This window comes from Ovis canadensis, chromosome 26 (genome assembly GCF_042477335.2).
Source record: "Ovis canadensis isolate MfBH-ARS-UI-01 breed Bighorn chromosome 26, ARS-UI_OviCan_v2, whole genome shotgun sequence".
NCBI classification, from domain to species: Eukaryota; Metazoa; Chordata; class Mammalia; order Artiodactyla; family Bovidae; genus Ovis; species Ovis canadensis.
Genome location: NC_091270.1, coordinates 17747540 through 17890711, shown reverse-complemented (window position 1 = coordinate 17890711; position 143172 = coordinate 17747540). Strand labels below are relative to the sequence as shown.

The window sequence follows — 143172 nt, the reverse complement described above, 5'->3', positions numbered from 1 at the left end:
AAACTCTTGAATGGACTGAACTCAATCACCTGTAAAGTCAGTTCTGTAAGTTGGTGCTTATCCAGACATCATAGTCATCAGCTTTTCTGCTGGGTGAATATGGATTGTGTGTCTCCTTCTCAACTCCGATAATGTCCTGGTCACATCAGGATGATTTGTGGAGATAAGTTTTAAATACTCTTCTGGGTATTAGAAGTATTGACTTAGAATTTATGATAATATGGGGATCAGCTTATAAAAATATATGAGAACTGACATACCCAGGAATTAAATGAATCCACTGATAAATAAAAAGTTATTGACATCCACTGCTCAAAGGAGTCACTTGGGCCCTTTCTTATCAACACAGAATCCAGACAGGTGCTAATAAAAACATCTTCTTTAGCCAACATACTAAGCTTTGGGGAAAAGGGAAAACAAACCTGTTTTAGACCTAATATTTCATGGTTGATTACTGGAAAGGTTGATACAGTTCTCTTTCCCATTTCTTTAAATGCTGGACTTACGCTTTCAGGCGATGAGTTCAGGACTTTATTTCTTCAGATTGTTCTGCGTGTGGCACAGTTCTCAAGCTAACCTATTTAAGAATACTTCACATAAAATGTCAACACTGGTGTCCAGTTCTGAACACAGCCGTGGACAGGGAGTTTCTTCCTGGCATCAGGGCTGTGTCCTTTGTTTGGCCGAGGCTCCTGTATTTAAGGCCCCCATGGGCCCTCCTGCCCACGTGTCCACTTGGATCTGCTCACCAGGACATGCCTGACCTGACTTGGGGACCCTGCCAGCTTAGCCCATGATGATGGTTTGGTTTCTAAGTAACCCACCTGCACCTCTCTTCCCAAGAGGAACATGTCTGTCTTTTCACAGTCCTTCTGAACCATCCATGTCATCAGGACTCCAGAGTTCTCACAGATCTTCAATTTAAACTATGCAATGCTCTGCCTACCCTAAACTTATTAGAAATGATTGAGAATTCTATTCAATTTTCTAATTTGCTCTGGTCTCAGGCCTCTGGAATTTCATTTACTATCAAAAAAAAAAATTTATAAGATCAAACAACCTTTTCCTAGAGCACCATGTCTATATATGTAAATGACAAATTTCTTCTGCCCTTGCAAATTGATCCTTCAGAAATACTTACCATTCCAATCAATAACAAGCTTGTGCAGTGGAACTAAGTATAACAATTTATATCACTTGTCAAAAATGGGCTGGTATAACCTGGTTCGAATGTAAAAGAATGAAACCATTGTGTACCAGAGTATGGAGAGTCCTCAAAAAACTTAGAATTACCATGTGACCCAGCAGTTTCATTTCTGGATATTTATCCAAAAGGATTCAGAGCAGGCCCTGGAGGAGACACCTGCACCCCAGATTCACGGTGCTCACAACAGCCGGAGGTGGACGCAACACAAGGCCACGGACAGACATACGGTCCTCCGCACCAGAGAATACCGTGAAGCCTTAAGAAAAAGGGAGCGCGTGTGACGTGATGCAACATGTATGAGCCTCGGGGACACTGCTCAGAGAAATAAGCCGGTCCCCAGAGAGCCAACCCTTCAGGCTCCCCCTTCTGAGAGGTTAACCCTGGAGGAGTCCATTTCTTAAAGGATGCCGCATGCCAGGGCTAGGGAGAGATGGAAGAGCAGCTGTGTTTAGTGGGAATAAAGCGTCACTCTTGTGAGATGGAAAAGATGTGGAAATCTGTTTCCCAACAATAGGAACGTACTTGATTAACAGGACTGATTTGTGCACTTAAAAATGGTCACGTTGGTAAATTGAATGTGTGTTTTTCACCATAGTTTTAAACATGTGCTCCTGTAACCTTATCCACAGGAGTGAACAATTAAAATTTAGAGACCTACTTGTAGGTATTTGGAGTCTGGCGGATTTAGAATTAAAAAGTTGGAAGTTTGGGAGAGCTAGCAGTTTATCAGAGCCTCTTTCTTAAATAAGCCACATAAGCTGTCATTCTTTATGGGACTTTTTTTTTTCCCCTTTAAGCATGGCCTTGAGTTTTTGGTGTGGGGGAGAATATGTGAATGTTGAATCAAAAATGCATTACTGACATGTTTTATGAAGATTCCCTACAACTCTATAGCACCACCGGGGGCGGGGGTGGGGGGGGGGAGTTTACTTTTATTCTGCTTGACAGGGAACTAGGCAGCAAGGTTTCCAGTCAAAACAGACATTGTTAGAAAAAGTAATCATCTTGGTGCGACACTGCCTCCTGCTTTCAGAGTTGGGCAAAGATGTCCCTTCAGAAGGTGCAGTACTGGTCCCCCTCCCAAACACAATGAGCTGAGGCACCGGTGAGTTACGGTGACAGATGACGGGATCGCGCGGAGACCATGCAGCCGCCGGGCCTGGTGGGGCAGGTGCAGGCGCGTGATGGCGTGCCTCCGCCTTCGGGCGGCGCTGTGACGGAGCCGGGGAGCCGGCCGCCTGGGGGACCGCGCACGTAGGGGCCGCGCTAACTGCAGCCGGTTGTCCTTGGACCACGGCCGCCAGCCCAGGCCCGCCCGCCCGCGCTGCGAGCTGCCGGGGACTCTGCTGTTGCTTCCCGCCCGCTGACCGGCCCCGACGCGCGGGCCTGCCGGCACCCGGGCCCCGGTGTGAGGGCCTGTGTCAGAGCGCCCCGCTCTCCAGACGCCGTGGCCAGCCCTCCTGGCCCAGGGAAGCCCCCACCTGGAGAGCAGCCGGCATCCTCGCCTCCCTCCGCCCGGAAGGCCGCGGGCACTCAGGCCGGGGGAGGAGCCGGGCGCTCTCCCCGAGGGCCGGGTGCTCCCCGCCAGGCTGCTCTGCTGCTCCCGCCGCGTGCCAGGTGGGAGCCCGCGGCCTCGGTCCCCGAGGAGCGAGACGAGGAGGACACACGCGACCACCTCCTGCCCCGTCCCTGGGCAGGAAGGCGCACGCCCGGGCCCAGAGCACGGGGCCGGCTCCCGGCGGGGGCAGGGCCAGCCGCCGCCGCACCCGGCTCCAAAGGGCATGTCCGGACCCGGGGATCCGAAACCAAGGCGGAAAGACTGCACCTTCCGGACAACGTCCCTGCCTGCGTTGCGTTGTTTAATTAGCCAAGCAACTTAGAGAAGCTTGTTCATAGCAGTGATGATGAAGGGCGACGCTGGATGACAGCTTGGGTCCAGTTAACGCCCCCATCCCACTTCCCCTGCTGACATCCTGGGAGCCCTCTCCTCGCCTCCCGGAAGCACTGAGCTGACGGCCCGCCTTCCTTCGCTCGTCTCACAAACGGGAAGGACTCTGCGTTTAGAGTGTCTGAAGAATGAACGGCACCAGAATAAAGCCTCACCGGTTCCCCCAGGCTCTGAAGGCTGATGACCAGAGTGCCGCTTCCCAGACGGCTCCTCTGGGATGAGCAGGGAGCTCCCTCTTCAGCACCCGTTCATGCCCGATACTCTGAAATCCTTATTTTTGCTTAAATTTCATCAAAGAAAGAGCTCTTCTCCAAAGATCCATTTAAAGGAACAAAGGGGAGAAATACTTTATTCCATTATATGCAGAAAACAAAACTACCCTATGCTTCCCCTTCCTAAACACCCAAGTACTTCAGAATACACTCATCTGGACACCTGGGTGTTCACAGTTGAAGTCCATCAGCTGCTAACCCGACAAAACAAGTTTCTCCCTCTGATCCTCCCTGGCCAGACTTGCAGGGGTAAAAACACACCGCCTGATTCAAGCAGAACACCGTGGACAGATGCCCTTTGAATTCTGCAGAGGAAGTCCTGGCCTGCAGCGGGAGCGCTCCGCTGCGAAACACAGGGCAAGAGCGTCACCTGGTGGCTGGATCAGGTGTTGCGTGCTTGTTGTCAAGGCTCCGTTCCCATCCTCACTCTGTGGGGTGTTTGGTTTCGCCTGTCAGCCGTGTCAGACTCTGCAACCCCATAGACTCCTCCGTCCATGGGATTCTCCAGGCAAGAGTACTGGAGTGGGCTGCCATTCCCTTCTCCAGAAGATCTTCTCTTTCTATTAAATAGCTGGAGGAGGAAATGGCAACCCACTCCAATATTCTTGCCTGGAGAATCGCGTGGACAGAGGAGCCTGGTGGGCTCTGGGCCATGGGGTCGGCTGCAGCGCCCAAGCCGCAGAGGACAGGGCCCCTCGGCCACCTGGGGGGGCATGGTGCAGAGATGGCACCGAGGCCTGGCCTCACCCAGTCCTGTCCCGTCACCACCTCCTACCGCATTCCTGCTTCCTAGGGGACAACAAGCAAGGCCCCGTCTTCTGGGTCAGTTCAGTGGATGGCATCTCGTGTAGGTCTGCCTGGGGTGCGGAGGTGGCGGGGCGGGGGAGATGGACTGACTGTCACTGGTCAATACGTTCGCATAGCACTGGTCCTGTTGTATTTAGGCATCTATGCATTTGTTTTTTGGATATTTATATGCTTGTTTCTCCCATGAACTATGACCCCCTTCTGGCCATATATCAAGACTGTAGCATTTTTTTTAGCCTAAAAATAATGTCAGAGTAACAAGCAGCCACCATCCACTAACTGTGTGCTCTGTGCCCGGAGCTGTGCCATTGTTTTGGTTTTCTGGGCCCCGCGCTGCAGCACAGCTGTGGGCCTCGGTTTGCAGGTTTGGATCAGAAACCCAGGGCCTCACTCACTACTCAAGACCCCAGCTGAGCCAGGGCTGGATGTCCAGCCTGCCCACTGTCCAGTGGAGTCAGGTCCAGTGGCTGTTTGTCTGCCCAGTCTCCTGAATTTGAATAATTCAAAGGGCTCTTACACAGAAGGGCAGTTATGGTATTGTTTGTTTTTCCAGAAGCAGAACAAGACCGAGGGGTGGGAACTGCAGAAAGGCAACTCTCCCGTGGACGTGAGGAGCCAGTCCAAAACAGCGGCACTACTCTCTAATCACCAGACTCTCCCGCGTTCCAGACTCAGCTTCCGAGCTGTGACTCCCCGAGCGCGCACGGGTGCACCTGTGTTCCAAATAAAGCCTCGCCAGCCCGGAGGCCAGGGGGTCGCATGTTCAGTCCCGTGACAGAAACAAACCTGCGAAGCCCCAGAGAAAACAGTGGGGTCAGGGTCCCCCATAGCTAACAGTGAGTGAGCGGTCCCCAAACATAGCAGGGGCCAATAGGGTCCACTGACTGAATAAAACACGGTGACCCCAACATCACAGCAGTGCAGGGGACACTGTCTTATACTCGGGTTCTGTGCGTCTATCGAACATGTGTGTCACCATCTGTTTTTCAACCTTGTGTTACAAGTCTTGGTGTGTGTGCTAAACACACTGTTGCTCTTCTTCTAGTTAAAAAGAAAAAAATGTAGTTAACGCCTGCTTCAGATCTTCTGACATGCTATTGTTTTTTTGTTGTTGTTGTTAAAATTATTTAACTATTTCATGAATATCTGACCTTTTAAACACATAAAGAGAGTAAGGGCCTAAACATGAGGACTTTCCCAGAAAATCACAAGCCATAGAGGTGAGCTGAATGTTCACAGGCAAAACCGCAAGCTTGTTTCATCACTTATTTTATATTTTGCCTGATCGTGTTTCACTTGAGTAACCGCACTTATTAGGGAAGAAAAATACAGCAACTATCCAATCACGCATACAGTTTTGTCGAAGATGGCCATGCCAGGACTCATATTAATGAAAATGTCCCGAGGCTGTAAAGTTCCCCTGGGCTGCATTGTATTGAAGCCGAGGAGAAGGTCGCTCCCAGAGGAAGTTCATGGGCACCCATGATCGGTGCTCATGGGCACCTGCCTCCCGGCAGCCTCTCCTGAGAGAGTGGCCCTCCCTCAGTGTGGCCCTCAGCTTGGCAGTGCGTTGCATTTTCCCAGAGACCTGGATTTAAATGCAAAGATACATCAGTCTGTCTGCCCATCTCCCTGCTCAAAAGAAATTTATGAAATTACCTGAATGATTGAATCCTCTCAGAAAAATAAACAGGCCTCAGTTCTCCCACTCGGGCTGGTGGTGGGGAGAGGGACAGGGTGCTGGAGCTGAGAACCCCCTTAATTGGATTCTCACGTCACTTAACCTGATTTCCAGGCATCAAGATCCTGGAGACCAGCTGTCCTTCACGTTCCCAGATTGACTTTGATCACTTTTACTTTGTTTTATGAAGTTAAATTCTATCAAGATTGATAAATGAGCATTGTAGGAAAGCCAGGAGCCTCAGTGGCTCTGGAGGCTGGCGGGGCGGGGGGCGCTATATCCATAGCCCCCTTCAGTCCCCGGAGTCCCTGTCGTCTCATTTAAGGGAACGTCTGTAGACTCCGCAGTGGCCAGGCAGCTCCTGCTTCTTAAGAACACTTTCACACCCAGACTGCAAGGGAGGGACTGGCCTGATTCCCTCAGGAGTCCCGGAAGTGTGCAGAGCGCCACCCCCACCCCACCCCTGGAAGCCTCGCCACTGCAGGGGAGGCGGACAGGGGCCTGCTGCGTGGACGGCCCCGAGGGCTGGGTGTTCACAGGAGGTCCCACTGGACTGTCCAGGACCCAAGGGACACCGACGGGCACCGGTATGGGGTTGGGGTGAAGCACGTGGGCAGGGGTTAGGGAGCTGGGTCAGCCACACCTGCTCCACGTCCTGCTGACGCAAAGCAGCAGCCCTTCGGTGGCCTGCGCCCGCCGTGGACAGGAGCGCCCGCCGTGGGCAGGAGCGCCCGCCGTGGGCAGGAGCGCCCGCCGTGGGCAGGAGCGCACGCAGCTCAGCTGAGGCCCGTGACACGGAGGAGGGCAGCTGGGCACACTCAGACCCCACCAGCGTCCGCCCTGCCGGGCCTGGGCCTGGCCCCGCCCTCATGGTCAAGCCCCACGGTCAGGGGAGGACCTGTTATTCATCAGCATTTGCCTGAGGAGTTAATACTGCACCCGGTTCATCAGCGTGTCCCCTGCTCGAGAGAACACCCGCTTCCTTCTCGCTCGCTGCAGGGGCCATCACAGCTGTATAACAATCCTCCCCACACGGAGGGCATCCAGGACTCACGGGGGTCCCACCGGCCAGGCTGTGCTGCCCCCAGCGGGGGCCCTGCATGCGTCTGCAATCACCAGGCAGGATGTGTTAACAGGTGCTAATCATTACAAATGATAAAATGCACTTCACTTCACTGAACTGCACTTCTGTTAATCAAAAAAATGAATTTAGAAAAAAATAAGACAGTAAGCCTAGAAGAATCCCAACACACATATCTTGGGCTTCCCTAGTAGCTCAGTCAGTGAGGAACCCACCTGCCGATACAGAAGACTAGGGTTTGATCCCAGGGTCGAGAAGATCCCCTGGAGAAGGAAATGGCCACCCACTCCAGTCTTCTTGTCTGGAAAATCCCATGGACAGAGGAGCCTGGTGGGCTACAGTCAATGGGGTCACAAGGAGTCAGACATGACTTAATAATGTCTGTTCATCAAAAAATCCATTTGGAAAAAATAAGACAGTAAGCCTAGAAAAAAGAATCCCAAAACATATAGCTTTAAAAAGACATATATACAGAATGTAAAACGTACTGGAAACCAGTAATAAACATAACAATCAGTTTAAGAAGTTGTGCTTATTAACCCAAAGTTTACTTTAAAGTCAGTCATTGATCGCAAGAGGTCACACGTGGGTTTAAGGTGCCCACATCCTGCAATGACAAGCGTGAACATCAAGGACCCAATTCTTAAAAGCAGCTGCTATTCCTGAGAAGCATCTCTGCATCCTTGGAAGAAGTAGACAGAGTCCACAATGGAGTCTCAGACCCGCCTGAGACGTAGGCATCGGGAGGTACAGCACTCGCCCCTCTCGGGCTGGGAATCCAGAAGCCTGGCTCATAATCTTATCCAGGGGGCAGCAGCTGGCAGAGCAGCTCATCCCCGAGCCCCACTGCTGGTCCCGGTCTGCGCGCTCCCCTTCGGCCGAGTCGCTGCCGGAGCAATGTCCCCAGTGAGGCGGGGGCTGACCCCCGGAGCACCGAGGCAGCCTCCAGTCTCGCGCCTCGGAACACCCCCACGGTCTGCACTCTTGTGGCTACGTAAACAGGCTGCTGGATCTGGTGGGGAGGGCGCCGTAGCGGGGACAGCTGAACGTCATGGAGTGTGGAGAGACATACAGGCCACAGCAGGAATGTATTAACAGAGAAAGCTCCCGGTGCCTGCAGCTACACGCACCCCTGCGCTCACCGCAGCACTATTCACAACAGCCAAGATGCGGAAGCAACCTCGGTGCCCATCAGCAGAGGCACAGGCAAAGGAGACGGGGTACACGTGTGCAGTGGAGTATTCCTCAGGCGTAAAAAGGGATGAAATAATGCCATTTGCAGCAACATGGATGGACCTAGAGATTATCACCCTGAATGAAATGTCAGACGCAAACACCATACGATATCACTTATATGTGGAGTCTAAAACACGACACAACTGAATTTATTTACAGAACAGAAAGAGACTCACAGACATAGAAAGCACACTTGGATTGCCAAGGTGGGAAGTGGGGGGAAGGATGGTTCGGGAGTTTAGAATTAGCCGGTGCAAACTGTTACACAGAGAATGAATGAACAAGGTCCTACTGGAGAGCACAGGGAAGGATGTTCAGTAGCCATGGTAAACCAGTTTAACAGGTTAAAAGTTTAACCCTGAAGCCAGGCTTCTGATCCTGGCAGTGCCACTGACTGGTTCTTTTTCTAGGGCAAAATAATCTGCTTTTGGCTCAGCTCCCGCATCTATTAAGGAAGATGCTTTCAGCAGCACCTCTTACAGGAAGTCCTTAGCTTGGGAACTAAATAAGCTAATGCAGTAAGTGGCTGACACACGAGTTACTAAAGTAGTGTTAAATATGATTTGGGAGAAGAGCAAGCAGACAGCATCCTCACAGTGAAGCACAGTTGGAGAAAAGCTTTTTTCTTTACCACGATTGTGCGAAGTCCACTTAGACTGGGCCAGGGCCTTCCTGCCGTCTGCACATACATCTGAAAGTTTCAAATAGTTTTGTAGAATGTAGTGAACACAGATGGGCTTGTGATAAACTTTACTACAGATACACTGTAAAACTAGGTAAGATTGGTTTTCATTTAAAAATCTATAGAAATGTGAAAAGTGACTCCGATGACAAGGAGTGAATTCTTGTCCAAGCAAACAGTATTGAATAGGAAACTGTAACACAGATGGCAGATGGTTACACACACACACACACACATACACACACACCTATTTATTAAAGAGCTAACATTTGCCTGGAGAATCCCAGGGACGGGGGAGCCTGGTGGGCTGCCGTCTATGGGGTCACACAGAATTGGACACTACTGAAGTGACTTAGCAACATTTTAAATGTCTGCCCATGTAACCTTAGATGCGATAATCATTAAAATACAAGTCACAGATGACAACTCTATAGGTTCAAGAAATAAAATCTGACACTAATTTATCACTTTCTCACTTAAACTACCTAATTACGAAGGCCGCCTCTGTCATGTCTGAGCCTTGCTATTCCCATAATGTAGTGGAAAGGAGGAGAGCTTTTTTAAAAGAGCTTTGTATCCTCATTCAGAGTCAGTTAAGGAGAGTGAATCCATTCTCAATTTGCCAAAATCTTTTGATATTCAGACCCTGGTGAACCCCTTCAAGCTGCTAAATAATATAATTTAAAAGTGAGACAATGAATCTGTGATGTGGCTTTTACCTAACAGCTGGGATCAGACTGTGTTGTCTCATTCAATCTGTGATGCAGAGATCACGCTCACCCAGCAGGCACACCTCTCAAAACACACGTGTGTGCACACACACACACATAACCATATATAGACACATGCTAATATGTACACACTCACACATGCACACTCATACACACACATGCACACTCATATACACATATGCACAGACACACACTCACTCACATGCACACACACAAGCTCTGACACACCGTCCAGACCGTGGGACGTGTCTCCCACCTGCATGTCCTACCAGCAGGCATAGGGAGCTTCAGCACAGCCACCTGAAGGCTCTGGCAGCTCCGCTACTGAACCCACAGAAAGCTGACACTGCCCACTGTGTGACAGCAAGCCTTCGCTCCCACAGAGAAGGTGGTCACGACCTCTCGTGTCTCTACATAAACGTGCGGAAGCAGCGCACGGTACTCCCCGCACGTGCACATCGCTGCCACAGCCCTGGGTAGGTGGAAGCTATTCCAGAGAGTCCAGCCCGTGTGAGAGTGAGACCGAGATTCTGGCTGTCAGACCTGGGTGTTCACCAGTCACGTGGAGCTGCGTTTTCTGATAGCACAGATTCCTTTTAAAAGTTGGAGTAAAACAAGCTTCCTAGAACATAACACAAAAGTAATCACAGTGATTTAGTTGCCTTTTCATATGTTTATAGACAGAAATGGGAATAAATAATTTTCTAATTTAGAGTATGGTCACACGGACATTTACTCAGTGCATGAGTATAATGAGTTAATTATGCAAAGGGATATCCCAAAGCCTATTTGTTGTGTTTTTTATAAAGTACATTCTAACCTCACTTCGGTGTTCACATCTGCCTCCTGCCAAGTGTGACACCCTGTGGGTGACGAAGGGCCGTGATCAGATCTGACCTCACAGTGCAGCTTTTACCTCGTCTCCAAGGTGCAGGCCAGGACTCTGAAGTGCGCCCCTGTCCACCCTGTTCTGTGCGGGGCCTCGGGGATCAGAGAGCAGCCCCCACCCCTCTCACACTGCCCCCCTCGGGGTACATGGCATCTTACTTACCGAGCATCTATTAGGTATCAGGCAGGTTCCTGGTCAGGGTGGATACAAAGACATAGCTGTCAACAGAAACAGAAACATTCACTCACCACCCCGGACCTTCAGTCTATAGAAGAAAAATACTTTGATCACAGTAGCTACACCAGAAAAAAGTCACGAGTCCTCACTCTTGACTGTGAACCAACGAGGGCACAGCCCCAAGAGATGATGCTTGGGGATTCGCCAGGTCCAGGGCAGATGCAAAAGAAGAAAAGCGTTTGTGCAGAGCAGTTACGGGAGCACAGAGCCCTCTCAGGAACAGAAGCCAGGATGGGGGACTCAAAGCTGACCACGCCCAGGATGGAGCCACAAGCAGCCTGGGCACAGACCGAGCTCCAGGAGGCTGGGTCGGAGGGCAGCTCGGCCGGCACGGGTCAGGGAAGCTGGCTTCTCCTCGGGCACCGGGACAGTGGCACTAGGGAGATGGTGAATCTCGCCCGTCACGTGACAAGCCACGGGTGAGACACTACTCCGGTGTGTCCATCAGGACAGACTTGGATGAGTTCCACGTCTAGAAAAGCGCTGGCCCAGTGGTGCCAGCCCACCAGCACCGCAGCCGGAGGAGCCTCCACCGTGGGTTAGGGACTCCTGGCCCCAGGAGCACCCAGGAGGCCTCCAGTCAGGCCCTGCTTCTCCGCCGTCGGGGTGGTGGGTGGAGAGGTTGCGGTAGCAGGGCCAGGTGAGAGGTGCAGAGATAAGAGGAAAACTGTGGCCGGGCCGGGGCGGGGCCTGCCCGCCTCCCAGGGCTCGCTGGGCCTTGGGGATGGACCAGGGCACAGATGGCCCCCGAGGTGCACCCCTGCTGTCTGCTCCCCTTTGCTGGGCTGAGTCTCCCCTTTCTCTTCCAACCGTCGCACACTTTAGTTCCTGAGCACATCCTAGTGGGCGGTGACTGCTGTGTGGTCGTGCTGGGCTGTGACGGGCTGTGATGTGATCATCCAGGACTGTGGGCCCTGGGACCGTAGGGAGCCACCCTGGTGTCCAGAGCCTCATTGTGCCTCCACCTTTAATTAAAGTCCACGTTCCCCTCAGTTCGCTGTGCGTGTTCCTTTCCTGAGGGGACCACTGGGATCGCCCACCGCCATGCGTTGGGTCTCTTCCAGGTCACTACCTGCAGGGCTGTTTGTGATCCCCCGCCCTCCCACAGCTGCAGCCAAACTTAACACCAACTCAGGCCTGAGCGTCAGCTCCCAAGACCTAAGCTCTAAGCTGATGGGGCTTCGTGTTTTCCCACAATGATGACGTAAGAAAAGGCAGTGATAACTGACGCATATCTAGCCCCTCTTACAATATAGACACGTGTGCATTCAGTTCTCATTAAAATCAAACAGGGGCTCTGTATCAACCTAGAGAGATGGGCTGGGGAGGGAGATGGGAGGGAGGTTCAGAAGGAGGGATATATGTCTTCCTATGGCTGATTCATGTTGAGGTTTGACAGAAAACAACAGAATTCTGTAAAGCAATCATCCTTCCAAAAATAATTATTTAAAAAAATATACAAGAACCTAAAAAAAAAGTCTCATAAAGGGCTGGAAGCAACGACACTGCAGAAACAGGGATTCATGGAGTTCTGGCAATATATCAGGATAGGGCTCTGGGGGTGGGGTGACTCAGGACCAGAAAGCTGAAGTTCCCCACCCCAAGTCACAAGCTAAAGGCCGTCATCACCGTGCGGGTCAGTCTAACGTCTTTTCTACAAAAAGACAGTAAGTACCAGTATGTCACAAATGAGAAGTGTCACCGCATCCTATATGCAGAGGAAATCTCAAGCTACAAGCTCTGAAACCACCTCTGAAAGCATTTTTCAGCTTTGTTTCCAGAAGTCCATAGAGTTCCAAGTGCAGTAGTCAGAGCCCACGTTTTCATTCCTGGAGCCTTTGAGGCGCAGCCCGCGGAGGGGACCGTGTCTGAGCAGTCCACGCACCCCGTCCTGTCGCACAGGAAGGCAGAGGCCTGAGCATCGGCCCCCAAGACGCCCAAGGCGGAGGCTTCAGCGCAGGTCCCAGCCGCTTCTCTCCTCTGCGCACAGGTCACTTGGTTCAGCTCCAGTGTTGCCTGGAGCGCTGGGGAGACGAACCGGGTCCTCCCGGCTCCGGAGAGGAGGCTGGGGTCTCAGACCACGCTTCCTACGCCGCCTCCAGGGCTGAGCCAGGCCACAGCTTTATAACCTCCCTGCAGCAGGGGCTGGACTCGCTGATTAAACAGGGACTCGCAAAGAGTCGGACACGACTGAGCGACTGAACTGAACTGAACTTGACAGCGGAGGAAAGTGAGGGCAAGAAGCCCAGCCAGTTCCCCCGGAACGCCCCCGGAGCTGGTTCACCGCCGAAGCCAGCAGCACCTGCTCTTCGCGGTCCCACCGTCCCTGTGACCAGGGGCAGCCGCCGGGCAGACGGAGGACTAAGGCCCGGATGGGAGGCCGGGAGGGCGGTGGAGACGCAGGACGCCCCGCCCCGCGCAGCGGGCCGCCTGTGTCTGGAGCACCCCCAGCCCCGAGAGGGGAAGCCAGACCCCCAGGCCCGGAGCGTTCAAGGAGAGCACCACCCGCGAAGAGAAGGCGGTCAGTGCGGGACCCTCCCCAGGGCGAGGGCTCCGCGGGGGCTGCCGGGTCCTCTCCAGCCGCAGAAACCTACCGCTTCGGCGCAGTTGCACTGGAGGCGGGAAGTGCATCTGTGTCCTGGCTGTCCTAGGGAACTAGGAGGCATCCTCCTCGGAGCCTCTTCATCAGCCAGGTTTGAGGACTGCAAAAGAAGGGATTAGTGCAGGAAGAAACTTTGTGATGTAGAATAATTTTTAATTAAAAATAAATAAAACCTCTATTGTCTCTTGGACGTCCTCAGTATATTAAAGAAATTCCTCACTTTATCAGCCAAATGATTCAGAGTCATCACCAGTTAATGTGAAGTCTAGAAAACACTTCAGGTTAGACCGATTAAGAAAGGAAAGAATTAAAGAAAATGCATAAAAACAATAAACTCTCAAAGATGTTCAGCTCAAGTATAAACAGGTTTGTTTCATTACATAATTGCTGGAGTAACTCCCTTTTTAATAAACACAGGAAACACACCTTATAAATCACACAGCAAGTTGTTATGTAATTGTTATATAATTGAGTCATTCTTAAGCAGCCAAATAATTAATACAGTGCCTCTCTTTCTGTTGTTCCCTGCATGGAAGGTTTTTTCAGATTCCAGAATGTAAAAGTTAGTAACGTGCTCTTAAAACTCAAGGAATTAAACGCCACATATGACAGGTAAGTTTTGACAGGCGATGCTTCACCATCTGAGGGAAAGGAAACGTCCCACTAAAATGAAACGTTACAGCGGCCTACCTCTGAGGGACACCGTGGAGCCGCCTTCTCCCGTGGGAAGTCAGTTCTTGAATTCTAGGAACTACAGTCTAAGCAGCACAACTGCCACGTGGCTCCCTGCTAAGAACTGCAGTAGAAATAGGGATATAATCTAGGAGGCACCTGTCTTTTGGGAACTAGCTTAAGGTAAAAAGCTGAATTTCTTGGGATGTTCCCTAGCAGTCCAGCGGTTAGCACTCAGCACTTTCACTGCAGTGGCCCTAGGTTCGACCCCTGGCATGGCCAAAATAATAAATAAACTGAATTCTTTTTCTAATTAGAATTCTGCTCAAACTGGAATCAGAACCTCGTAAAGTAGAGGAATTAAGACTATTTGTAGACTCTTCCTCTCAATATCTGTTGATTGTTAATTCAGAAAAGGAGATTGCCTAGCATAAACAAAGATGCAGGAACAGTGATTACACTTGCATTTAAGGGGACAAACTGTTTTCGAGCACTCTCATTTTAAAGTTGTGATTTGCATAAAAGCAATTAATATGTTAATTATAAACAAATCCCATCCATATATTAACTCAAACCTCCTATGCATGTAACCTACTTGAACTTCCTCTGTGTAGGAAAATGTATAAAACCTCCTCTCTGACTCCTCTCTTTGCTGACCAGCCCCTGTTAGTGATACGGCAGAGGGGATGGTACCAGCACTCATCAAATCTGGGCTTAGGACACGCCTGGCTCTCTGTTACCACCTCGCTACAACTCTGTGGGGCCCTGAGTCTGACAGACAGATGCTGAGGTCCTGACTCTGCTTTAAGTGCTGGTTAGAAAATAGCAACCGGAACCCGTGTGGCCCCGCCATCATGGGACTCAAGCACTAGTTGGTCAGAAGGGAGATCAGCATGCTAAGAAATATAAAATGCGTGTGTTTACAGGCGTAGTACGTGACAGGACGTGCATAGGCCTGAAGGCAAAGGGGGAAGAGGGCGGCTGAGGAGGAGCTGGTCGGAGGGCGTCACCGCCTCAGTGGACATGAGTTTGAGCAAACTCCAGGAGATTGCGGGGGACAGAGGAGCCTTGTGTGCTCCAGTCCATGAGGTCGCAAAGAGTCTAACACGACTTAGAGACTGAATAACAAGCCTGCATAAGCAACGGGCAGCTATTACGTCCATTTAGAAAGTAGGATCTGGGACTCAATAACTTGTCCCAGGACAGAGTGAATGTGCCACTGACCCAGAAGTGAACTAATCAGACTCTCAGTTTGTCAAATTCTGCAGCCCAGACTCTGAATCACCACACTTTGCTGCTTTACCATGACTCGGACAGGATAAGTGCTTCCTAGGTGGCTCAGTGGGAGAAAACCCGCCTGCAATGCAGGAGCCACAGGAGACATAGGTTCAATCCCTGGGTCAGGAAGATCCCCTCGAGGAGAGCATGGCAACCCAGTCCAGTATTCTTGCTGGAGAATCCCCATGTACAGAGGGACCTGGTGGGCCGCAAGTCCATGGGGTCACAAAGAGTCAGACACAATGAGCAACTTAGCTTGCATGTGCAAGATATATATATATATATATATATATATATATATATATCTGGGTTCAATTTCTATTGATTGGGATAAACTACTAATCAACTCATTCAAAACCACACTGAGCACCTTCCATGGGTCATACATCAGGAATCCTGTAATGGATAGACATATGAGCTTTGCCTTCTTAGGGCTTAGCCATGAGACTTCAGGGCCAAAAAGAGAGAAAGAGTCTCAGTTATCTTGTGGACATGGGAGGGAAGTGTGAACAAAGCCAGGAGTCAGGGTCCTGCCCAGCCCTGCTCTGACCTCAACCCAGCACCACAGCTGCTCAACCCGCTGATGAGCAGACACAAACAGCTTTGCTAGAGGAAGCAAAAGAGATGTTAGTCAGTTACTGAAGAATGCTCTGGGCACCGAGCATATTATTACACGTGGTGTTAGTTCCTCGTCCCCAAAGTAAGGTCGTAGCGATGGGAGAGGGCTGGGCTGGAGGCACTTCTCTGTGATGTGCAGGTCCCCCACGTTGCTTGAGTCTCAGGCCTTCTGCTGCCCAGGTCCATGGCCACCAAGTTCACGGTCGTAAGAATACCCCGCAACTCCTGCTGCAGCCCCCAAGGGCATAGCATGGTTTTCAGGTCTGCCTGCAAATAAAGATTCTTTTTACAAAGATGGGGGCAAACGTCTCATTCATCCTTTCATCCTCATTGCCTGCTAATAAGTTTTTTAAAAAAGAAAGCACAGTCATTTGCAGACGCACCTTCGTTGCCCCATCCCAGCCCAGTTCCACTGACCATCCCCCTCCCAGGCATCCGCGCTCACCCGCGCTCTGTTTCGTGAGCTGCCTCTGCTCAGCACCGTTTCTAATGCAGGGACATCCTGCTTGTTTTAATCTCCCTCCCAGCTCTTCCCCCGCGCTGTCTGGGTAAATAACTTCAGCTCGGAGAGGATGATACACATGGATCAAAAATAACAAACAAAGCAAATCTCCTACCACCTACAGGGCAGCTGACAGCCCCCAAGATGCCACCTGAGCTACAGGCACAGAAACCACCCACTCAGGACTCGTCCCTCCTGAACGTGCAGGGACACGGAGGGGAAAGGAAAGGAACTCGGTGTCTGGACTTTTAATGATGATGTTTAAAACGCATTGCACCCCTGGGGGAGGGGGTGATGGGCAGAAGGGCGACCTGGAGTGTCCCGGGGGGGACCCAAGGCTGCTTGGGGGACTAGGCAGGGGTGCCACGCTCCAGGAGGAGAGCCTCTGCCCAGCGCTGACAGCAGCGCTGGACCCCGTGTCATCAGCTCTTAAGGGGGCTCAGGAGGCTGCTTCCCTAATTGCCCATCACCAAAATGTGGACAACGACATTCGGATATGAAGGTGACTCTGGGTCTTCTCCTGGAGTGTCCCGAAACCTTGAGTCGGGTGGTGCCTCCCTCCTGTCTCCAGGGCAGCCGACACCCGAGCCTGACTGTGGCCCCCTCCGTCCACAGGGAAGAGGCCTGAACTAGGGCCTTCCGGGCCCCACGGCCTGCTCCCCGCTCACCCACCTCCCACCCCTTGCCCGCAGCCTCCCTGCCTTTGAATCTTTTGCTCAACCTTAAAGAATGTGTCAATCAGAATCCAAAAGGGTAAGAGAAGGTGTCAGGAAGCCAAAGGGGAGATAAAGATGGGAGGGGTGCAAGGGGAGCTGAGTCCTTGGGCTCGCAGACCCTGGGAAAGAGCAAGGCCACGAGGAGCAGAGCCGCTCAGACTGCCCTGTGTGGACACAGGACCTCAGAGGACCGACCGACCGCAGGACAGTCCAGCAGTGTTCGGGCGCACTACTGCTTCCAAGCGTGAGGCTTCGCTGCGGACGTAAATCCTCCTGCAGCTTGAAACAAGATACAGGGGCGTGCAAAGTTACCCAGTGCTCATACAGATGAGACAGCAAAAGGCCAAGAGCAAAAATACAAACTTTTTATTTCATGTTCAAATTTCAAAAGGAAAAATATGCTAAAATATTATGGAATCCTGGGCCTAGGGAGAGACAGGAAAATCCCCACAGCCAGGCAAAACGGGGAGTTAGTCATCTGACACAGAGGAACTGAGATGTGACCGGTTTTATACGATGCATTTGCTGTGGAAGGAGGGAGACTTTCTGGCAGGAAGAATGAAAATAAGCAGATTTCTGTTTATCCCAACACTCAACGCCAGCCCTTGTGGTTGCATCTCTCTGATAGGTTGGAACCCAGCTTGTGTGTGTCCCTGCGATGGCAGTTCCCCCAGCGGGGTGCTCCGCGTGGGGGTCCTCCCAGGATCTTGAGTCTTCCTCCTGCTTGTGATCTGGATGCTCATTCACACAGGTTGGAAGGAGGAAGGGACGAAAGGCAGAAATAGATGGTGTGGTTGGGGGAGGGAGGGCTTCTGAGCACTGGGGATTTCATCTTCTCAAGTCATCTCTGCTCCCTTTAGCGCAGACAGTTCAGAGCCACCCGCGTGGGCACAGGTCTACAGGGAAATGAGAACTCAACTCCCGCATGCCTCTGTGCAGATGCCCAGAAATGGCCTCCTCCTCCGAAATGTCACGTTGCTTGATTCCTAGTGAACCCAGAGTGGAAAGAAAGGCGCTGATGAAGATACTTGTTAGTTCATTACAGGGAGACTCTCAGTTATCAGAGGATTAAAAGTGGGCAGTTTTCCTGGTCTCAGGGAGACCCCAGGAGAAAGCAGAAGGCATTTACGCACAACTAAAGAAGCATTGAAAGCATAGATCAAGTATGAGATGTGTTTCCAACCTATTTGGTAACATTTACTAAGAAAAAGCTCCCGTTCTCCTCACCTCCTAGGAGCCACATGGAGACAGAGAGCCTGGTGGATGAGGATGTTCTGTGCCTGTGGCCTCAGAGTTGGCATGTGTCTGAGAAAACCCTGAACAGCTTTGATGCAGGACCATTAAAGAGCCTGGGAACCTGTAGGGCGTTCTCAGTGCCAGAGACAAGCAGCCCAGTGACCTTGAACTGTTACTTCCTCAGGGGTCAGGCTCCCCCTCAGCAAAGGCGCCCATGAGATTCCCAGTGTCCCTGGATGTGCGCCCACCATCCCCGACCCAGGAGGCTTTCCGTCCTCCTCCCCTCAGCCACACCATCCGGAAGAAGCGCCCGTGGCCATCCTCCCCGTGGACATGTCTCCAGTTCATCAGCGTGGACGTGACAGGCCAGCCGGGCCTCCTGAAGCAGAGACGGTGCCATCACCAGCCAATCCCAAGTCAAGGGGTCAGAGCAGAAAAGGGAAGATAAGGGGGATGGAAGAAAGGGCAGGTGTCAGCCAAACCACAATCCCCAGCAACTTACACGGCCATGAGTTTATGAGCCATATGAAGAAACTAGATAGGAGAGCACGTATGTGGGCATTTAGGGGGAGAGTGTCGGGGCTGCCCAGGCTGACGTGGTGGCTTCTTTTGATCACAAGCTGCCACACGGAGAAAAATCCCCTCACAGCCCCTGACAGACCCCACCCAAGCCCCCCTGTTTGTGCAAACCCACAAGACAGTCCGCACCAGGAGGGACCCTCGCGTGCACCGTGGACTCGGGCGATGACGCCTGCAGGTCTGCCTACTGTCACACAGGCGCTAATGCATCTGGTGTGGATGCTGATGGAGGTAAGGCTGTGCAAAGCGGGGACGGGGTGTGTGGGAATTATTGTGCCTTCCTCTCAGTCTTGCCGTGACCCTACTAAAAACACCAAGCGCCCTTTCAGTGTGAGCACAGCCAAGAAGGCCAGATAAGTAAGGTTGTGCCACAGACCACAGGCAATGCTGACAATCTCAGTGCTGTGGCCTGGCAATCTGTGTCCCCCAAGAACTTATGCTGAATTCTAACACCAAGGGCAATGGGGTTAAGGTGGGAGGGTGGGGCTTTGGGAGGGGATGAGGGCATGAGGGTGGAGACCCCATGAGTGGGATCAGTGCCCTTATGAGAAGAGACCCCAGGAGCTCCCTTGCCCCCTCTGCCACATGAGGCCGCAGTGACGGTGGCCATCAGTGAACGGGAACTGAGAGACCGACGCAGTTCATAAGCCGCCGCGTGTGGTTCTGAGAGAGCAGCCCCAGCTGATGGAGGCACTCAGCCCAGGCACCGTTCATTCAGCAAGTCTCCCAGTGCCCTCCAGGCACCGAGCCCTGTCCTGGCTCCCGGGCATCCATGAGGACTGGGAAAGATGAGCCGAGGCCTGCCCTGTTCTCAGCACCGGCCACAGCCAGAGAGGAGAGGAGCCACCCAGCTGGTTCCCGGGACGGTCCGGGCACCACCTTCTGCAAATATCAGCAACAGGAGGGTCAAGGGACCAGGGAACCAATAACACCACCAAGCCTTGTTGAATCCAACACTGTGGCTTTATTAAAACACACACACAAAGAAAACAAAAACTCAAATTTGGGAGGCATGGAAGTCCACTCTGCCACATAGGCCCTAGAGGCGGGACAGGGGGCCCTATCACCCCAGTTCACCATTCTGAGCTCCCCCTTGAAAGCCAGTGGCTTTCCCCGGACTTTGTGAGTCAATTTGTAACCCATTTTGCTTTCAAAGCAGAGCACATAAAAGTGCAGATCAAGAGCGCCGCCTGATATCTGCTACGAGGACGAGAAAGCTGCTGAAGGAAGCTCTGCCTCGGAAATGTCATCCTCCTTTTGATGCTTATTCTCTCTGTAAGTTTTTTTAATCCTTTGAATAGGCTCTAATGAGAAACGCACAGTTTTTAACTTCTGACTTTTTAAAACTCCATTTGAAAAGACTAACTGAAAAAGATCAAGTCCTTTTAAGCGACGTGTCTGTGTCTGCGGGATTTTGCTCTGTCTTAATTACAACATGCAATTGTGTCAGAACTTAAAAAAAAAAACCCTGCAGATTAATGCTTTCTGTTGCTTAAAGTGTTTATCTATGAAACACACTGAGGATGTCTTCACTCCCATAATTGATCAATGTGCTCATTAATCTCTCATGGAATAAAAGTGTTGGAATAGATTTGCTTAGAAAACTTCTGAAACGCAGCCTGAGCTGCCTGGATGATGTGCAACTCAGCAGAGGGCCAGCACAGTGCTTCCGGGTCTTGAACTGTCTACTCACAGACCACTCCGGGGAAGTCTCATTTCCATAATTGATCAATTTACTGATTTTTACCTCAAATTACCTAAGTGCCTTCTTATTGATTGGTAAAGTTTAGAACACCTGGGCTGCAAGAGTGATTTCAAAATCAACAAAGTGCTTTATGTGCGTGGAAACCTTACCTGGAGTCACTGCAAGGAGAAAGACAGGATGTTTGCAGAGCCTCCTTCTTCACTGCCCTTAATCCAAGAGGATTTAGCCAGAGCCCCGTTCTGTGTGAGTCCTGCCCCTGAAGGGCAAGCTCTGCAGGACTGGGCCCCATCTTATTCCACGGGTCAGAGACATCCCAGATGCACAGAGGTCTCACCTGAAATCCTTAGCTCCATTAGGTGAAGAGGCTGGAATTCACACAGATGGCAAGTTAGATGGAACCTCAGCGTGCAGAGACATGTCAACACCCTTTTATGTCATTCTCAAAATGGCATAATATTGGCTTAAAAAAACACCCTCTCTTTACACATTGCTAAAATTGGAGAAAGTGACCCATTTTAAATATACTCACTAGGAGATCTGTCTCACATTGGAGAGTCCAGTGTGCTCACATCCAGTAGAATTTTAAAGATACTCCATTGCTCTTATCTGATATTTTTATTTCAAATGTCTAAACAGCTTTCTGCCTCTCTAGAATCTGAAGTCTAACTCATGATGACCTAGGAATCAGAGATCCTCACAGATTCAGGACATCAGCCAAGAATAAAATCTGCATCTTAAAAAAAAAAAAAAGTAGGTAACAGCATCACCAAGCCAGTATCCAGGGCCCTGGCCCTCAGCTGGGACCACGAAGCCGGGAGGCTGTGGACTGGCCGCTCCCAAAGCCCGCCCACTCTCAGAGTCTCTGACACAGCGACCCTGGGAGTTTCTCTGAGGAGAGCTGCTCAGACACCCTGTCAAGGAGCCGATCATCACCGGATTGACAGCCTCTTCTGTCCCTCGCGGTGGGGGAGTAAATATCTTCATCACTCAATTTTGTCCCCTTAATGCTGAGCTTAAGCTAAGCAGGAGAGATGTTACTGATGAAACGCTCTGTAGTGTATCAGCTTGCGTGTGTCAGCTCCATCGATAACGTGTGCCCCGGGGGCTAATAAAATGAGAGAAATTTTCACGTTTTTATAGACTATCAAACTCCAAGCTGTCAGCTCTTCCCAATATATATCTATTTTAATTTCAGTTTCTTCTGAAACAGCTTCCCAACCGCTGTATGAAAGTGTCAATAAACAGTGGGGTAGAAGAGGGCATATGGATGAAACAGAGCAGACGATTCAGGAGCATGAATGGCTGTGAGGTCACGGCCACAGAGTAGGAGATTCAGGAGCGTGAACGGCTGTGAGGTCACAGCCGCAGAGCAGATGATTCAGGAGGGTGAACAGCTGTGAGGTCACTGGCCGCAGAGCAGGAAGTGCTCAGGGCCCTGTCTCTCCTGCCGACGACTCGTTGCTGCATGTCACTGCCACAGCTCTAGTCTCTGTAGTAAGTTGTGCATCAGTCTTTAAGATGCTTACAAGCCATCCTGGAAAACAGATTAATTACATGTCCTGGTTGATTACATATCATTACAGGTTAGGAACCACAGGTTTAGCCTGGGCTGCAATGCGGTCTCTCTGTTCCCAGGTCATGATCTTCTCTGCTCTCTCCTTGCTGGAAGCAGGATAGATCTGCTCCCTGTAGGGAGAGTCAGCCCGGAGCCAAGCAAATCCCAGGGACGCCATCTCAGCAGCCAGAAATCGCAAAAGGAAAGTTATCGGTGGCAGTTCTGGGCTCTGAGGGTCCCAGGAGGTGCTAGTGTTTAGGAAACCGCCTGCCAATGCAGGAGAACCCGGAGACCCAGTTTTGATCCCTGGGTTGGAAAGATCCCCTGGAGGAGGAAATGGCAACCCACTCCACTCTTCCTGCCTGGAGAATCGCGTGGACAGAGAAGCCTGGTGGGCTATAGTCCATGGGGTCGCAAAGAGTCAGACACGACTGAGCGACTGAACAACAGCAACAAGGGTGTTAAAGCCGGCAGAACCTCTGTGTATGTGCTTCGGGGACTGTAAACAAGAGGGGAGCGTGAGTCTGACTCTGCACAGTTGAGAAGCTAGGCATGTGGGGGCTGGGATTCCCTGGGTTGCCCCACCCCAACCTGTGCAGGTCAGGCAGGCAGAAAGGAACCCTCCACAGACACGGCCAAGCGCAGCCGCCGGGGTGTTTTATTTGCCCCGACTGTGCCAGGTCTCAAGCGGAAAGTTAAACAACTTCCTCGGGTTTTATTATGCCTCAAAGGCAGACTTGGAAAGAATCATTCCATATCACTAAGCAAATAACCTGTTAGCTCGTACTTCCTTCCTGACTCCAAGGGGCAGTTTGACAGAACCAGCTCAGGCAGCTGACTTCATCACCACCTGAAGGTCCTCCTGCCCCTCCGAGCAGCGTCAAAGTCTTTCTCTGGGGCTGGAATTCATAATGAGCCATCGTTACCTCTCGATTGTTTCAGTTTGAATCTGGGAAGAGACTAATCTGTTCACAGTGATACTGCAGATCTGACATAACGAGAAGAGGGGCTCTGGACGATGCTGCGAGCAGAATGCTCACACTGGGTGTCTCACGGTTTAGTGCAGTCTGGCCAGCCTTCCTCCCCTCAAAATATCCTCAAGGGAGCGGAATAAGATGCTCCTGCGTGTGCAGGCGGGCAGTGCAAGGTGCAGGATTATCCTCCTGCCTCCCCGGGGAAATGTAATGGTGTCGTGGTCCCATTTTGTGAAGGATAAAGGTAGCCTGATTGACAAAGCGATTTCCACATTTCCAAGAAGCCAGAACCCCAGAGCTGGACTGCCACCCCATGCCTCAGAACTGTCGTGCAGAATTGGCCACGGGGCTCACCTCCGAAACAGACATGACTGCTCGGAAATTGAGGTCACACCTGCTGAAATTGCCAGTGGACGTTCATCCTGCAAGAAGTTCCATTAACGCAGTGAGGAGGCAGGGAGCCTGGGACCGGGTGGACACTCAGGCAGGTGCTCAACCCAATGGAGGAGAAGCTCACATCTCTGACCGTCTGCACATCCCACCTCACGGGAGGAAATATGAGCCTCATTGTCAGGAAAAACCTATGTTCTGTTTGTAAATTTTTTTCTGAAAACAGTATTGAATAGTGTTGTATTATTGATGTTGGTATTTTCCTTAGGTTTCCTTAGTTGTGTTTACACTGCTGCTTTACTGGTTTACGACATCTGTGCTAAGCCATTCCCAGCCATGTGGAACAACACATTTCACACCAGTCAGTAACCCCAAGGTCACCACAAACCCCCTTTCCGGCTCCACGAACCATCTTAGGGGGAGTGGCTCCAGTGGGTTTAGCCTCGGAGCCTCCAAACAAGCATTACCTGGAACCAGAAGACCCCGGAGGCCTGTGGAAGCCGGGGAAGGCCCAGAGTCATGACAGGGAGGAAGCGGGGGTAGTATCCCAGCCCACCGTCTGTGCATGGCCATGATTAAGTGGTGCTTTTATTAACTGTGAAGTGAAGACCAGGCTTAATATATTCTGAATCTAAAATAATACAAATACGCGCAGCCTGGCAGGTGATAATAAACCAGCATGAGCTGGAACGGTAACGGTTTTCCAAGCTCTCAGCACAGATCTGAGAGCTGGAGTCAAGTGCAAGGCACTTTCATTTATCCGCTGGCAGGTGCTGAGGACTTCAGGGCCTGGGATGCCACTGGGCCGGGTTGGACTGGGCTCTGTACTGGGTTTTCCAAAGAGCCTCCCTCCCGTGGGGCACTGGGAAACCTCTGAAACCTTGCCATGACCTTGGCTGTCACACACCACTCCTGGGTTTCCCTTTCTCCAGGCCATGCAGTGCCTTTTGGAAACCTTCACTGGTAAGGTCTAAAGCCCCAGAAAGACTCTATATAGAGAAGACAGAACCTCTCTCTCAACTTTAGCTGATGTCTCATTATTTAGCCAGGTAATGGTTTAGTAAGCATCCCACCAGCCTCACTTCTGGGAGCGCCGTGGTCCAGCAGCCCAGCCCTGGTCTGTGGGCATCACCAGCCTCACTTCTGGGAGCACCATGGTCCAGCAGCCCAGCCCGGGTCTGTAGACATCAGAGGGGCTTGAGCTTTAATCCTGCTGTTCTCATGGCACGCACCCCAGACCCCACCACCCGGGGCCCAGTGTCCCCCGGGACCCTTGGGGCTGCCTCTGTGACGTCTGACTTACAGGATAAACCCCTACATGCCTGCTAAGGAAAGCATTTGGACATTACAGACAAACCCCATCCTTGCCCCATGAACGCCAGTGGATTTAGGGGTTAGAAGTGGAGAGCAAAACACACATGAAAGTTAACAGCGCCTGTAACATAAATCCATCAGTATGAAGCTGCCTTCCTACACATGTGGGTGCCAGACATTTGGGGGGGGAAGACAGGGCTGTTTAAAGAAACAGTGTTAAAAGGAAAATATATTTACCACACACTGTATATAGTACTTTGTTACACACACAAGATTTTCTTAAACATTTACAAAGGAACAAAATCCATCTACATGCATATATTTCCAAAAACACTGTGTATCTCTGGTTTAATGTCATCAGGGTTAGTTATGATTCACCACCTAGTCCATCCTTCAGAAATTATTTAGCCTATTTTTCAGAGTACAAACAAGCAAACAAAGCAGAGAAAACATAGATAATTACTAAGTTTAAAACAGAGTGCTATTTAAGGCTTCCCCAGTGGCTCAGAGGTTAAAGCGTCTGCCTGCAATGCGGGAGACCTGGGTTCGATCCCTGGGTTGGGAAGATCCCCTGAAGAAGGAAATGGCAACCCACTCCAGTAGTCTTGCCTGGAGAATCCCATGGATGGAGGAGCCTGGGGGGCTACAGTCCACAGGGTCACAAAGAGTCGGACACGACTGAGTGAGCAACTTAACTGAGAAGCACCTCTATGCACAGTTATTAATAGCTGCCTGCACTGCACAGCGGCTGCTCTCTCAGCTCTTGCCCATATGTTTACCATCCCCTCTTATTTATTCCTTTCTGTCATGAATATGCATCGGCTTCTCCTCCATCACACTCAGCCTGCTTAAGAGTAGCTACTCCTCTGAGATTTATGCTCACTGTCTGCGCCTGGAGCTGCGAGAGTCTTCAGGAAACACCACGCTGCAAGATTCATAGGGGGGCAGGTTACAGCCACACAAATCATATCCGTGATCCGTGGGCCATAATTCCAGCCAGATCTGAGCAGCGTCACGTCTGTTATCTACAGAAACAACCATGAATTACCTCTCAAAACCATTTTTCACGTTTCAACAATACCGCTTCTCTTCATATTTACAGGCTATATTGGCAATGAGATATTAAACTAGTGTGCTGGGCACATAGGTTGATTGGTGGTTTTATTGTGTGCTTTTTTTAATTGAATTATTTTTACATTAAACCTTTTAAGATGAAAGCTATTTTCCCTTCTGTTACCTTTCCCCAAACATCAAAGGACTCGGCACCCACAAAATTGCTTTGGTATTTCTTGAGTCTTGCTCAAGTTTCCCTGTTGTCTTCAGATGCTGCTGAGCTCAGAGATGAGTTTTTGCCAAATTTAATCACTATGCAGGTTCTCACCACCACAGGCATTTCTGTGCATTTCTGTTTAATCTTAGTATTTTCTTCTTATTTTCTTGCTGACCTAACTGTCCATCACTTTGTGTTATTTGTAAGGACACTCTTTTGTAAATTATCTCTAAACAGTTCTGAAATGAGGAATGGGATGGATGGACCAGATGGATGGATGAACTGATAGAAGACAGATAAACAGGGCAGATCAATACAGAGGTGATAGATATCTATATAGTTGATAGATAGGTACATACATAAATAGATGATAGGATAATTCAAGATGTTATTAGTCCCCTAAACCCATGCAGAAGAACAGGAATCAGATTTTTGGCACTGATGACCTGGTTTGACCACAAGAGAAAACTGGAATAAAGATGAGCAAGGATTTATTTTCCTTTTACCACTTTCCAGTATTTTTTCTTTACAATGAGCACTTGTTACTTTAAATAGTTTAAAATGCAGAGCATTAGAAACACGTATACTCTATAAAATAAATGCTACACAAATAGAATATTAGAAATATAAATGAGTCCATAAATATAAAGCAAATATAGGGTCGACATGTAATGAATCTTTAAATTCTACATATAAAATGCATGAAGGCTGGAGCAGTGTACATCCCCATCGATACTGCACAGGGGAGGCCTTTTTCCAACATCCTCTCCAACTTGTTGAAAACCTAATTTGTCACCTATTCTAAGGCGCCTAAAAGACACCTTTATTACATAAACACTGTATATTTGAAAGATAGTAACAAATAGATCTCAAAAACGACAGAATGATCTCTGTTCGTCTCCAAGGCAAACCATTCAATATCACAGTAATCCAAGTCTATGCCCTGACCAGTAACACTGAAGAAGCTGAAGTTGAATGGTTCTATGAAGACCTACAAGACCTTTTAGAACTAACACCCAAAAGAGATGTCCTTTTCATTATAGGGGACTGGAATGCAAAAGTAGGAAGTCAAGAAACACCTGGAGTAACAGGCAAATTTGGCCTTGGAATGCGGAATGAAGCAGGGCAAAGACTAATAGAGTTTTGCCAAGAAAATGCCCTGGTCATAGCAAACACCCTCTTCCAACAACACAAGAGAAGACTCTACACATGGACATCACCAGATGGTCAACACCGAAATCAGATTGATTCTATTCTTTGCAGCCAAAGATGGAAAAGCTCTATACAGTCAACAAAAACAAGACCAGGAGCTGACTGTGGCTCAGATCATGAACTCCTTATTACCAAATTCAGACGTAAATTGAAAAAAATCGGGAAAACTGCTAGACCATTCAAGTATGACCTAAATCAAATCCCTTATGATTATACAGTGGAAGTAAGAAATAGATTTAAGGGCCTAGATCTGATAGATAGAGTGCCTGATGAACTATGGAATGAGGTTCATGACATTGTACAGGAGACAGGCATCAAGACCATCCCCATGGAAAAAAATGCAAAAAAGCAAAATGGCTGTCTGGGGAGGCCTTACAAATAGCTGTGAAAAGAAGAGAAATGAAAAGCAAAGGAGAAAAGGAAAGATATAAGCATCTGAATGCAGAGTTCCAAAGAATAGCAAGAAGAGATAAGAAAGCCTTCTTCAGTGCTCAATGCAAAGAAATAGAGGAAAACAACAGAATGGGAAAGACTAGAAATCTCTTCAAGAAAATTAGAGATACCAAGGGAACATTTCATGCAAAGATGGGCTCAATAAAGCACAGAAATGGTATGGACCTAACAGAAGCAGAAGATATTAAGAAGAGGTGGCAAGAATACACAGAAGAACTGTACAAAAAAGATCTTCATGACCCAGATAATCACAATGATGTGATCACTAATCTAGAGCCAGACATCCTGGAATGTGAAGTCAAGTGGGCCTCAGAAAGCATCACTACAAACAAAGCTAGTGAAGGTGATGGAATTCCAGTGGAGCTATTTCAAATCCTGAAAGATGATGCTGTGAAAGTGCTGCACTCAATATGCCAACAAATTTGGAAAACTCAGCAGTGGCCACAGGACTGGAAAAGGTCAGTTTTCATTCCAATCCCAAAGAAAGGCAATGCCAAAGAATGCTCAAACTACCGCACAATTGCCCTCATCTCACATGATAGTAAAGTCATGCTCAAAATTCTCCAAACCAGGCTTCAGCAACACGTGAACTGTGAACTTCCTGATGTTCAAGCTGGTTTTAGAAAAGGCAGAGGAACCAGAGATCAAATTGCCAAAATCCGCTGGATCATGGAAAAAGCAAGAGAGTTTCAGAAAAACATCTATTTCTGCTTTATTGACTATGCCAAAGCCTTTGACTGTGTGGATCACAATTAACTGTGGAAAATTCTGACAGAGATGGAAATACCAGACCACCTGACCTGCCTCTTGAGAAATCTGTATGCAGGTCAGGAAGCAACAGTTAGAACTGGACATGGAACAACAGACTGGTTCCAAATAGGAAAAGGAGTACATCAAGGCTGTATATTGTCACCCTGCTTATTTAACTTCTATGCAGAGCACATCATGAGAAACGCTGGACTGAAAGAAACACAAGCTGGAATCAAGATTGCTGGGAGAAATATCAATAACCTCAGATATGCAGATGACACCACCCTTATGGCAGAAAGTGAAGAGGAGCTAAAAAGCCTCTTGATGAAAGTGAAAGAGGAAAGTGAAAAAGTTGGCTTAAAGCTCAACATTCAGAAAACGAAGATCATGGCATCCGGTCCCATCACTTCATGGGAAATAGATGGGGAAAGAGTGGAAACAGTGGCTGACTTTATTTTGGGGGGCTCCAAAATCACTGCAGATGATGACTGCAGCCATGAGAAAAGTTATGACCAACCTAGATAGCATATTCAAAAGCAGAGATATTATTTTGCTGACTAAGGTCCGTCTAGTCAAGGCTATGGTTTTTCCAGTAGTCATGTATGGATGTGAGAGTTGGACTGTAAAGAAGGCTGAGTGCCGAAGAATTGATGCTTTTGAACTATGGTGTTGGAGAAGACTCTTGAGAGTCCCTTGGACTGCAAGGAGATCCAACCAGTCCATTCTGAAGGAGATCAGCCCTGGGATTTCTTTGGAAGGAATGATGCTAAAGCTGAAACTCCAGTACTTTGGCCACCTCATTTGAAGAGTTGACTCATTGGAAAAGACTCTGATGCTGGGAGGGATTGGGGGCAGGAGGAGAAGGGGATGACAGAGGATGAGATGGCTGGATGGCATCACCGACTCGATGGACATGAGTCTGAGTGAACTCCAGGAGTTGGTGATAGACAGGGAGGCCTGGCGTGCTGCGATTCATGGGGACGCAAAGAGTGACTGAACTGAACTGAAGAAATAGATTATCTAAGACTGAAGACAGAGCAAAGAGAGACCAACACTGATATTTAACTCACTCTCCACAAGAGTTTAAAGATACGTATTTTCCAGTAAATTTATAGCAGAATATTAACAGCATGATCATTAACTGTTTTTATTAAGTGATTTTATTTTTGTTTGCTTAGTAGGTAAGATTTATGGTAAATTAGAGTCCATGAGACTTTTAATTAAATGTATTAAGTATTTAGAAATAGATTTGTTTATGTATAAGGTGGATACTTTTATTTTTAAATAATAAAAAATAATAAAATCTAGAGAAAATTTTTGATCCACACAAAACAAAACAGTGAAGCTAAAAACTGTACAGACACACAAAATATATATACACATACACACACACACATATGCACATAAACACACAATTCTCACTTAGTTTCTCCTGATTTCTCCTCTTTCCCCTACTTTGACACAAGCTTCATGGATAAAATTTAATTTTAAATATTATTTTAATAATATTAATAGTACTAAATATTATTGTGAAGAAAATGTTTTACACCAGCTAAACAATCTGTCAACACAGTACTTTAAGGAACAGGAATTATACTGGGTTGCAAAAGCCAACACAGGAAAATCAGGCATTTGACTTTTCAAGGATGAATTTCCTCAAGCTGTGAGGCTGTGTCCTGACATGCTGGCAAAGGTGTCTGCAGACAGGGTATTTATAGCCTGTCGAGTTCATAAAAGCCACCCAAGGGCACACTCGTGGGGCAGGGGCGCTGACAGCTGCATTCCATCAGGGGTGAGCAAGACTCCTGGCGTGTGTGGATCGGCCAAGCCACGTCGCATAAGTTCCTGCTAAAATTGTCAGCCAACACCTTCACCCTCTCCATCGCTGGCAGAAAGTTGGCACGAATTGTCCCACAGACAGAAGTCTCTTGATTATCCTTCACAGCCCAGGATGGTAGATGCCCTATAAATAAAGTTTCTCCCCTCCTCATTCTGAAATAGGCAATGACAGCATGGGTGAAAATGGCTAACATTTTCAAAAAGACAAAACTCACACTCCCTCTCAAAACCACGGATGTCTGCACCATCCTTTCCCGTGTCTGACTTGGAAAACTGGATTAAGAAAATGTCAGCTCACTGCTAAGTCTCGATTTCTTGGAAATGAGAATAGCAGAACTCAGGGAGAGGAAGTGAAATCACACATTAGTTAAGTCTGAAGATGACGAAGTTTGAAAATCCCCAAGGGTGACGTCTCTGCGAACCAAAGACGGAGGGAAGAAGCCGTCGATTTCGACATCACACAGGCCCGTGTCCACTCTGTCAACAGGGCAAGCTGTCTTCAGCCTCATAACAACCCTGCAAAGAGTTGCTGCCTCGATTTCACAAACAGAGGGAGGAAGCCAGAGAGAACCAGAGGCGCTTTACTTCAATACCTGCACCTTGACGAGGGGACGGTTGGGGACAGCTTCGGTCATTTTCATTATCGGCACGTATTGTGATGAAAACAAACCAAGGAAGTGATTGCTGCTGGACTGTCAACACCTGGTACTTGAAAGAGTTAACAGCAGATGAGAGCAGAAATCAGAAAACTAGGAAGACGCTCCCTCCACCAGCCATCCAGACAGAGAAAGGATGAAGGCTGACCTCCGTGCTTCAGAAGGCTCTAGAAGCAGTCAGCTCCAACGGGAGAGAAACAGCTGCTCACACCAGTCAGAACAACTAAGGTACCCACCTCTTACAGCCCCACTGCAGGGCCATCTCCAGCCATCCCACCAAAGGTGCGATCCAGGAGATGCTCCAGGACTCTTCCGAGATGGAGCCATGAGCCCTCCAATCTGGGGTGAAGCCAGGAGGACTTGCTGCTGGGGGAGCCTCTGCGCGGGGCACTGCCATGTTTGTGCAGGAGGCGTGGTGCCAACTCGGACAGCAAGTGGCCCGGTTCCGGCTTCATTATGCCTAGGAAAAGCCAAACCCTCACCACGTGGAAGCAACTTGCCCCCTTCAGAAATAAGACCACTTCCCATAGTTGGATGCAGGTTGCATAAAAATTTATTAACTCCCTTCCACTTGTGTTATTCTTCCTAGAGCAATGTTACACTCAAGCCAACATTTCATTTTTTTTAAATTTATTTTATTGAAGGATAGTTGATTGACAATATTGTGTTAATTTCTACTGTACAGCAAAGTGACTCAGTGATACATATATATACAGTTTTTCATATTCTTTTTCATTATGGTTTATCACAAGATATTGAAAACCAATACAATATTGTAAAGTAAAAATATATATATATATTTTATATATATATATATATATATAAAATGGATAAACAAGGCCCTACTGTAAAGCCATCATTTTAAAGTGTACTTTTAATGATGGGAGAAGTGTTGTAGCTGATTTTAAGTTTCTAGTTTTATCTAAGATCACTTCCTTTGCCTCTCAGCTTCTTACTTTTCAAGAGGAAACTGCAAGTGCAAATGAAATTGCTCAGTCATGTCTGACTCTTTGCAACCCCATTGGATGGTAACTTACCAGGCTCCTCCATCCATGGAATTTTCCAGGCAAGAATACTGGAGTGGGTTGCCATTTCCTTCTCCAGGGAATCTTCCCGACCCAGAGGTCGAACCCCGTTGCAGGCAGATGCTTTACCACCTGAGCCATGGAGAAGCCTGGGGAAGAGGAAACGGCACAGGGTCCAAAAACCATGTAAATTCCACCTCTCTAAATGTTTGCAAACTTAAAATGATATTACATTGCTTTATGTTAAAAAGTAAATGAATACATTAAGAGCATTTCCTGAATATTCAGCCCATGCCAGAATTTCTCCTTTTCCACTGACCCTTCCCACCTCTCGGGTGTTCCATCCACCCATACCTGACAAACCTCTCATTACTTCGGGAAAATCCAGCATCTCAGAAAGAAGATCATAAGCATGCGAGAAATGATGTGAAGGTGCCACTGCTAGCAGATGAGGCTGATTGTTCCTCGCGTTGTTTCCCGGTGTTGTTACACACAATCAAGGCGGTTTGCCAGGTGAAGGGGGAGGTGGGTGAAGATGCTAAAAGTCCCTTAAAGTCAGGAACAAAAAACTTCAAGAAGCCAAATTTATGCAGCAGAGCCACACAGTCCATGTCTGAGAGGAGAGGTCAGGGAACAGGGAGCCTTTCGGCACTGGGTGGAGGCTACAGGGCAGGCTGGTCCCACGAGGAAGCCTCAGAAATCCCTCAGGTCAGCAAGGAAGTTCTCCCAGCTGTTGCCATGCCCACGAGAGCCGGTTTACAGTCAGGAACCCATGGCCAGGGGACGTGTCACTGACCCTCATGTAGCTAAGAAGTGGGATCCAGGCCAGAGCTGATCGTGTGTGCGTGCTTGAGTGCTGAATTGCTTCAGTTATGTCCGACTCTTTGCAACCCCATGGACTGGAGCCCCCCAGGCTCCACTGTCCATGGGATTCTCCAGGCAAGAATCCTGGAGTAGGTTGCCATTTCCTCCTCCAGAAGATCTTCCTGACCCAGCCAGGGATCAAACCTGTGTCCCCTGTGGCTCCTACTCTGCAGGCAGGGTCCTTACCACTGAGCCACCGGGGAAGCCCGGAGCTGATCACACCTGCACCCCTTTCCTAGGAAGGGCCACTGTCTGTAGGCTCCACCTCCTTGGCTTCTTTCATTGTCTTGTGTTGTATAAATGACTGTGGTTTTTTAGTCGAGAGGAAACTTTGGCTGCAGGTAAACACAGCCTGAGTTAAGGCCCTGGAGAATCAGGCTCAGGGGACCAGGGACCCACCTGTCCCTCCCAGCCCAGCGAGGACCTGCTGGGCTGTGGCTTGTGTGCCTGGAGACCTGTCCAGGGAGCGCATGTCGGTGTGAGTGTCTGTAGCAGAAACACGTGGGGCAGAGCAGCTGTACAGCGGAGCAGTCTGCTGCTTAAGCCTCCGGAGGAAACGCTGAACAAAACTTAAAGACGCTTTCCAGGGACTTGCGAGTTTGCGTTGAGGGCAGGAATGAAGTGCTCAATAGAGATAATCTGCTTGAATCATCCCTAGACCATCCCCCCCAACACTGGTCTGTGGAAAAATCATCTTCCCGGAAACCAGTCTAAATGACGGATTCTATCAATGAAAGTCAGGCTGGGGATCTTCAGGCAACAAGGAGTCACCTAAAGGTTTTCAGACAGAAGCTTTCTTCTTTTTTGTATCATTGCATTTCTTTAATGGCGAATAGTTGATGTAAAATATTATATAAATTATGTGTGTATACCATAGTGATTCACAGTTTTTAAAGGTTATACTTCATTGTGTGTGTGTGTGTGTAAGTTGCTCTTTGCAGCCTCATGGACTGTAGCCCACCAGGCTCCTCTGTCCATGGGATTCTCCAGGCAAGAACACTGGAGTGGGTTGCCATTTCCTTCTCCAGTGATCTCCAACCCAGGGATTGAACTCGAGTCTCTTGCAATGGCAGGCAGATTCTTTACCACTGAGCCGCCTGGCAAGGCCATACTCCATCTATAGTTATTACAAAACACTGAGTATATTCTGTGTTGTTCAGTGTATCCCTGTAGCTTATTTTATACCTAACAGACTCCGCCCTCTAACCCCCTCCCCCGGCCCTCTCCCCACTGATGGCCGCTAGGCTGCTCTCCACATCTGTGAGTTTCCTAGTTTGTCGTGTATCTTAAATCCCACGTATAAGTGATATCATCCAGTGTGTGTCTTTCTCTGACTCATTTCACACAGCGCAATACACTCCAAGTTCATCCATTTTGTTGCAAATGGCAAAATTTCATTCTTTTTATGGCCGAATAGTAAAACAGAAGCTTTCTGTTTGTCAGCACTTTGCTTTCAGAGGGTGAATTGGGCTGCAGGCGGTAGCCAGGTAAGGGGAGTGGGAGGATACAGACCCAGGGAGGAAGCCAGGGAGCGTCTTGGACGGAGGGATTAAGAGCCTGAACTAAAATAAGGGCACAAAAGGACACGAAAAGGGAGTGTAGTGTGCGTGTTCGGTCACTAAGTCGTGTCCAACTCCGTGATCACATGGACTGTAGCTCACCAGGTTCCTCTGTTCATGGCATTCTCCAGGCTACAGTACTGGAGTGGGTTGCCGTTTCCTTCTCCAAGGGATCTTCCCAGCCCAGGGATCAAACCCACATCTCTCATGTCTCCTGCTTTACCAGGCAGATTCTTCACCACTGAGCTACCTGGGATTACATATGTGAGATGTTCAGGTTGCTCCATGATATCTGCCTTTCCTGTGTCCAGCTCTTTTGTGACCCCATGGACTGTAGCCCACCAGGCTCCTCTGTCTCTGGGATTTCCCAGGCAAAATACTGGAGTGGGTTGTCATTTTCTCTTCCTGGGGATCTTCCCGAACCAGGGATGGAACGTATGTCCCCTGCAATACAGGCAGATTCTTTACCACTGAGCCACCTGGGTGGCCCCTTATTTGCCCCTTACAGAATGATATTATTCTTCCTCTGGAATCCATCACAGCTTCAGGGAAGAGAAGAGCCTTTCAAGGATGGTATTCATCAACAGAGAAGTAACCAAGACGGAGACTAAGTAACAGATGAAATCATTTAGGCAAAGAGCATGATGCTTGATAAATTAAGACAGCATCTCCCTGCAGAAACCACCACTCACCTGCAAGTTGTGTCCCAGACAGAACACTCGTCACAGACAGCAGTACAAGAAATCGTGTTTGTGCCCAGAACATAACCTAAGATTGACTGGATGGCCACAAATGCCGCATCCCACATGAGAATCTATGTGGGTGGGGCCCACATCCCCTGCCGCATCCTTTAAGGCTTGGACCTAATTAAAACACGTCTTCGCATGCCAGCTTTATACAAATACTCCCTGAGGCTACCCATTTGAGAAACATGGCAGACAAGGGTAACGTAGAAACAATTCCTCCTGCAAATAGCAGGCGTGCTCTTACTGCAGTTTCTCAGTGGACGTGAGGCCCCGGCGGCAGGAGCCGAGGAGCTGGGAGAGACGGAGCTGGGCATGGGGGAGACGGAGCTGGGGGAGACGGAGCTGGGCACGGGGGAGACGGAGCTGGGCGCGGGGGAGACGGAGCTGGGCACGGGGGAGACAGAGCTGGGCGCATGGGAGACAGAGCTGGGGGAGACGGAGCTGGGGGAGACGGAGCTGGGAGAGATGGAGCTGGGCACGGGGGAGACGGAGCTGGGCGCATGGGAGACAGAGCTGGGCACGGGGGAGACGGAGCTGGGCGCATGGGAGACGGAGCTGGGAGTGTGGGAGACAGAGCTGGGGGAGACGGAGCTGGGTGCATGGGAGACGGAGCTGGGGGAGACGGAGCTGGGGGAGACTGAACTGGGGGAGACGGAGCTGGGTGCATGGGAGATGGAGCTGGTGGAGACAGAGCTGGGTGCGTGGGAGACGGAGCTGGGGGAGACTGAACTGGGGGAGACAGAGCTGGGTGCGTGGGAGACGGAGCTGGGGGAGACAGAGCTGGGTGCGTGGGAGACGGAGCTGGGGGAGACAGAGCTGGGTGCGTGGGAGACGGAGCTGGGGGAGACTGAGCTGGGCACATGGGAGACGGAGCTGGGGGAGACGGACCTGGGAGTGTGGGAGACAGAGCTGGGGGAGACAGAGCTGGGTGCGTGGGAGACAGAGCTGGGGGAAACGGAACTGGGAGTGTGGAAGACGGAGCTGGGGGAGACGGAGCTGGGCACGTGAGAGATGGAGCTGGGGGAGACTGAGCTGGCGCATGGGAGATGGAGCTGGGGGAGACGTAGCTGGGCTTGTGGGCTGGCCGGGCTCCCAGGCCTCACAGGACAGCCAGCTGTTACACCAAACACAGAAACTTCCTGCCAAGGAGGTGAACTCGTACTGGAAAGAGTACAAAGCTCCCCGCTTTCTTGCTCGATGCACATGTGTGGTGAACAGGAAGCACAGGCAGTAACCACTGAGCAGCAGGGCCCCGGGTCCTGAAGAGGGGCGGCAAGGAGTGCGCGAGACCCGGGGTGCAGGCGGGACGGGTCCCTTCTGTGAGGCGGAGGCGGGCGGCAGTGGCCTAGCCGGGGGACTGGCTGAGCGTCACTTTTTTCCTTCTGCTGATCTTTAGGAGGGAACACATGGGCTGCTGTGCCGGTGCGTGTTTGTACCTTGCACGAAAGAGCTGAGGCATCTAGAAAAGCACCAGACGGCGGCCTTGACTGGAGTCCCGACGGGGCGCGGCCATCTGCGCACTCCAGGCCGCCCAGAGCAGCGAGCATGGTCCTCCTGGAGTGTGCCCACGGGGACCGGCCCTGCTGCAGTGCCCACCTGTGGGGACCGGCCCTCCAGACACCATGCCCCTTCCTCACCCAGCGCCGGGGTTCACCCCTGGTCCCTGGCCCCTCTCACCCTGCTGCCCCCAGGGTCCTGACCCTCCAGGGGTTAATAAGCATCTGCTGACCTTCCAGGTGCTGCGGACGAGGCCAGGGACCCTGCTCCCCTGTTTCTCACCCTTTGGGCTCCTGGCCGCCGTCCATCCCCAGGCGCTGACCTCTTTCTTTAAATGCTCTTGGTGCTTCAGTTAGGACCTGAGGAGACAGCCCGAAGCATGGACCTCCTGGGCGGGACCGCCCCCCAGAGTCCCCAGACCCACCGGAGTCGGGCCCCAACATGTGCTGGCCCCAGTGCCCCAGCGGGCAGCAGTGGAGAGCTCCAACTGGATCCCCATCAGAACCACAGGCACAAACGCCGATATCCTAAACCTCTGATCCAAGGAGGAAACCTTGGAACTACTGAAAGATCTGAGCCTTTCAGAACATCTCACGAAGGAGACAGAAGCTGATGCCACTACGGCGGGGCCTGAGGCTGCCAAGGAGCTGGCCACTCAGGGCATCCCTAGGGCACCTGGATGGCACTCAGATAGAGAAGAGGGGGTGCCCCGTAGAGTGAGGGCACTGGGCACATGTGGATGGAGGCTTCTTGGGGACCCCTGTAGAATGAGGGCACAGGGCACACATGGATGAGGGCTTGTCGGGGTCACCTGTACAGTGAGGGCACGGGGTACATGCGGATGGAGGCTTGCGGGGTCCCTATAGAGTGAGGGCACTGGATACCCTTGGATGGAGGCTTGTCAGGTCCCTGTAGAGTGAGGGTACTGGGCACATGTGAATGGAGGCTTGTCGGGGTCCCCTGTAGAGTGAGGACATGGGGCACACATGGATGGAGGCTTTTGGGGGTACTCTGTACAGTGAGGACACTGGGCACATGAGGATGGAGGCTTCTGGGGGGTCCCTGTACAGTGAGGGCACAGGACACATGCAGATGGAGGCTTGTCGGGGTCCCTGTAGAGTGAGGACACTGGGCACAGGCGGATGGAGGCTTGTCGGGGTCCCTGTAGAAAGAGGGCACTGGACACAGGCGGATGGAGGCTTGTTGGGGACCCTGTACAGTGAGGGCACTGGGTACCCTTGGATGGAGGCTTGTTGGGGTCCCCCTATAAAGTGAGGGTGCTCGACACACGCAGATGGAGGCTTGTCAGGGTCCCTGTAGTTGAGGGCAGTGGGCACACGCGGATGCAGGCTTGTTGGGGTCCCTGTAGAGTGAGGGCACTGGGCACACGCAGATGGAGGCTCGTCCGGGTCCCTGTAGTTGAGGGCAGTGGGCACACGTGGATGCAGGCTTGTTGGGGTCCCTGTAGAGTGAGGGCACTGGGCACACGCAGATGGAGGCTCGTCGGGGTCCCTGTAGAAAGAGGGCACTGGACACAGGCGGATGGAGGCTTGTCGGGGTCCCTGTAGAAAGAGGGCACTGGACACAGGCGGATGGAGGCTTGTTGGGGTCCCTGTAGAGTGAGGGCATGGGGCACACGTGGATGGAGGCTTGTCCTGTCCCTGTAGAGTGAGGGCCCTGGGCACACGCAGATGGAGGCTTGTCGTTGTCCCTGTAGATCGAGGCCACTGGGCATACGCGGATGGAGGCTTGTCCAGGGGTCCTGGGCGGCTGGTTCTCAGACAGCTGGGGCTAACTCCTGTGCCCCCTCAGCTGTGTTCCCCACCCCGTGCTTTTCTAGGGCAATGCATTAAAAGCAGTTAAAGAAGCAACGTCTGGTTACCGGAGAAGCAGTCATCTTGAACGAAACAAAAGCCCGTCAGCGAGTGTGGCTGGCGGGCGAGGCTGAGGCGAGGCTGAGTGATGAACAGGACAGAGGAGAGCGGCTGCGATGTGTGCTTTGCGTCCGGGAGCTGCCCCTGGGCACTGCATCTTCCCGTCATTTTTACACCCCCCTTAAATGTACCTCGTTTGTGTGCCCCCTTTGTTTAAAAATACCATCATAAGCTGTGGTAAAATGCCAGTATAATCCTATGCGTAAATGATGTTTAAATGGATTTTCAACTACTTTAAGCCAAGAAAAAGAGATGGTTATATGTACACTTTTGTTCCATTTCTTTAACTGTACATCCAAGGGGACAACTACAATAAAAAAAAGACGCCCCCTCCCAAAGAACCACGTCATTCACCATAAAACTGAAGACGATAGGGGCTGTTCATGCCGACCAGCAGCTTCCTCTCCCAAACATCCATTGTAAGAAAGTCCTTTAAAAAATCAAGAGGCAGAACAACCACTGAGAAATGCTCAAGGACAGACAAGGGCAGCTGGGTGCGCACGGCTGCCCGAAGACCCCAAAGCTTCTCCGTGTCCTCCAGTCCCACTCCTGCCCCGCAGCCCTGCAGCGCCGGTGGCTTTAATGGGAAAAGTTCCAAAGCTGTAATTTACTGCTTTGAAAAATGAGGGAGCCTGCTGCGTTTGACATGCTCCTTTGAAACACGGAATATTTAAAATCCATACCCCAAACTTAATGCATAGATAGATCATATCTTTTTATGGCTTCACTGGTGTAAGAAGAGCCTCGTAACCTTTCACAAGGTATGTTTCATTCCTTGTAATGTGTATCACGTGAAGATTAAGAGGCTATATTATCGCCTTCAAAATGACCTGCTATTTCCTGGAAACAGTAATTTGCCAGACCTGTCCTTGCCCCTGGGGCAACCATAACGCCCTCAATAATCTTCCAATCATTGAGCAACATGTTTGCATCAGAAAGACGGGCCTGGTCTGGCCATGCCGATGGGCGTGCAGTGGTTCGGTACCCTCTCCCCGAGTGCCATCTAGAGGTGGTGAGCCCCAGCGCAGGCACTGGCTGGCACGGCTTTCTGCACTTTCGTAAACTTGTCCTGGAGAGTGTACCCTCGAGGCTGAGAGTGGACATGTCTAAGAGCTCGCGTATCTCATCCCTTCACTCTGAGCCGGAACTGCGGGAACCTTCCTGGTGGAGAGGGGGTCACAGGGGTGGGGCTGAACCGGATCTGGGACAGGCTTGCTCTGAGGCCAGGGAAGCTCTTGGAAGCTGCAAACCCGGCGCCGCTGAGAAGCTGGCCCTGGAGAACAGGAAAGCCTGCTGGGCTGACCTCCGTGGCCTCCTGCCTCCCGGGAGGACGGAGAGGCGGCCCAGCTCCCCTTCTTGGTGGCGGCCCTAACGCAGCTCTTGCGCCCGCTGGACACCACGTTCGCAGAACCCAGCCCTGTGAGGCACCAGCCCAGGAGCCCAGATATGGGAAACGATGCTCTGAGACGCAGAAGCAAAGCCCTCGCTCCCCAGTTACGGATGCTTTCCCCATCGACAGACACACAAACCTACCTTTATTTACTTAAACAATTGTTTGAATCAGTTTTTTAAAAGATGCTTTCATAAATACCCACCCCCCCCACACACACACACACTAATGAGACGCTTTCAGACGGGTCACAAATGTGTGTCTCCTCATTTGTTTCATGCCATCATTACCGTGAATGCACTTTTATGAAGTCTAATTTCTCAATCTTTATGGCTTTTAATTTTCTATGTCATTAACATTCACATGTGGATTCTCACCACTCTCCTGGGTGAAAAACCTTTCATGGGAAAAAAACCACACGTTTTCCGGACAGCAGCACATTTGTCTCCCTCGGAAGGAGGCAGAAGAGTCACGCTCAAGCCTGGGTGAGTACAGCCATCGTTCACACTGTCTGCCTGCCGCGGACACAAACACCCCGCCAGGGCTCCTCCTGTTTTGAGAATGGATACGCAGGTGGGGTCAGCACAGGAATGGGTTTCACTCCATGTTTATTGACTGGGGAAAGCAGCAGGGGCTTTCAGGAAAGGATTCAGGTGGAATCCTAGGAAACCAAAGGCCTCTCACTGGCCGGGGTGTCCTGCCTGCGGGAAGTTGCAGGAACAGGACCCATGTGGGAGTCTGGACCCCCCCATTCTCTGCCCTGGACACCCGGCTCCTCAGGGCTCCTGCTGTGAAGCTGCCCCAGGTCCTGCAATTAACCAGACCAGATCGGGGACACAAGCAGGCTGATGAGCTGGGAACCGCTTGGTACAGAAGAGACACCAAAAGTTGCCTTTTGAAGTTTTATTGTCTGAAGCGAGAGAAAGCAGAGAGCAAGAGGCACATATGCTGACCGCCCGAGTATCTCAGAGCCCCCAGGCCTGCAGGCATCATGGACCGAACACCCCAGCGAGGCATCAGCTCACCCCTAGCCCACCCTGTCCAGTGCCTGCAGACACAGTTGTACGGGAAACACTCGCTCTTCTGCTCAGAAGGACCAAAACTATAACAACAGAACACCAAGATAAAACCACAACATGCGAGGGGCTGTCAGGCCACGCGGGACGCCACCCGCAGCGATGGCACGGCCCCCTGGCCCCTCAGTGGGCGGGTGAGGGGGCAGCCGCGGGGAGCAGCTTGGGCTTGGCCTGCTGGGGCAGCACCACGTCGGGGATCTCCTCCCCGTGCTTGTACACGCTGACCGTCACGTCGATCTTCTCGCCGCCGTACTTGTTCTTCACGTGCATGCTGTACTTGCCCGAGTCCTCGGAGGTCACGCCTTTGATGGTCATGCTGACATACTTGGCCTGCTCCACCTTCACTGAGAAGTGGTCACTCAGCTCGATGTCCTTGTCGTTCTTGAACCACACTACCTCTGGGTCAGGGTTCCCAAACACTGTGCAGGTCAGGTTCAAGGTCTTGGGGGAAGAGCAGGCAGAGAGGAGGAGATGGAGAAAGAAGAGTCAGGTGGCCTCTGTGCGACTGGACCTGCGGCCCCACCCAGGCATTGATCTGCCCCACTCATCATTTATTTGGTCAACATGCTCTTTGTATATGGAGGCACCACTGGAGACAGCAGGAGCCTCAGACACAGCACGGAAGGTGTCCCATGGTGGGAGGGGTGCCCTGTGTATTCAGAAGAATCAACCATCTGTCCCTTGAGAAGACAAGGTCTGCAGAGACAGCCCAGGTCTGGCAGGACGCAGGGACCCCCCACACCGGCTCCACACCCTGGGCCTGCGTGAGACCCCCCACCCTCCCGGGCACCCCCCGCCCTCACCTTCCCCTCCATGATGGTCACCACGTCAGGCAGGCCGCCGATCACCTTGCCACGATCTACAACAGGAAAGCAACTTGGCTGAGAACACCATCCGCGGGGCTGTTCCTGGGGGTCAGGGCACCCAGGGGCCAGGAGGGGCTCAGGTGTGGGGTGCTGCCTGACAAGGCTCATGGCTGGGGGGCCCCTGGCCGAGGTCTGCATGGAGGGGTGTGATTCCATGTTGGGAGGGGCTGGCAGGGCAGTGGGCAGAAAAGGAGGGTTGTGAAACACTCTAGAAATTCAGACTGAGCAGGGCTTTGAGGATGAAGTTCACCCTGGCCACAGCACCAGGCAAACCGTGTCCTCCTGAATTCTTTTGGGAGATGGAGGGGCCTGGCCTCTGGAGAGAAGATTTTGCAAGGGCAATGTTTTGTGTATATATATATATATACTACATATATATATATAGAGAGAGAGAGAGAATAATTTTCTGCCTCCTGTGATGTTCTGACATCTGAAATTCCACCTGGCAGGCAGATACCCCCCACCCACCAAGGGCCCACCAGGAGTCGCCCACAACCTGTGCCAACCCCCAGCCGGCCCAGCCTCCACCACCTGCCCTGCCCCTGGAGAGGACACTCCTCTGCCTGGATCACCCCGACTGGGTGCCTGACAGCTCAGAACACTCCTGTCGCCCAAGCCCAAAGAAATCACTAGAACAGACCAGTCTCATGTTCACGCCTCCCTGCCTGCCTTTCCCTGCAAACCCCAGGACAGGCCGTGGCCTCCATCCCCCTCTGTCCTGCCCTCTGCCCCTGACCCCGACCCCCGCATGCCTGGCACACCCCTGCCTCCAGGACTGGAAGCCTGTCCTGCATCTCCTCAGGTGGCCACTCCTGAGTGAGCAGTGAATAAAAGGACACAGAACGGGTGGTGGGGGGTGGGCAGGAAGGAGGGCAAGGAGGAAGGGGGCTGGCATCGGGCTGCAGGGCGCGGGGGTGGGCGGCTGGGGGCAAGAGGGGGCGTGGGCAGTCCTGGGGCTTCGTCAGGCAAGGCGGGTCTGCTGTGCTCACTCTGTGCACACCGTGAATGCTCTAAAATACGGACCCTCTACCCCCCAAGAGTGTACTGTGCTTATAATCAAGCATGTACTCACTTTTCTCTGCAAAAGCAGCAGCCCTAAAAATTAAAGAGGGCAGAGGAGAGAGAATAAAAGAGTCATGAGCAAATGCTGTCAACTAAAGCATCACTCATTCGAGAGGTCTGCTAGAGACAGAGCTTCTCCAAGAATAATCCAGGTCACAGGGTCAAACAGAGTTCTGATGCCTCCCACCCCCCTGCCTTCCAGCTGCTGAAACCCACAGAAAGGCCTGCCATCCACACTCGCAGGGTGAAGAGATTTCTTTTTTCACCAGATTGCATTGGAGATTTTTAGGTATTTTTTTAAAATATTGATTTCTGATTTACCTCAGTTATGCATACATCCATCAATAAATATTTACTGAATAACTTAGTGTGGGACAAAGACTGTTCTCAGTTTTAAAGATGCTCTAAATTGAGACACAGATTAGAAATCCCAAGTCATTCTTTAAAAAGTTGCTCTGAGCAATGGAATATTAATCTGCTAAAAAGAAATGAGCTCTCAAGCCATGAAAATACATGGAAGAAGATTAGGTGCTTATGACCGAGTGAAAGAAGCCAGTTTGAGGAGGCTGCAGACCGTAGGATTCCCAGTAGAAGGGACCCTCAACAAGCACAGGGGTAGGGAAATTCTTGTGAGTATACCTGTCATACCTGTCATTATACATGTGTCCCAACCCAGAGACTGTCCAACACCAAGAGTAAGCCCTAACACGACCCACAGACTCAGGGTGATGGTGACCTGTCCACACAGGCTCACCAGCTGTAACTTGTGGATGGTGCAGTGCGGGTGCTGAGTGAGGAGGCCCCGCATTGGGAGCGGGGGCAGGTATTTTCTGTCCCTTCCTCTCAATTTGCTGTGAACCTAAAACTGCCCTAAAAATATGAAGTCTCTAAAAGGAAACTAAACATCCAACATTTTAAAAATTGCTCTGTATGATGTGTGGCTATAATTATGCCTATTTCAGATATTCAGTATTTAAGCTCATTTAAAGTAACCCAGGGTCATTATAACTCTAAAAAATTAATTGTTAGATGCATTTATAGTTTAAAAGGATGCCTTCTTCTGGATGTGGAATGGCTTAAACTGCCAATTTACCCCACTTCCTAGAGCTTCACATCTCTTGGGTCAGTGAGGCATCCACAGAGGTCCCCACACTCAACCAAAATGACACCTGGTCCCCTGGACCCCAGAATAATAGACAAGCATGCAAATCTTACTTGAGCTGCTGGAATTCGGCAAACGCTTCATCAAAAGCTGCAAGGAATATTTCGCACGTTAGTGAGCATTTGAATGTGCTTTTACTCACTCACTCTCTCTGCTCCTGAGTTTGCTTAGTGAACACTGACAAATAGCTGAATGAATAAAGCACTGATTTAGAAGTATTCCTCTCTGAATGAAAATCGTAAAATCGGTGGTTTCCTTTTCAGCATCCAGCTTACCCTGATCACCTAGTACAAAACTACCAGGGGCCAGAGAATTATGATCTTACCCTGACCAGACAGGTCAAGCGAGCGCTGGTGGTTCTTCTTGCCGTCGAGAATCTCAAAGGTGTACTTCCCCTTGTCCTTCTCCGTGGGCTCACAGATCTGCAGCCAGGCCATCTCCTCACTGCCGCCGATCCTCATGTGCTCGCTCGACGCAATCTTAGCATCCCTTTGAAAAGTCACAGGACACATTCGATTTACAATCTTACACTGCATGTGAGACACCTCTGGGGCATGTTGGGCGTCTTTCGGAGGGAGCCTCCTCCAAGCTGTAGAGTCGATGTCATCATAGACGTCTCTGGATATTGTACATTTACGAACCACATGAGCAGCTGAGCTCTGAAAACCTTCCGAAATTAAATCTGATACTTATTTCATAGAGATACACTGCAGTTTACCATCTGCTTGCTGGCCACACATAGACTTTCAAATCCTCTAGGCCATGACTTATTTTTCTACCTAAAAATTAAAAACAGAATCGCCGTATGATCCACTGTATGATCCCAGTGGATATGTAACCAGAAGGATGGGCAGCAGGGACTGGAGCAGAGGTTCACAAGGCACGGCTCAGTAGCCAAAGGTGGAAACAAGTGTCCACGGACAGACGATGGATAAGCAAACGGTGGCCCAGCCACATGATGGAATGGGAGGAAATTCTGACACCCACTACCGCACGGATGGGCCTCAAGGACATCGTGCCGCGTAAAACAACGAACATGGCATTGAAGGAGGGGGCGTCCACCAAACACCAGACCACATGCAGCCTGCCTGCACATGTCTGGAGCCCTGCCACCCAACGGGTCTCCTGCAGGAACCCCCAGCCCCTGGGCCAGCACACCCCCAGCCCAGCATGACCCTGAGACCAGCTCCAGTCTCCAATCCCAAGCCCAGGCTTGACCTCTGCCCCCACCCCGTGGTCATAGCCCTGCTGACTTCTTGGGCCAGGAACACATTCTGTCCTCTAGACACACAGGACGTCCCCCGTCTGCAGCAGACCCACCCCTCCACCACTCCCGGCCTGGCTCCATCCCCAGATGAACCCTTGCCTCCAGAACCTTCCATGGCCAGCAGCCCCATGCTCAGCCCACACCTGCCACAGCAGTTCCAAGAACCTGTCAGCTTAGAAGAAGGCAAACCAATCCTGCTGGAGCACCACAGCTGCGGCAGAGTTCATGCTAACCATCACCCCACTGACCACAACCTTGGCTCAAAGGACTGTCTGTTCCCTACTGCTTGGGGACTTAAATGGGCCAAATTGGATAAAACCGCCTCCTTGGTTTTATTAGTTGATCACAAAACCTGACTGAATCCCTTTATTCCCAAGTAATCTTGAAACAGCTTACATCAAAGGGAGAAAGAGGCAGATGAACGAAAGCCTACACGTGTCTGCCCATTTGGGTGAAAGCAACCAGGAGGCTGGTCCCTGCAGGGGTGGGCTGGCAGCAGGGTCGTCCCAAACCTCCCCTCCCCTGGGAGCCCCAGGCTTCACTGAGACTTCAGGGGCCTCTGAGCAAAGCTCCAAAGTTGAGTTAAAGTCCACATTCTGGGATTAAAACAGTGTTAACTGTTTCCTTCTGTAAAGAGGCTGCTGGAGTCTTCAGTAGCCCTGCTGCTCCCATGCCTTCAGCAGCCAGTACTTCACACTTTGAGGTCTAGCCCTCCCGCATCACAGTCATTTCACCTTCCAGCAAGAGAAAAATATCCCCTACCAGAGGACGTTTCTGCTAACTCTACTTTGTGGGTTTCTAAGGCCTCAGGAGCAGGTTTCTGCCTTCCTCCAAGTGGCCCTTGATGTCTTACTCAGCATTTTCCTCACAGAACAATCAGCCTTGCTGACGCGCAAGTTTCACCAAACCCTCATCACTCTCTATTGATTTCTCATCACCCACTGGCGCAGATTACCCAGGTCCCCAGGACGAGTCTCCCTCGGGCACCCTGACTCTGTTAAGTGGGCCCTGTAGCTTCCAATGGCAGGCTGTATTTCAACAAATGTTTGTTGTTCTCTGTGTTTCCAATTATTGTCTAATAAGAACTTGATCGTCAAACAGTGACATATAGCCGAGGTTCTGTAAGGCCCATGTGAACACGCTGGGGTCCTGTCGGCTGAGGAACAGAAGGTCTGGGTTTGTGGACATCACTGAAAACATGGTCTGGAAAGGTTGCCCGTGTCCTCAGGTTAGAGACAGACTAACCACAGTCCCCACTTACTGCCCAACAGAGGCCAGGCTTGGGGGACGGTAACCCTGAATTTGGTCCTGTTCCTGACAGACTTGAAGCTTTGACTAGTGTGCTGGAGATAAGCCTGGGGAGGAGGGTCGGAAGGGCAGACCTCCACGGGGTTGGGGGCAGGCCCTGCTCCACTGCCGTGAGTGTCGTGAGAGTCTATTGTTTTAATTGTGAGCATGGCCACCTGGACGGGCAACCGCAGCAGATGTGAAAACAGAGAAACCTCTTTGTGCAGGGCTTGAGTTCACTTGCTTTCTTCTCTTAAGCACTATTAAGTGTGTTTTGGTCCTTTCTTTTTATTTGATCTAATGGGAAAGCAACAGACTGGAAATCTGGAGTGTGGTTTCTGAATATTATTTTTCCATTAGCGCTGCCAGATTCTGACAAAACGTCTGTCACTGGCAAAGCCACCCTTGTCTAAACCGAGACAGCAGAGAATTTGATTTCCGGCCCCTTCAGCACTTCTATCTCTTTGTCCCTCTCCCCCCATTTTGGAGATGGCCCCACCCTGAGCCCACGGCTGTCATCACTTTTCAAAACTGCAAAGTCTCAAGAGGACTTGGCCAGAAGCCCCGTGTCCCAGTGACGGGCCCCGGAAACCACCCTGTGGACACGCAGGGCCGCAGCCCACGGCACGTGGACACTCACCTGTGGTACCAGTTCACCCGCATTTCCTCAGTGAAGTATTTCATGAAGCACTGAAGCCTTATTCCTTCTGGGGTGCAGAGAATCTTCAGTGGAGACGCAGAGGCTCCTGCAGAAGATAGAGCAGACTCAGACCTGAGCAGAGCAGTCTGTGCTGGTTGAGAGCAGGCCGGCCCTGGACTAGGAAGCCCGGCCACATCCCCGTAAAAACATCCTCACCCAGGTGTGTTCTAACATCCACACCAAAAGTACCTGAAAATCTCTTTGACAGAGGCATGAAGGGACCCAAATGGCCCCAAGAAAATGTTCCCGAGGGGCTCCTCATGTCCCTGACCACGTCCATGCAGCCACTACTACAGCGTCCACTTACAACTAGACCACAGGCAAGCCTCCAGTGCAGACGGGGCCCCATGCCGACGGGCCTGCCCAGTGGCCAAGACCACACCCAGCTTCTCACACCCCTCCCCTCCCTCTTCCTTCCCCCTGAAGGGAAGAACCCCTGGGCATTCCGTCACCTACACGTTTTGTGGGAATGCATCAACAGTGCCCCAGTGGGAGTCCCTCCACGGGGCTCTGAGCTCAGAGCCGGCTACCTGAACGCCCCACCCCATGGCCTCTGGAGTCCTGTCTCTGCTCCTGCCTGAAGATAAACCAGAAAATGGCTTTTCTAAACCCCTTCCTGCATCGTGCTTTTCCTCACATTTCACCCTGTGGTGGGGGGCACAGTGGGCTAACCGCAGAGGGCAGCAAGCTGCACATCCTGGAACACAAAGATGCGGAAACGCTGCAGTTTTAACAGAAGAGTGTAAAGAGGAGGGTCATTTTTCAGACTACAGATGGGGTCAGTAAATGATAGCGTGTCCAGAAGGGTTTCCAGTCAAGCAGGGAGTGGGGACTGGTACCGTCTGTAAGACGCAGGGGCAGAGGAGAGCGGTTGGGTCTGACTGCAGTGACTGAGCATGCACGTGGGGCAGCCAGGCAGGAGAGCGGCCCTGGGAAATATCTCAGCTCAGATCCAGGTGCCGGTATGTCCCTGTGCTCCTCATTGAGACTGCACGGGGTTACACTCTGCCCCACACCACCAGCCGGGTCTCACTTCAGCCGGAACCTACGGATAAGTAACTGTGCGCACCACGGGGAGAAAGGATAGCGGGATGCAAGTCCCAGGTAATCAGACAAGAGCCTGGCTTCCAGGGCTGACGCTGACCGGGAACAAGCCGAGGAAGTCGTGTGCTTATTCTCCACTTTATCTCAACTGCGTCCTGACTAAGCCTTGACTTTGAAGCTTTAAGGAGCATCTATGTCTTATCAGACAAAATTTAACCAGATGCATATTTAATCTTTGCAGTCGCCACACCGAAAAGTAAGTTCTGCCGTAGGGTTTCTGTTTCACAATTGATTCGTATTTGATTAGACATTTTAGAGTTCTGTAAGTATTAAAAATCAAGGGATACACTATAAGTTTGGCTCCCTTCAGAGAACATACACCTCAGACATTTTTGTGAAATTGGAGGATTACCAACGTGAAAGAACTGGATGGGTCGCATCCTAGAGTACATGTCTCGCGAGAGGAGCGAATGCTGAAGGACCTGAGAAGGAAGCCTGGGCTCCTGAGCTAAGGACAAGAGATGACTCCGGTGCTCCCCAGGACTCTGCTGGTGACAGCAGGTCACGCAAGTCCCCCGGGGCCAGAGTTCTCATCTCAATACTGTGGTCTCTCCCAAGATGCTGTGGAAGTATCCAGGGTCTCTTAGCACACCTCATGGGCAGTGATGAGATGCTGAGACTTCACTGAGGAGCCTGAGGCTCTGGTTCTGCCTTTCTGCCTCAGAATTCAGGTAGAAACTTAGAGAAGTGTCAACCGCATGTTCTCAGGTGTGTGTTCACACACACAGCGTCCTCCACACAGAGAGCTATCACTTTGGCATCGATTCTTATAACAGCTTTGTTTGTATCCACAGTTACAGAATTTTACCTCTGAATGAGAACTTGAAAGTCACCCCTCCAGATTCCTTATCACAAGGGTAAGGAGGTCGAGGGACCCTAACTCTATCACAACAGATTTGCTTTGCAGCCACACATCGCCTTCAGCCCTGGGGACACTAAGAACAGACTCTTGTTCTGTGGGCCGTTAGCCTGACCCCACAGGAAAGCCCCTTCTGTATGCCTCTGTCATCCACAAGCCGCTGTCCTGCCACTGAATCTGGGCCTGTTCACAGATGTGCTGTGGTTCCATCAGCTGTGGAAAATGCCCTTCTCGGGAAATAGAGTCTAGCCCCGAAATGACTTGAAAATTAAAAGGCATTTACTTACCACAGACTCTACTCATCGCCAAAATCATATCCTCGTACACTGAAAGGAAGGAGGAAATGCAGTTACAGGCCTAATTTATCAGCAGCGCTTTCACGTTCAATTAAACTGATATTGGAAAGCTGGATGTTCAGTTGAAAATGAAACATTAAAATGGCAATGTATATCCATGAAAGGCTTATGTGGCGATAAATCCTAATTTCTCCATTTTGTAAACCTGGAGCAAGGACATTTTGCTCAACATTCATCTGACCTTGCATTTAATTGAACCACCTCATCCTGGGTTCAATCATTTTAACACATTCATCACGGGACAGGATTTGGCCCCTGCTGGTGGATGAAGATGGCGTTTCAGAGAAGCCCAGAGTAACATCCTTCTCAACTCACTCAAGCACCTCTGAAGACAGCAGGAGATGAAGCCTGCCCTCTACTGTGTTGCCACCAAAGACACAATATGCCCAAGAGCGCTGGAGGCCTCGCCCGCATCTCACACCCACCCTGCTGGCCAGGTGGACTTCCCTGGGAGCAGGGAGAGGCGCTCATATACCTTTGCCAGCTATCTCAAGGGTAGACACATCCTGACCCCTGTCGTCTTTCAAGGTCGCCTTGTATTCACCATGATCCTTCTTCGACAACTGCAAATGAAACACATCCCATATGTATGTAGAACTGATGCCACGATATAAGACCTAATGCAAACTGATACATTTCCTTTGCAAACCATGGAAATTCAGCATGCAGACTGGGAGATAAGGCAGAATTCACAAGAGATCTGAAAGACTCTTCTTCCTTGTTTCTCTCTGTTTTCTTTAGCCCACTCCAGTATACCTGCCTGGAGAATCCCATGGACAGAGGAACCAGAAGGTCGCAAAGAATCACACATGATTGAAATGACAGAGCACCCGCACATGTGCACACACACACACACAAACACACACACACACACACACACACACACACCTTTGGTATGAGCAGCTCACAGACACCCTTCTCCAGGTCAGGCATCTTCTCCGTTTCATACAGAACATCATCCTTTAGCCACTTGAAAACCGTTTCCTTCTTGGTGTTTGCAACCTACAAGACAGGGGTCTTATGTTGAGTATGTGAATTGCTGGAGCTCATGAGAAAAAAGTCTTTTCTGATTCCAAACCACAGACCTAAAAAAAGTAAATAAACTTTTATTATAGACAGTGTCAGACAGAAGCTCACAGGAAAGCTATCTGTTCTATCAATGGTAAATACATTTCTAAATTCCAGCTTCTGAAATAATTAAGCCCTGACAAGAAGAGTGAATGACTCCTCTTTCTTCTAATCCAAGAAATTAGATCGTTTAAGTTTCTTTTGGCTCATAGAAGATTTCAATAATAAAAACAAGTTGTAAGCAGTGCATGTTAAATTTATACATAATATAAAACAACGCAAGTGTGATCTGACCATCTCCCTGATCGTCACTGCTCCTGGGTGGAACCGATCTCTCACCTTACACACCAGCCGCACCTCACACTCTTCTGTAACATCCCAGTGCAGATACTCAGCAAAATGTGGGCCTGAGGGGCAGAAGGGGAAAAAAGTTTTTTAAAAGGAGAAAAACGTATACACAGACACATACATATAAATGCATTCAGAGCAGAAGAAAGTAGTTGTTCAGTCTGAAACCAAGATAACTTAATAAAACTAATCTTCAGGGCTTTGACCTCAGCATGTGCAACCCTGGTACAAAAATCTCCATTTCCAACAAGACGATGCTGCCCAGTCTCTCCTGCTTACTGACATCTGACAGCTACTGCCCTTTAGAAAGAAGAATAATGACATACTATATTTCTTCTCAAGGCACATGTCTGACTGAACATCCACCAGCATAGCCTATAAAAACCTTGAAATAAGAGAACTAATCCAAGTATGATGAAGAAAAAGCAGTTTGACCTAGCAATCATATCAACATGTGATATTTTATTTACATAGCATCTGAAATCAAAGGTGAATTTATGTATCTGTAGAAAATACCATTTTGCTTAATATAAACGTAAAAGTCATATGCTAATAACACATTCAACACAAAAATACAAAGCAATCACTCCAAGCATCTTTTCTGACCAGAATGCAGTAAGATTAGATCTCAATTACAGGAGAAAAACTATTAAAAATTCCAACATATGAAGGCTGAACAACACGCTGCTGAATAACCAACAAATCACAGAAGAAATCAAAAAAGAAATCAAAATATGCATAGAAATGAATGAAAATGAAAACACAACAACCCAAAACCTGTGGGACACTGTAAAAGCAGTGCTAAGGGGAAAGTTCACAGCAATACAGGCATACCTCAAGAAATAAGAAAAAAGTCAAATAAATAACCTAACTTTATACCTAAAGTACCTAGAAAAGGAAGAAGTGAAGAACCGCAGGGTTAGTAGAAGGAAAGAAATCTTAAAAATTAGGGCAGAAATAAATGCAAAAGAAACGAAAGAGACCATAGCAAAAATCAACAAAGCTAAAAGCTGGTTCTTTGAAAGGATAAATAAAATTGACAAACCACTAGCCAGACTCATCAAGAAACAAAGGGAGAAAAATCAAATCAATAAAATTAGAAATGAAAATGGAGAGATCGCAACAGACAACACAGAAATACAAAGGATCATAAGAGACTACTATCAGCAATTATATGCCAATAAAATCGACAACGTGGAGGAAATGGACAAATTCTTAGAAAAGTACAACTTCCCAAAACTGAACCAGGAAGAAACAGAAAATCTTAACAGACCCATCACAAGCATGGAAATTGAAACTGTAATCAGAAATCTTCCAGCCACCAAAAGCCCAGGCCCAGACGGCTTCACAGCTGAATTCTACCAAAAATTTAGAGAAGAGCTAACACCTATCCTACTCAAACTCTTCCAGAAAATTGCAGAGGAAGATAAACTTCCAAACTCATTCTATGAGGCCACCATCACCCTAATACCAAAACCTGACAAAGATGCTATAAAAAAAAGAAAACTAAAGGCCAATATCACTGATGAACATAGATGTAAAAATCCTCAACAAAATTCTAGCAATCTGAATCCAACAACACATTAAAAAGATCATACACCATGACCAAGTGGACTTTATCCCAGGGATGCAAGGATTCTTGAATATCCACAAATCAATCAATGTAATTCACCACATTAACAAATTGAAAAATAAAAACCATATGATTATCTCAATAGATGCAGAGAAAGCCTTTGACAAAATTCAACATCCATTTATAATAATAATAAAAAAAACTCTCCAGAAAGCAGGAATAGAAGGAACAAACCTCAACATAATAAAAGCTATATATGACAAACCCACAGCAAACATTATCCTCAATGGTGAAAAGTTGAAAGCATTTCCCCTAAAGTCAGGAACAAGACAAGGGTGCCCACTTTCACCACTACTATTCAACATAGTTCTGGAACTTTTGACCACAGCAATCAGAGAAGAAAAAGAAATAAAAGGAATCCAAACTGGAAAAGAAGAAGTAAAACTCTCACTGTTTGCAGATGACATGATCCTCTACATAGAAAACCCTAAAGACTCCACCAGAAAAGTACTACAGCTAATCAATGAATATAGTAAAGTTGCAGGATATAAAATCAACACACAGAAATCCCTTGCATTCCTATACACTAATAATGAGAAAATAGAAAGAGAAATTAAGGAAACAATTCCATTCACCATTGCAATGAAAAGAATAGAATACTTAGGAATATATCTACCTAAAGAAACTAAAGACCTATATATAGAAAACTATAAAACACTGGTGAAAGAAATCCAAGAGGACACTAATAGATGGAGAATTATACCATGTTCATGGATCAGAAGAATCAATATAGTGAAAATGAGTATACTACCCAAAGGAATCTACAGATTTAATGCAATCCTTATCAAGCTACCAGAAGTATTTTTCACAGAGCTAGAACAAATAATTTCACAATTTGTATGGTAATACAAAAAACCTCAAATAGCCAAAGCAATCTTGAGAAAGAAGAATGGAACTGGAGGAATTAACCTGCCTGACTTCAGGCTCTACTACAAAGCCACAGTCATCAAGACAGTATGGTACTGGCACAAAGACAGAAATATAGATCAATGGAACAAAATAGAAAGCCCAGAGATAAATCCATACACCTACGGACACCTTATCTTCAACAAAGAAGGCAAGAATATACAATGGATTGAAGACAATCTCTTTAATAAGTGGTGCTGGAAAAACTGGTCAACCACTTGTAAAAGAATGAAACTAGAACACTTTCTAACACCATACACAAAAATAAACTCAAAATGGGTTAAAGATCTAAACATAAGACCAGAAAATATAAAACTCCTAGAGGAGAACATAGGCAAAACACTCTCCGACATAAATCACAGCAGGATCCTCTATGACCCACCTCCCAGAATATTGGAAATAAAAGCAAAAATAAACAAATGGGACCTAATTAAACTTAAAAGCTTCTGTACAACAAAGGAAACTATAAGCAAGATGAAAAGACAGCCTTCAGAATGGGAGAAAATAATAGCAAATGAAGCAACTGACAAACAACTAATCTCAAAAACATACAAGCAACTCCTGCAGCTCAATTCCAGAAAAATAAACGACCCAATCAAAAAATGGGCCAAAGAACTGAATAGACATTTCTCCAAAGAAGACATACAGATGGCTAACAAACACAGGAAAAGATGTTCAACATCACTCATTATCAGAGAAATGCAAACCAAAACCAAAATGAGGTACCATTTCACGCCTGTCAGAATGGCTGCGATCCAAAAGTCTACAAGCAATAAATGCTGGAGAGGGTGTGGAGAAAAGGGAACCCTCCTACACTGTTGCTGGGAATGCAAACTAGTACAGCCACTATGGAGAACAGTGTGGAGATGCCTTAAAAAACTGGAAACAGAACTGCCTTATGACCCAGCAATCCCACTGCTGGGCATACACACCGAGGAAACCAGAATTGAAAGAGACACATGTACCCCAATGTTCATCACAGCACTGTTTATAATAGCCAGGACATGGAAGCAACCTAGATGTCCATCAGCAGATGAATGGATAAGAAAGCTGTGGTACGTATACACAATGGAGCATTACTCAGCCATTAAAAGGAATACATTTGAATCAGTTCTAATGAGGTGGATGAAACTGGAGCCTATTATACAGAGTGAAGTAAGCCTGAAAAAGCACCAATACAGTATACTAACGCATATATATGGAATTTAGAAAAATGGTAACAATAACCCTGCATGCCAGACAACAAAAGAGACACAGATGTATAGAACAGTCTTTTGGACTCTGTGGGAGAGGGCAAGGGTGAGATGATTTGAGAGAATGGCATTGAAACATGTATAATATCATATTTGAAATGAATAACCAGTCCAGGTTCGATGCATGATACTGGATGCTTGGGGCTGGTGCACTGATTCGACCCAGAGGGATGGTACGGGGAGGGAGGAGGGAGGGGGGTTCAGGATGGGGAACACGTGTATACCTGTGGTGGATTCATGTTGATGTGTGGCAAAACCAATACAATATTGTGAAGTAATTAACCTCCAATTAAAATAAATACATTTATTTTAAAAAAATACAAAGCAGATTTAGAAAGTATTTTTTAATTTCTTCCATATAAATACATTCTACAACGTTAAAGAATCATATGGTAGAAATGGGTAAAATAAATATTTTTGTCTATTAAAAATAAAAATAACATAAAAACAAAAATGATATTTTATATTTTAAAATCTGTATTCTAACTTTTTAAAAAAAACAATAGAAATTCCTTGTAAATCAACTCCAATAAAATTTTTTTAAAAATAAAAAAATGTCTTTCAAATAAACCCCTGCCTATTTTCCTTTATATCTAGTTATTGATAATGTGCATTTTAAAAACAATGTATTTAAAACATATGATTTGTAACTAAACAATGACCTCTAAAAGTTCAAGTTCACACAATTTTAAATAAAATAATAAGCTCCTGAGAATTGGAGTTGGGTCTGTGGCCCTCTCTCCATCTCTCCTAATAAAGCCCCCACCTCACTGCCTCCCTCCATTCTTTCCTCTTTTTGTTACAGTCACTGGACTTGTATGGACCTGCAATGGGGGCACCCTTTCCTTGTCACTGCAGGAAAACACGAACACTAAACAACAGATTCCAGGGTTTTTCAAGGAGAAGCAAGAAAAAAGCACAGATGAAATAAAGGAACAGAAAGGGTCCAAACTTCTACAGAATAGAAGAGATCTGACTTCATTTTAAAATTGCAGTTAGCCATCTGGCCTGACAGGATCTGCTCCAAACAAATACTCAAATCTTACACCTTCGTCCATGCCAGTGGTGGGGGAGCCAGCTGACCACCTACCTTGTTTCCTGAGGAACTCCTTTCTTTGAAATTCAGCCTCTTCCAGGACAGCCTTGAATGCTAAATCCAATATTTAAGGGAAAAAAAAAACCAGAAATGACATAAACATGCTTCTCTCAAATCAGAAGAATTTGTTTTGAATTTTCTTTTGTGAACATACAAGGACCTTCCACATAGCGTACCGTCTCCAATAAGAACCAGAGAAGACTGGCTTTTGGCTTTTCCATCTTGAATCTGCACAGTGTAGGTGCCTTCGTTATCGACAGTGAAACGATCCATCACCATCTCGATGATGCCAGTGGACTTGTCACACTTGATTCTGTGTGTCTGGGAGCACACAGGGGAGGTGAGAATCCCACCTTCCCGAAAGGGAAAATGCCTTCCTGAAGCTTTCTCTCTGGGATCTGACAGTCACTCAAGTATTGTATCTTAAGGGAGTATGCTGCCCAAAAAACCAGAAAGTGAAATTCCACCCACTGAACCTCTTGGTGAAGCAAAGATCAAATAAGGGACATTTGGTAATGACGCCCTGGGTCTACGTGGGGAGCAACCTACACTCAAATCCAGCAAAAACTCTGCACACTCCCTGGGAACGTGTACCCGCCATGAGATAACTCAGCACGTGGGGAGCAGAGCGGGATGCACTGGGACTCGTGTGACCACAGAACCAGAGACGGCAACACAAGCGCCTCCACACCGCGAGGGCTTCAGTCTTGGGGGCTCGGGGCCCATCCCGAATGGTCGCCTCTGCCCCATCACCATGCTGGCACCAGGGCTGAGGGTCTCCAGGCTCTGCAACCCCATCTGGGCAGCCTTGGGGGGACCCTTCCTGGCACAGCCCACCCAGGGCTCAGTCTCCTGCAGACTCCACCCTCATTGCCTGTGATGAGCTGCAGGTGCTCCGATCCCATGTGGTTGCTAATGGGCCACGTGTTATTCCACCCTGGGTCAGAGGTCGCCATCGAGCACGTCAGAGGCAGGAGGGGCACAAGCACATCGACAACCGTCTCCAGCACAGCCACCAGGCAGGGAACGGGGGCCAAGGAGCCAGGATGGGCTCCCCGGGGCATCCCTCAGCCTGGACCTCACCCTGCTCCACGCCCAGAGTGAACAAAGGCACAGCCACCTCTACCGGTAATGCTTCCTGCAGGCCTTCCTGCCCCCTCCAGAGGCAGGCAGCTGGGACTTAAGCAAAGGCTTCCCTGCCTGGACCTGACCTGTCCCAGGCGAGCACAGCCTGGAGCGAGGTGAGCAGGGTCACTGCTCAGGACCAGGGGAGGCCACTCCGTTTGTTAGACACACCCTCCTCCCACGACCCTCACCTTGATGATACTACCAGGACACACTTCTGTCTGTAGGTGACTAGAAACTGCGTAAGATCAGCCACATCCTGACAGATTCTGCGCATCTATTTTCAGGGTGCTCAGCTTCCTCTGTCAGCTGACATTCATATTGTGGGTTCCAAATGCCAGCATCCCAAGAGTGCCGAGATAAATGTTAGTGAGAGAGTGCCTTTGTTCAGCTGCCCTAAGCTCAGCCCCCTCAGCATCAAGGGTTGGCTCCAAATTCCCTCCTTGGTGTTGGAGGAGGCCCCTCTGCCTTCTCCCTCCTTCCGTTTTATCCAAGTGCATTTCCAAGATGCCCCGTCCATGGCCACTCTGCTCAGTCAGCCCATCCCACCTGGTCTCCAGCCCACACCTTGCCACTCTCCCGCGGGCAGGCTGCAGGGCATGCCTGTTCCCCAAACTATTCCTCCTGAGGAGAACCCAGGAGCCCACTCTCTGGGAATCTCCTTTATATTCTCCAGGCTCTAACAGCTCCTTCTCAGCATCAGCACTCACTGTAAGTGGTGCTCGTGGTAAAGAACCCACCTGCCAATGCAGGAAACGTGAATGTCCAATCCCTGCATCAGGAAGATCCACTGGAGAAGGGAATGGTGACCCACTCCGTGCTCTTGCCTAGAAAATCCCATGGACGGAGGAGCCTGGTAGGCTACAGTCCGTGGGATTGCAGAGAGTCGGACACGATTGAGCGACTTCACTTTCTTTCTCTCTTAAATGACTTAGCTCACACCTAACTGTTTAAACACGCTCTGTACTTTTTCTGTATCATCCTCTGACTCAGGTTGTGTTTCTTCCACTCTGGGATAACCTCCAGGAGGGCAAGGTTCTATGTCATTTTTCTAGGCTACAGAGGTAACTCAAATGCAATTTGCAGAATATAAGCTGCCAACCACGGAGAAAAGAGAATGAGTGTGTGAGGTCCTGGGAGTTAACGTGACGCCTCAGGTTCTCTTTGACCAAAGATGACTTTCGGGCTTTAACTGAATCAAGCCAGCCCATGCCCATGGGCCTTAACTTCCAGTAAACATAAAAAAAATCACCTTGACAGTTGGAAATTCCAATACCATTTCTAACAGGTGAAGCTTACACTGTGCTCTTGTAGAGGGTGGCTTAGGTATTTTTCTCGATGGGAAACTGGTGTGTATCAAGTAAGAGACACATGAATGAGACACATGAGCTCAGATTACTTTTGAGGGAGGTCATTTTGGGAGATGGTGCTGATCACATGGGACCTGTCTCCTTCCCAGAGACTCGGGTGGTTCTCGGGGGCTGGACAAGGAAGAGGCAGCAGGCTGAGGGCCAAACAGAGTACCTTGTGGGGCCCGTGAGTGCCTTTGTAGTTCTGAGTATTTGCTTTTGCAAACCAGGAGCAAATTTCAAGGAGCTGCTCTGATTCTGTCAGACTTTCGCTCCCTTCAAGCATCTGTGAGGAGCAGCCTGCAGGAACCTGCTCTAATTAGGCCTGAGAGGTGAAAAGGAACCTCTCTCACCAACCAGATCCTCAGCAACCCAGAGCCTTCTACGTTCTCTTAGCTTCTGCACCACAGGGTCTGGGCAGGTTTGAGAAAAAATTAGCCTTCTGGCAACTGCCATTATGCAGTGAGATGAAGTTCAATGATTTTATGGGGGCCATAAATACAGGTTTCTATGTGACTTTCACAAAACAGCATCAATCTCCACACGGAAGAGTCACCTGTGGATTGCTAATTAAGGCAGTGAAATAGTACAGCCCTATTGCAAAAGATGAGCTGTGTAGCGAAGATGTCGTTCTTAAAGCCAGCTACCCACAGCAGGTAGGAAATGTTAATCAAAATATACTCTACAGATAAAGCACAATTACACTAAATTCCATTGTACACCTACATGATCTCTGCTCATAAAAAATGTCTCCAGTCACCTCGATCACGGCACTCTTCTATGCAGTGTCCATACTGTGGGCTCTTCTGCAGCCAAGAGGGCTGCGTGCTTTCTGCTTACTAGCCAACCCCCAGCTTGTACAGTCCTTCAAGGACGTCATTATTCTCAAGGGGAAGATGGACTGGGAAAGAAACTCACAGGATCTTTGTCTACACACAACCTCTCCCTGAGGGACATCCATCTAACCAAGTTTACTAAAAGGTGTCAGACCAGGGATAAGGAGCCCGGCTCAGAAGGAGAGTGGGCGACCCTGCCCCCCAGCCAGTCCCGTTCATACTCGTGCAGCAAGTGGCTGAGGCACCTGCCTGAGGCTCAGCGGGACTGCTAAATAGACACAAAGCAGTGGGCATCAAGCACCAGGAGGACAGAGGAGGCAAGGACGCTGGGACCCAGGAGGCCCCCAGGGCACCACTGAACAGTAAGGAAGGGCTCCAGTCAAGCGGTCAGCTTTAACCACGTTCCTGGTTGTGCTGTAGTAATTAGACAGAATGATTTATATGGAAACACAATATTCCACAAGCAAACCAGGAACCTTCTAACATCCGTAAGCTTCATTCTATACAAATAAAAGCAGCAGGAGGACAAGGTATCGCATCACAGCGTCCTATGCGTTTTCTTGGCCCAGATTCGCCCGGAGGCAGCCTAAAGCTCAAGCTCAAGACACCAATTTCCCTGGCGTCACATTCCACAGGAGCTCTGGGGGCTGGGGCAGGGTAAGGGAGGCCTTGCTTCCATCAGGGCAAAAATATCCGCCTTCAAAACCCCTATGAAGAGGAAATAAATGGACCTGTGGAGCATATCGCTCACCCCGTGTAACCAGACCCTTTCTGTGACACCCAGCTAATGTCTCTAAAACGTAGATTGTTGCTTTTTAACTGTAATAGGCTTGAATTTAAAGACTTCCCCATCTCTCATGTAACCCAGACCAAAGCTCTGAACAGTGCCAGCCTTAGCCTTCTCTCACCCACCTTGTCAGCCTTCTACAGCCCAAAAGGGATGAAAACAAACCCAGAATGCTGACTTTCAGGAACTGACTTTCACTCACACCCGGAAGCCTCCAAAGCCACACTCACACACACTCACCTCGCTGTCGGCAACTTCTCTGTCGTTGATGATAAAGCGGTAGCTGGAGTCTGGGGATAAGTGCTCAGCCTGGAGCCAGAAGCGGACCTGGCCCTTGTCGAAAATCTCATAAGCTAATTCTGACTTCAGAGGAATCGCTAGCAGAAGAAAAGAAATCACAGGTCAATAGTGCATGAATCCTGGTGAGAAAGAAGAGTTGCGTGTTGTAGGAAAATGTCAATCCTCACTATTACATTTTTTGAAAATGTAAAAAAACCCTGAGCATTGACTTGATTACGAAAACCAAAACTAAGAAACACAACTCTAGTTAGCCCGGCACTGCAATCAAAGCCTCACACCCGTGGGTCCTCAGCAGGCATGGTCTGGTTCCCTGAGGGCCCAGGGACCACAGACATATTCCATCTGAATTCAGCGTAATCCACAGCTGAAGATCCCACCTGGTGCAATTCTCACTTGGATCAAGCAGACACACTCAACCCAAAGTCCAAAACATGGTATGCAATGAAAATCACTGCCGGTTACAGTATGAGCCACTACTTGTTCTGAGCCACATGGTGACAAGCATGCGAGTTGCCACACGAAGCAAGGCCCCCCAGGGCCGCACAGGGTCACAGACACGGCCCTGCTCCGATCCAGGCCCACTTACTGGGGTTCTTGATCTCATTGCTCAGGGCCTTCAGACGTTCCAGCTCTGAAATTAAGACAAACAGCATCAGTGGTTTTGACCTGTATATTCAGTTTTAAGCCAGAGCAAAGCTAGACAAAAGAGAGATTCGACGTCACCAAGATTTCATTTGAGGCTGTGAAAGAAATGAGAACTGAAGTGAGAAGGAGACGGGGTAACGTGAGCTGTGAACACTCCCTCCGGGGAATCAGTGCACATGTGCTCAGCTGCTTCAGTCGTGTCTGACTCTCTGCCACCCCATGGACTGCAGCCCACCGGGCTCCTCTGTCCACGGGATTCTCCCGGCGAAAATACTGGAGTGGGTTGCCATGCCCTCCTCCAGGGATCCTCCCGAATCAGGGACTGAACCCCCATCTCTTACATCTCCTGCGTTGGCAGGCAGGCTCTTTACCAGTAGCACCACCTGGGAAGCCCTGCAGGAAGTCAGTGGTGCCTCACATGGAGACAACCCACTCCCTAAAGGGGTGCTTTAGGACTGGTTAGGGTGGCGGTCCTGAGTGCAGGGCTGGAAGGGCAGCTGTGTGCCAGATAGAGGCCAACGGGCGCAGGGTAACACAGAGGGCTGCACTTCCACATCCTCTTATTCCGTACGAACTCTTTCATGAAATCGGTCTGGCTCGCCGAGAACATGCTGGTCCGTGATTTTCCTTCTGCTTTCAGACTGTCCTGCTTCAACATCTCTCTCACCTACCCAGAATTTCACTGTGGTGTATTTTCATGAGTTTAAAAAAAATTATAATAAACTAAACAATAATAATTAAAAAAAAACTGGGATGTATGGCAAAACCAATACAATATTGTAAAGTAAAAAAAAAAAAAAAAAACCCCTAAGGAAATAAATAAATAAACAGAATACATTGCTCCTAAGAGTCTCAAGAATAAGTTAAGAAAAACCGAAGGTTCTAAATAATTTATTTCACCTTCCTACTTAAAATTAGAATTTAGAAATGAGATCATGGTTACAAAGGTCTGTATGCAAATCCACTCCAGCCTTTGGGCTTCCCCAAAGGCTCAGCACTTGTCATTTTCATGCATTGGAGGAGGAAATGGCAACCCACTGCAGTGTTCTTGCCTGGAGAATCCCAGGGACGGGGGAGGCTGGTGGGCTGCCGTCTATGGGGTCGCACAGAGTCGGACACGACTGAAGTGACTTAGCAGCAGCAGCAATGGCTCAGGGGTAAACAATCTGCCTGCAGTACAGGAGATTCAGGTTGGATCCATCCCTAAGTGGGGAAGATCCCCTGGAGGAGGAAATGGCAACCCCCTCCAGTATTCTTGCCTGGAGAATCCCATGGACAGAGCCTGGTGGGCTGCAGCCCAGGGTGTCACAAAGAGTCAGACACAACTGAGCACAGCGCAGCATTTGACCTGAACAAGGAAGCAGACTTCTTGTAACCAGAAGTAGCTCAACCTGGACAGCTGATTTGAAGGTGTCCCAGCAGGTCTCACAGCAGGAGCTCCCATACATCAGATGACCTAAAGCTTCAGCATTAAGGTTTTGCCTGACTGTACTTGATGTCCGTACACAATATAAAAGGTACTAGAAACATTCGTCCTTTGTAATGATTTAAAATTTAGGTGAAACGTCTTCAAACTCTCAAATGGAGCAGAGGAGTACACCACTTATCAGAATAAGGATCTTTTGCAAATAAAAGGCTGTTTGAAGACCACGCCATAGGGGTCAGAAAGGGCAGCTTAAAAGGCCTGTGAGCAGATTCCAGCCTGTTCCTGCTTGCTGGGGACCCCAGGAAGCAGAGACGGTGCACCCCTCTGCCGTTCTCCTGCTGGTCCCGTCAGATCACAGGGCTCCCCTCAACTTACCCAATGTCTGCATGGGACCCCCAGACGCCTGCCATCATCAGACCCTGTCCCCTCCCCACCACCATCCTAGCACCCCCTCCCGTCCTAGCCTCCCCCACCGACCACTGTATCCCTCTTCTGAGACCACCCCCTTGGCTGTGGCAAGCAAACTGCCCAGTGATAAGAAAAGGATTAGATGAGCAAGCTATGGCATTTTTGACTGAGGACTCTCAGGCACTCAGAAGCCTTTAAAGACCCAACACGAAGATCTGAGGCTTCCATCCAGAGTTATGCAGTCCCCTCTAGATCAGAGACACAAGAAACATCAACCCAGGCAGGGGGAAGCTTCCTCCCAAGGCTGGCTCAGTGCCTGGGGACTCAGACCTCAGAGAAGGGCAGCTCTTCATCGGGTCGTGATGAGCTGACTTCCTTCACTCCTTTCTGCTGTCTATTTGTAAGACAGCGAGGGATCTTAACTATGACGATTAAATGTTATCTCAGGCACACAAATACATACATCCATATGTGTGTGTTTTCTTCTATTAGCTGATTATCCAATTAGTCGGTGCTGGGAGGAAAGGAAGCTTCTTTGCATGCCTCTCATTAGTTTTATGGACTTATTTATAGAATGCTAGTTGCTACTTGCCAAACTAATGAAATGTAAATAAAACTCATCTCTAAAATACAAGTGGGAGGCAATAAACGCAATATAGAGAGCAATAAATAAAATACTCCCGGACCAGTGATTTACTTAGTGGCTAGAGTAGAAACTCAAGAGTTTGTGTAATTTCCAAAATAATTTTTGGATTTAAAAAGATTCCCACCCATAGCCTCATGCAAAGACACACCCCTTTTCTGAGCAAGTAAGTCTTTTCTCTGTGAGCATCAATCTTTCAAAGTGTTATGAAGACCCCAAAGGCAAGCCAGTGTCCCACAGGCATTACCTTCCTCATCCAAGACAAAGCTGGAGGACACGCCGTCCGTGTCGCTGACTGACACAGAGTACGTGCCCAGGTCCTCTTTGTCCAGGTTCTTGAAGTACAGCTTGGAGCTGGAAGGGGAGAGAGTCCGGGGCATGAGTGCTGGAAGGTGCTCCTAGCAGGCCACGCCGGCCGGCCCGGGGAGGAACTTACTGGTCCCCTGCAGTCTCGACCTTGAACCTGTCGTCGTCCGCGATGTCCTCGTAGGACTTGCACCACGTGAAGTGGGAGGCGTCCGTCACCTCCGGGCAGTCGAAGCTCAGGTAGATGTTGCCCTCCTCGTCCACGCCCGCGCTGACCTCCTTGGTGCCTGCGGAGGAGCCGGGAGCACTTAGGGACGTGGCGTCCACCCCAGGCTCTCTCTGGAGAAGGGGTGACCCGGCAGAGAGCATGTGGCACATCGAATCAGCGGTTTTCACTGACCATCCGCCCAGGATATCGGCCAGTGCGCCCTCGGCAGTGACGGAAGGCAGAGGAGGGCAGGCTTGCTCTCCCATCATCACCTTCTGCAGCCGGCACTCCTGAAGAAACCCTTAGGGCTGAGATCCAGACACTCGGTCCTTCCCCCTGGGGTCTGGTCACTTCCACCCCTGGGCCCGGGCAGCACAGTCACAGTGGTCTCCCCACACCCCGATCTCCTGTCCCCACTTTTCCTCTGGGTCAGGGAGGGTGTGCTGGACATGGCTGGACACCTGGCCCCACACAGGCAGCTCGCAGCTGTCCCTTAGCGGTCAGAGCCGGAGGAGACAGGCTGGCTGAGCTGGGAGCTCGCAGACACCCTCCTCACCAAGACGATGGAGCCGGAGGCGGAACACCCACCCTCGCTGGTCTCAGGGAGGGGAGACCCCCGGGGATGCCGTGGCTTCCAGTCCCCGGTTCCACCCCTTCTGGGAGGCAGGGGCCCCCTCCCGGCATGTCTCCTGTTCTGGGAGCTCACCTCCCACCCTCAGAACCACTTCCCCACCAAGGGCCCCTCTACGAGGCTCTCAGTACTTGTAACCAAGACAATTACCAGAGGCTTTATAATTTCTGATCAAAACTCAGCCGTAACCTAAGACACCGTGGTCACGGCGTGCCTGCTGTTCTGCCGCTGCCAGTGAAGACCCCCACCCCCTCGGGATGACCTCACGTGCCCCTCTCCGCCTGGGGTGTCGGAGCGTGTGGTGTGTCTCTGAAGACATCCTTTACCATGTGCGTCAACCACCTCCTTTCACGACAGTCCCGCCATCCTCCCGCCCACCCTCCACACTGTCCCCCGACCCAGGCCACCCCACCCAGACGTCTTGCCTGTTGCCAGCTGAGCGGGCGAGTCTCACCTGGCCTGGCCTCCACCAGCACTGGCTCCGAGGTGTCCGAGGGCCTCCCCACCCCACTGGCGTTCACTGCCCGCACGCGGAACACGTAGGTCTTTCCTTGGTGAAGGTCACACACCTTGAGAGATGCAAGAAAGGTCACATGCGAACCGATAAACGAAAATGACTTCATCCTTCGTCACATTTTTATTACGAACATGCTTTCTTTTTATAAATATCATGTTCTTCCAGGTCAACCAGCCATGCAGAAGTTAGGGGGTCAGCAGGGGAGACGAGATCCAGGGCCGGGGTCTCGGGTCTGAGCCACTGACCCAGCCCTCATCAATAACCAGACCTGTCACCGCTGAGCAGGCGCCACCGACCGGACCCGTCACTGCTGAGCTGTCACCACTGACTCATCACCACTGACCTGACCTGTCACTGCTAACCCATCACCACTGGCCTGACCCCAGTGACTACTGCAGGGGCTAGAGATAGAAGCATTTGGAGAATAAACTCTTCAGATGTGTTCACACTGTGTACGTGTGTGTGTGTTTATCAGATAGACGTCCGTCATCAATCACATGAATCGAGTAAATAAAACACAGAGTCGGTGTGAAAAGACGTAATTCTAGTCATCACTGTGGAAGGTGCATCCAGGCAGCCAGGACTGTGAGGTCTCAGCACCGTCAGGGGTGGTCGTGCGGCGGCAGGGAGAGGAAGCTGGCCCTGTGCAGACGGTCCCCACACGTAGTTGCTGTGAAGGTCTGGAGAGGGCAGGCAGTCCCGAACCCCCGGCAAGCAGGAGGGGTACCCGGTCACATGTGCCAGCCCCTGGGGGCCTCGAGCTAGACCCTGACGAAGCCGTTCCCCAGAAGACAAGGCCTGAGGGGCCTGAGTCACCTTCAAGTAGCGATGCGGCGTGGTGACCTCATTGACAGTGAGCCATTCTCCGGAGTCCTCTTCTTTGTAGTCCACGAAGTAGCCAGAGACTGGGCTGCTGCCCGAATAAACCGGGGGTTTCCAGAGCAGCACCAGGGACGTGTCCCGGACCTCACAGAACGTCAGGTCGTAGGCAGGGCCTGAAAACGCACGGACGCCCAAGTCCCCACGCTCGCCCAGGGCCCGAAGGCCCATCTCGCAGAGAGAAAGGCGCGCAGGATGGTACCCGCCCATGTCTGCCTGGACACCCGAGCATCACAGGACTCACCCGGGGACCCGGCACCTGCTCCACCACCAGGGGACCCCCCCCACTGCCACAGCACTGCTGGGATGGGGCTGACCGCCCCCCCCACTCAGGTCCAGAGGAGCCCTGAGCAGTGAAAGCGGGAGGGGCCACAGCCCCACCCTGACTAATCACTCGAAACCCCCACAGCCTCAGGGAACTTCCACAGCTTTCTCTTCCACTGACTTTTCTAAGGGGCAAAAATTTATATCACTAAAACAATTCCCCTCCCTCCCTGCCCAAAAAAGAAGGGAAAAAACAATATAATTTGGCCCCAAAATTGAAAATTTTGAGCCTCAGAATTTCTGATATTTTAGGCTTCGACTTTGGGTTTATTGTTTTATGTTGTTTGGTTTTGTTCAAAACATGAGCATATTACCCATTGCATTAGGGACGCTGATGGACTAGACACCCTGACGGGCCCTGATGGGCTGGATCAGTTTCTCAGGATACACCCAGTCCTTGCGAATTTGTGAAAACACATCTGTGCATGTAGAGCCCTGAGTAAATGCAGATCTTTGACAACAAGGCCCTTCAGAACCAGAGACCCCGGGCTCCTGGGTGCTCTCGGAGGGGGTCCGAAACAAACGCACAGCCAGGGGCATCCGGCTGCCCCAGGCCGGTCCCGGCTCCTGCCTCCTCACAGGAGCTGGGCTCCCCCAACCCCTTGAGCAGGTCCACCCTGGACCAGCCTCTGGCAGAAGCGTCTCTGACTCAGGGGAGCTGGGCTCATTCTGCAGTGGAGATGGATGGCCCCCCACCTCACATGCCCCCTTGTCACTGCCTGGCTTATGTGTCCACTGCCCGGACACAGGGCAGGTCACCTGATGCCCAGCCCTGGCCCATGGGGGCGGTGGTGTCAGAACCTGTGAGGGGGACTGAGCATCTGCTGGCTGGGGAGGCTGCACCACAAAAGGCTCCTCCTCTGGGCAGCCCTGTGTGTCCAGGAGACCAGCCCCCCGCCAACTTACCTGGTTCCGGCATCGTCCAGGCCTCACACTTAAACAGCTCGCTGGGGTCTGATGGCTGCCCGATCCCTGCCATGTTGGCAGCAGCAATTTTGAATTCATAGAGCGAGCCTTCAGTCAAGCCCTCCACCTATTCAGAGGATGCCTACATTAACACTGAGCCCACAGACACAGAAGACAAACTTACTGTCACCAAAGGGGAAAGGGAAGAGTAAGTCAGGAGACTGGGATCAACGTCTGGCATACACACGCCTGCGCGTAAAACAGGTGAGCGGCGACCACAGGGACTCTACTCAGCGTCTTGTAATAACCTCTGAGGGAAAGGGGCAGACACACGCCTATGTGTGTGTGTGACTGGATCACTGCGCTGTACACAGCAGTGTAAATCCGCTCTACTCAACTTCTAATTATTCAGCGAAACGAAGCTGCACTACCACCCACCGTCCATCAGGGGAAGCGAGCATTTCCGGGCGATCAAGGGGCTGGTCAGGGAGTGCAGCCCGCCTGCCACGGGGCCATCCCCACTCTCCCTCTCACATGGTTGCCCTGTGCATTCCATACGCCCTCCCTCAGGGACGTACCCAGCAGGGAAGTCAGGACTCAGAGACGGGAGCCACGAGGGGCCAGGCGCAGAGCAGGGTCGGGGGGGGGGGGGGGGAGGTGCGGCACATGGCCGTGTCGCCCTGGTACCCTGGTGGGCAAGCAGCGCCTCGCTTATTTCTCTCTGAGAAACCCTGAGCGGCGGCTCACGAGGAGGGGCTCTGGGCACAAGAGCAGTGGCCGAGGGTTCACCTGGGACTTGACTCTCGGTCTTTCTCGCCCTAAGTCCTCATGGCCCCGATTCCCTGCACCCGGACGCAATGTACACCGGAGCAAGTGACTCGCTGAGGGGCCTGGACACACGCGGGCCTGGGAAAGGGGCACACACAGGCCCAGCAGCGATGTTCTCCACTGCCTCTGCCCTTCCTGCCCCGAGGACGGAGCCTCCTGCCTCCAGCACCGCTACCAGCCCACCAGCCCCGGGAAGCAGCCCACTGCCTCGCCCTCCTCCTTGCTTCTCAGAAGAAGATGCCTCCTAAGGGCCTCAGGTCTCACACTGAATTGTTTTCATTCATCTTTGCTTCTGTGTCAAATTCTCTAACGTCACTGAACTCTGAGACACTAGATGGGGGACTCCGCGCCCGGGGAGAATTCGCCTGGCAAGAGGGACTGAGCCCGCGAGCACCCACCTTCAGAATCCTCTCTTTGAGCGGCGAGGAGTTGACCTCGTGCCAGTTTTTGTGGTGAGCCTCCCGCTTGTCGATGTAGTAGCCGAGGATGGGGGAGCCGCCGCTGAACTTGGGCACCTTCCAGCCCAGGATCATGGAGTGGCCATCACAGTTCAGGAGGGTGATCCCATAAGGGTGGGAAGGGACGGCTGCAGGAAACACGGCGGGAAAGTCGCCCTCATCCCACCGCCTCAGCCCAAGCCCCCACGGCCACCTCTCCGCCCCCCCCCGGCCCTGCACCCTCCTCCCCGCCTGCCTCCCTGCCCCGGCTCTGCTGCTTCCTTTAAAGAGAATGGTTTTATAAAGGGCTTCCCAAGGGAAACATGTGGTAAAGAACCCACCGTCCACACGGGAGGCTTAAGAAATATGGGTAAGAGCCTCTCATACGTGTTCATGCAATCTCTAAACAAGCCTTCCAATACATACACAGATCTTCCAATATTTCAATAACACAAGGGCCAAGAATTATTTCAGTCTGGCCTGGACGTGTGAAGTAACAGACTCTCCCCACTCCTCTAAGGAAAAGCTTGAGAGAGCAGCTTTCTCATTGTGCCCGTGATGGACAGCCAAGCCTCCCGTGGCCGGTGATGACCAGTACCCTTAGACCAGCAAGCCTTAACTTCCTACGCGGTCACAGAAACTTCAGACTAGTTCACATGAGCACGAGTTCATTTCCCGTTGACTGCCGTGTTTGGAAATGGACCATCTTTTCCCATCAGGTTGGCAAGGATGTTGATGCCTCTGCTTGACTCTGAAGACCCCACGGCACACCCCCCCACTGATACCCAAACACAGCTGCCCGGGAATGAGCTGCCCCTATTATGGGACTAAAACATAGTTTAGTTTCCTTTTAGTAGGAATGGCTTGTAGTTTAGTTTCCTTTTCCTTTAGTAGGAATGACTTGAAGAGAGAAGTGGTAATGTTTGAAAGTCCCTCCTGAGAAAAACTGACAGATTAAGACAAGGACCATAAAATAAAAGGAGCGTTAATGTTTCACGATATTGCCCACCTAAGTATTATCAGATTTGACTCCTTGGAAATTCCAGTAACATTATTTACTGTTAGACAAGAGATCATAATTTCTGAAGATGCTTTTAGATTTAGATGGAGACAGAAATAAAGAGCAAAATAGGTCTCTCTGAAGTAAAAATAATATCAATACTCTGATTCAAAATGTGTATAAGAGATGATCTTGTTTCAAAATGTTCATAGGTACTTTTAAGCCTTGTGTTCCACTTTGTATGAAATAATTATAAACAATTATAAAACGCAGAGCTGCACAGATCAAGTTTCCTAGTGCACAATGCTACAAGCTAACACTCAAATTGTTCAGTGTGATCAATATACTAATTTCTAAAGATCACCATTTATGAACACAGCCACAAAGTTACAGAAACATTTGAAATTTTCTGGAATAACTAAGTTTCTTGAACTAAGAATACCTGAAAAGGCCACTTATGTTCTATTTTAGCATCTTATTTTGAAAGGAAACAGTCACACCCCACAGCATGCATTTTAATGTGGGCACGTGTGCCTGGAAACCAGTGTGATCTCTAACACCATTTCCTATTTTTAATGCAAGTCATCATTTTCCCCTGTCACCCTGGCATTTGCAAGCCAAGTAGGCAACTGATGAGAGGGCTCCATGCAACCGCATGTTCTCTGCACAACAATTCACTGCACGCTTCCCCTCATGTAATGCTCCAAACGGCATCATCACAGTTGACTCCTGCAGAAATGAAGACGCAGTGGAGAGCCAGGAGCTGGCGCAGAGCCGCCTGAGAAGCACTTACTGAGGGCAGCCTGGACTTTGATGACGTCCGACTCCTGGGAGTTCTCGCTAGTGCCGACAGCATTCACGGCCTTAACTCGGAAGATGTACTGCTCACCGGTGGTGAGGCCATGCACCACGAACCTGGAAAACATGAATCAGGGGTGTGATGGCCAGAGCCAGCCCTTCATCCTCCTGCAACAGACGCAGAAATTGCCTTGAACACACCAGAAACAGCCACTGGGACTGGAAGGACGTTTACTCTTTGGAGTGTCTCATGAGCGCCTAACATCCATCCATCTCATCTGCAGTTGTAGCTTATTACTTCCCGTCACCATTGGTGGGTCCCAGATTGAGGGCTGGAGGAAGCTGCACTCTGACGGGGGCCCAGAGTGGATGCCCACAGCGTGGCTGCCTGCAGGGTCCCCCCGGCCCGAGCCAAGGGCCCAGGTCCCAGGCTGGGCCTCTCCTGCTCACTCGGGGGCAGGGGCAGGGGGAGCCAGGTGGCCTCACCTGTTGTAGCCAATGGGCTTGTGGTTGCAGGGCTCCCAGACGTTGGAGCCGGCCACGGAGCAGTCCACATAATAGCCCAGCAAGTCCTCCTCGTGCTTCGGCCGATCCCACTGCACGACCACCGAGGTCCTGGTGTTCCGGGACGCGAGGACACGGCCAGGTGCCGAGGGCACCACTGCAGAGACAGGCGCACAGGCCCAGCGGCATCAGGGCCAGGGGCCACACCAGAGGCCCGCAGCCCCCTCATCTACAGGGCTGGGGGCTTTGGTGAGGTTTGGACAACGAGGACAGAGTAGAGAAGGGGGCCCAGGAGGCACCGGTCAGTCCTCGCGCTCTGTCCCGAAATGCCAGCCTGGCTCCCCAAGAAAGAATCCCCATCACAGAGTCTCCCGCCCCCGCCAGCCCTGGTCCAGACCCTCTAGCGTGCTCTTCCAGTGACACACGTGCTTTCTTAACTGTGGTGCAAAGCTAGCCATTTAAGAAACAGGACACATTTCCAGCAGATTGGAGAGACTCAGCAGGGGCCTCAAATCAAACAATGCTGCAACCCTGGACCTCTCCCCTGGTGCAAGTCAGAATCCCTCTAATCCATACTAGACATCTTCAGAGACAGAACCTCAAGCAACTCAGACCAGAACCCTAGTGCATGTAGGGTTGTATTGTTTTAAAATATTTCTAACCCATTTATTGGCTTCATAAAAAGAAGATGGGACTTGGGAGAAATGTTGACCAAAACAAGGCAGAGAGATCATCAACTCTAGTATAACGAAACTTTAAGGCAACTTGAATTTTAACCCACAGGTGACATTACTATCTTTGTCAACATTCGCTGTCCTGCATGAGGTTGCCACGGGCCCATCTCGCACATGGGTCACGTGCAGGGACTGCTCACCAATGGTGTCCTGGGCCTGGATGGGGGCAGTGATTTCCGACGGCTCACTCAGGCCGTGCTTGTTTGCTGACAACACTCGGAACACGTACGGCTTCCCCTCGGCAAGGTCGAAGACAGCGTATCTGGGGGATCTCACGGCCGTCTGGGCATTCACCCGCTGCCAGCTGCCGCTCCCCACCATGGACTGAGAAGACAAGGGCCCGATGGGAGCCACGGTCCCTGAACCCGCATCCCAGGGGGAGCTCGGCTCTGGCTCCCAGATTACAGGGCAGGAGACCACAGCCAACAGCTCCTCTGAGTCCATCAACACCCCTGTTCTGAATATTAGGAAAAGGAAGCCAATTTGGAGAAAGGGCTGAGAAATTACCCAAAGCTGGATATGTTAACAATGAAAATTTTTATGTGAAAGCCAATAAATGATGGAAAAGTTCAGGGAATCAATACATAGGTTGTAGTTCTAGTAAAAGTGAAATGAACTGTAAACAGAGCTAACTGAGGAGTAGATGCAGAAAATTCCATCATAACTTCTCACACTCAGTTTAAAATTTTCACTGTTTCCCAGCTACTATAGTAGTCACAGAGTGACACCTCCCTAAATAACGCAGTAGCGTAGATACATTATGATTCAAAATGACACATATGTATTAAATGTAGCCACTTCAGTCATTGTATAAAGACCTTCACTGGGGTGAGAGAAAGTGTATCATTTTTTTAAACGTAATACAGCATGCCAACCATATCTACAATATGTGTGCATGTAGGTGCTAAGTCGCTCCAGTCACATCTTTCTGCCACCCCGTGGACTGGAGCCCGCCAGGCTCCTCTGTCCATGGGATTCTCCAGGCAAGAATATTGCAGTGGGTTGCCATGCCATCCTCCAGGGGATCTTCCTGACCCAGGGACTGAACCTGAGTCTCTTGTGTCTCCTGCACTGGCAGGCAAATTCTTTACCACTGGCGCCACCTGAGAAGCCCATATCTACGGGCTCAATATACCAAGATACAAATACCTGCAGAGGAAAGGACTAAACATGTGCCATGTTAATAATGACTATTTCACATGGTCAAATTGTTGGTGATTTTCATTTTGTCCTATATAACATCTATGCATTTTGCGAATTTTTTATAGTGTATTTAATTTTTATCACTGATAATTACTTTAAAAACCAGGACTGCATGCCTAATGTAATTTTCCCTCCTCTGGAGATGTGCCTTCCTTTCCAAAAAGAACATGATATGATACATAAACTATATTTCGGTTTAATATATCTAAAAATTTTTTAAGATTTTTAAATATGTTTGCTGAAACTTGACCTTTCCAGCTCTGGGTAAGTAGATAAGGAAATATCCCTGAAGAGGGGGAGAGAAAACACCTTTCCTCCTCTGCCAGCCCTTCATCTGGGATTTTCATGAGGCAAGAACTATAAGTTAGACTCAGAACAAAGAGGTTAACACGACTCTGCAACACAAGAAAGTCTTGCAGATAAGCGGGGACAGCTGAGGGTCGTTATATCTGCTGGAGCCTGAAAACTGTTCATATTCACTCTGCTTCGCTTCACCTTGTGGTATTTTACATCATTACGGGGTGAGACATTTGCTCACGTATTATAGACTCTACGTGTATGTTATGTGTACTGGATTGTATGTTATATTGTAATATAAAGTCAGTATCATGAAACCACAGTTATAGGATTCACGTGGCTACACGGGGTTTTTCAACAGCCCACGACCCAGTCACAGGTCAGCGATTTGCATGAGTGGGTCACAAGCTGCATTCTAGTGCGATCGTGGAGCGAAGCAGGCGGGAGGGCACGTGGCGTGTAGTAAGGCGTGTGTTTGGAATTTAGGTGGGGGTGTGCATTTACTGTGTGCACACTCTTCCTTTGTGTGCATCCAGACCTAAAAGCAACGACTCTGTGTAATCGTTCACCATCTGAAGTGTGAATTGCTCAGCTTATAAGCAAACTGAGAGCAGAGGCCACTGTCCCTCTATGTCCCAAATCCTCAGAACCTGGGGCCTAGAATGTTCCAGCAGGAAGCACACTGCAGGCTCCCCCAGCAGAAGGCCCTCATGTGCAGCGTGGACCCGGGGGGCCGACTGGCCCGCACAAAGACCGCAGGGCCTGAGCCCGCCCCGTTCCCGAGGCCACGTCCACCACAGCACTGCGCAGGCCCTGCTGGCTCAGCCGCTGCCTGCAGCTTCTCGATGGGAAACCGTGTGGAGTCTCTGAGATGACCGACCCAAGAGCCGCCCATCCTGAGAACCCACAGCTCAGTGCCCGGGCAGACCCGACAGACTCGCTGCTCCTGGAAACCCGGCCGGCGCATACCTTCTCAATGAAGTACATCAGCGGCTCCTTGCCCCGGGGCTCGGGGGGGTCCCAGCTGAGGACCACGTATGTCCTGCTGGTTTCCGAGGCATGCACGTTGGTGGGAGGTCCTGGGATCTGGACTTCGCCTGGAGGTGGAGTCCACACCATGAGCACTGGCCGAAGCCCATCCCCACTCCCCTGGCCCATCCCGGAGCAGGACCCGCACTCCCTCAGCCCATCCTGGAGCAGGCGCCCCGCTCCCCCAGCCCATACTGGAGCAGGTGCCCCGTTCCCCCTGCCCATCCCAGAGCAGGACCCCCGCTCCCCCAGCCCATCCTGGAGCAGGCCCCCCGCTCCCCCAGCCCATCCCAGAGCAGGACCCCCGCTCCCCCAGCCCATCCCAGAGTAGGCGCCCCGCTCCCCCAGCCCATCCTGGAGCAGGACCCCCACTCCCCCAGCCCATCAGGGAGCAGGACCCCTGCTCCCCCAGCCCATCCTGGAGCAGGCGCCCCGCTCCCCCAGCCCATACTGGAGCAGGTGCCCCGTTCCCCCTGCCCATCCCAGAGCAGGACCCCCGCTCCCCCAGCCCATCAGGGAGCAGGACCCCTGCTCCCCCGGCCCATCCTGGAGCAGGTCCCCCGCTCCCCCAGCCCATCCTGGAGCAGGCCCCTCAGCTGCTTCACAGGCCCTGAAGGACTCAAGTGTCAGTGTCAGCTTTTGCTCCATTTCTATTTTGGGAAAGTCAGTAAATGGCAAGAACTGTTTCTCCAGAGCCAAAGTGTAATGATCGGGTGAAGATCATCCAAGTACTTTTGTTCCCAGTATAAGCCAGTGTGTAAGAACAGAATCTAATCCAAAGCTCATCCAGAATTTCAACTGGACGTGGGAGGGGAGGGTTCACCCAGCAGAAACAGGGCGTGCGTGTGTGCTCAGACGCTCAGTCAAGTCCAGCTCTTTGGAACCCATGGACTGTAGCCCACCAGGCTCCTCTGTCCGTGGGATTCTCCAGGCAAGAATACGGGAGTGGGTTGCCATGCCCTCCTCCAGGGGATCTTCCCGACCCAGGAATTGAACCTGTGTCTGTCTCCTGCATTGGCAGGCAGGTTCTTTACCACCAGCACCACCTGAGAAGCCCAAGAAATAGGGCATTTAACCAGACATGCAGCTCTAACTGGGAGGGGAGTCTATGCAGAAAAGGTATGAGGAACCATGCTCTGCAGCAGGGAGTGGGGGCCTCTCTGCTGGTTTCCTTGCATGACGCCCTCAAAGCACTGAGACTATACATCAACTAGCAAAGCATGTGGTTTCCCCCCACCTTCCCGGGTAGGTCTGGTCCACACCACAGGCACTGCCTTCCAGGCAGTCTGTATACTTGACATTCCCGTGTGATATCCATTAGCAAGCAGCCATAATAGAACGTTGCATCAGAGCAGCCCACTACCTCTGTTCTGCCACGTCTCTCTCTAATAAAACGTTAGGTGTCAGTGGTGTTATGTTTGGACAAGAGAACTTCTCGTAAGGAGTGGAGGCTCTCCAGACCCACAGTCCCAGTCACTGCGATACAAAATATTACGAGCTTCTGATTAGATTAGCACATGATTAAAAAGGTTCAGACATCCCCGGGGACATCTCAGAGCCCTGCTCAGTATCCAGTTGCTCCCTCCAGACTCAGCTGCCGGCAAGGAGCTTCCCGGCTGCATAGAAACAGCATACAAGAAACAGCGCACACAAGCCTGGGTTTGTTTCATCAAGAGCCCTGAGACCAAGCTCATCACATTTTACAGGACGCCAAGGCACAACCTGGTCTTACCCGGCAGCATCTGGCAAGTGGGCTGGGTTTCAGACAAGGAGCCAGAGTTTGTCCAGAAGATGCCAAGTATGCAGGCAGAGTGGGGCCCCCAGGCCCACCTGCCGCATCCTCACCCAGAGAGACCCCGAACCCGGCAACACAGCCTCGCTTCCAAACTGAGTCCTGGCTTGTCTCAGAAGCACTGTACAACACAGGGACAAACCGCAGGACGGATGGAAGCCACGCAGATGACGCCGCAGCGAGCGCACGGGAGACAGTGCAGACTGGCCTCTCCCGCACGGTCAGACCCGAGGGCCCAGAGGAAAGTGCAGTGAGAAGCACCTGATCTGAGCCCAGGCAAGAAGGAAGAACCCTCCCTGTCAGCAGGGAATCCCCGATCGGGGCAGCACACTTTGTCATCCAGACCCCTGGCACCAGCCTGAGCCCCTGAGACCGGCAGAGGAGGAGGGGTCTCTACATGGCCCCAGGAGCCAAGGGGGCACCATGGACAGAAGCTGAGGTCTGTTACTGACCCTCCAACCACAGAGAGGCACCTCAGAGAGAGAGAAGCGGATGGAGGCGAAACAGAAGAGGGGGTGTGCTCGCAGTGGTGATGGCGGCAGCCATCAGCCCGCAGCCGCGCCTGAGCATCACAGCCTGCTCTTGGGCTGTTCTGAGGAGTCACGTGAGCACCGGTGAACGCAGACACGCAACGTGCAAAGGCAGCCCAGGAAGGGACGCGGGAAAACCCAGCGCCTCCCTGGGATCACATAGCCCACCAGCGGCCCAGCCCGGGTCTCCTGACTCCAACTCTGGCTTTCTGTTCTGTAGACCCAGCGAAGCCCCAGCCTCCACAGCTGTCAGTGAAACATAAAGTTTACTGGGAAGTTTTAGAACACCCAAGAAGACAGGATTCAGGAAAGAACGACTGTAAATGAGTCTGCGGCATTCAGAGCAAAGGATGAGCTCAGCTTGCAGGCTACAGATGACCTGGCCCAGGACAGTACAGTGAATGCCTGGACGTATAATCAGCAGGACGAAAACAATCTCATTATTTCTGCAAGAGCCTCTTCTCATCTTTCTAAGAATGAAGTATCTGTTCTTCCAGGGAAACACTCAAGAAAGGTTGCAAAAGCTAGATGATATTAAGAGAAGAGCATAGATATTAATTTAAATGTTTGCAGGAAGACAGTAACCAACATTAAAATGATTCGATAAAAATTAGCTAAACAATAAACATAAAAAATACACTGAACTAACAGAAGAGCACTTTGTCAGCCAACAAAAAAAACTTTATTTTCATTAAAACAAATGGCATTTGCCAGCACTTTTCTAGTTAAAGCAATGCCAAGAAAGTTCAGCTTAGATGAAGAAAAGAGATATGGGTAGAAAAGGAAGAAGTTCCTCATAGCCCATTTTGAACCCAGAAATGGTTTCCTTGAAAACATCATGGCATTTCTTTCTCTCGCTAAAGACTTTTATAGATTGGAAGAGGTATTCATTGTTTAAAATGAGAAAGGCAAGCAAATGAACTCTCCGATCCCTGTGTAAGTGTCTTTGTTTCACACCTGGTTTGTTCCAGACCATGGACACTGCCTGTGCCCACATGCAAAGCCTCACATAACAACTGAGGCCCGTGAGGCTGAACTCCAGGCTGTATCAACGTACCAACTCCAATGATTCTCTGAGTGTCTGAGCCTCAGCCCTTCATAACCAGCTGGTATGAAACCCTGCCTTCTTATGAGGAAACAGGAGACAAAACACAAAAGGTATTTTCTGCAGTTTTAGAAGACCTAGAAAGAAGGCCTACTGTGTCTGTAAGACACACTCCCATGGAATCAGCTGGAAAAGCAAGTCTTTGGAAATGGGTTATCTCTTCATTTGGTGGTTAGCGAATCACTGGCTGTTTCAACCCCAGAACATGCATATCTATGTTTCAAGAGGTAGCTGTTCTGCCCAGAGGGGCACAGTCCTGCTTTTGAAAGTGTGTCAGGAAATATTACTTCCCACACACACCCCCGCTTTTCACAGTGACCTTTACACAGCGCAGACTTCATCCTGGATATTCAGCGTCTGTGTAGCAACTTGCATGGGGATTCCCTGGTGCCTCAGCTGGTAAAGAAACCGCCTGCAATGCAGGAGACCTGGGCTGGATCCTTGGATCGGGGAGATCCCCTGGAGAAGGGAAAGGCTACCACTCCAGTATTCTAGCCTGGAGAATCCCATGCACTGTATGGTCCATGGAATCACAGAGTTGGACACAACTGAGCGACTTTCACTTTCACTTTATATAACAACTTCAGTTCAGTTCAGTTCAGTCGCTCAATCATGTCTGACTCTGCGACCCCATGAATCGCAGCACGCCAGGCCTCCCTGTCAATCACCAACTCCCGGAGTTCACTCAGACTCACATCCATCGAGTCAGTGATGCCATCCAGCCAACTTACACCCCTTCATTTTAGGTTATTTTTACCTTATTTGAACTCTCATGTGTCCACTCAGGGTAACTAAGATCAGTCCTCCCCTCACTGATACCTTTAGAAGAAAAAGAGCTTCTTTTTCCCCTCTCAGGTCAAAAACGCATATTTTGTACAGGCTGGTATCCTAAGAAACATCTGTTCTAATATTGTCAGGGTCATTTTCATTCATTCAAAGACCTATGTTTTCATCAGTTGGTTGGTGGTGCTGCTTTACTGTTAAGTCGGGCCCGACTCTGCGACCCCATTGGCAGGCAGATTCTTTACCAGTGAGCCACCACAGAAACCCCTCTCTGTTGTACAGGGGGTCATTTTGTCAGCCTCTCCTAAGTTATTTTCTTTTGTTATTTATTTATTGGGCTTCCTTCTCAGTTTCTCCATTTTTCTGGAAGAAGAGGTTTTAATGGAGATGTTAATGTTACCATGGGATTAACCAAAATTCGTCAAGGAGTTCCTCTGAGAGACACATGTTCGTTCTGAGACACTAAAGGAAAATTTTTACGGGGTAGAAGATACAGTGTTTGGGGGGCAGATTGAGGAGCAAATAGGAAAATCAACCTCTGACTTTCTGACTCTGCAGCTCTCCAGGGAAAGAACCTGGGCTGTTTTTAAAAAGAGCTCAGAAGTACACCTCCCTGGACGGAAGCTCCAAATTAAGCTAGTGTTTTCATGGTTAAATTTTCATTCATTGTCCTCTGTGGACGGTAATCATAATGCCAATCAAAATCTTTGGATCCCAGGTTAATGATGCAGGATTCTCCTCCTCAGCGAATCGATCTTCCTACAACAGGGAGGAATATCTAGGAGAATTGTTCAGAAAAGCCAGTGCTCAAAAGGAGACGCAGACTTTCAAATCACAGGGACGCTGTGTGATGGGAAAACTGGTCCCTCTTAGTTACAATGCTAGAAATAAAATTTGTGCTTTAAAAGAAAAAAAAAAATACTGTTCAGGCATGTAGTCCTGGGTAAAGGACTGCCTCTTTGGCCAGGACTCAGGGCTCAGGCCACCCCGTGGCCCCTGCAGATGCTGGAATGACCTGCATGAAGCCAGGACTCCGCTGACCTCCTCTCTCAGCCCTACCCTCTGCCTGCTCATCTTCCTGATTCAGTGACCTTAAGCTGGGCCCAAAGGCTTTATTTTTACATGTGAAGAGCATACCCTCCACTCTCTAATCTCAGCCCTAAACCCCTCAGCCAAAAACAGCCAAAAGGAAGTGGTGCTGAGCGCCTCACCTTCAAGGTCCTCCTGGTAGATCACGATGTCTTTCTCTCCCTCCAAGTGGACGGCTGCAGAGAGAAAGGTCGGTGCTGAATCTGAATCCAGAAAGCCTCTGCATTACGATGACAGCGTCTGCACTAGGCTGAGGTGGTCTGAGTTGGTGTTTTGGAAGTGGGCTTAAGGAGAGCCAGTGTTTCTCAGCTCTTTGTACCAGATTCAAGACCCCATGCAGCTCAGGACAATGCAGTGACCACTTCAAACGTCATTAAGGAGCATCGTTAAGGACACAGTCTTGCTGAGGAATCTGAGCCACATGAAATTAAAATTCAGAGAGAGGGGGGCTTGGCTTCAGCACCTTCCAACTCTCATTATCCACTGAACTGACAGAGCAGCGGACAAAGAAAAGTCTAATTCTGAACCAGTTTAACTGATTTCAGTGAAGAGCCTTAGGACAATGAAGAACCTTCCTTTCGAGGTGTAAACGTCAGTCTGGTGTCCACACTCCTAACGCGACCTCGAGGGTTTCCCGGAGCCCATGGGCCACAGTTGAGCCATGCTCAGCCCTGAGGATTCTCTTAAGGCTCAGAGCCAAGTTGGGGGAAAGAGAAAGAATAAGCCACACAAACCTGCCAGAGCTTGAACTCCAAAGGACCTACCTTGTAACCTTCTGAGGTCAACAGGGTCGAGGGCAGCCACGGCCTCGGAGACTCTGGAAGGCCGGCTGATCCCTGCGCTGTTGACAGCCCGCACACGGAATATGTAAGACCTCCCCTCAAAGAGTCCAGTCACAGGGTATTTACAGATCTTCACGGGGGCATCATTGCACTGAACCCAGCTGTCAGTTCCCACCTCGCATCTTCAGATCACAAAAGAGAACAGAGAGTAACAACTGCATCAGTCTAATACGTGTATGCAAGGAGATCAAACCAGTCAATCCTAAAGGAAATCAACCCTGAATATTCATGGGAAGGACAGCTGCTGAAGCTGAAGCTCCAGTACTTTGGCCACCTGATGTGAAGAGCCGACTCACTGGAAAAGACCTTGATGCTGGGAAACATTGAGGACAGGAGGAAAAGGGAACGACAGAGGATGAGACGGTTGGATGGCATCACTGACTCAATGGACATTAGTTTGAGCAAACTTAGGGAGATAGCGCAGAGAAGGCGATGGCACCCCACTCCAGTCCTCTTGCCTGGAAAACCCCATGGATGGAGGAGCCTGGTAGGCTGCAGTCCATGAGGTCATGAAGAGTCGGACACAACTGAGCGACTTCCCTTTCACTTTTCACTTTCACGCATTGGAGAAGGAAATGGCAACCCACTCCAGTGTTCTTGCCTGGAGAATCCCAGGGATGGGGGAGCCTGATAGGCTGTCGTCTATAGGGTAGCACAGAATCGGACACGACTGAAGCAACTTAGCAGCAGCAGCAGGGAGATAGTGAGGGACAGGGAAGGCTGGTGTGCTGGATGGGGGCGCAGAGAGTCAGACATGACTTGGCAACTGAATAGCAACAACAGCATACATTATACACACCTATACAATTACAACAGGAGAGCATCTCCCGATTTGTTTTGGTTTCTGTTATTAATTCAACCTAAACCTTGAACAATGTAAGTCTGACCCTAGCATATCAAATTTTCGCCCTGATGGTGCATGTTTTACGTAAACACATAGCTTTGTTGGATGCTGCTGCTGCTGCTAAGTCACTTCAGTCGTGTCCGATTCTGTGCTACCCCATAGACGGCAGCCCACCAGGCTCCCCCGTCCCTGGGATTCTCCAGGCAAGAACACTGGAGTGGGTTGCCATTTCCTTCTCCAGTGTGTGAAAGTGAAAAGTGAAAGAGAAGTTGCTCAGTCGTGTCCAACTCTTCGCAACCCCATGGACTGCAGCCTACCAGGCTCCTCCATCCATGGGATTTTCCAGGCAAGAGTACTGGAGTGGGGTGCCATTGCCTTCTCCAATGCAGGAAAGTGAAAAGTGAAAGTGAAGTCACTCAGCAGAGTCCGACTCTTCGAAACCCCATGGCTAGACTAACTAGTGAAAATCTCTTTTGCTATAGAGTGTGTATTATATGGATAAAAGACCTGAAATACCTGTATCCATTTTGCTTTCATGTAGAAAACAAGTCAAAGGATGGAACCAATACATAAGGACCAAGACATGCATGTTGGATGAGGAAGAGAATTTAACCAATATTAAGCAAAAAAAAAAAAAAAGAGCTGCTTGCTCTTTTCTGAAATAACCCCCTTATGCTAATGCATTTTACACACACCAAACCTTAATTCCTACCCAGAACCATCCTCTTATAACCAAATAGCTTATACCCTTCTCTCTTACTTCTGAATTCATGATCTTTGACTGTAATTTCATCCACTGATGCGAATGGATGATAAATTGCATTTCCAGTAAATTCGCAGCTTCCCTTGGTCTCCCTCCCAGGATCAGAGCTCCGTTCCAGGTAAAGGAACAAGAAAGTTAAAACTCCTTTTGGATCAGAGATGACCTACCATCACGTTATTACTCAGACAAATCCCAATATTTTGTGCATTAGAACATCGATATGTTCTACTTGGAAACGAGAAGAAAATACTATTTAACCAAGAAGATGGGCCTTTGGGTGTGAACGAGCTGGCGTCCTCATCTACACATCACTATGCGGGGCTCTAGCCCCAGAGGGAGGGACAGAGCTGAGCAAGGACCTCTGGCTGGACCCGCGGCATCCCCAGCTGGACCTGAGCAGAGCCTGAGGAGGCTGCAAGCAGCCTGGGGCGGGCTGGGATTAGTGGTGGTCAGGCACACGGAGCCCCGTCAGCACACAGAGGAATCAAGGGCTCACCAGGCCCTGCCAAGGAGGCGATGCTTTCCAACCACCCAGCCAGGAGCCGTAAGCAACCGCATCGTGAAGCACCTACACCCACAGAGGGCATCACACGCTTCAGATGAGAAAGATGCCTGTGCCCGCTGTCCAGGAGGAGACTCACCTCAGGCACGTTCCAGCCCCAGAGGAGCAGGACACTCACCGGTCAATGAAGTAGCCAATAACAGGGCTCTCCTTGGTCGTGTTGGGGGGCTTCCAGGTCACAATGACATAGTCCCGGTTCGCGTCATGGCAATGCACGTCCATGGGCGCACCTGGGGCCCCGGTGACCAGGGGGTCAGCATCTGGAGGGGGGAAGAGGACAAGGAGCAGGGATCAGCATCTGGGGGGTAGGGGAGGGGACAGGGACCAGGGGTCAGCATCTATGGGGGGAGGGGAAAGGACAGGGAGCAGGGGTCAGTGTCTGGAGGAGGGGAGGGGACAGGGACCAGGGGTCAGCATCTGGAGGGGAGGGGAGGGGACAGGGACCAGGGGGTCAGCATCTATGGGGGGAGGGGAGGGGACAGGGAGCAGGGGTCAGTGTCTGGGGGGGGAGGGGAGGGGACAGAGAGCAGGGGTCAGCATCTGGAGGGAGAGGGGAGAGGACAGGGAGCAGGGGTCAGTGTCTGGGCGGGGAGGGGACAGTGACCAGGGGTCAGCGTCTGCGGGGGAGGGGAGGGGACAGGGACCAGGAGTCAGTGTCTGGGAGGGAGGGGAGGGGACAGGGAACAGGGGTCAGAGTCTGGGAGGGAGGGGACAAGGACCAGGGGTCAGTGTCTGGGGGGAGGGGACAGGGACCAGGGGTCAGCGTCTTGTGGGGGAGGGGACAAGGACCAGGGGTCAGTGTCTGGGGGGAGGGGACAGGGACCAGGAGTCAACGTCTGCGGGGGCAGGGGAGGGGACAGTGGCCAGAAGGTTGGCTTCTGGGGGGACGGGGAGAGGAAGGTGGCCGGGGCCTGGGGGCAGCCGAGGCTCTGACAGCCCCTAAACCAGAGTCCCCTCGCTCACTCCGCTCCCTAGCTTAACGCTGACACCCAGATGACTGACTGTGACCCCTGGTAACCAGAGAGGTGCCCGTATGTGTGATTTTTAAACTCAAAATGTTCTGTGCTCCATCACACATTCAGTCTATGATTTACCATAACTGACTCCAAAGTTGAAGTTCCCCTTCTCCTGATGGCCTGTTGTCACACAATGTCAGGTCGTCAAAAACTGACCGATGAAATATTACTATTATCAGGAGGCATTCTGAACACTGGGGACACAGGACCTTAGACAGAGTCTAAGTGAGTTTCAGAGTCCTCACAAGATCTGAAGATTTACATTTTTTCCTGCGAGTTGTGACCACATCTGAGTCTGTACTCCTGTGTCCCTTCCTCGGCCGGTTATGACCACAGTGCAATTGCGTTTGTTTCCAAATGTTAATTACAGCAGCTGGGAAGGCCAACAGAGCTGTTTAGCAGTATTAAAACCCTGAGCATTTAATCTCCTGGTGCGGCGTGCATATTTACTCGGGACCTGTGGCCACTGGACCTCCTAACAGTGTCAGGGGCATACAGTTTCTTGTCCTGTCTCCTCAGCACATTGAAATCTAAGGATTTCTTGACACTCAGCCAAATATTCTCTCTCACATTCAAACTCCTCCGAGAGTCATCAGAACAGTCAGCCCCCCAGCCCTGCCCCCGCGGGATGCACACTCTTCTTTCTGCTGGCACTGCTGCACAAGCTAGAAATCGCAGGCCCACTGTACATATCGCACTTTGATGAGCTGAAACATCTTGCTGGGAGGTCTGCCCAGAGAATGCAAGGGACATTGTAATGGCACCCTCATAAAAATGGCAAAGCTCTGGAAGTGTCTGAAACCCAAGCCTCACTGTCTTGAGGGGGTGGGGAGGGTGGGTGTCTGCACTTGTTTTGCATTTTTTTTAAGCTAAAATATTCTCTGATGGTACAGCCCTTCCTTCATGTGTGGATCTAACTGATCTGGTTTGGAAACATAATGTAGGGAGAGGGTTACTCCAGGCGCACAGAACCTGGAGCCCAAGTGAGCATAAAGGTGCAGGAGTCAGGAGCTCAGGATGTGGGGTGCGGGGAGTGGCGGGCTGAGCCTCCAGGGCCACGGAGCGGGGGGACCCAGTTAGGAGAGTGGCCGCTGGCCACCCAGAATAGAGTGTGCGGGTGTCCTGGGCGAGGGTGGTCAGTTGTGCCTTGGACAGGTGGGGCTCTGTGCCTGAGGTCCCTGTGCACCCAGAGGCCATGCAGGGTGAGGGCTCGGTGGGGGGAGCAAGGCCCCCAACACAGCACAGGGGACCCTCCCCAGCTTAGACACCCAGGGCCCCCTCCCTGGAGAAGGGCCCAAGCCTCTGCCTGCCACACAAAATGGAAGACTATTCCTTACAAAACTGTTACGAAGTTTAGATTACATATGGTATATGAACATATGTGTGTATATATATACACAGTACATATATGTGTGTATACATATAATGCACATTATACATACAATTGTATCCATTTTGTAGACCCCTTTATCCATTCCACATGTAATGTGTGTAAAATATGTGTGCATGACCTATGCTTCCCGCACACATGAATGCATGCCCGTAAGCCTCTAGGACAGGCGCGTGCATATGGCATGGAATGCACACATTGCGCTTGTGTCTAAAGGTAAACGCTCTTTTATACACAGCCTCACCCACTGCGTGCGGTGTCCTGAGCTCTGTCCCGCCTTCCACACCTGGGTGGGTGAGGCTCTCCTGCAAGCTGCTGTGAGGATGAAACGGGACAACACAGTGTGTCCTGTGTGAACGCTCCAGGATGCGGCTGCCCTGTGCTGAGGTTGGTTCCTCCTGCGAACATCCTCAGCTGTCACGAGCCTCAGGGGTGGCAGAGGGAAGTGGGGAAGTGCCTGGAACTGGCCTCCCTCACCCAGACCCCGGCCCGGCATGGCCCCTGAACCGCAGGTGCTCACCCCAGGACTCATCCCCCGGATTCCAGCGGCTCATCGGCGCCCAGGCAGCGAGCCCTGCCTCCACCCCAGTGCCATGCATACCGAGCATCACGCTGCTCCCCGCCCCCGGGAGCCCGCGCACCTCGGACAAACAGGAAGGCGCTGTGGTCGGTGACTCCCCCCCTGGACACGATCCTCAGGGTGTAGAGCCCCTCGTCATCCTTGTTGAGGTGGCTGAAGGAGAGCGAGGCCTGGCCTTCTCCGAAGAACATCTTGGTCCACTTGGACTCTTTCAGCAGCACGTCTGCAAGACGGGCAAGGAGACGGGCCTCAGGGACACGCAGGGCCCAGGCACGTCCGGAGGACAGTGTGCATACCAGGACGTGTGGAGGACAGCGCGCGACAGCGTGCACGGCAGGGCAAGGGGAGGACAGAGCTCACGGCAGGGCGAGGGGAGGACAGTGTGCAGCAGAGGACAGGGCACACGGCAGGGCGAGGGGAGGACAGTGCACATGGCAGGGTGTGCGGAGGACAGCGTTCATGGCAGGGTGAGGGACCAGCACGCACGGCAGGGCGTGCGGAGGACAGGGCACAAGGCAGGGCGAGGGGAGGACAGGGTGCAAGGCAGGGCAAGGGGAGGACAGAGCTCATAGCAGGGCGAGGCGAGGACAGTGTGCAGCAGAGGACAGGGCGCACGGCAGGGCGAGGGGAGGACAGTGTGCAGCAGGGGACAGGGCGCAGGGCAGGGCGAGGGGAGGATAGGGTGCAGGGCAGGGAGAGGGGAGGACAGCGTTCATGGCAGGGTGAGAGGGGACAGTGCGCATGGCAGGGCGAGGGGAGGACAATGTTCACACAGGGCGAGTGGAGGACAGGACGCACGGCAGGGCAAGGGGAGGACAGCGCGCACACTAGGGCGTGCGGAGGACAGCGTTCATGGCAGGGTGAGAGGGGACAGCACGCAAAGCAGGGCGAGGGGAGGACAGTGTGCAGCAGAGGACAGGGCGCACGGCAGGGCGAGGGGAGGATAGGGCGCAGGGCAGGGCGAGGGGAGGACAGCGTTCATGGCAGGGTGAGAGGGGACAGTGCGCACGGCAGGACGAGGGGAGGACAATGTTCACGCAGGGCGAGCGGAAGACAGCGCGCATGTCAGGATGAGCGGCGCGCGGGCCCGGCCCAGGGTGGAGTAGAGCGCGGCTGGCGGCGTGTGGAAGGTAGGACGGTCCCTGAGCCTTGGAAGCGTACCGCGAGGCCCCCACGGTGCTCCTTAGACAGAAATAATAACGTGCCAACAAACCAGAGCCTAAAGGGTACAGAACTAAAAAGGCAAATTTCAGGAGAAGAAACGTAACTGACTGGAAAACCATCGCCACTGGGCATCAAGGAGACCCAGCATAAAATAATGAGGAGCTGCCTATCATTCTTCACCTGCTGGCTCCTTAACGGTCCACAGCCAGAAAGTGCAGAGCGGGCCTGCCTGCTCCGCCCTAATCGGCCAAGACTGTGACACCACGGGGTCTGGGGATCCCGGAACTTACAACCCAGGCACGGGAACACTTTCTAGCATCCAGGCCAACGTCCTCTGGAAATATCAGGAGACCCTTCCTCACGTCCCTGTTACTTCTCTCCAGAAAGGGTAAATTAGAACCTTAGGATTTACCTGAGACCTGAAATCCTAACTCAGAACTACAAAGCGTAGATTAATCTCCTCTGCCACCACAAAGCGTGTCTCTCCCCGCCCCTCGCCCTCCTGGGCCGTGAAGATAAGACACACTGTCCTTTTCCAACCAAGATCACCGCTGTCAACACCCTCAAACCTAAAGCACCCTCGCAGTGGCCTCAAGGTCAGCGGCAGCTCCTCTGCCCACGCGCCCCCAGGGCCGCCTCGTCTGTCAGCAGCTTTTTTCCATCAAGCTCTCCGTCATCACCACGAGCCTGGTTTCCTGGCTACATTTGACAGCACCAGGCATTTGGCAAATTGTCACAGGCTTTACTGGGATACTCCTTATATTTCACAGACACCTCAATTTACCATCTTGTGTATTTTCCCAGCTAGGTTATAAACTACCTTATGGACAGGAATGGCATAGGATCCTTTGTGGTATTTCGCATTGTGTCAGGTCCTGGACCAATAAAAGCAGGAGGTTCTGTGACAGAATCCACAGGAAACGAGCAGCCGCCAGAGGTGAAGAAGGTTCCCCCTGCAGTCTGCTCATACACACACACGCACACAGGAGCTCACTCACACACATAAGAGCTCACACATAGTCACACACTGCTCATACACACACACACACACACAGGAGCTCTCACACACACACATACACACACAGGAGCTCACTCACACACATAAGAGCTCACACATAGTCACACACTCTGCTCATACACACGCACACAGGAGCTCTCACACACACATACACACACGGGAGCTCACTCACACACATAAGAGCTCACACATAGTCACACACTGCTCACACACACACACATGCACACAGGAGCTCTCCCACACACACATACACACACGGGAGCTCACTCACACACATACACACACAGGAGCTCACTCACACACATACACACACAGGAGCTCACTCACACAGACATACACACACGGGAGCTCACTCACACGCATAGGAACTCTCACAGTTACACACTCTGCTCACACACACACGCACACAGGAGCTCACTCACACACATAAGAGCTCACACATAGTCACACACTGCTCACACACACACACATGCACACAGGAGCTCTCCCACACACACATACACACACGGGAGCTCACTCACACACATACACACACAGGAGCTCACTCACACACATACACACACAGGAGCTCACTCACACAGACATACACACACGGGAGCTCACTCACACGCATAGGAACTCTCACAGTTACACACTCTGCTCACACACACACGCACACAGGAGCTCACTCACACACATAAGAGCTCACACATAGTCACACACTGCTCATACACACACACACGCACACAGGAGCTCTCACACACACACACACGCACACAGGAGCTCACTCACACACATAAGAGCTCACACATAGTCACACACTGCTCATACACAGGCACACAGGAGCTCTCACACATACACACACAGAAGCTCACTCACACAGACATACACACACGGGAGCTCACACACACATAAGAGCTCACATATAGTCACACACATACACACGCATGAGCTTGCACATACACACACACACAGGAGCTCAGACGTAGTCACACACAGACACACACACACGAGCTTGCACATACATGATGCAGACTTGCATGCGCACACACACACAGCTGCACAGGGCCGCCCGTGCTGGCGGCAGCATGGGGCAGGGTCCTGGGGCCGTGGAGACCGGGGCCAGGCTGCCTGGGTCCCATTCCCCGTCCTGCCAGCTCCCAGAGGCCGGGAGGGGAGGTCAGCGTTCCCTTGCCTTAACTACCCACGCATAAGGGGTTGACCAGAGTCCCTCCAAAAGTCCTGATGAAATGAACTGGGTCATCAGCCTCAGAAGAGTCAGACACACAGTCAGCTCTAGTGACTGCTCACAACTGCTGTAGCCGAGGAAAACATACGGAAACAGACCCCTCGCTCTCTCCCCTAATCACAGGAGACCCTCTCTGTGGACCGAGAACAGCCCTGATGCCTCATCTCTTCCGGGCCCATGAACCTCATTTTGGGGAAGGTCAAGGTCACGGCAGGCCCAGGCTCGCCTGCTCTGCCCCCGTCACCAAGGCGGAGACATCGCCACATCAGCACCAGGTTCGGAGCTCATGTCCACCCGCGAGGCCCAGGAGGAGCCCACGGCCACTCACCATCTCGGTACCACTCGGCCCTGGGCTGCACGCGCTTCAGGTCTGGCGTCACCAGCAGTGTGCACTTGAGAGTCAGGGTCTCGCCCTCCCGCCGGAAGGTGACTCCGAATTTCTCAATGAACTGAACGTCAAAGTGCGTGTACGGGATCACGGACGACAGGGGCACTGCACAGAGCAGCGGGCACAGTCACGGCCAGGCCAGCAGGCAGAGCGGGTCCCCCACCACCCCTGTGCCCTCTGCCTCTAACAGACAGCAGTGGACAGAACGCCTGTGTCCCCCAGGTCTCGTGTGGGAGAGCTCCTGTGTGACGATACTGGGGGTCTGTGGGTGATGAGGTCATGAGGGTGGGACCTGGACGGGATCCGTGCCCTTGTAAGAAGAGGATGAGACCAGAGCCCTCTGTCTCCTCTCAGGGAGGATGCAGCATGCCTCACCCACTCGGTGGGCACCTCGACCTGGGACCTCCAGCCTCCGGCATTGGGGGAAGGAAGAGTCTGGTGTGAAGCCCATGCGTAACGTTCATTACGATGTCTGCATGGACTCAGCCACCTCTGAAGAACCAGAAAACCAGCGTGGAGTCACATCTGGACATTTGTGCCAAAGGAGGAGGGAGAATCAGAGTGTGCAGGGCGTGAGTGCTCTGAGCACCATGTAAGAATAAGGGGTCTAAATCCTGCACCAGCCCCAAGACGTGTGCAGCCCATCAAGTTGTAGCATCCTGAGCCCCGGGTCCCTGCAGCAACTGTCAGCCCACGGACCCCAACCGGGAGAAAGGGCCATTTGGAACATGGTTTTAGAAAACATCTGATGCTTAGAAAATATTTGGACACATTTTTCTGCACAAACAGGAAAATAATCAACTTACATCCAATCGGGAGCCCCACCGAATGGAACGGCTCCTCGTCACCCCGGAACCCTGCAAGACAGCCGGGCAGTCACGGCGGGCGAGAAAGGGGAGAGAAGGCGGGAGCAGCCCCCACGCACCCCACGGGCACACTCACTTCTCACCACCACTGCCGCGTTGGTGGACACCTGTCCGTGCACGTTCGTGGCCACCGCCGAGTAGGTCGCGGTGTCGTCAAAGTCGGCCCTGGGGGAAGAGCCAGATGCGGTCCTGACAGTGCCCTGGGACCGCCCTGCTCGGCCCCGGACGCAAGCACAGCCTTCCTCGAGAGCGGCTCGGGTGACCTGGATCCCTCGTCCGTGAGCAATTTGTTTAAGAACAATGCCAGCTTGTCCTCGGAATGAGGTATTCATTACACACACTATGCCTTGGCTTTGCAGGGAAAAATACGTACTGGCCCTTCCTAAAACCCCGAGTTTCAGCCTCGAGGAGGAGCCTGTGTTCCCTCTGGTTCTGTTTCCCTACCTGCTGCATCTGTGGTTTTGTCTTGTTATGGGGCAGCTCCAAGGGCCTCAGCCTCGGGGAGAATCACCCCCACTCCCTCCCCACCAGGGGGCCCCTGTGTAGACCCCAAAGCACCCACTGGCGGGTGTAACCAGGGTGCCTGAACTGAACCTGCCCGAGGCCTTGGGGTCTGAAGAATCACGGGGACATGTGCTCAGCGAAGGACAGTGACCCGGGCACCACAGACCCCAGTTTATCGGGGAGGGGCTCCTCACCCCACGTCCATCTCACACAAGTTGAAGCTGATTTTCTGGATTTGCACTGTCTTCCCACCAGCTCCCCCAGAAACGTCAGAGCCGAGAGGGGGCGTCAGAGCCGAGAGGGGGCGCCAGAGCCGAGAGGGGGCGCCAGAGCCGAGAGGGGGCGCCAGAGCCGAGAGGGGGCGTCAGAGTCGAGAGGAGGCGAGCACTTAAACTAAATGCAGACTCTGCTGGTTGGGATTCCCAGGTGGCGCCAGTGGTAAAGAACCCACCTGCCAACGCAGGAGACACCAGAGATACAGGTTTGATCTCTGGGTCGGGAAGATGCCCTAGAGGAGGGCATGGCAGCCCACTCCAGCATTCTTGCCTAAAGAATCCCATGGGCAGAGGAACCTGGTAGCTACAGTCCACGCGGTCACAAGGAGTTGGACATGACTGAAGCAGCTTAGCATATACACACTCTGCTGGTCATTTTTCATCAGCTATCTTGCATGAAAGTCTCAAGTGCCAGGCAAGAGAGTCCTGTTACCCTATGACTATGAAGAGAAAGCAGAGTCTCTAAGAAGCCAGGTAAACACACACGAAATCCTGAAATCTGCAGTTTCCTGCCTTCTGCCGCCTCTCCAAGCGTGCTCATCGCACGCACGGTGACAGAAGCACGGAGGACATTTACTCCAGTGTCACGTTTACACGCTTCAAGCACGCAGTGACCCACAGACAAACCGGTCCTTCAGAAGTCCTCTAACTTTATTGCATGCTCTGTTCCACCTGGGGCTGAAAACAGTTTCTTTGACCAAAAAGTACGCAGTGTCTCCAACAGTGAGTAAGTGTTAGTCGCCCAGTCGAGCCCGACTCTTTGCGACCCCCATGGACTGCAGCCCACCAGGCTCCTCTGTCCATGAGATTTACCAAGCAAGGATACTGGCATGGGTTGCCATTTCCTTCTCCAGGGGATCTTCCCGACCCAGGGATTGAACCTGGGTCTCCTGCACTGCAGGCAGATTCTTTACCGACAAAAGGAAAGCGTATTTCAGAACACTCAGAGGAACCCTGGCCCACCCCCACAAGGTTCCAGTCCAGCCCCAGGTGCCAAGCCCACCTGGACAACAGCATCTCCTGCCGGAGTCTGAGCTCTTCCTCGGTTGATTCACAGAATTAGGACGCGGGGCAGAGCTCCGCATTGCATTAGTGGCAATGCAGGTCAAATAACCCGCCAGCACTTGGCGCTTAGCAGGAGGGACCGGGCCGGGGAGAGGGCGCCTGGGACCCAGGGTCCTGGTGCGCAGAAGGCCTGTGCACCCACTCGCACGCACCTATCCAGTACAGAGGCTCCACGGACCGTGTGATGTGGACAGAAGCCCACGCCCCCTGCAAGTGCCCAGACCTGCCGACTCAGTGCAGAGGGCCCCGGGCAGGCACGCCCGCCGAGGGAGCACACGGGGCAGGGCGGAACTCTGGTTACTTTCATCTCTTTCTTCTTAGACTTGTCTCTGTAAACGTTTCACCTCCATGAAACACAGTGGAATGTATACAGATGATAAATAAGCACACGGGCGTGCGGGGGTGCCCATATGTATTTGTTGGCTCCGGTGCAGGGCTGGGCCACAGGAAGCCTCATACATGGCAGCACCGCGCGAAGGGGCAGACAGCAGGGCCAGGGCGTGCAGGACGGAGTGTTCAGAGGGGACCACGCCCCAACGGAAATTTCGTTCACAGGTCACCTGGAGACCCGCACCGCCGACCACAGCCAAGGGCCTCCAGTCTTTCTCCTTCCTGAGGCCGTACCAGGGGAAGCCCAGAGTCTTAATTTGAGACTGTCAGAAGCCACACACAAGTGATGAAGGGGTAGAGAAGCTTCCTTTCTATCTGGACAACATCCCAGGGCACACAGAGAGGGGGGTTCCTTCCATCTCAGTTGTTTCAAATGTCTGTGGGGCACTTTCGCATCCCAAAGCCTCGATCTGAAGTGTTCCCAAAGCCACCCCAGGCGAGAAACCTTATCTATTTTATTTTTTTTGAGGGGGGTCACTCCAAGTGGCACGTGGAACTTGTGCAGCCAGAGACCAAAGCCGTGCCCCCTGCAGTGGAAGGCCAGAGTCTTAACCACCGGCTCACCAGGAAGTCCAACGTGGTCCATTTGGTTTTACTTGAATATTTACTTATTCGCTTGGCTGCGCCAGGTCTCGGCTGCGGCACGTGGGATCTTTGGTTGTGGCGTTCAAACTCCTAACTGCGGCACCTGGGATCTATTTTCCTGACCAGGGATCGAGCCCAGGCTCGCAGCACTGGGAGTGTGGGGTCTCAGCCACGGGACCACCAGGGAAGCCCCTTGCCTATCTTAAAAGAGGGGCAGACGAGCGTTTAAGCAGGACATGAATTTCTTCTGGGTCATCGGGGCCCATGTCCTCAAACTCCAAGCGGTGTTGACATGGGATTTAAATTTTCACTCAAAGTAGAATTTGAATATCAAAGTCTAAAAATAAAGCGCGAGAAGAGGCCAGCCCTGGAGTCGCCCTACAAGGAGTGGGGCGCGTTGGGGTCAGATTGAAACACAATACGTGATGTTCTGAGCGCCTTAACCAAGACGGCAGCAGCATGAAAATTCTTTGAAGAAACAGAACTCACCCTGTGAGTCCCAAGAGAAAGTCTTATGAGCATGTAAAACCGTGTCAATTACAGCTTCAATTCGAACAGTACCGAAGGGGACGAAGCTTCCTTTTCGGCACTTCAGGAATCTGGCAGCAGCAGCCAAAAAGTATTCATAGGAGCAAATGCCACTGAGTAAGAGAAGGCGGGGCTGGCTCCCGGCGGGCCGCGCGGAGCAGGCACATTCTCCCACACCTACAGGGCGCGGATCAGATGATGGCAGCTCAGCAGTTTGGAATGAACAGCTGAGCGCAGCTGTCGTGCGTGGGACCTCCCAGCCCTTCTTCTGGAGAATATGCTCATTTCAGCTGCTAAGAATGTCCCCACATGGGTAAGAATACTGCGAAAAACGTTAGTCTCGGGAATGTCCTTGTCCCCAGTTCCTTGGCTACTTGCAAGCTGACGCCAACACCAAGTCTATCTGAGGATCCCCGGGTATACTGGGGCCTCACTGATTTAGCTCCCCTGGTTCAAAGCTTCTCTTATTCCTGAATCACTATGAAAAGTTGCCGCATGAGGCTGAGTGGGACCTTTTCATACTTAAGAAGAGCTTCCCCAGGGGCTCAGATGATAAAGAATCCACCTGCAATGCAGGAGACCCAGGTGTCATCCCTGGGTCGGGAAGATCCCCTGGAGGAGGGAAAGGCCACCCACTCCAGCATTCTTGCTGGAGAATCCCATGGACAGAGGAGCCTGGTGGGCTACAGTCCAGGGGGTCGCACAGAGTCGGACACAACTGATTAACTAACATACACATACTTGAGAAAGGGAATTTGTTTCTCTTTTCAAAATAATGATTAAAATACAGCTTTGAAATGAAGCAGTTGCTCCCTCAAGCTCACCCTGAGCAGTCCCAGGGCACCCCAGGTGAGAAAAGTCACCTCAAATTAAAGCACTCTTCTAAACAGTGGCTGGCCCCTCTCCCTGTTCATAAACCGTATGGCTCACTGCCTGTGGACACTTTCGGAAATTCTAGGACTCGAAGGAGCATGGATGCCCAGCTTCCACCATCCCTCAGCTGCCCACACCCCAGCGGACACGGGACTGCCTGGCCACTCCATCACAAACCCTCCTGCTCCACTCTCGAAACCTTTCCTCACCCCCCCCTCCCCGTCCACCTGCCCACATGCTGCCATCTTCCCTATGTTCTGGCCAAACTGCCCACCCACCCTCCTGCCACTCGCAGCAGTGACTCTCGGGGACCCGTCAGACCTGCCCTCCCCCCTGTGCCCAACAGCAGCCACGGTCCCAGCAGGATGGCTTCAGGTGGGGGCAGTCGTCTCTGCCCTCCTGCTCTGCAATGCCCGCCAACTGCCGCAGCCCCAGGGCAGTGCCCCTCCTGGGAGCCCCCGTCCTCTTCCATCACCTGCAGGCCTGGCCCTTAGACGGCTTCTCCCCAAAGATGTGCCCCTTCAGCTAACACCCGCCCCAGGGCCGGGCTGCATGTGCGGATCTGGGTGCCCAGGTCACCCTGACCTGATTCTCCTTTCCTGACGTGCACAGCTCACCTCCGTGTGCTAGACCTCCAAGTCAAGAAGCCAGCTTCTGGTTGCTTTATCCCAAGCTCCCAGTGTGGGGCACACAGTAGGTTCTCAGTCAACAGTGCCAGTGGGGCCTCCAGCTGTTCTAAGCAGCCTCAGCTTTACTTCAGAGAAACAAAGTCATGACTCAACACAGACTCTAACCTTAACTGCAGCCTGTTAGCCTCTGTCCTCATTAACCTGCATAATGTTATGATCTTTTTGTAAAGCTATGTATTCAGAAAAGCAGAAAGAAAATGAACAGCAGAATTTCACTTTTTGTTAAAAAAAAAAATTGAAGTATGCATGGAGGGTGAGTGTCGCATAAGAGAAACAGCAGTGCTGTAAACTCACCAGAATACTGACACCAGACGCTGGGAACAGGGATGAACTTCACTATCTTTTACGCATCTGTATTTATTGCGTATGTGCCCATGCTTAGTCGCTTCAGTCGTGTCTGACTTTGCGACCCCACGGACCATAGCCCGTCGGGCTCCTCTGCCCACGGATTCGCCAGCAAGACCTCTGGGGCGGGCCGCCCTGTGCTCTCCAGGAGATCTTCCCAACTCAGGGACCGAACCTGAGCCTGTTAGGTCTCCTGCACTGGCAGGTGGATTTTTTACCACCAGCACCGCCTGGGAAGCCCACCTGTATTTATTACATGTTTCCAATTTATTGTGAGGAGAAAAAAAAAGTCACGTTTCCTTGAAGAGTGGAGCTTAGGGATTGTGGCCCAAACCTGGGAGAAGATTCAGCCCGGCTGGTGGGCGGGCATGAGGGCATCTCAGCTTTCCCCGTGGCCGCACACCTGGACTGGCTGCCACCGTCCTTCGATAAACCATCTAAACCACCTAATCCCTTTGTGTCCAAAGCAGAAGCCTGGGCAGAGCTCGGGTCCACACCCCTCAGCTGCCACCAGGGAGACGGAGGGACACTTATGTCTCCCGCCAATAGTTAACTCAGAAGCTCCAGGAGCGCCGTGCGGAACGTGGAGTGAGCTGGCCTCTGCTCCCGTGTTTGGGGCCTGGCCACCCGGGCAGGCGTCTGGGCGCTTACCTGTTGATCTCCAGTGTGTGCACGCCGTACTTGCTGTCAATTCTGTACTTGCCCGGCTCCCCGGCCTGGCAGATCAAGCTGCCGTCTTTATACCTGAACAAGGGAAGCGCCTGAGTGTGAAGGCAGGTGGAGGTTTGGCCCGTGTCCCGACCTTGCTCGTTTTCCATCCCTGCCCCCGCCTGGCCCCACACTCACACACACGCGTGTGCACACACATACAGGCATCATCTCCCTGCTTCTGCCTGAGTCACTGCTCACAGCTCAGGTGGATGGGCAAGGGGAGCAGCTTCAAGAAAGGTCCAGCACCCCCCCTCAACTGTTTAAGAGGGGGCGGCTCTCACTAGACTCGGACGACCTGGGCAACCTTCAACCTGCAACAGAGCATGGGCCAAGGTCCCCTGGAACTCGCTAGAAACTCAGGATACGTCATTCCAAGAAAAAATGTAGCCTAGGTTGGTCAGGCCCTGGTACAGCCTCTGGAAGCCACAGGGTCACCGGGACTCAGCCACTCTGGTCTCACTGGGAGGAGGCTGGACAAGTGGTCCCCCAGGACCGCAGGATCGCGGCTCCCCAAGACCAAGGGCAGGCAGCTCCCAGTCTGCCTAGCCCGCCTATCAAGAAGCCAGAGGAGCCAGGTGACACTTGTCTCCTCTGCTGCCAAGAGACCCAACCCGGGACACGAGCAAAACGTCTTCCGTGGCCAGACAGGCCCCAGGGACCCGGCATGAGCAAGCGGGAAGGGAATGGACAGATATGTCAGCTTAGCAATGTACAGCAAAACCAAGTGTCGATGGGCTTAGAGACTTCATCTGCCAGTATCTCAAGGCTCCAGAAACTCTGCCCTGTGGTTCCAGGGCCTTGGAGTTTAGCGTCTCCACTCACAGGAGTAAAAGCAGAACCGTGGGTGTCAACGCGGGTCATTTCAGGGAACCTGGTTTTATTTTACTTTATTGTATTTTCCCAGCTGCATTGTGCTGCTTGCAGGATCTTAGTTCCTCAGCTCGGACTGGAACCCCAGGCTGCCACGGCAAGAGCTCAGAGTCCTGACCAGGGGATCTCCAGGGAATTCCCGGGTTTTACATAACAGTCCTCTAGACAATCAGTTGGCTCAACTGCAGTGAAATGAAACCGCTTGCCCAGGCCCCCGGGCGCGTTCACGGCTGCCTTTCCCGGTGGGTCTTGTGTGTTGTTCCCTGGAGCGGGTGCCGGCTTCCCTGCACGCGGACCTTCTCCATCCACCCAGGTAAGCAGAAGGCTGCAGAGCCTTCAGAGGCGAGCAGCCGGGCCCCCCGAAGGGCGCCCACTCACCACTGCACCACGGGGGTGGGGAACCCCTGCACCGTGAAGCACAGCTTGACTGACATCCGCTCCCAGACGGTGTGCGAGCGCAGCCGCACCAGGATCTCGGGTGCCCGGCTTATTCGATCCTCGAACCAGTGCCGCTCCCAGGCCAGCCTGTCGTCCACCTGTCCGGGGCGCGGCATGGTCAGGGCGCTGGGGGGCGCCCCGGGCTCCCGAGCACCCCACCGCCCCCGGACGCCCCCAGTGCGCGCGCCTACCGCGTGGTGCAGGCCGTGTCTGCCCGCGTGCTGCAGGGCCAGCCTGTCCAGCTGGTCCCGGGCGTGGGTGCGGGCCACGTGCACGTCCTCCTCCAGCTGGGCCAGCTCGCTCAGGTAGCGCTCCCGCTTGGCCTCCCCGTAGGCAGCCACCATCGACTGGTACCTGCTCGAGCAGCAGAGAAGGGGGAGCGCTTACCACGGGCGGGGCCAGACCCCGCCTCTCGGAGGAGAGCTTGTTCCGAGAGCTCCCCTCCGCTTGTTCCCCTCCGCACGCTCGTTCCGCGAGCCTGGGGTTACACAAAACCCACTCGTCTCCACCTGAGGCTGCCATGTCTGAGGGAATTTCAGACCCAGGTAAAGCCTTCTGAACTAGCAAATTCAGAGTGAAATAGTCTGTATTCCAGAGCACACAGTCGGCAGCTTCTTGGTCTGTAGGGGCGGAGAAGTGAGGGGCCCACTACTTCTGCAGAGGGCTGCCTCCCATGAGCCCACAGATGACCCCCGACATCCCTGCCCAGCGGGTGTCCAGGCTGCAGGCCATCTCCTCACACCCTGATCCTGGCTGCCCGGCTCCCCTTCACTCCCGGAGACTCGCCCACTCAAGTGGCTCCGCCGGTCTGCGCTGGAGACTGCGGGGGCCTGCTAAGCGGGCCACCAGAAATGGAGCCTTCTTGTCTGCAGGGATCCCACGAAGTGACAGTCACAGCAGTGGATCTCTGCATGTGCCGCAGACTGTCCTGACAAGACTGAAGGATCGGAAGTCCCACCTTGACCTGTGTACAAACTACGAGTATGGGGCTTGTTGATGGCACCACCAGCCACTAGTGATTTATAATTGAACTGGAATTGCCCCTCGCCCCAAACACCCTCACTCAGGACACTGACAAAGTGTCCCTGCTGGTCCTTGTCCAGGAGGCCAGGACCCCACCCTCCTGTGCCGAGTAATATCAGCATCCAGCTTCTGCCCTAACGACACACCCCTTGGACAGCTGTGCGAGACTGGGAGGCCCACTTTGCCGAGGATAGACAGACAGGCATCAAAGGGACACTGCTAATCGGCTGTATCTTTCGGGAGGACACACCCAGACCCTTCAGAGCACACTGGTGCCCAGTGGGCTTTTATCTCACATGAAGATCTCACAGCTTAACTCACACTGATGGAGCCACAGTTTCGTCTTTCACCAAAGACTGATTTGTCCTGTAGATTAAACTCCTGTCTGCCACAGGACATAAGGAATAAATATGTGCTTTCAGAAATGCTTGAGGCCAGCAAGAGTAGTAAATCATCACCAGGACTGGAATTCATCCAACTCCTCAAACCCCCTACGCCCGCTCCCCTCTGTGGCCAGGACAGAGTGGGAATAGCTACAAAATCTCCATGAACCTGGCTCCGCTCACCAAAACCTCCAGCTGTACTCAGGCTCACTTTGAAGGGAGGAAAGACCTTGTAGGATCTTTCATGCGGGAGATGTGCACACGAGATGTGCACACGGGTTGTGAGAGTAAAACCCTGTGAAGGTCCTAAAAGCAGCACCCAAAGCCTGGGTGCCGGGCTCCGTGGGGTGCCCTGTCCACACTGCACCCGCTCAGACGGACTGACTTTAACCCTGAGCTCCAGGGACACAGTAAGATTATAATCAGACACCAAGAATCAAAATACAAAATCAAAATCAAAATCTTGAGTCAAATTTGCTACTGCAAGAGAGCAGCTTCAAATGTTTTAGGAAAACTTCCAACAGCCAGAACTGTCACAAAAGTCATTTTTTGCTAAAACCACATGGGTCACAGTAACCGACTCCCTAACTCTTCAGATCAATACCAGTTTACTTTCCTCATCCATTTCACCTCAGGAAACTGAGGAATGGGAGCTTATGGGAGAAGATCACGCCAAGTTATTAATATAACTGGTGGTTCAAATAAAGTGATAAGGCTCTGGTCTCGTCACTTGCTGTGCCAAAACTTTTAGTAGAGTAGAGCTCTTTCTGCAATAATCCAACACATAAAAACCCAATTTCTTAATGTACACATTTTGAATTAATTCTTTGACAAAATAAGTCTTCACTTGACAATAAAATTAATTTACAGGACAACATTCCCATAAGGCATTTAAAGATAATTCAAATTTTCAAAAATAAAGGCTAATCTTTTCAGCTCTACAGTATTTTCATTAAACAGACTCCTTAGTCATAGTGCAACTTTCAGACTGAAACACGTTGACCTAAATCTCATTTTTCCTTTTGGTTTTGAGTGTTTTAGAGATATAGGGAGAAATTTCTAGAAATAAGCAGGTGAGGAGGAAAAATAGAGCAGATACAAAGCATTAAAGAAGATTCGAGTAAGCTGACCACCGGCTTCTTGTGATCTGGGATAATTTTAAGCCCAGCATTCTCAGTCGCCTGCCCCATTCCGGCAGCTTCTCCCCGTGAGCTGAGCCAGTAGGAATGTGAAGGATGAGGGTCCACAGACCCCTCCCTGCAGCTCCGTGTCCACACGGACAGCCGGCTGGCATCCTGGCCCCTCTCTGAAAGGTCCCCTGCTTGAGCGCAGGCTCACAGCTAGCTAGTAGCCCTAGAGGTTGCTGATGGAAATTTGAAAACTCCAATTCACACCTTTAGATCTCTATGTTTCCAAGTGTGGCAGTCACGTTCCCTGGGTGGGGAAGTGTGTTTAGCAGGGAGGGGACAGAGGCCTGAGGCCAGCCCAGCTCTGTCACAGGGAAGTGGATGTGGGTCCCCTGGGCCTCAGCGCTCCCCTCTGCCCGAGGGTGCAGAAAAGCCACCTCGGTCGCTTCCTTGCAGGGACCAGTGGAGACGATGGGGGTACAGAGCAAGACAGGCCGAAAACAGCCGCTCGTGGCTTTTGCTGCAGCAGGAGCCCCCCCAGCTCTGCCCCCGCTCTCCGACCGCATAGCCCCCAGTCCCGGGCCAGGGCGCCGAGCGTGGCGGTGGCGACTGGGGGTTACCTGCGCTTCCTCTCCTGGGCCTCCTCTTCCAGCGCACTGCTCATCCTCTTGGCGCACAGCGGGCAGGTGGTCCTCCCCAGGGTGGTCTCCCCCAAGGTTGTCCTCCCCAGTGTGGTCTCCCCCAGGGTGGTCTCTCCCAACGCCGCCCGGCTGGACTCCCTCTGCGAGGACGACTTCCGAGTGACCGATCTCTGCAAAGACGACTGGGCAGAAGCGCGCCTTGGTGCACGGGAGAAGCACAAACGTTTAGTTACCAACAGCACCCCTCTTTCCATACCCCCAGCCTCTCCTCGGAATGTATGGGCATCCACGCCTGTGCGTACACACCTACCTGCTCGCGCGCACACACACACAACCCGGTGTGTGACCTCGGCCCCACTGCCTGTGCCCACCCCCAGAGGTGCCCCTCTCCCCAGATTCAGCTCCCTGCCACCCCCGCCCGCCCTCTGGGGCCAGCAGGTGCCCGCCAGGCCCTTCTGGCCTGAGGCCACAGTGATGTCTATCTTAAGAGATTTGAAGCTCCCCAAGGCTGAGGGGAGGGGCAGCGAATGTTTGGCTCTGTTTATCCCTGGGATGGCAGCCGACCACAAGGGCCACGGGCAGCTCTAAATATAGGGGCCGCAGAGCTGAGGCCAGAGCCAGTGGCAGCGTCCGTCTCCTAAATTATCGCCGCAGGAGCTCACTGATGAAGCTGCAGCCTGACACTAGCCCATCAGACAGAGAGCAATCTACCTTCAGCTACCTTTGTCATTGACGTAGCTGTATTTTCTCTGAGATCAGCTTCCATCCAATCATCACTTCGCCCCTACACACCTCGGTCCCACAGGCATTCCCTTCCACGGATTTCCTTCTCATGGTCCTTGCTTCTGGGTGAGCTTTTAGATTCTAGTTCTGGAAGGTGTGTGAAGGAAGATCCCTGCCTCATGAGCTAAACCCGGGGCTCAGAACCAATCTAAGAGGACCTGCTGGGACCTGCCAGGATGTCATGCAGTAGCCCCAAAACTTTCTGTGCAGCTGGGTCAGCCACGTTCCCTCTCTGCCCTGGGCATGAGCATCGGGGATCACAGCCGTCCCTGAACCCCCAAACCAGTTCATCTCTGGGCTTTAGGGAGCCTCCAAGATCAGACACAGCTCATACTCGAGATCGGCCGCCTCATCAGTGACTTTCTTTCTTTTTTTTTTTTTCACTGATTTATTTATTTATTTATTTTAGTTTTTTATTTTTTAAATTTTAAAATCTTTAATTCTTACATGCATTCCCAAACATGAACCCCCCTCCCACCTCCCTCCCCATAACATCTTTCTGGGTCATCCCCATGCACCAGCCCCAAGCATGCTGCATCCTGCGTCAAACATAGACTGGCGATTCAATTCACATGATAGTATACATGTTAGAATGTCATTCTCCCAAATCATCCCACCCTCTCCCTCTCCCTCTGAGTCCAAAAGTCCGTTATACACATCTGTGTCTCTTTCCCTGTCTTGCATACAGGGTCGTCATTGCCATCTTCCTAAATTCCATATATATGTGTTAGTATACTGTATTGGTGTTTTTCTTTCTGGCTTACTTCACTCTGTATAAGTGACTTTCGACTTACTTCTTTTTTGCCGCGTATTCATCCAGAAGGTACCTTGTTTGGATGTTGCGGTACGACTGGTCAAAGTGCTTGTGTCTCTTTTGGTAGAAGGGCACAGCAACGAGAGACATCTGGGCGACTCCTGCAGGAAAGAGCAACAGGCAGAGCTGAGGCCCTGCATTTCCACTGACCAGGCTGCCGCAATTCCTACACGAAAGTCAGCTCCAGCTAACTAAACCCTTCCTAAAAGGAAAGAAGGGAACAAAAGGAAGATTCTATAAGAGGAATTAGTGTTGGACACCTATTAGGCCCCCTGGCACCTGACTGCCTCTCTTGTTTGAGTCCATAAAAAATGAGAAGACTGAGCTACACTTTCCACTTAATTAATAAACTCACCCAGTGTCTACAGATGACCTAGTTTGTTCAGGCAACACGGAAAGCAATGCGAGTGATAAGGATAAAAATAACTGAAGCACAGGTCAAAGAAGTACACAGACACTTAGAACCCGTGCGAGGAGGAGACAAAGCAGAGAGAGGCACGAAACCCTCGGGGAAGTGGGGTGGTCGCGGGAGTGGGGCACGTGGCCCTGGAGCGCAGCAGCCAGCAGCCGCCAAGAAGGCGCCATTTGAGAAGAGCCTCTCTGGGTGGGGAGGTGCCGGTGGCCGGAGGGCAGGTGAGGGCACCCCTGGAGCAAGGCGAGGCAGGACACAGGGTCGTAGGGTCCCAACAAGAGAGCTTTCATTCTGCAAAGACCACAGCCACGTGCGGCACATTCAGCATCTGTGCAGGGGCTGAAGCCACTCCTGACTGAAGGGGCCTTGAGAAAGGATTGTGTCTCCAGGACCCACCCAGGCCCACCTCTCCAGTGGCCCGGCCCACTCACCGGCGACCTGTCAGCTCACTTCATGTGGGGAGCAGGCCTGGGGGCAGAGCCCAGCTCAAAGCCCGCAGGGTGCAGGAAAGTGAGCGTGTTTCGGCTAAATACTCCCCAAGCAAGAAGTCTGCTAGAGCAGCGGTCCCCAACCTTTTTGACACCAGGGACCAGTTTTGAAGAGGACAGTTTTCCCACAGACTGGAGGGGGCAGGGTGGGGATGATTCAAGTGCATTAGATTTACCGTGCACTTTATACCTATGATCAGCTCTTCAGATTACCAAGCGTTAGATCCCAGACACAGGGGCCCCCCTGCAGCGGGAATGTGGGGGTCTGAAGCGGGGCATGTTAGCGGCGTGTGCTGCACATGCCGGCCAGGCTGGTAGCCCACCAGCTTCCCAGCTGCCTGCCTCTCTGAGGGGCGCAGACAGCATCCCCGAGGCCCTGTGGTTGCTGACCTCCAGACAGAGGGGCTCAAAGACCCCCTGAACCCCAGTCCACTCTCATCTTCTGTGTTCAAACTGGAGTGATCTGGCTTAGAGCACAGCCCACAGGACAGGGTGAAAGCCGAGGGGCAAGCGCGGGGTCCTGCCTGCGGCGGGCCCCCCACTCCACACCGCCACCCACAGTCCTGAGCGGAGGCGAGGAAACATTCCAAACACGGGTCTGTTACTCGTCTGGGACTTAAGCAGGTCCCTTCAGACTGTGATCTCCCAGAATCGCGGAACTGCAGAGCTTGGAAAGGTCCTTGAGGGTCAGCCAAGCTCCTGCCCTTGGGGGAGGATGGGCAGGCGCCCCCGTGGCCAGAGAGGGGGCTGATTTCCCAAAAGCAAACAGAAACGCCCTGTGTGCACACAGAAGACCCGGTCCAGATGCCACCAGACTGCTCTTCCTGGACCTTTTATACTTTTCTACACTAATTCATCTCCAAATTCCCTCCTAAAGGCCAGCTAGTCAACCAACCACCACGGATCCCTGGGGTCGGGCGGGTGGCACGTGGCGTACGTCTGACTGTAAACACACAACGGAAACTTCCGCCTAAGGGAGCCGATGCAGACGCAGCCGCTCCATCCCACCCAGCTCTGAAAGGGATGTCATGACGCTGAGGTCAAGTGCGCAGGTTCCGACACCTGCAGCCCTGGGAGGGACTCGACCCTCCAGCGCTCGGCGTGGCCTTGGCGCTCTTGTTCTCTCTCTAACCCGGACCTCCGCCTGAATGTGCATGCTTCGCAAGGAGGAGCGCACACCGACACCAGCGGCCATCTGTGCCTGGCACACTAGTGTCTGTTGTCATCGAGCTTAATTCTGTAGGCAGGACGGGGTATCTGAAAGCACGCGCTTATCATTTTAATATCTGCAGTCCCTCAACGGCATCCCTGGGATTTTCCAATTTTCCAGAGAGAGACTCAGAGCGAATCTTCAGGGAAAGTTTCCCCTCTAATAAGGCATACATTCCATCTCTGGAAATGGGTTGCTGAGTCCATGTGTTGGGGGCCAGGGGTCACCACTTGGAGCCAGCTTTATCTCCGAGACGCCTTCTCCCATCGACCGTGCACTCGTGGGGAAGAGTCATGCAGCAGAGAAGGCCAGGACGCCCTGTAGCTGCTGCTGCACCGGCGTCCTGTCCCATCGTGATATGTACATGTCTCTGCTGAGCTACCCGTCAAATCTGTCGCCTTTCTTGGCAGAGGGAAGAGTCCAAAAATGGGCAAGGTGACAGGGGAAAATAAGCTGCCAGGATGTGTTCAGAGTGTGGTAGCTAGCGCCCCAAAGAGGCAGCCGCCCCGTGGCGGGACCCCGGTCCTGTTCAGAGCCAGCGCCCTGCGGGCTCTACGTGCAGTGGGCGCCCGGCTTGTGCTGGGCTGACGGGTGGCTGGCGAGCCCACTCTCTCCTGCTGTGGGCGAGCCCTCTGCGGTGATGGAGACACAGGGCTGCAGTGGAATGCTTGCCCTTCCCCTGCTCTGACTGTGGACTTGCCAGAGATTCGTCTCCCAGGACGTTGGGGGCCCAGCGATACCCAGCCCCCAGCCCACGTGCTTCTCTGTTCACTGAATAGACATCCTGCCCAGAGATCCAGGAGGCTCCCCTGCATCCACCCTGCCTACAGCGGGCGCACCTGCCCATGCCAGCCAAGCCTGGACCCTGGCCTGTTGCGTCTGGAGGATACAGAGGCCTTGGGGATGGCTGCTCCCGGCTGGCAGTGAACTCCTACCTTTGTGCCTGCAACCCGTGCTGGTGGGACTGCCACACAGCCAGAGCCCATGCCAGGCCCTGTGCAGGCACCGCTCGGTGGGCCTCGGGCTCTAGAACCTGCCTGACAGTGCCCGTCCCTGCCCGCCCAGGGCCTGTAGACAGGGGGAGGATGCCCATGGAAACGAGCCTGCAGGCCCAGTGCCTGCTCCAGAGTTGTGGCCCCGGGGTCTCAGGGGACCATGGGGACACAGCCAGCTGCCCTCTGGGTATCCCCCAATAGGAAGGGGTGATGTGCTGTCTGCACAGACCTCCCTCCACTTTCTCCTCTTTAGGAAAACAATCCCCGCACTGACCCCTCAGCCGCCCCCAGCACAGCCTAGGGGAGTGAGTCCCGGGAGAGGAGGCACTGGGGCCAGATTCCAGCTCTAACCCCGCCGCCCACCCGGGTCAGCATCCTTCATGGAGAACAGATGGGCTGGAGTAGGGGGCAAGGGACATTGGGCACACCAGCGGCCCCAGCTCTATGACCGCCAGAGACAACACCCCACTCTGACCGCTGACCATCCTCCCTACCGAAGGCACACAGTCAACCAGTCAACCGTGGTCAAAGCACACGGGGTTCGCTGTTTTCAACTGTGAATGAATTTACACAATTCGAGCTCCGTGCTCTCCTTCTGTCCCGGTTTGAGTTGCGACCTTTCCTGAAAGGAAGCCATCTCAGGTGATGAAAATAAGCCGCCTGCTCCCGGGCTCCCGGCAGCAGAGCCGAGCGTCCGTCTGACCTGGAGCCACCGCTCTCCACCCACGGGTGTTCCTAACACGTTTGGGGATCGTGACCCTGAAATGAAACACGAGCGTCCTCGGGCGTAGGGACGTGCCTCCGTGACAGGCTCCACCCTGGTCCCGTCCTGTGAGGACGGACCGGAGTCATCACCCGTGTCCCTAGAAGGACTTTAATCCGTGTAAAAGAAGTGTAGTAAAAGAAAGTGTGGTTTGTGCAGCTAAAGTGGTCAGAGTCCACGTCCACGAGCACAGCAGGTGAGAGCGCCTCCAGAGAAGCAGAGCACACAGCCGCCCCCACCCCGCGGAGCCCCGCCCCCACCCCGCGGAGCCCCGCCCCCACCCCGCTGAGCCGGCCCCCGCCCCGGCTGCTTTCCCTGAGGCTTTCCAAGCTACTCAGCCCAGAAGTCAGTGTAACAACAGAGCACAGAGTAGCCCTTCAAATCCTGACCCCCGACGCAGCCTGACGCCTCACGTCTGGCAGCCAGATTTTCAAGTGTTCCCCAAATAGCCTCTGAGCCCCGGGACTGAATGTCTTAGCGGCTCCCTCCTTGCTGCTTCAGTCCCCGGGAGCTGGTCCACACCGCCCCGGCGATTAAGCAGGATCAAATTAGACGGAGAAACAGGATAAGGCGCTGCTTCCTGGACAGGAGCACTGCCCTCTCCAGCAGCCCAGCGGCCTGCCTCAGTTTTCACAAACGGAGAGACTAGAAACAAAGGAGATTATCCGGGGATTTCATCCCGCAAACTTTACCCACTGGTTTCCTTGTCTCCATAAGAACACGTGGGCCAAATTCCCTAGTTCAGCGTGAGCTTCACACAGATGCCCTGCGCATACGATCCAACCTCAGTCTAGGACAGAACTCAATGAGCTTTGCCCCGAGTGCTCTTGGAAGCCTGTGTTACTGCTGTATTCATCAGGGCAGGACCTTAGATCAGGAGATGGAGGGAGATCAGCATTTCTGGGTTTCCTTGGTGGCACCGTGCGGCATGCAGGATCCTCCCCGGCCAGGACCAGGGCTTGAGCCTGTGTCCTCCCATGGGATTCCAACCACTGAGCTCACACCTTCCTGCCTCACTGCTCCCCCACCCCCACACCCCAGACCTCCTGGGTGCAGGCTTCCAACCCCACTGCCTTCCTCTGGGGCAGCGTTTCAAGAGCATGACCATCACTCCGGCTCCCTCAGGGGAACCGAGGGGGAATCGTGCAGGCTCATAAGGCACGGAAGAGCACGGGGAGCAGCCCTCTGCTGTGATGGGAGCTCTTGGAAACAGTAACTAGAAGCACGGAGCTGTCCCCTCCCGAGACGCTGCAGTCCGGGTCAGAGCGCAGTGGCCCTGGGCACTCTTTTTGTCTTAAGAAAATATTCAGTTTTATTTCACACCACTTCAAACCTGCCCTCTCCTGCCAGAGACTCTCATTTCTGAGGCTCCAGAAAGTTGCAGACATCCATCAACCGACTGGGGAACCTGGAGATGCTGCAAAATCCAGGCTAAGGTGCGAGGGCTGGGACGGGCTCAGAAGTGCCTAACAGCATAGAAAGTTTCAAATCCTGGCACAGAAACTCAAAGTTTGACTCCAACTCTTGGCTGACGTTTGTCTGTGCCGAGTGGACTGCTCTGGTTCACCTTTCTTCCCCCAACACCCACTGGGAGTTTGAGTGCGGTCAGCTCCTACCCACGCCTCAGTCCTCCCTGCCCAGCCTCCCGCGAGCAGAGGAGAGAAGAGGGGACTCACCACAGGAGGGGCTGGCCGAGGGGAAAGGGCTCACAGGGCCGCAGGATCTGCCGGGGCAGCTAAGCACGGCTGCCTCCTGACACCCGGCCACGGTCCATTTATGGCCGAGGAGATGCTATTTATAGACCCCGGGACGCCTGGCCCCACGGGGCTACCTGTGTCGTAAATCGTTAGCCTGATCTCAGGAGGGAAAAAGTCCAGTTCAAGTTGGAAAAATGGAAACTCTGAGAGCATCCGCTCACACTCAACAGGTGTGCCTTTCACACTCAGGAAACTGAGGCAACTGACCCAGAAAAGGAGCGTGGGCCCCACCCCCTGCCCTCCTGCCTTCCCCCACCAGCTTCCCTCTGCACAGGCGTCCACAGACCTATTTCCAGCACTTTTGAGCTAAAGTCTTCCGGTTCATGAATGGACGCCCCTAGACAGCTCTCTCACAGAGAGTGGACTGCAGTGAACACTGAACCATTGGGGCTCCAAACCCCGAGAGGGCTCTGAGCTGTGGGTGCAAGGAGGTGGCCTGGGCGGGGCGGGGGGCGGACAGGGGAGGTTCTGGCTGGGTTTTTAAGTTTATTTCAGAGACGACTCCAGCTGGGAGTTTCACCCCAGGTTTCATCCTGGGGTTGATTTACCCAGAACTTCCACCTAAAAGAAGATCCATGCCTAGTCGGCAAGTTACGTCTTATTTATAGTTATTACCACAGGCGTGCGTGGCATCTCACCCGCCCAGATGACTGCAGGGTGCCCGTCGTTTCTTGAGGCCCGAGTCCAAATATAAATAACACACGACTGGCACACTCGAGCCCCGGCCTCCACTTGGCCCCCAGCGCCGAGAGGAGGGGCAGTGGGGGACCCTGGTCTCCGAGGCCCCACCCAGCCGCAGCACCAGCCCCCAGGCTGCTGGGCCAGGGGGCCACGTCCCCATCTGTTGAGTGGTAAGGATTTCTCGAAGTTACAGCACAGGGCCAGCACTGATGCTCCCTTCAGAGAAAGCTGTTTGAATGTTTGAAAAAAGTAACATAATATTCTAAGGGTTTTTGTTAATTTCTGTATATTCTGTCTCAGAAAGCAGCAAAAGAAATGTTTCAACACAGTTTAGAGAACAGGTGTCCAGCTGGCCAGACGTTGGTGATTGTCTTACGTTGCAGAGGACGAAGGCCCATCAAAAGGAGACTCCAGGCTTTGGTGAGAGCGGGAGGCCCAGGGCCGGGCGCAGTGGCACCGGGCACGCGTTTCAGCCTTCACCTCTGCAGGGGGTCCCCACCAACAGATGCTGCCAGCAGGGGCCCTGGAGAGCCGGCCCCAAGCCCATAACCCAGCTCTTCCCCCAGGTGGGTCACCCCTCTGCTGCTGAAGGCCTTGCTTCTCACTGAGGAAAGTGATCCTGACATTCTCACCGCAGCTCACCAGAGCTGACCCCTGCTGGGCCCATCCTGAGCCTGGAGACTGGGTGCGCGCCCTGTGGATGTCGCCTGATGGGCCACACGACGAGGGACAGGTATCTGTGCCCATCACAACCCCTGTGCACCCCATTCCCTTCACGTTGCTGGCCAGCCTGCGTGGGGGCTGCAGGCTTTCCCCTCGGGCTCTGCCTCCTGGACTCTGCCCCCTGGACCTTGTCCTCGGCACACAACCATCCCAGGAGGCCCTGCTCCACTGATGCAGGCGTGTCCTAGAAGAGCTCCACAAATACCTTACCCAGGGGCCGGCTGCTGGCCCAGTGCAGGCGGCCCACTGCTCCCCCTCACTGGGTCTGCTCCCTCAGGCTAGCAAAGCTGAGGGCTTCCCCATTCCATTTCCTACTTTGCTCAGCACACTGAACTTATAAAGGCACAAGCCATAAATCTGCTTCCTCTGACAGCAAAACTGCTGGTTTCTGAAGAAATCATGGCCAAAAACCTCCCCAATTTGATGAAAAACTTTAATCAATGATCCAAAAGGAATGACTCCGTCAACATTGCTTCTAGCAATGCATACGTATACCTAATTACCACCAGGAGTGAAAACACTAGCTTAATATTCAAAAAACTAAGATCATGGTATCTGGTTGCATCACTTCATGGCAAATTGATGGGGAAACAATGGCAACAGTGACAGACATTATTTTCTTGGGCCCCAAAATCACTGCAGACAGTGACTGCAGCCAGGAAATTAAAAGATGCCTGCTCCTTGGAAGAAAGGTTATGAAAAGCCTAAAGTGAAAGTGAAGTTGCTCAGTTGTGTCTGATTCTTTGAGCTCCCAGGGACTGTAGCCTACCAGGCTCCTCTGTCCATGGGATTTTCCAGGCAAGAGTACTGGAACAGGTTGCCATTTCTTTCTCCAGAGGATCTTCCCCACCCAGGGATCAAACCTGGGTCTCCCACATAGTAGGCAGACGCTTTACCATCTGAGCCACCTAGACAGCATATTAAAAAGCAGAGACATCATTTTGCCAACAAAGGTCCATCTAGTCAAAGCTATGGTTTTTCCAGTAGTCATGTAAGGATATGAGAATTGGACCATAAAGAAGGCTGAGTGCAGAAGAATTGATGTTTTTGAAATGTGGTGCTGGAGAAGACTCTTTAAAGTCCCTTGGACAGCAAAGACTCTTAAAATTCCCTTGGACTGACTGGATCAAACCAGTCAATCCTAAAGGAAATCAATCTTGAATATTCATTGGAAGGACTGATGCTAAAACTGAAGCTCCAATACTTTGTCCACCTGATGCAAAGAGCCGACTCTTTGGAAAAGAACCTGATGGTGGGAAAGGTTGAGGGCAGGAGGAGAAGCAGGTGACAGAGGCTGGACAGCATCACTGACTCAATGGACATGAGTTTGAGCAAGCTCCGGGAGATGGTGAAGGACAAGGAAGCCTGATGTGCTGCGGTCCATGGGGTCGAAAAGAGTCAGACATGACAGAACAGGGGAAAAACAGCAACAAAAGCACTGATGGGATTGAGGCCACATTACTTCAGAATCGAAACCTCATTGAATATTGGAGATACAACAACAGAACATGAGCAAGATAAAATGCAGAGAGGGAAAAGACGGGGAAAGATAAGCGCCTCCGAGAGCTGCAGGATGACTCGAGGCAGGTAACACACGTGGTCCCACAGGAGTCGTTAGGTTCCCCAAGGGAGGGGGCTGGGCGGAAGGAAGTACCTGAGGAAATAACCGGCACGATGTTTCTAAGTTTGCTAAGGCTCTGAGCCCACGCATGTAAGAAACTCAGCAGACATGAAGGTCCAGAAACACGAATGAAGCTCCAGCCAGCCACGTGGTGATCCAGGTGCCCAAGGCCAGCAGTCACGATCACAAGGACGGCTTCAGGCAGGACCCGCTCTGCACAGAGAGGTGAAGCTGAGAAGGGCTTTTCATGGAGACAGTGTGTAGGGGGGTCTCAGCCAAAAGCAAACAACTTTCAGAAATGCAGGTGGCTCCCCCACGCACACACACAACTAGGGCGCTGAGTGGGGCGCCCCTGCCTCAGACCCAGGGTGTCAGTGGAGCCCGGGGGCCCTGATCTCACCAGTAACCAGGCAGCACGAGCCAACCCCCACCCACCAGGCTGGGGCCCGAGGGGCCTGATCTAAACACAGCCCACACAGACTCCGCCACCTCCTTCTCCACCGAGCCAGCTAAGTCTGCACAGGGGAACCCCCCCCAGCCCTGCTCCCCCACCTCCCTCCCGGACCCAGCCCCTCCTGGGTGCTCAGAGGGTGCAGGCACTGCCCCAGCCTACTGCTGCCCCTCCTGACCCCCCCGGCCTGCCCCCTCGGCCCCGGCATCCCTGCGGTGGCCCCCAGCCCTCACTCGCTCTGCTGGCCTAGCCCTCCCCCACTCCCGGCCGCACGTGGCCACATTCCCCATTTATCCACTTTCCACCGCCCTTGGGCCTCTCTGTCCACCTTCCACTGCCGTCATGCCACTCACCAGAATAGCCCTCAGTCCCCCAACCCCATGTCACCACCTCCAGGGGCTGTGACCCGCCACTTCCATCACCGTCTGACCCCAGGGACCACCATAAAGAGACATGGCAGATGCCCTGGGATGCGGCCACAGCCCGTCCCTCCCCATCCCTGCCCCCCTTACCCCATGGACACCCTGCCTGGGAGCAGGTGCCTGGGGGGCGGGTACCCGACGTGGATGCCCGTCCTCCTCTGCACAGTGGATGCAGTCATAACCTCCGTGGGGTGAAGACTGAGCCCAGGCCCCCTCTGCTCCCGCGGGTCTCTGTGTCCAGCGGTCCCCGCTCCACGAGCAGCACAAGGCAGGGACCCTGGGCGCCTCCGGCAGGCCCACCTGGCCCTGCACAGTCCTCCTAGACAGCCGCCTCCACACCTCTGTCCCCATCCAGGGCAGAGCTGGGCCCTTCTGCCAGAACCACCACTGTCTGCACCCACACGTGCCCTGGCTTCCCCAGGCCCCGTCCCAGGCAGCAGCCTCGGGGTGGAACCTGAGCCATCACCCCAACCTCTGAGAGCCCGTCATGCCTTAAAGCGTCCCAGCTGGAAGGCCCCAGGCTGCCCCCTCCTTCCGCTTAGCTAACCCCATCCAGACTCCACCTCAAGCTCCAGTTTTTGGGCGCCTCTCCCTGACCCCGCCTAAGTCGGGTTCCTCTGTCACATCCCCCTGAGAGCCCTCACCGTGGTTTGTAAACATACATGTGTGGTAACCAGGGCAATGGTCTGGCCCATCCATCTACCCTCCAGCCTCTGAGCACCAGGTACCCAGCTGGCCGTGAAAACAGCTCCAGGCCCACAGGGAAAATACGCTCAACAGAGAGCTGCTTCCTGATGAACGCACCAAACTAGCCAACAGGCCTCCTTCAACATTAGCAAGACACGGAGGTGTGACCCGACCCGCGCTTTCCCTGACATCAAAGAGCGGGTGCCTGGAGCATTCCTCAGTGCGTCTGTAATGGAGCCCGGAGTTTTTCCATATTTTGTAAATCAGAACTAATCCTAGGAAACCTGGCGCCAGCTCCCAGCCGCGTCTCTTCAGGGTCGCATGTACATTCTGTTCAGTGTGACCTCCACCGCGCCCTCCCCGAGATGGGGGTGTCGGAGGCCCTGCGGCCTCGGGTGGCCCGCGGCCCAGCTCCCCCAGGGAGCTGACGTTTCCTGACTCAGGAGGTTCTTCCCAACCAGTTAGAGAATAAAAGTTGTCTCGGCAGGTAGGAAACCCAGAGAGGCCCCACAGACCCACGAAGGAGGGGAAGGGCTGCCCTGAAGTGGGTTATGGTTGTCAAGGCAACCACAGATTTCTACATCTTGGTAAAGCTCAAAATTATAATTCAATCCCGAATGTAGTATTCGTGGTTGTGTTTTTAAGCTGAGAACTGCCATCTGACCAGCAGAACTGCACCCTGTGGGCCCTTCTCCTAACCCACTGTCCCCAGCACCCAAGGACCACCCCCGGGACGGGAGCTGGTTGGCACCTGCGCCCTCCCTCTGACCGAATTGGGCCTCCACATCGTCCCAGCTCAATAAAGACGTGTTTACTAACTGGGAGAGCATGGCCTTCGTCCTGTAGTTTCTATTTACAGGCTTCTGTTTACAGATATGGCCCTCAATTAATGGGAAGTTTATCTCCACCCTGTCACTAAATAATCATGGCAGGGCCAGAGGAGGAGAGAGCTGCCCGGGGCACCCTGAGCCTGTTGTCAAGGGCACTGGCCGCTGGCCTGGTTTTCCTGTCTGTTAATCTGCGGCTGAAGCTGCGTGCCCTGGGCACAGGCTCCGCCGCCCGGGACTTGGCTTCCCGGTGGGAGAGCAAGACTCGGATTAGATGGTCCTTGTTTAAGCCCTGATTCACCGTGACTTCAGTCCTGAACGACAGCGCCCGGGGAAGAGAGCGCGGCCCCGTGAACAGGGTCCCCTGCAGCCAGGCCCGGAACAGGATCCAGGAAACAGGAACAGAGCCCAGGACGCGCCTGCCAAGAGGATTCCACTCGGTAAGCGCCTCATGGCCTGGAGCTCACCAAGCTCACCGCGAGCGCGTGTTTCTAAAATAGCGGTTGTCACAAAACAGAGCAGGTGGGAAGAGCGCTCAGCAGGCAGGGCTGCGTGTCCTGTGTGCGGCGGGAGCCGGCTGTGGGCCCCGGCTCCAGGGTGGATGCGGGGGGCAGAGACGGGCCAGGGTCGGCCTCAGAGGACCCCCAGAGCCGGACAGCACCGGCTGTCGCCCCCCCGGCCCTTCACTTCCCCCTGCAAACGCGGAAACAGGCCCAGACAGGCCGAAGGCTGATTGTGGGACCTCTGGGCCTCTGTGAGTCCGTGGGCCACTTCCTGTTCTAAACTCCCCTTGTGTCCATCTGCCCATCTGTCTATCCCACTGGCTGTCTCTCTGGAGCACACTGACCACAGCACCCTAATTACAACCAGCATACGCTCATCCCACAAATGGGGGCCCAGACCTGCCCCATGAAAATGAAACCCCTGAAAGGCACACCCTCGTTTTCCCCTCCAGCCAAATGCAAAGCCGAGCTCCTGGAGTTCTGCGCCTCTCCCGCGAGCTCCTGCACTTTCCATGCCTGTGAAGAGCCGTCACAGGATCCCTCGTTCGACTTGAACTTCCCGTGGTGCTCTTCCTGCGAAGGCCCCTTTCATCATCACAGACTGTTGTACGGAGAAGACGCCGAGAAACAGGGTGCAGACAATCCCCCGCTGCTGAAATGCCCCAAGTTCATGCAACGGCTATTTACATAAAATTCTAACTTTGGCCAGTTAGGAATGAAACTGCAGACCACAGTGCCTAGGATCTAAGAGTACTCAAATACTCATAAATCAAAAGACGACCGTCCGAAGTCTAATTTGGCAATGATTTTAGAAGTTTGAGCAAATTATTTTCAAAAGTGAACATAAATAAAGCTACTGCTGCTCTACACTGGGAGAGACATAAACCATGCCTCATTCTCTCTTTTCTTAAACAGCGATTCCTGGGGCTGGCAAGAACAGGCGCTTGATAAATAGTCCTTGATTTTGTTGTCTGGAAGAAAATTAAATGAACCGAGTTAAGAGATGTGGTCACGGCAGGAGTGGAACCTGCTTTAATCCTGTGAAAAGTAAAGATACAAGTATCAACTCTTGACTTGTTAGAGGTACAGATGAAATAATGTTAAAGTATAAAAAAGTAACAACATGTAGACATCATTACTATCTGTCAACATATAGACATCATTCATTACTCCATTCTAGTTTATAAATTCAACATTATGTTTGACTATTGATTATCTGCAGATTATCAAGTACTCCTTGAGCCCAAGATTTCTTGAACATTTTAATCAAACTTTTTGGACCCCCATGTGCCCTTAAAAATCCCAAACAGCTCTTACTTACATGGGTTATGTCTACCTATATTTACCACATGAGAAATTTATTTCACTTTAAGGTAACAAAATCTAACCCATTTTATGCTAACACAAATAACATATTTACATAAAATAAATATATTTTTTTAAAAAATAGAGTGGCACTTCTTTATATTTTTAAGACTCTCTCTGACGTTTGGTTTAGGGAAAGTCACTGTTCAGTTTGTTGCAGCCTGGTTCTTGGCTGGAACACGTGGAGAAGATCCAGGCTCTTGTAGACACACGCACAGGAGAGGGCACCCTTCACAGCCTTTTCAGAAGCGAATAGTTTTTTCTTTTACTGCAGTCAGATGCTCTCTGGTAATTTCTTAAAGCTTCTTTACGACAGGGAACCTGAAACCACAGCCACCACCTTCCACACCTGTTACATCCTGTGATCTCCCTTGCAGCTTGGACGCACCATCTACACCCCACAGTTTGTGACATCCTGTGTTGGCCATTCGGAAAATAAGAGTTCCCTGAATTTACACAGATCTTCCAAATTCCATCAAACAGGAGCAAAAGCTCACACTGTTGATACACCCAACAACCTCATCAGTGTTATGAGAATGATTCTTGACGCCCAGGCTCTGTAAGCGGCATCAGAAATCTCCAGGTGACTCTGGACCACGCTCAGAAGTGCTAAAGCCGCAAACCATCCATTGAAATCTTGACCAAGTGCATATTCAATTTATATCCACTAGAGGGCGCACCAAACCGGCAGAACCATCCAAAAATGACCAGTTCCTTCAAGAAATTTGAAAGCGTTTTCTAAGAGGAAAAACACTAAATGCAAACTTAAATAATTGTATTACCAATAATCTTTTTCAGTGTTGAAACAAATTATAGTAATCCTAACATGCTTCCAGCTAGTCACAGTAATTTTATCTGCTGCTGCTGTTAAGTCGCTTCAGTAGTGTCCAACTCTGTCCAACCCCGCAGACGGCAGCCCACCAGGCTCCCCTTCCCTGGGATTCTCCAGGCAAGAACACTGGAGTGGGTTGCCATTTCCTCCTCCAACGCATGAAAGTGAAAAGTGAAAGTGAAGTTGCTCAGTCGTGTCTGACTCTCTGCAACCCCATGGACTGCAGCCCACCAGGCTCCTCCGTCCATGGCATTTTCCAGGCAAGAGTACTGGAGTGGGGTGCCATAGAGCATATCAGTGTGAAAAAATCTCCAAGTTGAGTACCGTCAGGTTAGTTATTTATAGCAACTCTTACACTGAAAATATGTTTTTAAAAAATCTGAAGATGTGTGTGCATGTGTGTGTACACACCCTGGGACAGTTAATTTTATTTGTCAACTCAACTAAGCCACGGCACCTAGATGTTTGGTCAAACACCCACGCAGCTGTTCCTGTGAAGGTCCTTTCTGGAAAGGATGAAGATTTAAATCCATGGGCTCCGAGGGAAGCAGATTAGCCACAGTGTGGGTGGGCCTTGCCCGATCAGCTGATGGCCTCCACAGGGAAAGACTGAGGTCCCAGAGAGAGAATTCTGTCAGCGTACCCTCTTCAGACCCAAACTGCAACCCTCGCCTGGGCTCTGCCGCTGCCCACCTGCAGATTTGGAGCTTGGCGGCCTGCAGTGGTGTCAGCTGGGTCCCTACCCTAGCTTGGCTCTTACGGTGATTTTCTGTGTTATATCCTGTTGGTTCTGCTGACCGGCCCTGGAAGCCACCGGGGCCTTCCGAAGCCCACACCCGCCCCCAGACCTTGAACCATGCCCTCCCCTGGGCAGGTGCTATGTGTGCTTGTGTTCAAATGCCAGAGCCCCGGCCTGCAGAGGCCACACTAGGCCAGGACCAGGGGGCCCACGGGCACATGCTGGTGCTGGCTGCACTCTGAGGGCCGAGCAGGGAGAGGGCTGGAGCCGGGCTGGAGCCAGGCTGGGGCCGGCTTGGGCTGCTGTCTTGGACACGGTGATGGAGGAGGGAAGGGCCAGGTCAGAAGAAATTAGACATCCTTTCTCAATGTTACATGAACTTGTGGTTGCAAATGTTAGCATTTCCAAGAGTCTTCCACTTAAGGTTCCTGATTTCTTATATTCTGGATGCTAGATATAACTTTTCTGGCCTCTTTAATAACTCTGGGCTGTTATTTGGGATTTTCCTAAAGGTGCCTACTACAGCAGGAATCCTCATTGGTTCACCCCTTAGGGTGGCTGTCACACACCACAGTGCACATGCATGAAGGGGCCAATCATGTGTCATGTTACGGTCAGAAATGTGTGTCTCTGGAGGATCTCATCTGTCCTGGGATGTGTCACCTTTGAAAGTAGAGATGCATGTCAGTCCTTTAATTAGCAACCATCTATTGTGTGAATTCACTTTAAATAATACTGGATGCACATAAAAGGGCTTCACAAGTATCTTATGTGCCCTGATCTATGTTATAGTAGCTGTATAATGTAGAACCTGCTGATCTTTTTCCCAATAGTATTTAGTTCACGCTGGGCTAAAGTGTAATGTCTGCAGCTTTCCACCAGATGGCGGCAGCGCTGCCCGTCACGGTGTGGGCTCAGGCCCGGATCCGAGGCAGACCCGCAGACCCTGAAATCGGCCAGTCGCAGATCTGAGGGGAGGCCTGGGCGTTGACCCCTGCTAGGTCCACTGCGAGAGTCCAGGTCCAGAAATTCAGGGGGTGCAGTGGACTCGGGGAGCCGTAAACCACTGCCCAAATCGGAAGAAACCGAACAAAACTGTCACCCACTTGAGAGTTAACCAAGTGAGGCTCCAAAGATCAGGTTTGTAGAGACCCACGCGGGGATGGGTATAAACCTTTCTAAACGGAACAGCAGCAGCAGCGGGCCAGCCGCCCAGCGGGTTCTCTGCCTCCAGCGCTGCACCGCTTGTGGTAGCTGTGCGCGCCTCTGTGACGGGCGGCCTCGAGTGTCGCCTCCAGGGGCCTGTGGCCACTCTGATGGCAGATTGAGCCGTGTTTCCGGGCGTGTCTGGGAGGCATCATCCCACCCTCTGTGTGGACGGAGCAGGGTGGGTGCGCCTCTCTGCCTTTCTGCCCGTGCCCAGCCTCTGTCCTGGGCTCCCAGGTACCTGACCTCGCATTCAGACTGGGGTCTGCCCGGCAGCGCCCATGCAGGCTCCAGGCTGCACCATCAGCTGCACTGGCCGCCAGCTCCCAGAGGGCTCATCTTCCAGCCTCACGTGAGCAGACAGCTTATGATGATCTTTCTAGAAATCTATATAGATACGTATATGTTAAGCAGTTTCAGTCGGGTCCAGCTCTGTGCGACCCAATGGACTGTAGCCCGCCAGGCTCCTCTGTCCCTGGCAAGGGCACTGGAGCAGGTCGCCGTTCCCTCCTCCTCCAAGGGATCGAGCCCGTGTCACCCCTCCTCCTCCAAGGGATCGAGCCTGTGCCCCCTGCAGCCCCTGCACCGCAGGCAGTTTCTTCACCGCTGAGCCACCAGGGAAGCCCCAAGTACATATGTTTACCCGGACACAAACTTGCATCTATGTGTCTGTATCGATATCAGCATTATCTGTCCGTCCGTTCATCTGTCCAGTATCTACCTACCTATCTCCATACCTCCTACTGCTCCTGTTTCTCTGACTCAGCCTCCTTGTCCTCAAACTAGAAATGATGGATAATGCAAAGATCGCTGGGGGTGTGACGCCAAACAGGAGGGGAGGGGAGAGGAGAGCGTGTGAAATCAAACGCCCCTGCCCGTCGTCTCGGGGGACACGTGTGAGCACGTGTGTGGGTGCAGGGGGAGAGAGGAGCTCTGACTTTAGTTATCCGGCTCTATTTCAACTCACGTGTGCAGTTGCCCCCGAGCACATGGACTTCCTGACAAGTGAGGTTTGAGAACACTGATCCCAAAGACAGCTGATTCCTGCCGGCCTTGCTGTTCGTAGAAGGTGCCCGACTGTATGGGGTGGGACCAGGGGCTCACTGTCAGAATTGAGAAACAAAACGAAGCAGCGGCTCCAGGTAGGCGGGGGTGTCCCGGCAGCCCCTCCCACCCCCAGCATCCTGCAGCGGCTCTGAACCCCCCTCCGTGGACCGCAGGCCCCCTGCGGGTTGCAGCCCTGAGACTGAGTCCCCTTGTGTCCTTTGAGGATGGACGCCTGCCCTCCATCCTGGAACCCAGGGAAGCCCGTGGCCTCCATCCTGCCTCTGTCGTGTCTCTGCCCCCGACCCCAGGCCATCCCCGGCGCGTCCACACGTCCGGCAGTTCCCCTCTCTCCTGGGGACTGTGAGTAACACGCAGCCAACTTCCTGCCATCATGCAGTCACCTTTACAAACAGACTCAGAACAGGACAGAGGGGAAAAGAAGGTCGGCCCCCTCTTGACATTAATGAATTTAACGCTGGCTCTGGTGGGCAGTGCTTTGGAGTGACAGCAGGTGGGGAGAATGTGGAAAGGTCGAAACTGTGCTGAGAGGAGAAGGTGCCCACGGAGGCCAGAGGGAAGTGAGGAACCAGGGTGGATGCCAGGGCCCCAGTGAAGGAGATGGGGGTGTGGGGGGCCCTGGGCAAAGAGCAGGAGGAAAAGGAAGGGGTGACCAAGTCAGTTCAGTTCAGTTCAGTCACTCAGTCGTGTCTGACCCTTTGCGACCCCATGAACTGCAGCATGCCAGGCCTCCCTGTCCATCACCAACTCCCAGAGTCTACCTAAACTCGTGTCCATTGAGTGGGTGATGCCATCCAGCCATCTGATCCTCTGTCGTCCCCTTCTCCTCCCGCCTTCAATCTTTCCCAGCATCAAGGTCTTTTCAAATAAGTCAACTCTTTCTATCACGTGGCCAAAGTATTGGAGTTTCAGCCTCAGCATCAGTCCTTTCAATGAATATTCAGGACTGATCTTCTTTAGGATGGACTGATTGGATCTCTTTGCTGTCCAAGGGACTCTCAAGAGCCTTCTTGACACCACAGTTCAAAAGCATCAATTCTTCAGCGCTCAGTTTTCTTTATAGTCCAACTCTCACATCCACACATGACTATTGGAAAAACCATAGCCTTGAGTAGACAGACCTTTGTTGACAAAGTAATGTCTGCTTTTTAATATGCTGTGCAAATTGATAGTAACTTTTCTTCCAAGGAGCAAGCGTCTTTTAATTTCATGGCTGCAGTCACCATGCAGTGATTTTGGAGCCCCCCAAAAATAAAGTCTCTCACTGTTTCCACTGTTGCCCCATCTATTTGCCATGAGGTGATTGCAGGGAGAAATATCAATAACCTCAGATACGCAGATGACACCACTTTTATGGCAGAAAGCAAAGAGGAACTAAAGAGCCTCTTGATCAAAGTGAAAGAGGAGAGTGAAAAAGTTGGCTTGAAACTCAACATTCAGAAAACAAAGATCATGGCATCCGGTCCCATCACTTCATGGCAAATAGATGGGGAAACAATGGCCCAAGTCAGGTTACTGAGTCAGCATTCCAGAACTGGGCTGTGACGGGCTGGTGGTGGCTGAAAAGACAGAGGGGGGGGGGCTGCCCCCCACCACCCCCCAGCTGCCCTCGTTCCGTCTGCTGCCCCAGTCACAGCTGCCACTTATGATTTCCTATGATCCATCCCTTCCTAATTACATGTCTCTATTATCCATCCTTCCCTAGATCCTGAACTCTATTCAGGTTTAATGGATCTGAATTGTGCCAAGTAAATGATTAGTAACTGGACAGGGTGGGTGGGGGCCGGGGGGCCCGTCCATTCCTCAGGGCCAAGGTCAGAGAGTGGCCTCCCTGACCCAGACACAGACCCCCGGGCCACGACCTTCTGAAAAGAACACAGAGACTTTAACTGCCGAGGACACCACAGGGACGCCAACCCACCGGCCCGGGGACAGGAGGAGATTCAGAGCAAGCGGCGGAGAGAAAGAGCCTTTGTCTGCCCGAGGGCCAGTTCCCACAGCCGCTGTGTCACAAAGGGCCGCGGACACTGCTCTGCTGTTTACAGAGGGGCGGGGCGGGCTCAGCGGGCCCCAGGGTGGCACAGAGCCTGCGGGGGAAAGCACACAGAAGCGCCGAGAAAGCTGGTGGGGCGTCCGGCCAGCATCCTGGAGGTGGACAGAGCTCCCCTGGCCGCCCCGAGGCCCGGGCGGGCTGCAGGTGCCCAGCCCGCCTGTCCCCCGGCCTCCTTCCAGGACGGTGCACCCCGGGGGCCCCAGGCCAGCCCCAGATTCTCAGCCACGCATCCCCCGACCGCCGCCCTGCCCACTCCACAGGCGCCTGCACCATGCAGCCTGCAGGGCGTTTTGCCCACAGCCGTGTGTGAGTCACCGCAGAGCCACAGCTCACCTGAAGGGCAGATGCGCTGGGCTGTAAGGGGCAGCAGCTGTGGGGCAGACGGGGCTGGAGCAGGGGCAGGCCCGGACTCCAGTCCCCCGACCCCCTGGAGGGAAAGCACCCTTGGGACGCAGCAGCCTCAGTAATCGGGTTACTCGTAGGGGCTCCGCAGGAGCCTGTAGTCTAAACCTAAGCGGAAGCCGGGCAGTCTGTCTAAAGCATCACACACCCCTGCGACCACGGGCATGAGCAGGATGTATCTTTCTGATGCATCAGACTCTTCCTTCCATCGAGTGTGCAGTCCCAGCTATACACTGCTGCTCAGTTTCAGCGAGTTCTCAAATTAAGCCCTGGAAGCGGAAGAAAATGTCTCCAGAGTGCGTCAGAAACCCACAGAGATAGCAGTGGCTTGGACTCGGCTCTCACCTCGGGCGGGTATCTCTGTGCAGCCCCGGACACCCACCTCCCTGTCCGAACTCAGCACCAGGACCCAGGTCTAACCCAAGCAGGGCCTCCCGCCCACCAGGAGGTCCTGCGGGCACCAGCCCCGTGGCAGCGCCTCCTGGGAAGCTCCGGGCTGCAGCGAGGGGTGCGCTGTCCACTCCCTCTGTGCCCGGCCGGGCCTTGACCTTCCAGAGCTTTCACTAAGAAGGGCTGATGCGTGTGGGCCTGTCCTCTGTTTCTCCAAGACACCTGGGTGCTCCCACCGTTCGGGGCATCCTTCTCAGGGGCCTGTGAGCCACGCCTTCCGGAGGAAGCTTGAGGAAGGTGCGCTGGGCAGGAGGCGGAGCCCTTCCTCAGCAGCTGGCAGCTTCAGACGCAGCCCTATCGCAGTCCAGGGACCGGCCCTGGCGCTGTCTGCTGCCCCTTCCCACCCCCTCGAAGGCGCCGTGACCTGGCTGAGCCCGACGCTGGCTCCTCTCGCCGTGGGCGGCGCTGAGCAGAATCCGCTTTAACGGACGTCCAGCTGTGTTTGTCTTCGACTGGCTCCAAAGGCCAGGAAACTTGCACTCGTGCCCGAGCCTTGATGTGGAGAAGGGACAGCGGCCCCCGCGACGTCCTGATGACACTTGGGGGTGGTGAGCGGCTCAGCAGCTTTGTGGGCATCAGAGGCCGCAGATGCAGGAGTCTTGGGCCAGGACAGCGTGGACACAGGCCTGGGACTGTGGACCTGGAGGACTGACAAGTATGAGGAGATGGCAGAGAAAAACGCTGTGTGGCCACGTGTGTCTGTGAGTTTAGGGTTTGGTGGATCCTCCTACAGAACACCCAGGGGCTGTTCACTCAGACAACAGCCTCTAGGGGCTCACACGAACACGGATCTCCAGAGAGGAACCAGCCAGTCAGTGCCGTGTCCCTGCTGGGGCCCCATTGTTTTCACCGCCATCCAGGCAGTGGCCTTGAACCCTGCAACCTCAGGCCTGAAGGTGGGGATTCCGGGACGGGAGGCACGGTCCTGCAGACAATACCACGCCCACCTGCGGTGCCCACAGCTCACGAGTGGACTCAGCTGAGTGGCTGCCGTCCCCGGCGCTGACCGTGAATCTGGAAGCCAAGGGTCCTGACAACCAGGCCCACCCATGTCTTCACAGAGCTTGGTTTCCACCACAGCAGACAGACAGGGAACTGCTCTGACTGGCGTTAACAACAGAAACAGGCTCTAAATGGCTAAGACCGGAGATGCAAGTGGACAAAAAGAAAGGCGCAACGTGAGGGGTGCTGACGATGACGACTCGATCTGAGCAGTAATAGGGGTCTGATAGAACAGCGTGGCAACAATAAACGTGATACACGGCACAGTAATAATAAGGACAAGACAGATGGGAAATAACCACAAAGACATCGCTGAGCTAGGCATTCACAGCAGCCGTCAAGAAAAGCAGAGCGTACCGAGGGAACAGTGGCTGGGGTGGAGGGGCGAAAGTTGGAAGGAGGTGTTGGAGGGCCGTCCCGGGACAGGAGAGAGAGAGAGAGGTGAACGGGCTGGGGGAGGAGAGGGGACAGCGCAGACGCCGTAGGGTGGGCCCCACCAGGCCCAGGGGAGGCCCAGCAAGGCAGGCCTGGTGCCTGAGAAGCGTGGCGGGGGGGCGGGGCTGGCTCGTGGGGCGAGGGGCAGCCTGTGCAGTGCGGGGCCGGGCTGCGGTTGGGGCTCTTTGGGGTGTGTTGGAGATTCCGAGCAGTCAGGTCAGAGCCAAGAGAGACAGCGACCTCATTCACTCGGCCCGTGTCTGGTGCACCCATCCGACTCCAGCCCGAAACCAGGCGGAGCGCCACGGACAACCTCTGAAAGTCTCCTCCTCCCAGCACACCTGGGAGAAGGCTGCGGCTGGATGGTCCTCTCCACGCCTCTTCTGCACAGAGGGCATCTTCAGGGGCACGCCTGGGGTCTGTCTGCTCCTTGCCCCCTTTGCCCAGGGGAGGGCCGCTAAGCGCTGGATCGGGGGCAGGCCCTGCCTGTCACGCCCTGAGCTCCCTCTGTGGGTCCTGCCCCTGCCAGGGCCAGCTCCCGTCTGTACCCAATGCCCACATCAGGTCTCAGCCTGCAGAGGGGACGGTGGTAGCACAGAGAAGCTGATGAAGGAAATGCCAGGCTCCTTGCAGAGCCCTAGAGATGAGGCGCGGGGCTGGCCGGATGTCATGATGCTGATGGGCTTTGGGCCGCAGGGGTGTCCCTAGCTGCCGGGCACGGGGTGTGTGCAGGGGGCAGAGGACAGGACAGAGGGCAGACGGAGGCCACGGCCTGTCCTGGGGTTTGCAGGAAATGGCAGGCAGGGTGGGGTGAACATGAGACTGGCCTGTTCTCGTGATTTTGCTGGGCTTTGGGGTGTTCCGAGCTGCCGGGCACCGGGCCAGGGTGACTCGGGCAGAGTGTCCCCTTCGGGGGCAGGGCCTGCCCGGGGGGTTGGCACAGGTCCCAGGCGGTTCCTGGGCCCTTGGCAGGTTGGGGGGGGGGGGCGGGTATGTGACCGCCAGGCGGGATTTCAGCTCTCAGAACATCACAGGAGAAACTTTAAATGGATACAGCCCACCCATTCCCGAGGGTCTGCAGGCCTGCATCCCAGGTAGTGATTCACAAGGCGGGTACCAGCCACTCTTGGCCAAGTAACCCAAGCCCCACTTCCCCTCCCCTCCTGTGCTGGTGAAAGTGTGCTCTGACCCCTGAGCCTCTTTCTCATTTTGGGGTGACTCCGCTGGGCAGAGAGGGGAGCAGGGGGACACCCTGGGGACTCTGTTCTCTGGATTTGAGTGGCATCAGATGCTTCTCAGGGAAGGAGGAGGATCCCAGGGAGCAGGGACTGTGCCCTGAGCTTCGCCCGATGCTCCTGGGCCGCAGACCCTTGGCAGGGCTGAACCGCAGACCACAGCTGTGCCCACCTGGCTTCTTGCTTTCTTGGGAGGTTTTGACCCAGGAGGGCCTCCCTCCAGGGCGCGGGCTTCCTCTCCCCGCACCAAGGCCCCTGCCCGTCTCTAACCCACACCCCAGCCCCACAGCCCCCAACCCAGGCTGCCCCCAGCCCCACGGCCACTGGCCCCCAGCACTCCCAGCCTCAGTCACCCCCAACCGGCCTCCCCAGCCCGCCTCACTCACCCACCCCCCCACGCGCCTGGTGCCCCAGGGACCCCCGACAGCCCCCGAGACTGCTCAGAGCAGCCAGTGCCTACTGTTCACCCCCACCTCCCCCTCCCACAGGAACCCCAGTAAAGCGCTCCCCTTGCACTGTGTCCCTGTCCAGATGTGTGCTGACCCGTCGGGGCCATGAGTGTGATGACCCCCCGGCCCGGCCCTGGGTCCGCCCATGGCCCATGGGCAACGTCCCAGCATAGACGCTGCCCCCTGGGAGCAGTGAGCTGGAAGGGGCATGGTGGGGAGGGTAGGCAGAGGTGCCCACAGGTGCCTGAGGAGTATGGAGGGACCCCATGCCTGGATCTGGTCACTGGAAGCCCCTCCACACTCCTCATTCACAGAGGGGTCGCCTCCCGCCCCCCACCCCTCGAAGGTCAGGCCGGAATCTTCCAGCCCCGAAGCTCATTCCCAGGAGAGGCCCGCCACCAGGGCTCTGCTCCGGCGAGAAGACACAAGGACAGCCTCGCAGACTGCAGGACAGCTAGCATCGCCCAGTGATTTATTTCATCTCGGCATAAACAGGCAGGTGGACAGGGTTTACGGGGTTGGCACTCAATACTCGGACACGAGCGCTGATCAGTATAGCATCAGCTGGGCAAAGCTGTGTCTTCAATATGGCTGTTTGTCTTCAACACCCAGCAACATCACGGCACTGCTTAGCGGTTTCAAAAGCCTCAGAGGAGCTTGCGTCTCACAGGAGGCCAAATCTGGTCTTCTGTTTCATTTCACACCAGTTCACCAAGCAGGTAGGAGGCTCTCACCCATGCCAGTTCCCACACTAGGAGCCGGAGCCTCGCGGTGCCTTCCAGGATGCGGGGAAGCAAAGAGAACGTGGCTCTGATGCACACTCAGATGCAGCCCGAACACGACACGTTCCCATCCTTAGTTCCTGTTATCTTCCCGTGAATAATGATGTCGCAGAGGAAAGGGGGAAAGGAGAACACTGATTTTTTTTAAAGACACCAAAAATGAAACATTTTGTAAGCTAGGAAATCGTCCACAATAAGACAGATCGCAAAAGAGCACTTCTGTTTACATTCCGACCCAGGAAGGTGTTAAAACAGATGATGTCCTGAAACCATCTTAAAAGGAAAAGGCAAAGACTTAAAAACACATTTCGTTTTAAAACATTTCAGAGGAAGTTACCCAAGAGACCAACAAATTAAACAGTGGCTAAAAGAATCACTAAATTGACACCGGAAAGTAACAAGGGTGGACCAGGTGATTTAAGTATCTGTAGCAAAAGTGATACAGGGAGTTGTCACTAAGCAGCCAAAGAATTTCTGCAGCATTCCTTCTCTGAAAGGAAAGTAAACTGGTGCAGAAATAAAGTCATCGTGGTCCCAGGCCAGCCCCATAAAGCAGCCGGAGTCCACGCTGGCGCTGGCACCAGAGCTCTCCCTGACCGGCAGGAAAAACAGAAAGGAAATGAAGATGACTTCACCCCAATCCTTCGGGTTCCAAACGAACCCTGATTCACAACACAGAAGTCATCATTACTGTCAACTAACCAAAAGATTAAGCTTCCGCGAATTACGCGTCCCCTGAAAATGCCCCGCTGCTCTTTCGAATGTCTGGGAATGTCAGTGTTTGGGGCTTTCTTAATTTCATGAGGATTACGGATGTTGTATATGCACTGCCCTCATTTGATTCAAGCGACAGGAGAGCAGGGATCCTTTTGCACCAGCTGGTTCTCTACAGAGAGCTGGACACAGGCTCAGCAACGGGACAAGCCCTGGAGCGTCGGCCCTGGAGGCCTGCCCCTCGCCCAGCCCTCCTGTGCAGAAGGGTCCTGGCGGTGGGCTCTTCCATTCACACACTTGGCGCACCGCCTGACTGGCCCCACACCCCAGGTACTGGCCCCTAAACAAAATAAACTGGTCCTCGCAGCACACAGGTCCTCTGGCACCTGTTCTCAGTGATGCTGCCGTGAGAAACATGGTCTACAAGGTTCAAAGCCCACCACCGTCCTTAGATATCCTCCGGGATCTCGTCCTGACAACTCCCCGGGGCTTGGGGCCAGCTCCCACAGGAAGCAGTGCTGCGTCTCAGCCAGGCGTCCCTTCATTCAATTCAAGGATGAAATAATATCCAAACACTCCAGCAGGGTGTGTCATCGTCTGGCTGTCCACTGTCTGACAGCTAGTATGTCTCCCATCTCCAATGGGGAGAGTTGACTTTAGAAGCCCACTTTAGGATTTGTGTTTTTCAATGGTAAGCATCCTAGGAATGATTTCTCAAGTAAAATCACAGTGATCATATCTCATGAGTTTGATATTGAAGGAATGAAAATATTACCTCGGTTCCATTTCAAATAAAAATTGAGCATAAATAATGAAAGTCTGGAGAAAAATGTACTGTCATGTGAGACGCTCGTGTCTTTACGAGAACAGTGTGTTTCTTTTGGACCTCACTTCTCCTGCCATGTCTCCAGTCTGCTCCTACAAAGTCAGGCAGTCTGGAGCCTGGTTTTTCCTAAGATGCTGACCCGAGTTGCCAAGACATCCTGTCGTGTCAGGAGCGGTCACGGGCAGGCGCACAAGTTCCGAGAACACACAGGCTGAGACGGCAGAGGCCTGGCCTCGGGACAGGCATGAGTCATGCTGAATTTCTAAGCATGCTTAACTGACCACTCTAACAACCACTGCCTCTTTAGGAAGCATAACCTATTCCCCGCACACCCACAGGTCGCACAGGGAGGCTCCCTCCCATCACTGATTCATGAGGAAATCACGATAAGCTACACATGACTCCATCGACCTCTGTGCCAGTAACCTTCAATGGGCACTTTTCCTGTCATTAAAAAAAGTGGATTGGATTCAGAATCCAAGTCAGTTGGCCTCTCTTTACGAACATATATTTTATCCTTAAATGTTTAATAAATAGTACACCCTGCCTTTTAATCCTTGTGCCCTATTACAGTAGTGAAATTTCATGTTAGTTTTATTAATGGTATTTTGGAGTTCACAATTACACAAAAGTAGTTCATTTGCTAAACTACATTATGTTGTTGTTGTTTAGGTACTAATTCACGTCCCACTCTTTCGCAACCCCATAGACTGCAGCCCAGCAGGCTCCTCTGTCCATGGCATTTCCCAGGCAAGAACACTAGAGTGGGTCGCCATTTCCTTCTCCAGGGGATCTTCCTCACTCGAGTCTCCCGTATTGACAGGCAGATCCTTCACCGCAGAGCCACCGGAAAGGCCCCAAACCACCTTATAAACACATGCTCCCCTCATGTCAATATGCTCTCTGTCACTCTGCCACACTTTCTTAGAATAATGGTTGTGAAAATAAATTTCCCTCAGTTACAGAACAAATATTTCAGTTCAGTTCAGTCATTCAGTCGTGTCCGACTCTGCGACCCCATGAATCGCAGCACGCCAGGCCTCCCTGTCCATCATCAACTCCCAGAGTTCACTCAGACTCACGTCCATCGAGTCAGTGATGCCATCCAGCCGTCTCATCCTCGGTCGTCCCCTTCTCCTCCTGCCCCCAATCCCTCCCAGCATCAGTCTTTTCCAATGAGTCAACTCTTCCCATGAGGTGGCCAAAGTACTGGAGTTTCAGCTTAAAACATCACAATTAGTGGGTTCAAACTATACCTGTATGTTTTTCTTTAGAACTCTCAAAAGGAAAAGGATTTTGGTCCTCTTCCAGGGGGAATACCACTCTCTTCAAGCCCACTATAAAACATCACAGCGGCTGGGCACACCTGGCCCTGCTTTCAAAGCAGGTGAGCACCACGGCCGCTGTCAGCCTCGCCTACGGACGCTACGCTCTCTGGCAAACACTCACAAAAGATCTAAAACCCGAGCAACAGTCAATCATTGCTACACCTTTGAACATAATGATGAACATCCTTGAAACTGAAAGTATTAAACCCACCTCAGTTAGGTGATGAGAGGGACCTGCTCTCAGGTGTGTGGACCTTTGACCCCGTCCGGGGGCCCTGGGATGACAGGAAATATCTCCCGTGCTCACTGGACAGGAGACATTATTGGGAATCAAAGATTTCATCTGTAATATTTCTTACATTCGGAGTTGACACATAGGGCAGGAACTTTTAAACTAAATTAGAAAAGCTTTAAGAGCTTGATTTATCAGTTATAATTTTAAACTCCAAGCTAAAAAAAAGTATGACCTTCTTTCAAGGGTTTCCAGGAATATGGTTCACACTGGCCTCATTTAGGACTCCAGTCTGGGAGCCCCCCGCGTTTCCCAGGGCCTTCTCAGCGCGCAGTAACAAGGGGGCTGGCACCCCGCAGCACTCAAGCCTGCCTCCCGGCCGGAAGCACCGTCTCTGATTCTGTTTCCTTCTTTCTCAGATATGCTGTATCTTATTTGCAAAGTTATTTGCTCATATCCTGCATCTTAAGCCATCGACCCCCCATTAAGCAAAGCAAAACAAAGCAGAAGGGATGCAGAGTAGAAAGGGGGCCTGAAGGCGGCGTTGCACGCGGTTTGCCAGGCCCGGTAGTGACAAGCACTACCCTCCTAAGTTATCCCCGTGGGCACAGCCCACCCCCGACCCTGTCCCCCGGCCTCCGCTCCCCTTGCGCCCTTTCGGGTTCCCAGTTGGGACCTCGGCCCACGGCGCATTCCCTGTCTCGGGCTGTGGAGGGACACGCCGGGTGACCACCTGGCCCATCCTATACAGCGCCCTCCTCCCCTCGGTCCGGCCTCTCCTCCGGCAAGTTGAGCACGAAGGGGAAGAGCAGGCCCCGGGCGTCCGCCGGGGTTTGCAGCGACTGGAGCTCAAAGCTGCCTTCGGGGCCCGCGTCGCCGGCGCCGGGCTCGCCCTCACCCGGCGGCACGAAGCGCCAGGTGCCCGCGCGGCTCACGCAGTAGATGGTGCCCTCCAGCGCGGCGCAGCGGAAGGGCTGCAAGCCCGAGGGCGCGCCCGGGGGCCGCAGGTGCGAGGCGCAGCGGCTCCACTGCTTAGCCAGGCAGTGGTAGCGGAGCACACTGACGCCCCCGGCCGGCGCGGCCGCCGGCGCGTCGCCGCGGGCCCCACACAGGTCGAAGCGGTAGATGAAGCCGTCCAGGGCCACCATGTCGGCAGAGCGCTCGCGGCTGCTGCTGCACGGGCACTCCTGCCACTCGTCGCGCCGCGGGTCGTACTTGAGCAGGCGGTAGAAAAGTGAGCCCCCGGACACGTAGATCTCGCCGTTGCACGTGGTGGCCTCGTGGGCCACGGCGAAGGCGCCCCGGGGCAGCGGGGCCACGGCGGCCCAGCGGTCGGCGCGCGGGTCGTAGCGCTCCACGCTGAGCAGGCACTCGCCGCCCACGGCGTACAGGTGGCCGTCCAGCGCCAGCAGCTGCAGCTGCGAGCGCGCCTGGCGCAGCGGCCGCACGGTGCTCCAGCGATCAGTGGCCGGGTTGTAGCAGAAGACCCGGTCGGAGGGCCTGGCGCGGCCGTCGGGGCCCGCGGGCCCCACGCCTCCGGCCACGAAGAGGTAGTTGTACAGCACGCAGAGGCCGCAGCCCCGCGCCGGCGCGCCCTCCGGCAGCCGTGTCAGCTCGCGCCACTCGCCGGCCGCCTCGTGGAAGCAGTAGACGGCGGCCTCGCCGCGGCCCTCCGCATCCCCGGACGGGCTCTGCGGCCGGCTGCCCGCGCGGTCCCCGGCCGGCCCGAGAGCGGCAGCCAGCAGGCGGGTGCGGCCGGCGCGTAGGCGGCGGCGCAGCAGCAGGTCGCGCTCGGCCCCCGACAGGCGCCCGAAGACGGCGGGCTCGCGCAGCACCTCCAGGTAATGGTCGCTCATGAAGCGGTAGGCGGCCTCGCGCAGCTCGGCCAGCCGCTGCCGCTTGGCCGCGCTCAGCACCTCGAAGCAGTTGGCCAGGCTCAGCTGCGGCGCCACGGCGTCGGTGGCGCGCTGCGCGGCGCAGGGTAGCTGCAGGCGGCGCGCGCCGGCCACCACGTCGGCCACGTTGTCGGGGCGCACTCCCGCCATGCGCCCGCTGTACGCGTAGGCCAGCAGCAGCCGCAGCGCCGCCCAGCCCACGCCCTGCACCCGCAGCACGTCCCGGGACGCGCGCGCGCGGAAGTAGTCGCTGCGCGCCGCCAGCACCGCCTTGTGCGCCCGCAGCCGGCGGCCCGAGACCTCAATGAGCAGGTCGGGCTCGCCGTGCTCCGGGCCGACGCCGGGCGGCACGGGCGCGGGGTCCGCGGGCTCCTCCGGGGACGCGGGCTCCTCGGTCGGCGGGCGCTCCCCGGGGAACGCGGGCTCCTCGGGCGACGCGGAGTCTTCTGGGGACACTGGCTCCTCCGGGGACGCGGCGCCCGCGCTGCCGACGCCCCACTGCCTCTCCACCACCCGCCGGCCGCTGCAACACGAGGGCGGTGAGGCCGCTGCGTCCTCCGCCGCGGAGGAGGCGCGAGACTGCGGCGGGGAGTCGTCCCCGGAGCTGAAGCACAGGGACGCGCTGAGGCTGCAGGGTGTCTGCGCCGGGGACGCCGCGCCCTCCCCCTCGGCCGCGTCCGGCGGCTGCAGGCTGCCCTCTCCCGGAGCCTCGGGAGCGCCGCCCCGGCCCCCGGCCTGGCCGCACGCCCCGTCGCCCGGGTAGAGGACGCAGGGGACCACTGGGCTCTCCATGCGCGCTCGCTCGGGCAGCTGTCCTCGCTCAGCAGCCCCGCATCACTCCGCCCGGACTCGGGCCGCCCCAGGTCGATGGCTCCTCCGGGCTCCGGGTGCGCGATCAGACCTCACTTTTGTCTAGAGCGGCTTTCGCTCTCGCGCCGCTCGGCTCGCGCCCGCCCGCCCGCTCTCCCGAAAAAGGGGTGTGTCTGCGGGAGCGCGCTCCCGCTCCCGGCTGAACTTGTGACCCCAGCGCGGTCCCCGCGGGCGGGCGGCCGTCTGCCCGGCTCTGTGTGGCCGGAGCTCCGCGCGGGCGGACGGAACGGCCGGGCAGCCGCTGCCGCCGCTCTGAGCGCCGGTCCCGCTCTGCGGGCCGAGCTGTCGGGTACTAAGCACCTGGCCCGCCCTCTCTCCCGGAGTCACCGTCCATCCGTCCGCATCCCATCGCGTCCGCGCTCGGCGCCGGGCCGCGGTCCACGCTTTCCAACCCTGGCTTTCAGTCCTGCATTACAGGGAGCCGCCCGGGGAGCTTTCTCCTCGTGTGTGACCCCCGTTCACCATCAGGGCTGAGTGCGGGCCTGGCTCGGCGGCGTTCACCTGGGGGCGGGCGGGGGTGCGTAATTCACTCTCCAGGTGGGCGTTAGGACAAGTCAGTGCACACACTAGACCCCTCTTCCTCACTCATCCACCGGGGGCCTTCCTCTGCGACTTCCTTTGTCGGAACATTAGGTGTTTCCATGTCATGTCACCAGCTCTTCGTGTTCCTGTTTACGGGGAAAGAGAGGATGTTTGAGTTTGCGTTTTCCATAGGTGATTTCACGATAACATCTGTCCCCAGCACCCCCACAGGCTGTAGGCTTCAGATTTGGTGGGAAGGGGATTTTGGCTTTTCGGTGCTGGAGAGAGACTTCAGTGAATACTATTTAGGAATTAAAAGACTGTTCCTCCCCTGATTTTTGAGGCTTGTAAAGAAGGACCCAGTTTAGCCAAGAGCCTTAAATATTAATTCATTGGGTTGAACCATAAAACTGCTGGTTTGGGGATCAGTGACAGTCAATACCAACCATTTCCGAACTCCAACCTAATGAGATGTTGTGTGTAAAATTAAGAACTCTCGGTGAGAAAGCATGGTTAGCCTATGACACCTCCTCAGTTCTGCCGTGGGACAGTTCTCCTGAAACCTGATCCAGTCAGCTATCTCAAAATCGGTTAGAGCCAGTATTTGAAGAAAGGTGCTGAGCGAGGGCTCTGGTGTGGGCTTGGCCTCTGAGGCTCCAACCTGAAACCTGTTTGAATTGCTCCTTCTCTGCACCGCACCTCTGAAAACTTCCAAGAAAGGACGCTCCAAAGAGCACTGCTGCTGCTGCTGCTGCTGCTGCGTCCCTTCAGTCGTGTCCGACTCTGTGCGGCCCCATAGACGGCAGCCCACCAGGCTCCCCCGTCCCTGGGATTCTCCAGGCAAGAACACTGGAGTGGGTTGCCATTTCCTTCTCCAATGCATGAAAGTGAAAAGTGAAGTCACTGAGTCGTGTCCAACTCTCAGCGACCCCATAGACTGCAGCCTACCCGGCTCCTCTGTCCATGGGAGTTTCCAGGCAGGAGTACTGGAGTGGGGTGCCATTCCCTTCTCCATCCAAAGAGCACATGTGCCCTCAAAGAGAAGCCCAGACAAAACGAAACAGAAAACAAAACCCACATAACTGCTTGGAAGGCAGAGGTGACACCTGCAGATGAATCAGAAGAATAAACTCTCTTTCCTAAGTTGGCCAAATCTTCACTGAGGCTTAGCAGCCTGGAAGGGGGTCTTGGCATAAGGGGTGGGGCAGCTGTGCTCTGGTTTTCCTACAAAGAGGCTGCGGACAAGAGAAACCCACAAGATACACACAGCCAGGCCCGCCGTCCTTCCAGGCTGTGTTCGCCTCTTAGACCAGATACAGTGATACCTAACCGCCTACCCTCAGCTGCTTCTGATTCTCTGCTAACCGTACTTAATACTGTTACCTGATCCCTGTAAATGCACAGGGCTGAGTGTATGTATGTGTACGTTTATCTGGCTCTTTCCTGCTGCCATGTTAGGAAAAGGGCTTTCCCATAAGTCTCAGAAATACAAGTGTCTCAGAGTTGGAAATTCTAGACATTTGGTTCCCTCTCGCTTCCTCTCTCTTCCCCTCCCTCCCTATTTCCCAGAAACCGTTAACAGTACCCTGTGGGGCATGTTCCCATGTGCAGGGCGCTGTCTAGGACGTGTGGAAAGGCAGCGTGGGGACGGTGAGGACGAGCTGAAACTCCGACCACGGGCGTGAGGGTCACAGGGGTGCTGTGTGTTTACTCAGCTGTGCCCCAGCCCGCGGAGCTGCTGGGGAGGCGCTGTGTCCACTGAGATGGAAATGAACTCCGGCCCTGGTGACCGGAATGTGATGACAAACTGGAAACGGGCACAGATTTTATAAGCAAAAGTTCTGGCTCTTTCCCAAAATGCCAGAGGTGTTTTCTTAGTCAGCCAAGTCATTCAGGGAAAGTTAGATAAAAAGTAACACGTACTTACATATCTTACCCAAATATATGTATACACCTCCATGCCTGAAGTAGAACCAGAGAACTGGCTCTCTGACTTGCTTCTTTCTTGTCACACTTTCTTTGTATGGTATGGCCAATCTTGGACCTCAGAAAACTAACTAGTTTTCCGCCAGGAAAAGAGTTTCAGAACTTCCTAGTTCCTTCTCTGGCCTGACTCTCATCAGAATGTGCACAGGCCCAACCCCTGAGGGTTCTCCTCTTGGAAGGCATCACAGACTCAAAGCCAAGGCAGGGCATGGGACTCCCTTGAAAAGCCTGAGTTTGGAACGCTCGTGTTTTAAAAGCTCTCCAGAATCCATTTAAAGCCTGAAAGAATCAGGCAAAGCAGAAATTTTGTCATAGCTGCACTAAGCAAGAGCTGAGTGATGGAACAGACACAATCTAGGCGGTCAGTGGCCTCAGCAGGCACGTCCACCCCAGCTCCCCGTGTGCAGCCCACTGTCTGAAGAAAGGTTCTGCAGGCCGACAGGTCCTGCCCCCCGCCAACACACACACGGTGCAGGACAAACAGTCAGCATCCCCAGGAGAAAGCAGAGGACCACTTCCTTTTCCAAATGATGTTCAAGAAACTCAACTTTCAGAGCGAAAACCCTCTCCCCCAGAATGACCCGTTACTGTGGTCTGGGCTTAAAATGGATGGGAAGGAATCAGCCCATTCTGTGTATAACAGTCCTTGGAGGCGTTAGCGGGTTTGCCAAGATGCTCAGGTCAGGTTTCTTTGGTTGGAAGTCCGGGATTTCCAAAGGGACTTTTCCCCATGTTGTACTTGGCTCTAGAATCAGAGTCCCCCTCGGAGGCTCTGGGAGGATTCTGAGCCTGGCGCCGGCTCTGACAACAAGCAACCACCAGACTCCCCGCCAACCGTGGCCCGGGAAGGGCCTCTCCCCCAGCACCTTTCTGGGGGCTGTTAGATGAACCGCCTCCCCACCTAGCGTCGTGACTGACAGGAAGGGATGTGTGAGCAGAGGTGCGGGTGTGCGGTAGTAACAGAATCCTTCCTGACTATTGGTGAGAAAATATTTTAATAGGAACGTGTCTGCTTTAAATATAACTTAGTAGCACTCTCTGTGAAGGATATACACCTCTTCCCCACAGTGTAAATACCCAAGCAGAAGCTTTTGGTCTCTTCCTATGAAGTTCTTCTCTCAATATGAATTTTTAAAAAAAGATTGTGTATGATTTCCAAATGTGGACATTATTTATGCACTTAATGTGGACATCAGATCATTTAAAATTAAGTATGTTTCATTATCATGATATAGGTTGCTAAAGAGAATCTCCCTTTCAAATAAAGTCAATTTTTAAAAAATATTAATGAACAGACTTATGAAGTTTATCTAAACACCTGCAGTGCCTGTTGTTGTAGCCAATTCCTTCTGGGGGTCCTCTGAGCCAGGCCCGCCATGTGTCTGATCCGAGTGTCCTGCCACCTGCTTGTCACAGTAGGGTCCCAGGACCACTCCCTGAGCCCTGCCCGCAGCTGACCCCCACACACCAGGGCGACCCCACTCACACAGTGAGCAGCCAGTGAATCCTGGGATGACGTAACCTGAATCTACTCTGCCAGGCTATGGCACTGTAATTTTTAATTTACTTTTTGCTTTTCATGAAGGACATTTCTAAGACTCGGCAGACTGTAAGGCAACCTCAGTGCAGGAGTGATCGTGACACAGCTCACGCCTGTCTCATCTGTCTTCCAGGCACTGCTATCATGTGTGTTACATACGTGACCCTTGCAAGAACCCTTCTGTGGGGCTGTAGATTTTAGCCCAGTTTTGCCAGAGGAAATGAGATGTGAAGCAGTCTCACCAAGTTCATACGATTCACTAGCCCTGCACATGGCAGGTGGCTAAGCCAGACAGGGCCCACAGCCTGGCTCCAGCATCCATGCCACCCAGCGCCCGCCCAATGCTCTGGGTCCTTCTGTCTGCTACTAGTGTGTGTGTGTGTGTGTGTGTGTGTGTGTGTGTAATTTTATTATGTATCTTGGCTGTGCTGGGTCTCCATTGCAGGGGGCCAGCGTTCTCTGGTGCAGTGCATGGGGGCTGCTCTCTAGCTGTGGCAATGGCTGCTCCTGTTGTGGGGCATAAGCCCCAGGGCCTGCAGTCTTCAGTAGTAGCGGTTCCCCTGGCTCTTGAGCACAGGCTCAGCAGTTGTGGTGCACAGTTGCTCCTAGGCATGTGGGATCTTCCCAGACTAGGAATCAAACCTGAGTCTCCCGTGTTGGTGGGCGGATTCTTTACCACTGAGCCACCAGGGAGGTCCTTCCTGTCTGTTCCAGTTTTGAAGGTGAAGCCCAGGACTTTGCCGCATCCGCACGCTGGACTGAGGGACGCCTACGAGACGCTGGTGGGTCTGGTCCGCTGCCCAGTGCGTCTGGGGGGCAGGATGCTGGTGGCGGGGGCTGTCCCAGCCCTGAGAGGGAAGCAGATGGAGACGCAGGCAGGTCTAGCGGGAACGGGCCCGCTGGGGCTGTGTGTGGGCGTGATTTAGGGGAATGACAGCAGGCTAACTCTCTGACACAGCTGCACTGGAGGAAGTAAGATTAGAGAATTTTCTGAAGAAAAGCCTTTACGTAATAGCTGTTCTCAAAGTCCAAACTCCTTAGGCTGGAAAACAAGGCATTGCGCTGTCTGCTCCCAGGTCTGCCCTGAGCTCGGCCCTCGTCCTCGGCCAGAAAGGCCTCTCCACCTGCGGGGCGAGCACAGAATTGCCACCGCGCCCTGGTGAGCCTCACGAGGCTGTGTGTGTGCACACCCCACACAGGTGTGCCTGTGCGTGCAGACCCTGCGCCCTGGTGAGCCCCACGAGGCTGTGTGTGTGCACATCCCACACAGGTGTGCCTGTACGTGCAGACCCCGCGCCCTGGTGAGCCCCGCGAGGCTGTGTGCACATCCCACACAGGTGTGCCTGTGCGTGCAGACCCCGCGCCCTGGTGAGCCCCGCGAGGCTGTGTGTGTGCACACCCCACGCAGGTGTGCCTGTGCATGTAGACCCCACACCCTGGTGAGCCCCGCGAGGCTGTGTGTGCACACCCCACGCAGGTGTGCCTGTGCATGTAGACCCCGCGCCCTGGTGAGCCCCGCGAGGCTGTGTGTGTGCACACCCCACGCAGGTGTGCCTGTGCATGTAGACCCCGCGCCCTGGTGAGCCCCGCGAGGCTGTGTGCACACCCCACACAGGTGTGCCTGTGCGTGCAGACCCCGCGCCCTGGTGAGCCCCACGAGGCTGTGTGCACACCCCACACAGGTGTGCCTGTGTGTGCAGACCCCGCGCCCTGGTGAGCCCCGCGAGGCTGTGTGCACACCCCACACAGGTGTGCCTATGCATGCAGACCCCGCGCCCTGGTGAGCCCCGCGAGGCTGTGTGCACACCCCACACAGGTGTGCCTGTGCGTGCAGACCCCGCGCCCCGCCCTCCCAGAGTGCCGTCAAGAGAACGGCCGAGGTCCTCCCGCTGCAGCGGCACTGCCTCAGTTTATGCGGGAGAAAAGCCCCGCGGGTCAGAGAGCCAAAATCAGGGGAGCGTCTCTGTGCCCTTGGCTGTCGCCAGTGACGAGCCATCTGGGTAAGATGATGCCCAGGGTGAAGGGAAGAGGTGTACGTTAATCCAACAGGACAACTAGGTCAGGAAGATCTGAAGCAGAGCTTCGCCATTCCGCCTCCCTCCTCAGATCGCCGGTCTTTGTTTTTGATCTGAGAGACACACACGGTGTCAGAGCGTCGTGACTCACGAGACAGCCCTTGGTAGGAGATGGACTCTCACTCCCGTAGTCAGCACCCTAGGGCGGGGGCACTCGGGGGCATTGCTGCCGCGGGCTCAAGGGAGCCTGTGCCTTCAGTCACCACCAAACGTGACATCAGACAGGACCCAACTTGGTGCCGTCACAACACGGCCCTGCGCTCCGTGGAGTCACACACCCCGAGGGACTGAAAGGAGAGCATAGAGATACAGGTGTGCGTTCGTCACCTGGAAGACTCCCAAGTGAGCCGAGTACAAACGATACCCTCGCTTTCCAGACGCACCTTCAGGGAACACGCCTACAACGCGCGGCAAGAGAAGCGCGTGCCTCTGTTTGAGGCTCAGGTTCGGGAGGTGTTGACCTCGGCAGCCACCGACGGTGAACACCGCGGTCCCACAAGGAACCGTGCATGGAAAGAGGCGCATGGACCACAGTCCCACCAGGAAACCTGTAGCCATGAGACCCAGATTTGAGCAACGGTTGAGTAACCTGAGCTCTTCTAAGATAAAGCTGTCTTGTGCATCCTCTGAAATTAGAGGTGAGCTCTCCACCAGGGATGGAAAGCTGGAGTCAGAAGTGAGAGACTTGCCTGGGCTGAACAAATTCACACTTCCCCCCGGTTCTTCAATCTGTTAAAGTCCCATCAGCAGTGATAAATAATTAATAGTATTCTGTCACTTACTTGGTTCACATACTGAGTGGATATAGCTGAATACCCACAATGTTTCAGGAAGTGCCCTGGGTCCTAGACGGGAGCAGGAACCAAAAAGACTTGACCGCAGCCCCCACGGAGCTCCCAGTCTAGGGAGAAAACAAACCTAAGCCATCCTTGTACGAATTCTAGTGAATTGCAAACCACGTAAACAAGGGTCTGGGAGGCGTGATGGACCTGGTTTCTACTGGCATGGGGAAGATTCCTGAGAGCAGGAGGGAGCCAGACACAGGGCCAGGGGAAGCGAGAACAGACTCCTTGGGTTGGAAACAAGCTTGACCAGTTCAGAAACTGGAGAGCCTGGCGCGGCCAGGAGCCCCAGGGTGAGCAGGGCCAGGCCCCACCCTCGCATCCGAATGTCAACAGGAATCCTCTGATGGCTTCAAAGAAGGGAAGGGAGGTGACAGGGCAGCCATGCAATCTGTCTCCTGTTTCAGAAAGAGAGCTTTGTGTCCTTTTGTACAAAAAGATTGATTAAACTTCTTTTAGACTGATTTTCCATCACTGCCAAAAGGACCACACACATGAAAATGGATGAGCTAAATCTACATGTATGGGTGTGAATGAATTCCAAACACATAATTTTGAATTGTTGAAGGTCTGCCCTTTGCAGAAAGATGCCGTATAATATGATTTTCTGCTCCTGCTTATGCTCAGTTATATCTGACTCTGTGCAAGCCCATGGACCGTGCCCGCCAGGCTCCCCCATCCCTGGGCTTCTCCAGGCAAGAACACTGGAGTGGGTTGCCATTTCCTCTCCCAGGGGATCTTCCGACCCAGGCACTGAACCTGCCTCGTGTGTCTCCTGCACTGGCAGGTGGATTCCTTACCACTGAGCCACCTGGGGACGCACCATAATACTATTTACATACATTTAAACATGAAAAAAATCTCCGTATCACTCATAGAAGTGTGAACGGACAGGCTGGGGGGGGGGGTTGGGGAGGGGCTGTCCCCCTGCTGTGTAACACCTGGTTTCCTAAGGATTTGAAGGGTAAGCGGCAAGATGATAACATGTATTAAAGCTCACTGGGATAACATCGGTATTTTAATCACATTGTTAATGGTGTTTGATTATTTTATAACTTACAACTTAAAAATGTTATCCCATATGTGTAATCAGTATTCGTCAATTAAATAATCTATCTGGCCTGCGACTGACTCTCTCGGAAGCCGCGCAGTCTGAAACATAATTAAGTCACTAGGTAACAAGACTCCTAAGTTGCCACACTCTTAGTGCTGCGAGTACGTGAGTCAAGTCAAGGTCAAACTGAAATGTGGGGAAGTTAAATAAAAACTCACATTTTACAATTTTTCAAAGTTCTAAGCTCTTGGTTTTATACAGAGACTTATCTAACATCACACACACCCGTTACTGGCAAGCTGGAACCCAGATCCCTCTCCTACTAACTGCACTTGTTTACTTATCACTGTTGGCATGAATGGACCACAAGCTAGAAAGCCCTGTCTCTGACCTCTGTCCTGCTTTGCTGTGGTTAGGACGTAACAATAGAGTCCCCCCGCCCCCACCTATGTCCTCAGGTATCCTGCCAGTTCCCAGAAGCGATGCTCTTAACCTAGGCCCGCCCCTTCCGGCTCAGCAGGTCCTGGGAAAGGGCCCGAGTCTTGCCTGGAAACCGCTGCAGAGCAGAACTGCCTTCTGTTTGGCTGTCAGGAGACAAGGAACCTGGCGCAGAGCTTACAGGGAGGAATTCATCCAAATTCAACATGTGATCTCTGTCCTCTAAGCAACGAGGGTGGCGGACGGGACGCGGAGGCAGATAAAATGCCAGCTCGTCTCTCACTGTTGACACCTGGCTTCTGAAGCAGAAATCCAGACACGTTGTGTCAGTGGGGGTTCCTCCATGCGAGTGTCCCTCCATGCGAGTGTCCCTCCATGTGAGCGTCAGAGGCCTCTCCCCTCAGGACAGCCCTGAGACTGCCAGGAATAAGTGGATGCAAAACGAAACATTTAAGTGATCTTGAGGCTCAATCCAAGGAAACTACTGGGTTGGCCGAAAAATTAGCTAGGGTTTTTGCTGCATTATATGGAAAAACCCAAACCTTTTGGCCAGCCCAAAGTATTATTAACCTGCTGTCTTTGCAAACTCTTTTAAAGTGAAAGTGTTAGTTGCTCAGTCATGTCCGACCCTTTCTGACCCCGTGGACTGTAGCCCTCCAGGCTCCTCTGACCATGGGATTCTCCAGGGCTAGGCTGCCATGTCCTCCTCCAGGGGATCTTCCCAACCCAGGGGTCGAACCTACGTCTGCTACATCACAGGCAGACTGTTTCCCACTGAGCCACCCGGGAAGGCCAGCAACTGCCTAAGTGAGTTTACAGGCGAAGGCTGCCAACATACGGGTTTCCACTGGATTTCCCCCAAGTGTGGGCGTGGAGTCGGGGCTGCAGTGAGGTCAGGGTGAGGGGGGTCACATGTCTCAGGAAGAGGCTATTTTGAGAAACAGCACTTCCACTGGGGCAGACACCACAGGAGGTCAGGCAGTGGTGACTCTGGGGAGGGTGTGACACCCCCACACACACACACATCGCCCCTTCCGGCTGTCTTCTGGAGTCTGGAAGTCCACAAGGAGGTGGCCGTGATGCCGCACAGCCCGGCTGGGTGGGGGGCATCTTCAGGTCTGGTCCCAGCACAGCCGACCCCAGGAGCCCCTCACACAGCAGGCCTCACCAGGCAGGCCTGGGCTCCCCAGCAGCAAGGGCCCAGGCGACAGGCACGCACCCCGCAGGCAGAGCCCTCTCTCCCAGGCCTTCCACTTGGGCAGCTGGCCTTGTTCTCTTTGGAGCTCTGCTGGGCAGCCCTGCCCCGCACGGCCCCACCCTCGGAGACCAAAGGGCCAGCGAGACTGAGCCTTGTCCCCACACGAGGCCCCTGTGCTTGGACCGGGACACCCAGCCTCCGCGGGGCACAGACCTCAAGGGCTCGGGAGCCGGGCCACAGGAGGGCAGGCGGAGGGCTGCACTCAGCACCGCAGGGCGGGCAGCTCGGGCCCGGGAGCCCGCAGCCCCGCCGGCCGGCAGAAGGAGCTGGAGGGGGCGTGGCAGGACGGCGCAGGACACAGCTCATGGTCCCTGGGGCCCCTTGGTGCAGCCTGGTGCGGTCATCCCCTGGGTGACGACGGCCCCCCACAGGTGTGCTCCAGCCCCAGGATCCCCAACGCTGGTCACTGCGGTGAAGGAGGCTGTGCTGAAAAGGGCAATCACACCGCTTCCGCTCTTAGGACCGACACTCGGGGGCCTGGTGCCGACCTGTGAGAAGTCCGGGGCCTCCGGGGACCCAGCTGGAGCCCACAGAGACAGTGCTGCCAGGGGGCCCAGCTGGCAGCAGATGTGGGCGGCCTCAAGGGCATCCATCGAGCTTCCCCGCCAGACTGCCCAGCCTGTACATCTACAGGGCACCGCAGCCCTGCTGTTCTGAGCCAGCAGGTCTGGAGTGGTCAGTTATGGAGCCACCTGGACGGGGCTGCCAGCAAGGCAGGAATAGCGTGGTGGCCGCAGCTGGGCAGGCAGTGGGCAGATGCATCAGGGCTCCGAGGACAGGTGGGCAGGGCTCCTGGACTGGGCGCTGGGTGGCAGGGCTCAGCAGCGCCATGGCCCCACGATGCCAGAGACGGAGGGCTCTCCGGTGGGCGGGATGACGCCAGAGGAGACTTCCAGGGGGGCCGGGGTGGCCCTGCTGAGTGCTCTCTCTGTGACTTGAGAGAAGAGGGGACCTGGAGAAGGAAGGGTTCCATTTTCAAGTGCAATTTGGAGGAAACATAAAGGAAGCAGGCTCACAGGGTTCACGGATGAAGCTCTTCTCCTCCCCAGCGCCTCCAAGACTGTCGAATTCAGACGGGGCTTCAGAGCCAAGATCAGTCCAAGCAGCACAATCAGATCTCTCTGAAGACCTCCTGGTATCTGAGGGGCACCAGGCAGAGGCCCTGGAAGAGTCTTGCAGTAAACAACAGGGCTTCTAGGAATTTTAAGGGTGCTTTTCACAGCAGCCTTGCAGGGAGTCCCAGGTGGAGAAAGGACTGAGTGGACCTGTGGATGACACCTCTGTCTAATGGCTTCAATCCCAGCAGATCCATAGAAAACCCACGATGTCTCTAAGATAACTGCACAGGAAGGATTCTGCCAGCTGGCGTCAATGGGACAGATCAGCTCAAAGAACCCAGGAGGCAGGCTGAGAAAATCACTCAGCCGCAAGCACCAGGCACTTTTTATGGAAAAGGGAGGACTTAGAGGATCAAGAAGGCAGAGCCAGGAGCATCTGAGAATCACTCCCAGAGCTGGAACTGAGCCCGCTTGTGTCCGATGGACCTGCAGGGCTGCCCACGGAGCGGCCGCTGCATGTCGCCCTTCCCATCTGAACAGGACAGTGCGATGCGTCAGCCTGGCTGGGCCTTCGCACCCAGGTGTTTGCTCAAATGCCAGCCTGGAAGGTATTTCTGTGAAGGTGTTTTTAGTTGAGATTAATATTTAGACCAGCAGACTTGAAGGAAAGCTGACTACTCTTCACAGTGTCTGAGACCCACTCCC

At 52.8% G+C, this 143172-nt stretch overlaps 2 protein-coding genes across 2 annotated transcripts in view; both read right to left on the bottom strand.

Annotated features, from left to right (window-relative positions):
• Window positions 1–40995: 40995 nt before the first annotated feature.
• On the bottom strand, window positions 40996–108089 carry MYOM2 (myomesin 2). The gene is made up of 37 exons (XM_069573173.1): window positions 107819–108089; window positions 102255–102375; window positions 100657–100875; window positions 97695–97857; window positions 97444–97601; window positions 96136–96228; window positions 90307–90395; window positions 90171–90221; window positions 89305–89469; window positions 85628–85789; window positions 82699–82840; window positions 80334–80533; window positions 79692–79745; window positions 74211–74338; window positions 71882–72065; window positions 70990–71164; window positions 70499–70620; window positions 68667–68854; window positions 67441–67567; window positions 66148–66326; window positions 65269–65383; window positions 64106–64262; window positions 63917–64023; window positions 61134–61178; window positions 60488–60624; window positions 56327–56471; window positions 56145–56204; window positions 51254–51321; window positions 50735–50848; window positions 50322–50409; window positions 49778–49816; window positions 47468–47573; window positions 44599–44762; window positions 44327–44363; window positions 43122–43144; window positions 41987–42042; window positions 40996–41624 (listed from the first exon to the last, which is right to left on the bottom strand). The coding sequence occupies exons 2-37, from the start codon at window positions 102362–102364 to the stop codon at window positions 41307–41309; spliced, it is 4488 nt and encodes a 1495-aa protein (XP_069429274.1). The 5' UTR covers window positions 102365–102375; window positions 107819–108089; the 3' UTR covers window positions 40996–41306.
• Window positions 108090–125491: 17402 nt separating this feature from the next.
• The window catches only part of KBTBD11 (kelch repeat and BTB domain containing 11), a 21664-nt gene continuing 3983 nt past the window's right edge, over window positions 125492–143172 (bottom strand). The window contains exon 2 of the mRNA XM_069573376.1: window positions 125492–132362. Within this exon, the coding sequence (XP_069429477.1) occupies window positions 129673–131616 (1944 nt within the window). The 5' untranslated portion in view covers window positions 131617–132362 and the 3' untranslated portion in view covers window positions 125492–129672. The remainder of the gene's footprint in view (window positions 132363–143172) is intronic.

Coding starts and splice junctions, on each gene's coding strand:
- MYOM2 (XM_069573173.1), bottom strand. CDS start 102,364: ATGTCTCTCGTTGCTGTGCCCTTCTACCAAAAGAGACACAAGCACTTT. Junction 97,858..100,656: donor GCCCAGGAGAGGAAGCGCAG/GTAACCCCCAGT, acceptor CTGCTCGAGCAG/GTACCAGTCGATGGTGGCTG. Junction 68,855..70,498: donor CAAAGTCCAGGCTGCCCTCA/GTAAGTGCTTCT, acceptor TGTTTCCTGCAG/CCGTCCCTTCCCACCCTTAT.